Below are 109,180 nucleotides of genomic sequence, written 5' to 3'. Positions count from 1 at the left end.
CTTTTATGATCTGGTAGTTGGACCTTCTGGTTCGGTGCTACCATGTAGTCTCTTCAGATTTGGAAGCCATTGATGTTGTCTCATATGAAGATTTGGAAGCCATTAATGTTACGATGATGAACATACATGATTGTGTCTTTATTCATGTGTTATTCATGATCTAAATTCTAAGTTAGGTTGTTTGATTTAAAGTCGAGTTCAAAGGGTCATGCATAGTAATGTTATGACCCCGAGATTTGTGGACGTAGTTTTTAAAAGGCTTAGTTTTGCTATCCAAAAAGGGGTAGCGGCGCAGCTTGTTGCCCGTTTCCAACTATCTCGATGTAAATTCATAACACGACTCTAACTATAATTCATCCAAAAAAAATATCATATGTTAAGCAAAAAAAAATGATTTTGTCTATGAATATGTAAATAACCACGCGCTTTATGTAAATTTTGTGTTTGAAATGGGTATGGGTGTAAAAAAAAATAGGGGGGGGGGGATCTTGCATCAATGATGATTCTCAGATACTTACAGGTTTTCTCTGTAGGGTGCTCTATCATTCATACCCTCTACATCAAATATGGGATAGCGAAATCTCTCTGCTCATCGATTTTTTTGACTAATGCTCTAAAATTCGACAATCATCGTCGTCGTTTTGCTTAATTTGTTTTTGTTACAGAGTGCTTCGCCGATTAATGTATAGGTGCTGAAAGGGAGCTAAGAGGGGTTTAGATATTGTGTTCTTCATGAGGTTGCGATGGTGTTCGAATCGTGGTTGGCCGAAGAGAGGGTGGTAGCAATGGTGTTGAAATCGTGGTGATGGTGGTGGTGGTTTTGGTTGATAATGTGAGAGAGAGAATATTATTTTTTTATATAGTGTGTAATATATATTGTTAAGTAGGTAAAAAGAGGAAAACTAATGTTAGAAAATGGGTGGACTTAACAAGTCAGATGAAATGGCAAGATTTTAAACCTTTGGACGACAACCGTAAAAGTAACCAAACCTCAGGGACGAAAATGACATTTTACTATTTAAAAAAAATCATAAATTATAATGATTATAACTTGTGGAGTGCAATAACTATGAACGCAAAGTAAATTCAATAACTGATTTAGCATATTCTTGGCAATTTTAAGCTAATGATCTATAATAACGGTTTTAATCATCTTTGATTGATGAGAATGAATTAAAAATAGGTTGGGTAGCTTGATGATGATACACAAAGATGACGGATTAGGGCACACAGAGTGGTCTCATGGAAGAGATTCGGGGTCGCACGAGAACGCTACCCTCTTCCATTCGGGGCCGACGAAATCCTCCAAAATCGGGAAGCACTCTAAAATTTAGCGAGGCTTGTGGCTGCAACAAAAAGAAAAACGGAAAGGATTGGGGCTGAAGCAAAGAAGAAAAAGGGAAAGGGTCGAGGCCAAATGCTTAAGGGCTAAAAAGAGCCTAAGGGTGCACGGGGCGCCGCGTTATAAAAATCCCATCACTCGTGATTGCCCGTTATACACCGCCGCCGCTCCATGTTTTCACGCGTGGACTTTATAACGCGTTGCCATGATCACGCGTTGGAAGTTCACAAATCTCAGACACAACCATCTTCTTCGCTGGTATCTTTGGAGTGATGGAACGAGTGATGGACACCCCTAGTAAAATCCATCACTAGTGATGGAATCAAGCTCAGTGACGTGGCGGACAATGATTGAGTGTTGTGAGTGATGGAAAATCATCACTAGTGGAGCGCCCCTACCCCTAATGGATGATAAATGCGATAAAGTTCTATTGAACCACATGGTTAATTACTAAAAATACAATGTTATTGAAAGAATAACAAAAAAAACCTTTGAATTATGGTGCAAATAAAAGGAAAAATGGAATTATCTATATATTAAAATTAGAAGCCAATAAATAGTAATTTTAATATTATATTTATTACTTTTATATATAAACCTACAAAATGGTAGAATGTATTTTAAACCCATTATTAGTATAAGCTCAAATTAGAAACAAAGCATAACAGCATTCACATCCAAGGAAATGAAGGAATCTAAATATGTGTGTGTTGTTTTTAAAATATAAAGGAGTAAATTACAAGTTTTGTCCTTTATATTTCTACCAAATTGCAGGCGGTGTCCTTTACCTTTAAATTTGACGAGTTTTGTCCTTAATGTTTCAAAATCCTGCATGTTATGTCCTTTAACCCTAACTCAGTCAGATTTTTTGGTTAAATATGGTCATGTGACTTGCACATGAGGGCATTTTTGTCATTTTTATCTTTCAATGACTATTTTGCAATGAATTATTATTTAGGGACTATTTATAAAAACTGAAAAATAAAAGAAAAATATAAAACTCTCACTCATTTCTCTCTCTCTCTCTCTCTCTCTCTCCTCTCTCTCTCATCACTCCATCTCACAAATCCACTCCCAATCCTGTCCACCTTCTTTCATCACTCCTCTCATAGCTGTCACAAGATTCCAATTACAATCATACATAACCTTCGATTTCAATCTCACACATCTTCTTCATTCTCTACTTCTAGATCTGAACTTTAATTCTGTACAAACAGACCAAATTGACGTTATGGACTCTCAAAAGGTGGAATAACCGTTACGAGGCCAAATCAGGCCTTCAATTTGGATACGGATGTCTTCGTTTCATCTCCGGTCACTCGACAGAAAGCTTCCGCTGCTAAGCAGTTGATTGAGAATCATTACAGGAATTATCTTCAAGGATTGCATGATCGGAAAGAGAGGTAGTTTAATTTCAAGTTTTGTATTGTTTAGTGTTGGTTATGAACTTATGATCATAAATTATGGTGTTGAATTGTGAGTACAGGAGACGAACGTTACAGGGGAGGGCGGCGACAGTGATGAGAGAGAGAGAGGGATAAGGGGGAGTTTTATATTTCTTTTTTTTTTCAGTGTTTTACAAATAGCCCCTGAATAATAATTCATTGCAAAATAGCCCCTGAAAGATAAAATGACAAATATGCCCTCATGTGCAAGTCACATGACCATATTTAACAAAAAAATCTGACTGAGTTAGGGCTAAAGGACATAACGTGTATGATTTTGAAACGTTAAGGACAAAACTCGTCAAATTTAAAGGTAAAGGACACCGCCTGCAATTTGGTACAAACATAAAGGACAAAACTTGTAATTTACTCAATATAAAGAGTATAAAAAGTGGTTGTGAGTGAAGGAGAGAGAAAATGTTACTGTTCATCTGTATATTTGGGGGCCACTGTTCACCCCCTATAATTTTTTAATATATTTTGAAAGTGATTGTGAGTGGAGGAGAGAGAAAAGGTAATGATAAAGGTATAAAAAAATATTATTTAATTGAAAATGAGAGATAAAATGTAGTGTTTTTTTAGTGTAATTTAGGGTGAAAATATGATGTGGGTTGGATGTGAATGCTCTAGGGGATGGTTCAAATGAAAACCACTTTTATTGTGAAAACTCGAAAACTAACTAAAAAAAGCCTAAAAAACACACAAAATTTTTTTTTTCAATTTTTTTTATAAAAATCGCTAGTTTTTATATATAAAAAAAACTTTTTTTCAAAAAAAAAAAATAAATTTTGTGTAGTGCACATATGTAATAATACACATGTGTAGTACACATACATATGTGCAGTATTACACATGTGCACTACACAATTTTTTTTTTTGAATTTTTTTTTATATTAAAAAACCTGCGAAATTTGGATTGCAAAAAAAAAAAAAAAATTAAATTTTTTTTTTTGTATGTTTTTTTGGCTTTTTTTAATTAGTTTTCGAGTTTTCACAATAACTAGTGTTTTCATTTGAACTTCCCCGAATGCTCTAAGGGGATGTATCTCAGATGGTAGAGCGCTCTGCACAGGTACGGGGATCGATTACTCGTATCTCCATCTTTTTCAGTGTATATTTCTTTTTGATATTTTTTAAAACTACTTTTTTTGAAATAAATAATCTAACCGAGGCCCATTTTAATGCAACCGGCCCAGCCCATTTAATTGGGAACGGTGAAACAACAGAGAAAACACACGCGATTAGGGATTTCTAGGGTTTTAGAGGGTTAACGTTTCACAAAGCTTTCTCCGATACCTATCGATTACCTGTGTTACCGGTGAATGATCGGAGATCTACTGCCGGAAAATGTCAGGAGCAGCTCAGGCGTTCAGCGGCAATCTTAAGGTATATTTTCATCTCGATTTTAAACCCTAAAATTGGTAGAATATTGTACTACGACTTGACTGTTGTAGCAGAGGAATGTGAATATTAGATCACTGTTTTATTATCTTAAATATACACATTTTGGACCCAATGGTTGTTGATGAGTCCACATTTAAGTGTGCTCGAGTGGGCATTTCTACTCGGGTAACCAAAAATAAATTTGTTAGCTCCTATCGGGTAAAGCGGACAATATTGATTGATATAAGAGATAAGATATTACATATTATATATGCTTATTGGGAGCAAAACGCCCGCTATCGATTTGCAAGAAAGTAATTATGTGTAATAATAGAACAGGTTGTTTGATCACGAATGGAATAGAACAAGTTGTCTAATCACGAATGGAGTATTTGGGTAAAACGAACAATAACATTATATTTGTGTAGTTTTTTTTTGAACGGCAAGGAACGACGTGTTAACCACTGTGACACCGGGCACTGTAGCCAAGGTCGACTACTCGACCGCCGCCTGCACCTTCGCTCTCCTAGATGCGCGGAAACCCGACCTCCACCCGCCCGAAGGCACGACAGTGAAATAATCGGTAAAACCCCGCCTCCCATCCAAGATGAACCGGCGCCACCCGTATCCGCCCCTCACCTGGATGCCGCAGAAAATAATGGGGAGAGTGAGAGTCAAATCTGAGTCACAAGAAACACCAAGTCTTTCCTTAACCACTCCACCACTACCTCATTGGGATTAAGGTGGAGGGAGTGGTCACCCAAGGGGGAGTGTCTAAACAATTTTCTAGCCAATAATATAATGTCATGTCAAGTCCCCACTTCACTCTTCATTTTGCACTCAATCACTGGCAATGATCAAACACATGGAGAGTGGTAAACAATTTAAAAAAAAACGAAGCTAAATTTGTGATTGGTTGGAAGGAGTTGGGACCCACCATTAATTCCCTCACCCTCCCACCTCTCCCCTCTTCAAACACTCGGTGAATACTCACCGATCAAGTCCCTCACCATTCACCGAAGAGATGTCACCGAAGGGGTGGCAATGGTTCCCTATGCGGCAACCCAAGTCCCCGCATCCACTCCCCGATATGACTCCGTCCCCCCTTATATCTGTGTAGTTGATAAAGGTTATGCTCTAGAACATTAATGTTTATTGTGTCAATATTAGTACATGAGTAAAGGAGTTCTTACTCTTAATGTCCATAGTCGATGAATGTTTTTAATATAAGACTATTATAAATTAGTTAGATGGATTTTCATGTGATGAAAATAGATAGAGTTGTGGTCGAGATTCATAGATGTTTGTTTATACACTTAGACTCACCCGCTTCAAAACTACTTCATGGATAGATAGTATCTTCTGATATGAGATATAAATCAATTTATTGCGAAAACCTTATTCTATGTAGATAATATTAATATTAGTTTCTTAGCTATAATCCAAAAGACACGGTGGATCAGTTTAGGTCATAAAATTAGAAGCGCAATGTCCAACTCCAACTCCACTCAAACTTTAAACTCAATTTTGTGTATATGCTATCAATTTCCATATATTATCGGTTTTGTGTATTTGTTGTCGAATTGTGTCATTTCAATATTATGTTAGCAGAAAAAGAGTCGAATGACAGTGAATTTCAGTATCCTAGGATTATTCGTGCCATAAAGAAGCGAAGAAATAAAATAAAGAAAATAATTAGAAATAAATAAAAAAAGTTATATATATATAAACTCGAGATGGAATTGATTACGGATGAGAAATTCCCGATCAAATACCGGTACCATAACTGAACATATAGGGTACGGTACCGATTCGGGACTTCTAATGGTACCACCCCACACCTTTATCAACCGAACATATACTATATGGTATTTTGATTTATTTTTGGTAAATTTTGATTGGTGGAGGGGTAAGAAAAGTCATTGTACGTGTTTTCTTCTACCCTACGGTACCGTGAAAACGACCATACATGCAAGGATCCCCGATCTTCCGCTGATACCATACGCCACCGTTCTCGCTTCATCACCATATAATCCGGCCTTTGATTCCTTTTCTTTCCCCATCTCACACTCTCTCTCTTAGTTCCCCAACTTATTTCTCTTGCCCCATCTCACTCTCTTAGTTCCCCAACTTATTTGATTTGATGGAAAGCTTCCCCAATTCGCGAATTCAACGGCATTTGTTCATATTTTGGTAAGTGTTTCTGGTACAAACCCTAATACTTCTTCTTCTGTTACATTCAACCTAACGCCATTTCTATTTGTTCACATTTTGGTAAGTTTATCTGTTATAAACCCTTATACTTCTTCTGCTACATTCAGTTTGGATTTGAATATAATGATGTTGTCAAAAGCACACGAAACATAGGGAATGTGCCTTAATTCCGTCTAAACCTGTTTGAACAAGTGTAGTATCACCCTAAACATGCCTAAAACAGTAAAACCCTTAAAATGGTATTTTCATACTATGCGCCTCGCTTTTTTTGCGCCTTGCGACTAGGCTCCGGGCGAGGCCTTTGCGCATTTGACAACATAAGAATGTAGCTGAATGACGGTGGGGGTAAGTTTATGCTGATCAGGAAACTTGAAAGGTCAAAAGATCTAAAAAGTACAAGATGATGTAGCTGTTTATGAAAATAGTTTGTTTAGGTTGCTATGTTAGTTGATGGAATATCTTTGAACTTGCTTTGAGCTGTTCACAATGTTGATACAAAGTGTTATATATTGCTGCCAAATTAAGTATTTAAGTTTTTAGGGGTCTTTTTACATGACATTTTTTAAATAGGCCTGTGTTGCTTTATAGCACTAAGAAGATGACGAATCTCAAAACAGGAAACTTTGGTAAAGTTCCGCTAGCAGATGATAAGACTTTAGACATCACTGGTATAGGGGACATCGATTTGAAGACATCTTCGGGAATCACATGGACATTGTATAATGTTAGGGTAATTCCTCAAAAAATGGAGTAGCCGAGCGGATGAACAAGATGATAAATGAAAGAGCGAGAAGCATGTAGCTTAATGTTGGGCTCCCTAACACATTTTGCCCGTCGCTTTTGTGCGCCTCTCGCTTTTTTAAACCAAGTGGGTTATAGACTTTGGGACGCACATGCCAAGAAAGTGTACAGGTCTCGTGACCCGGTCTTTAATGAAGCGAAATTTTATAAAGACAGAAATTCAACCAAATAAGAAACTCAAAAGGAGGAGGTAGAAATTGAATATAAAAGCCAGAAGACAGTGACATAAATTCCATTGTTTAGATTATCGTATCCCTATTCGGTTCGGAGACGGGTCAGCCACGCAAAAGTAACGACCTAACGTATGAGACAAATGGCAGTTTGTACATCACCAAAAGCAACATCAGGGCAGCAGCAACACTATAGCTTTGTGTTCAACTCAAAAGTAAACTTAACAATGAAAAATAAGAAGCAATTAGCACAGTAAATAAGAAGTATCTCACCTTGACTGATAGTGAGCTTAAGTGGCTTTCCCGTCTTACGACTAGACCAAACTGGAGTTCCATCAAGCTTAAATCCAGTATAATGAACTGCCAATAACTCAAATCAAAATCATATGATCTAAGCTGACCCTAAAACAATACAAAATACAAATTGAAAGCTAACTATTTTACCGTCCACCAAATCTCCGCATTGAGGATTCTCCAAACCATTACCTTTCTCAATAATCTTCTTCAAACCTAAATTACAAATTTCCTCCTCCTCTCCGACTCTTTGTGTCACGAGGGTTTTAATATCATTGTCTGCCATCACTTCTTCAAATATCTATAAAAAAGCAGCCTCAAAATTATTTCTTTTCCTTTGAGCAGGTCAAGACCAAAATACATATGTAAAAGGATTCGCTACAAAGTCATAGACAAATTCTATTCATATGTTCACACAAGTCAAACTTAATTGTATATCATTTCGGAAGCTTCAAACGTGACTGTAATTTTCACATATTTATTTTGGTCGATTAGGCATTCCAGTATTCAGTTTCACATATTTACATCAATTTGGATTTAAAACTGTAAGTTGAAACCAACGAACTCAAACAAATCTGATATTAACCATTACTTACCATTATTGTTTTGCAAACAAAGTGTTTATTAGTTAGCAGTTTTATAGATCCTTGGTGCGTTTAGGAAGTTTTATAGATCCATGACTTGTTAAGTTGAGTCTGATTGTTGCCAAACATTTATACATATGCTATGCTTGTGAAAGTCAAGGGAAAACGACCTTGCTGGGTTTTCATAGGGTAGCACTCGTTAAGTTGAAATAACATGTTATGCTGCTAACTTGTCATCATAATAAAGAAAATATGGAATTGGACTCACGTCCGATGGACTAGAACAAAAGAAAAAACTAATGGGCTGCTATTTGGGCTTTAGGCCTGCCAGAAAACAAAAAGAAATTCGGCATTTCGGTATATGGAATTTTTGGGGTATAAAAATTCGAAGGAGGAGAGCAAGAAAACAGTTAGGTAGCATTTGGTATGCAGTAATGAGAGGTGGAATGAAATGGACCATTGAGAAGGAATGGAGAAAAGAGTGTTTGGTTGGTCGATGGAATGGAATCGTCCATTCCAAAATGCATTCCATTCCCTCAAAATCATTCCATCCCTCCCCCCTGTTTTTTTTTCCATTTCATTCCCTCTTCACCCTTCATTAACAACACCACAACCCACTACCGTTGCCACCACCGACCACCATTGTCATCCGCTGCCGTCACCCACATTCGCGCCACCCGCCACCGTTGTTGTCGCCACCCACCTCCATCACCGCCACCGCCGTCGCCGCCATCCACCATCGTCGTTGCCACCTCCGATCACCGCCACCACCCACCTTCGATCATCGCCGCCACCCACCTCCGCCATCGCTATCAACCACCACCACCCACCGCCACCACCACTACCACCACCGTTGCCACCGCTACCACCTCTGACCACCGCCGTCACCCACCACCACCACCGCTATCAACACCCGTTGCCGTCTCCACTCGCCGCCGTCTCCACCCACCACCATCGCCGTCGCTACAACTGCCACCTGTCACCACCCACCATCGTCGCCCATCATTGAGCACCGCCATCCGATTTTATTCCTTCGTTTTTTCTCACATACCAAACAACAAAAGGTAATGGTTCATTCCATTCTCACATGGTAACCAAACAACACATGGAATGGTAATGATCAATTCCATTATCTCATCTATTCCATTACCTCATCCATTCCATTCCCCTGTCAATTCCATTACCCCATGCCAAACAGACCCTTAGATAATTTTTAACGATTAATTCTTTGGTTTTGTTCGTAAGTTTTTAGTATTTTTGTTTTCTTTGGTAATTGATTTAGCTATCATGTCTAACTAGATAAATATAATTACAATACTATGGTTTATATGCCTGCCTTGATTCAAATATTTATGTGAAACAATTATGGTATCCGATTATTGAATGATTTGTTTGTGTTTATATTAGTTTGTCACTGAAATTGGTAACTTAATCTATCTACTATAATAAAAGAAACCAAGTTTTGGACACGTGTCATTCATAGAATATATCCTCAAATCTATATTTATCTTATATTAACTAAATAAATAAATAATAAACTAATATTAAATCTTAACATACTTTAATTAAATATTATCCTCAAATCTAAATTGTTAATTTAATATTTTTAAAACAAATACCTCTCTTTCCTACTTATCTTATATTAAATATATAAATAACAAATTAATATTATATGTTATCCTAATTTATTAAAAATATAACTTTTTTATTAATTGGAATACAAAATTATATTTATTCAACTCGTGTAAAACGCGGGATTTTTAAAAATATAACTTTTTATTATTTACTATACAAAGTTACATTTATATAACACGTGTAATATACGAAGTTTTTAAAGATATAACTTTTTATCATTTGCTATGTAAAATTAGATTTATTCAACACGTGTAATACACGGGGTTTTTAAGCAGACAATTTTTTTTGGTAGATTTTTCAACCCGACTATACATGGGTTTTTTAAAGATACGACGTTTTTAGTATTTAATATACAAAAATACATTTATTTAATATGTGTAATACGCATGGTTTTTAAAAATATAACTCTTTTTTAGATCTATTCAACAAGTGTAACATGCGGGGTTTTTAAGGATGTAATATTTTTATTATTTGGTAGATTTATTCAACCTGATTATACACGAGTTTTTTAAAGATACGAAGTTTTTAGTATTTAGTATACAAAATTACATTTATTTAATTTGTGTAATACACATGGTTTTTAAAGATATAACTATTTTTTATTATTTGATATATAAAATTACATTTATTTAACCCGTACAATATACGAGGCTCATAAAGATATAATTTTTATTATTTAATATATAAAATTACATTTATTCAACCCGTGGTTTTCAAATGTTAAAATCCAAATTAGTTTTAATTTTTGATAAAAATGAACAAATAATGGTTTGAGTTTGTCCACAAATTTAAATTCACTATAGAATCCAAATCAGAGTCTGCAGCATGGGGCCATACCAACTAGGCACGCCCCCGTACCCACATGTCTAATGTTAAAAAAATTTCTGCAGAGAAGGTGGCACTGGCCGTGCCCACCCAGCTGTCACACCCCGATTTCCATGTGTATCACCGGTGGGCCCGGTGGGGGATTACCGTGACGTAGTTGGCAACAATATAGTCAAACCACAATATATAAATGTACAGCGGAAGCATAAAGATAAATATTATCCAACCATTTATTGCAATATCGAGTGTATCACATATAGTTGAATAGTATCCACAGGAGGGATCAAAAATAAATAGAAAGGTTGTTCAACAGATAAGACATCAAGCTTGCGAGACTTCTTAAGATGCTAAGGAGCTATTGCCAGCCGATTTCGTGTAGTACCTGCACTTAATCTTTTTGGGGAAAATACGTCAGTTTACACTGGTAAATACATTCAACCGACTCTTTTGAAATTGATTTGAATGCACGAGGCACAAATTCTTTTATAACTTGGGAGAATTATTTAAAATTATAATCTTGTGAACGAATTACATGTTCCTTCTATGCGTTCAGTAGCCCGGATCCTGTCCGGGTTAAAGATCAATAGACACACCACATTTGCGTAAAACCGAGGCGGGTAAACCATCTGCTACGTCTTTTAATAGTATAGACATCATACCGGGTGTACGCCTACACCCGACTGTCAAGGTCGTGGCCATTTCTTCGATTGATGCCAAGGATATCCGGGACATGGTCATTAACCCCCCCAAAGGCTTTTAAGTAACAAGACTGTTTAAATGAGCCGATCAAATTATTCAATTAACCACCTAAGCGATGGAAGATTTGATGCTCAATCAAGCGGTATATTATATACCGTAACCCAAGCCCGTATAAGGGAAAATAAGTTAAAAGTATTTACCTTTGCAAGTATTGTCCTTAATCAGTTAAATCACAGATATCTTTTACTGGGGCTCCTTATTCTGGAACGAAGGTTTTAAAATAACCTATTAGAATCCTAACGGGTCTTTATATTAGCCGTAGCCTAGACCGGTTAGTTTCGAGGGATAGATACGGTTTAATCGCGTGAAAGGCGAAAACCGAGAATGGAATGTGATTCTGACCCAACAAGTTCGGAGACTTGTTTTATACGGGTTTAATATTCACACTCTGAATCTTGGGGTCAAAATGATATGGTTTGACCCGTATCGGCTAATTTATGTAAACTAGTTACATAAGCCGAACCGTGCGCGCAATAGGCGCAACGGGTAACCGTAGGAGTCCTACACTGTTTTCCTAAGTCAATATACTTTAAAGAGGTTGTGGTATCAGTAGGATACCTTCCATAATGCCCGTAACGAGTTTTAGTTCATTATACGCCCCGTAGGGGTTTTCCGGTCATTTTAAAGACTTTTAAAGGGATTTCTGAGTTCTACAGGAAACCTGAGTTTCCCGATCAGTTTAATAAGTTGAAAATATCTTATTTATTATTTAAAATCAGTAGCAACTGGAATCGGGTCAAAAGACCTTGTAGAACTCAAGTTTTGGCCGAAAAGGGCATATTCGGTATTTACCGAACCGTAGCCATAACCGCAGGTTATGAGCAGGTTAAAATTAATTAAAAATCTTTAAAAATCCCAAAATATTATTTTACTACAGTGGGTAAAAGTTTTGGTGACGAAATCTTGGTTTAGGTAGGCGTTATGCTAGTTGCGCCGTTTATTACAAAAGTTTCTTATAATTGCGCTATTTAGCATAACTCCCATTCTAGACCTCGGATTGACGTGAAACCTTAGGGACATGCTTAGAATTTAGTAAGCAAGGTTATGGTCCCTTCACGTGTCCGAAATACTCGTTTTATTTTAAAAAGGGCGTTAAAGTCAACTTTTAAGTAATTAACGGAAATGCATAAAAGACTCGGACAAACAACGAACCGGTCACAGAGGGTGATACCATCACGTGACCTGGTACTAAGAGAGTCCTATGGCATATCTACATTGCACTAAAACGGGTCAGAACTGAAGTCAAAGCAAAAGTCAAACTTTTGCGACATTCGGCTCCGAACCGGGTTAATATATCAAATGGCCGAATCAAACGAGTTTAGACAAGTTTATATACTTAATATCATGTTTTATGAGTGTTTAAACAGGTTTCATATCATCTATATTACAGATTATGCAAGAATCGCAAAACTGACTTTCTGTTGACTTTTTAAGCATACGTTTGACTCGACATTTGAACTAGTTAGAGTGGCGATCAGGGGGAACCCTTTTAGAGGTTTATTACCCACATAAATACCAACACATAACTACTTTTGATTCGAGATATGACTGAGCCATTGTAGACTAATCTCGAAGTCAAACCGTGGTTACGACGGTTTGATTTTTAGCTATTTTACTAAGCAAAACTAAACCATAAATGTTCTAAACAACTTACAGAAGCTTGAGCACGATTTGGAATGCTAGAAGAAGACTTGGGAGCTTCAGAAATGATCAAGAGAATGTGTTTTGAAGTGTGATGAACTTATGCATACAATGGGTCTATTTATAGTACACAACTTGCCTCTAGATCATTACAACACATACCACAAATGAGTATGGATGAATGGCAGGTGTCCTAAGGTGCTATGGGTCGAGTAGGGGACGCCCATACCTCTGGGAAACCCATTCTTAATTGTTTTACCGCTTTAAACAGCCAACAGCCAACTTTCTGTCGCTGGGCATCGCTTACGGACTGTATGGCTTGGGCCTTGCGGTCCGTAAGCCTGTGGCGGAGACAAACTTAATCATTCACCCCTTTACGGTCCGTAAGGCACGACCCTTGCGGTCCGTAAAGGTTGTGTTTAAATCTTTTTCAATCTTTTTGTAATGATTATCAAAATCTTGTAATTGGTAACGAAATCTTTGGTAATTAATAACCTGACCTTTCGGGTTTGAAGGGGTAACTTTGCGATTTGGCCCTTGATTATTTACAACTAAGGGCCTCGTGTTATTTACCCGTACTGTTAAGTCCCCGGTTATCTTTATTAATTATTCGAAAAACCTTAACTTTCATTGTTGACGCTTTTGACCCTTCTCGTACGAATTTGATCATAACTTTCTCGTTTCAAAAACATAACTTTCTAGTGAGCGTATTTTACTGTTACAAAGTCTCGGGTACGTCAAAGGGTCACTCAGAGGTATAATTAAACATGTTGACACAGTTAACCCCCGCAACTTGTAATCTCTCACTTTCTTCCGCGTTTCGCTTCCGTACGATCCATGGTTTATTCGTTTGAAGGTACGAGCATCGTTTAGGGTTACTGTACAGTATACTTACCCTTGTTTGACATTTATAACCCTCGAATTTACACACTTTCAAGGTTTGTCAACATTAGTCCTTTATTAAATATTAAATGCCACGTGTAAACTCAAGACACGTGTCAATACATTATTGGACACAAAATTTCGAGGTGTTACATCCTCACCCCCTTAAAATAAATCTCGACCCGAGATTTACTCAAACAAATAGGGATATTTCTCTTTCATTGTGGATTCAACTTCCCACGTGGATATTTCTCTTTATGCTGGTATGGTAGCTATTGTTGTAGGAGAATTCGATTAGGGGTAGGTTCTTATCCCAACTACCACCTAAATCGATAGCACATGCTCGCAGCATGTCTTCTAACGTTTGAATAGTACGTTCACTCTGTCCGTCTGTCTGAGGATGGTAAGCTGTACTAAAGTTCAAACGTGTGCCCAAAGATTGTTGGAAACTCTTCCAGAAATGAGATAATAGACACAGGTATGCCATGTAAAGCGACAATCTTATCAACGTATAACTGGGCCAATGTATCGGAGCTATTGGTCTCTTTGATGGGTAAGAAATGAGCTGACTTAGTCAGTCGATCGACTATAACCCATATTGTGTCGTTTCCTTTGCTCGTTTTTGGTAACTTGGTGATAAAATCCATAGTTACACACTCCCATTTCCATTCAGGAAGTTCAGGCTGTTGTAGCAAGCCAGATGGCTTTTGATGCTCAGCCTTGACTTGCGCACAAGTTAAGCATTTGGCTACATAGGCGGCTACAGACTTTTTCAAGCCTATCCACCAATAAATTGCCTTTAAATCCTGATACATCTTATCTGCTCCAGGATGGACAGAATATTTGGAACTATGGGCTTCCTGGAGGATAACATCTCGTAGTCCTCCATAAATAGTAACCCATATCCGCCCATTCAATCTCAAAAGCCCATCCTTGTGAAGAGTTAACTCCTCCTCAGTTACTCCTAACTTTTCCTTATGATAATTAGCTTCCAACACAGCCTCTCGCTGTGCAGCTAATATCCTTTCAATCAAGTTATTCTTTACTTCCATTCTCCTAGCATTGATTCGAATGGGTTTCATCCTTTCTTTCCGGCTCAGGGCATCGGCGACTACATTTGCCTTGCCGGGATGGTATCTAATCTCACAATCGTAATCATTTAAGGTCTCCATCCAACGACGTTGCCTCATGTTTAGCTCCTTCTGGTTGAATAGATGTTGAAGGCTTTTGTGATCTGAATAGATCACAAACTTGATTCCATATAGGTAATGCTTCCACAGTTTTAGTGCGAATACCACGGCACCCAGCTCCAAGTCATGGGTGGTGTAATTCTTTTCATGCACCTTTAACTGCCTTGAAGCATATGCAATCACTTTGCCCTTCTGCATGAGCACACACCCCATGCCGGTGTGTGACGCGTCGCAGTAAACTACGAACTCTTCCGTACCTTCCGGTAGCGTCAACACAGGAGCGTTGCTCAGCCTTTGTTTCAAAATATCAAAGGATTCTTGCTGCTTAGGGCCCCAAATAAACCTTTCCTTCTTCTTGGTTAGAGAAGTTAAGGGCGCAGCAATCCTTGAGAAATTCTCGATGAATCTTCTGTAGTATCCTGCCAATCCCAGGAAACTACGGATCTCTGTGGGTGTCTTTGGCTCTTGCCAATTCATGACCGCCTCTACCTTAGCGGGATCCACCTGGATACCACGCTCGCTTACGACATGTCCAAGAAATTGGACTTCTCGTAGCCAGAATTCACATTTAGAGAATTTGGCATAGAGTTTCTCACAATGCAACAATTTGAGAATACATCGTAGGTGTTTCTCATTGTCGGCCTTATTCCTTGAATATATAAGAATGTCGTCGATGAACACGATGCCAAATTTGTCCAAGTACGGCTTGCAGACGCGATTCATGAGATCTATGAACGCAGCCGGTGCATTTGTGAGCCCAAAAGGCATCACTAGGAACTCGTAGTGACCGTAGCGAGTCCTAAATGCTGTTTTGTGTACGTCTTCATCTCTGACCTTCAACTGATGGTAGCCCGACCTCAAGTCGATCTTTGAGAAATAGCTCGCCCCTTATAATTGATCAAACAAATCGTCGATCCTTGGCAATGGATATCTATTCTTTATCGTGACTTTATTGAGTTCACGATAATCGATGCACAGACGCATCGATCCGTCCCTTTTCTTCACAAACAGGACAGGTGCTCCCCAGGGAGACGAACTAGGCTTGATGAAACCTTTTGCTAACAGTTCATCCAGCTGGGTCCTCAATTCCTTCATTTCAGTTGGTGCTAGCCTGTAGGGTGCTCTAGCAATGGGAGCTGCTCCAGGGATGATATCTATTCTGAATTCCACCTGCCTATCTGGTGGCAACCCAGGTAGATCTTCGGGGAAAACTTCTGGATACTCCGCAATGACAGGAATGTCTTCTATCCTTGATTTGGGCTCTTCAATAATCACTTGTGCCATGTAGATGACACAGCCTCTTTTTAAACACCTTGAAGCTTTGAGCATAGATACGTTCTCGGGCAATCCATACTGCGTATCCCCTCGAATGGTGAGCGATTCACCAGTCGAGGTCTTTAGCACAATTTGTTTTCTATTGCAGACGATCTGGGCCTGGTTATGTGATAACCAGTCCATGCCCAGAACGATGTCAAAACCAGCTAGATTAAAGGGAAGCAGAGATAGAGGAAAAGAATGGTTCTTAATGGATATCATACATCCCTCTAATATAGTGGAGACGGTTTCTACAGTGCCGTCTGCTAGCTCTACTTCGTATTTCACATTTAGGGTTTTGATAGGCATGTTCAGCAATTTGCAAAATTTTTGGTCTACAAAGGATTTATCAGCGCCTGAATCGAAAAGTACTCTTGCAAATATATTATTCACGAGGAAAGTACCTGTTATTACATTGTCGTCCTGAACGCTTCCTTCACATCCATTTTGATGACTCTAGCGTTATTCTTTTTGGTTTCCTCGGTCTTCTTGGCGAGCTTGGGGCAGTTGCTCCTGATATGCCCCTTCTCACTACAGTTGTAGCAGGTCGCGTCTTTAATCTTCTTACAGTCCACAGTCTTGTGGTCTTTGGACTTGCACAGTCCACAAGCATACGTCTTTGACTGGGACTGTGAGTTTGGCCCAAACCTGCATTTCCCAAAGTGGAATTTTTGGCAGTTTTTGCATTTGGGCTTCTCTCCGGTTTGTTGCCCATCTTTTCTCGCCTCTGTTCCTCTCTTGCCATCACCGTTCCCACGGCGCTTCTTTCCCGACCTCCGCGAGGTATCATCCTCACGCTTCCTCTTTTCGGCCTCTTTGTTCCTCTGCGATCTCAGTCGGACCGCGTCCATTGTGAGGGACAAAGAGAGGTCAGTCACAGACCTGAAGGTCGTTGGTCGAGAGGCCTTCACACTAGCCTTTATCGCGGGTTCTAACCCCCGATAAAACGAGCAATCCTCCTTGGTTCCGGGGTGACTAGATAAGGAACCAAGCGAGACATCGTATTGAAGCTCGTCAAGTAGGCCTGGCAGTCCAGATTTGTCATCACCAATGACACAAAATCGGACTCTATCTTCTCCACCTCATGCTGAGGGCAGTAATTTTCTTTGATGAGAGAAACGAATTCCTCCCACGTCATGCTGTAAAGCACAGCTTTTCCCGAGGCCTGAACCAGCGCCCTCCACCAAGCTAGGGCCTCGCCCTTAAACGACTGCGACACAAACTTCACTACATCCCTTTCCGCGCAGCCACTGATGTCCACCACTGTGTCCATCTCATCCAACCATGTCATACATTCGATGGCACCCTTCTCCCCCGTAAAGTCTCGGGGTTTACAAGATACAAAGTACTTGTATGTGCAGCCCCTGGCACGGGAAGCATCAGTATACTCACTTTCGCGACGAACACTATTTTCATTCGACGAGTGATTGTCGTCGTCCTTTTTGGGCTTGGACGAGTGGTTATCGTCGTCCTTCTTGGGTTTGGATAGTGGTTTGCTGTGGGTTTTTGAGTGTGTCTTTGGCTTTGATGGTGGTTTGGAAACTGTTCTGCTTCGAGATTCTGTATATTGTCGATCTAGAGCCGCTTGCACAGCGTTGTCGACAAGAGCCTTGAGTTGAGCGCCCGTTAGATTTATTTGGGCATTATCATAATCATCTTCATTGGTATGACTACTTCCTTCATTAGGATTCGCCATAGTAGCTTGTATCTACTGCAGAAGATAATGAAAATTCTATTTAGGAGTTTATCATTGAATTGTCTTTTATGGCAATTCATTAACCATGGTAACGAAGACCATATCCGGTTAATTTGTTACTCACTTTATATTTAGGATTTGAACATACTTATTCTAATCACAATTAATATTGCTAGCGACATAAAAGCCTAGTCTCGAGGACTTAATTATAATATTTAGCCGAGATTTTGGAGAATCTAGGTATGAAGGTTTGAACCGTAGTCCTTTTACTCCTTCTGACAGGGAGTCCTAAACCACCACTGTCCTTTGCCTCATTATGACAATATGTTTGACCCGTAGGCACTACATCGCTTATGGATGATTAACAAGAGATCATCTTCATTGATGATTTAACCCATGATTTATTATATCACTAATTTGGGTTTTGGAATCCTTTAAAGGATTCTTGTATAAGAATGACGTGTGTGACTTTAACGAATCACATCTGTCATGATTGTTAACATGCTTACAGAGGTTAACAGGGAATCAAAATCTTTTAATTAGGTCTTACCATCTTGGCCGGATCTTAAAAGACACCTGGCTAGGTTTCACTCTTAAGATTCTCTATTTAGGCAGATCAAATTAAAAGGAATGATTTTGATTTATTTCATATATAGTAATAACAAAATGAAATTCATAATATAACATTCCATAATTTTAATACGATTACACACCGCCCTAAACAGGACTTTTAAATAGTACATACCTACATAGAGGTTTAAAACAAGTGACAAGTCCACGCAGGGACTAATACAAGATAAGTGTCCACACAGGGACTAAAAGATAAGTCCACGTAGGGACTGAAATACGGTAAACGTCCACATAGGGACTTATTTAAAATAACCATTACATTAGAACATACATAAGGACTAATGGTCACGTTTCTTCTTCTTGCCCTTCAGTAGGTTTGCTAAGCCCTTGAGGAATCCTCGGTGGCTCTTACGTTCTTTCTCGAATTCTCTTTCCACACGGCTCAAACGGTGGAGTATTTCTTCTTGTTCGGGAGGGGAGAAACGTGGTTGTGGCGCCTGTTGCGGAACTGGAGGTCTGGGAGGTGCTGGGTACCCATGGGCTGAGTAGTCCGGTACTCCCATGTTTCCATGGGCTCCGTCGGGATAGCGAGCATTATACCTAGCCGCTACCACATATGGGTCGCGCTCATAGTTGTAGTTGTAATGTGCTTGTGATGACGGTTCGAACGGGTTGTAAGCCGTTGGACCCGTGTAAGCAGGTATTGGGTGGTCATACCCAAATGGTGGCGAAGTTGGTGCAGCTGGTGCGGAGTTCGCCTCCTGTACAGGACTTGAAGGTCCTTCTTCTTGTAGTGGCGGGTAGTGGCTACTACTAGAGTGTCGAGGGGCGCTGAAGTGGAAATCCCCTCCTCCTCGTGTGGACATACGGGCATTTGTCCTCCTACGCCTTGGCGGATCAGGCATTACTGGCTGTACCGGTGGCGGAGGTGGTGGCGTAACTGCCACGAAACGTGGATCCTCGGAGGGATCTCGCGGATGTTGCGACTGTTGTGATGTCTGTGACGTGTGGTACCACTCGTGTTGATTAAACATTGCCATGAAGCTATCTGGTCCCTGATAGGGTGTACCATGAAAGGATGACCCATCAGAGATTTCTATTGGATGCGTGGGCGTACCACGAGCAGGTTCTGTCGGATCAGTATCCTCGTCCATATGATCTTCGGAGAAGTGATCTTGTGGTCCTAACGGAACAAAGCCTGAAGGTTCCTGGATGTAGTCAGCTGGATTAAACTAACCTCTGAAGTATGGAGTAGGGTCGTCAAAATTTCGGTGTGATACTGAACGCTGTAGAGGTATGTAGGAGGGTTGCGGGTTGTTGGGGTCATTCTCGGAATTTGGCCCGAATGAGTGCCGGTATGATGGCGTTGAGCTATGCGAGGTGGAATGCCTCGCAGGTTCATAAAGGTCTCTTCGCCTTTGCGGTTCTTCACTCCTCGTGGTCGAAGGAGCTCGCGTATTTGAAGGTCCAGCTTCGTGATCGTGATGAGTAACGATCTCTCCTCTGCCTCTTCTTCCCCTTCCTCTTCCTCGGAAAATCACTGGCGGCATATTTCCTGCTTTCAAAACTTTAAATAACAATAATAAAAGAAAAAGACAAACTTGGAATAACAATTCGAATTTTATGTTCTTGTCTATACTCAAGTATGTGCAATTGTGTCACTGAGATTAAACACGTTAGGATAGTGTTTAATTCACTCAATGTTGGCTCTGATACCAACCTGTCACACCCCGATTTCCACGTGTATCACCGGTGGGCCCGGTGGGGGATTACCGTGACGTAGTTGGCAACAATATAGTCAAACCACAATATATAAATGCACAGCGGAAGCATAAAGATAAATATTATCCAACCATTTATTGCAATATCGAGTGTATCACATATAGTTGAATAGTATCCACAGAAGGGATCAAAAATAAATAGAAAGGTTGTTCAACAGATAAGACATCAAGCTTGCGAGACTTCTTAAGATGCTAAGGAGCTATTGCCAGCCGATTTCGTGTAGTACCTGCACTTAATCTTTTTGGGGAAAATACGTCAGTTTACACTGGTAAATACATTCAACCGACTCTTTTGAAATTGATTTGAATGCACGAGGCACAAATTCTTTTATAACTTGGGAGAATTATTTAAAATTATAATCTTGTGAACGAATTACATGTTCCTTCTATGCGTTCAGTAGCCCGGATCCTGCCCGGGTTAAAGATCAATAGACACACCACATTTGCGTAAAACGGAGGCGGGTAAACCATTGGCTACGTCTTTTAATAGTATAGACATCATACCGGGTGTACGCCTACACCCGACTGTCAAGGTCGTGGCCATTTCTTCGAATGATGCCAAGGATATCCGGGACATGGTCATTAACCCCCCAAAGGCTTTTAAGTAACAAGACTGTTTAAATGAGCCGATCAAATTATTCAATTAACCACCTAAGCGATGGAAGATTTGATGCTCAATCAAGCGGTATATTATATACCGTAACCCAAGCCCGTATAAGGGAAAATAAGTTAAAAGTATTTACCTTTGCAAGTATTGTCCTTAATCAGTTAAATCACAGATATCTTTTACTGGGGCTCCTTATTCTGGAACGAAGGTTTTAAAATAACCTATTAGAATCCTAACGGGTCTTTATATTAGCCGTAGCCTAGACCGGTTAGTTTCGAGGGATAGATACGGTTTAATCGCGTGAAAGGCGAAAACCGAGAATGGAATGTGATTCTGACCCAACAAGTTCGGAGACTTGTTTTATACGGGTTTAATATTCACACTCTGAATCTTGGGGTCAAAATGATATGGTTTGACCCGTATCGGCTAATTTATGTAAACTAGTTACATAAGCCGAACCGTGCGCGCAATAGGCGCAACGGGTAACCGTAGGAGTCCTACACTGTTTTCCTAAGTCAATATACTTTAAAGAGGTTGTGGTATCAGTAGGATACCTTCCATAATGCCCGTAACGAGTTTTAGTTCATTATACGCCCCGTAGGGGTTTTTCCGGTCATTTTAAAGACTTTTAAAGGGATTTCTGAGTTCTACAGGAAACCTGAGTTTCCCGATCAGTTTAATAAGTCGAAAATATCTTATTTATTATTTAAAATCAGTAGCAACTGGAATCGGGTCAAAAGACCTTGTAGAACTCAAGTTTTGGCCGAAAAGGGCATATTCGGTATTTACCGAACCGTAGCCATAACCGCAGGTTATGAGCAGGTTAAAATTAATTAAAAATCTTTAAAAATCCCAAAATATTATTTTACTACAGTGGGTAAAAGTTTTGGTGACAAAATCTTGGTTTAGGTAGGCGTTATGCTAATTGCGCCGTTTATTACAAAAGTTTCTTATAAATGCGCTATTTAGCATAACTCCCATTCTAGACCTCGGATTGGCGTGAAACCTTAGGGACATGCTTAGAATTTAGTAAGCAAGGTTATGGTCCCTTCACGTGTCCGAAATACTCGTTTTATTTTAAAAAAGGGCGTTACGGTCAACTTTTAAGTAATTAACAGAAATGCATAAAAGACTCGGACAAACAACGAACCGGTCACAGAGGGTGATACCATCACGTGACCTGGTCCTAAGAGAGTCCTATGGCATATCTACATTGCACTAAAACGGGTCAGAACTGAAGTCAAAGCAAAAGTCAAACTTTTGCGACATTCGGCTCCGAACCAGGTTAATATATCAAATGGCCGAATCAAACGAGTTTAGACAAGTTTATATACTTAATATCATGTTTTATGAGTGTTCAAACAGGTTTCATATCATCTATATTACAGATTATGCAAGAATCGCAAAACTAACTTTCTGTCGACTTTTTAAGCATACGTTTGGCTCGACATTTGAACTAGTTAGAGTGGCGATCAGGGGGAACCCTTTTAGAGGTTTATTACCCACATAAATACCAACACATAACTACTTTTGATTCGAGATATGACTGAGCCATTGTAGACTAATCTCGAAGTCAAACCGTGGTTACGACGGTTTGATTTTTAGCTATTTTACTAAGCAAAACTAAACCATAAATGTTCTAAACAACTTACAGAAGCTTGAGCACGATTTGGAATTCTAGAAGAAGACTTGGGAGCTTCAGAAATGATCAAGAGAATGTGTTTTGAAGTGTGATGAACTTATGCATACAATGGGTCTATTTATAGTACACAACTTGCCTCTAGATCATTACAACACATACCACAAATGAGTATGGATGAATGGCAGGTGTCCTAAGGTGCTATGGGTCGAGTAGGGGACGCCCATACCTCTGGGAAACCAATTCTTAATTGTTTTACCGCTTTAAACAGCCAACAACCAACTTTCTGTCGCTGGGCATCGCTTACGGACCGTATGGCTTGGGCCTTGCGGTCCGTAAGCCTGTGGCGGAGACAAACTTAATCATTCACCCCTTTACGGTCCGTAAGGCAGGACCCTTGCGGTCCGTAAAGGTTGTGTTTAAATCTTTTTCAATCTTTTTGTAATGATTATCAAAATCTTGTAATTGGTAACGAAATCTTTGGTAATTAATAACCTGACCTTTCGGGTTTGAAGGGGTAACTTTGCGATTTGGCCCTTGATTATTTACAACTAAGGGCCTCGTGTTATTTACCCGTACTGTTAAGTCCCCGGTTATCTTTATTAATTATTCGAAAAACCTTAACTTTCATTGTTGACGCTTTTGACCCTTCTCGTACGAATTTGATCATAACTTTCTCGTTTCAAAACGGAACTTCGCGGAATTTATACTGTATATTCTAGTGAGCGTATTTTACTGTTACAAAGTCTCGGGTACGTCAAAGGGTCACTCAGAGGTATAATTAAACATGTTGACACAGTTAACCCCCGCAACTTGTAATCTCTCACTTTCTTCCGCGTTTCACTTCCGTACGATCCATGGTTTATTCGTTTGAAGGTACGAGCATCGTTTAGGGTTACTATACAGTATACTTACCCTTGTTTGACATTTATAACCCTCGAATTTACACACTTTCAAGGTTTGTCAACATTAGTCCTTTATTAAATATTAAATGCCACGTGTAAACTCAAGACACGTGTCAATACATTATTGGACACAAAATTTCGAGGTGTTACATCCTCACCCCCTTAAAATAAATCTCGACCCGGGATTTACTCAAACAAATAGGGATATTTCTCTTTCATCGTGGATTCAACTTCCCACGTGGATATTTCTCTTTATGCTGGTATGGTAGCTATTGTTGTAGGAGAATTCGATTAGGGGTAGGTTCTTATCCCAACTACCACCTAAATCGATAGCACATGCTCGCAGCATGTCTTCTAACGTTTGAATAGTACGCTCACTCTGTCCGTCTGTCTGAGGATGGTAAGCTATACTAAAGTTCAAACGTGTGCCCAAAGATTGTTGGAAACTCTTCCAGAAATGAGACGTGTATCTAGTATCTCGATCAGAGATAATAGACACATGTATGCCATGTAAAGCGACAATCTTATCAACGTATAACTGGGCCAATGTATCGGAGCTATAGGTCTCTTTGATGGGTAAGAAATGAGCTGACTTAGTCAGTCGATCGACTATAACCCATATTGTGTCGTTTCCTTTGCTCGTTTTTGGTAACTTGGTGATAAAATCCATAGTTACACACTCCCATTTCCATTCAGGAAGTTCAGGCTGTTGTAGCAAGCCAGATGGCTTTTGATGCTCAGCCTTGACTTGCGCACAAGTTAAGCATTTGGCTACATAGGCGGCTACAGACTTTTTCAAGCCTATCCACCAATAAATTGCCTTTAAATCCTGATACATCTTATCTGCTCCAGGATGGACAGAATATTTGGAACTATGGGCTTCCTGGAGGATAACATCTCGTAGTCCTCCATAAATAGGAACCCATATCCGCCCATTCAATCTCAAAAGCCCATCCTTGTGAAGAGTTAACTGCTCCTCAGTTACTCCTAACTTTTCCTTATGATAATTAGCTTCCAACACAGCCTCTCGCTGTGCAGCTAATATCCTTTCAATCAAGTTATTCTTTACTTCCATTCTCCTAGCATTGATTCGGATGGGTTTCATCCTTTCTTTCCGGCTCAGGGCATCGGCGACTACATTTGCCTTGCCGGGATGGTATCTAATCTCACAATCGTAATCATTTAAGGTCTCCATCCAACGGCGTTGCCTCATGTTTAGCTCCTTCTGGTTGAATAGATGTTGAAGGCTTTTGTGATCTGAATAGATCACAAACTTGATTCCATATAGGTAATGCCTCCACAGTTTTAGTGCGAATACCACTGCACCCCGCTCCAAGTCATGGGTGGTGTAATTCTTTTCGTGCACCTTTAACTGCCTTGAAGCATAGGCAATCACTTTGCCCTTCTGCATGAGCACACACCCCATCCCGGTGTGTGACGCGTCGCAGTAAACTACGAACTCTTCCGTACCTTCCGGTAGCGTCAACACAGGAGCGTTGCTCAGCCTTTGTTTCAAAATATCAAAGGATTCTTGCTGCTTAGGGCCCCAAATAAACTTTTCCTTCTTCTTGGTTAGAGAAGTTAAGGGCGCATCAATCCTTGAGAAATTCTCGATGAATCTTCTGTAGTATCCTGCCAATCCCAGGAAACTACGGATCTCTGTGGGCGTCTTTGGCTCTTGCCAATTCATGACCGCCTCTACCTTAGCGGGATCCACCTGGATACCACGCTCGCTTACGACATGTCCAAGAAATTGGACTTCTCGTAGCCAGAATTCACATTTAGAGAATTTGGCATAGAGTTTCTCACGATGCAACAATTCGAGAATACATCGTAGGTGTTTCTCATGGTCGGCCTTATTCCTTGAATATATAAGAATGTCGTCGATGAACACGATGCCAAATTTGTCCAAGTACGGCTTGCAGACGCGATTCATGAGATCCATGAACGCAGCCGGTGCATTTGTGAGCCCAAAAGGCATCACTAGGAACTCGGAGTGACCGTAGCGAGTCCTAAATGCTGTTTTGTGTACGTCTTCATCTCTGACCTTCAACTGATGGTAGCCCGACCTCAAGTCGATCTTTGAGAAATAGCTAGCCCCTTGTAATTGATCAAACAAATCGTCGATCCTTGGCAATGGATATCTATTCTTTATCGTGACTTTATTGAGTTCACGATAATCGATGCACAGACGCATAGATCCGTCCCTTTTCTTCACAAACAGGACAGGTGCTCCCCAGGGAGACGAACTAGGCTTGATGAAACCTTTTGCTAACAGTTCATCCAGCTGGGTCCTCAATTCCTTCATTTCAGTTAGTGCTAGCCTGTAGGGTGCTCTAGCAATGGGAGCTGCTCCAGGGATGATATCTATTCTGAATTCCACCTGCCTATCTGGTGGCAACCCAGGTAGATCTTCGGGGAAAACTTCTGGATACTCCACAATGACAGGAATGTCTTCTATCCTTGATTTGGGCTCTTCAATAATCACTTGTGCCATGTAGATGACACAACCTCTTTTTAAACACCTTGAAGCTTTGAGCATAGATACGTTCTCGGGCAATCCATACTGCGTATCCCCTCGAATGGTGAGCGATTCACCAGTCGAGGTCTTTAGCACAATTTGTTTTCTATTGCAGACGATCTGGGCCTGGTTATGTGATAACCAGTCCATGCCCAGAACGATGTCAAAACCAGCTAGATTAAAGGGAAGCAGAGATAGAGGAAAATAATGGTTCTTAATGGATATCATACATCCCTCTAATATAGTGGAGACGGTTTCTACAGTGCCGTCTGCTAGCTCTACTTCGTATTTCACATTTAGGGTTTTGATAGGCATGTTCAGCAATTTGCAAAATTTTTGGTCTACAAAGGATTTATCAGCGCCTGAATCGAAAAGTACTCTTGCAAATATATTATTCACGAGGAAAGTACCTGTTATTACATTGTCGTCCTGCAACGCTTCCTTCACATCCATTTTGAAGACTCTAGCGTTATTCTTTTTGGTTTCCTCGGTCTTCTTGGCGAGCTTGGGGCAGTTGCTCCTGATGTGCCCCTTCTCACTACAGTTGTAGCAGGTCGCGTCTTTAATCTTCTTACAGTCCACAGTCTTGTGGTCTTTGGACTTGCACAGTCCACAAGCATGCGTCTTTGACTGGGACTGTGAGTTTGGCCCAAACATGCATTTCCCAAAGTGGAATTTTTGGCAGTTTTTGCATTCGAGCTTCTCTCCGGTTTGTTGCCCATCTTTTCTCGCCTCTGTTCCTCTCTTGCCATCACCGTTCCCACGGTGCTTCTTTCCCGACCTCCACGAGGTATCATCCTCACGCTTCCTCTTTTCGGCCTCTTTGTTCCTCTGCGATCTCAGTCGGACCGCGTCCATTGTGAGGGACAAAGAGAGGTCAGTCACAGACCTGAAGGTCGTTGGTCGAGAGGCCTTCACACTAGCCTATATCGCGGGTTCTAACCCCTGATAAAACGAGCAATCCTCCTTGGTTCCGGGGTGACTAGATAAGGAACCACGCGAGACATCGTATTGAAGCTCGTCAAGTAGGCCTGGCAGTCCAGATTTGTCATCACCAATGACACAAAATCGGACTCTATCTTCTCCACCTCATGCTGCGGGCAGTAATTTTCTTTGATGAGAGAAACGAATTCCTCCCACGTCATGCTGTAAAGCACAACTTTTCCCGAGGCCTGAACCAGCGCCCTCCACCAAGCTAGGGCCTCGCCTTTAAACGACTGTGACACAAACTTCACTACATCCCTTTCCGCGTAGCCACTGATGTCCACCACTGTGTCCATCTCATCCAACCATGTCATACATTCGACGGCACCCTTCTCCCCCGTAAAGTCTCGGGGTTTACAAGATACAAAGTACTTGTATGTGCAGCCCCTGGCACGGGAAGCATCAGTATAGTCCCTTTCGCGACGAACACTATTTTCATTCGACGAGTGATTGTCGTCGTCCTTTTTGGGCTTGGACGAGTGGTTATCGTCGTCCTTCTTGGGTTTGGATAGTGGTTTGCTGTGGGTTTTTGAGTGTGTCTTTGGCTTTGATGGTGGTGGAAACTGTTCTGCTTCGAGATTCTGTATATTGTCGATCTAGAGCCGCTTGCACAGCGTTGTCGACAAGAGCCTTGAGTTGAGCGCCCGTTAGATTTATTTGGGCATTATCATAATCATCTTCATTGGTATGACTACTTCCTTCATTAGGATTCGCCATAGTAGCTTGTATCTACTGCAGAAGATAATGAAAATTCTATTTAGGAGTTTATCATTGAATTGTCTTTTATGGCAATTCATTAACCATGGTAACGAAGACCATATCCGGTTAATTTGTTACTCACTTTATATTTAGGATTTGAACATACTTATTCTAATCACAATTAATATTGCTAGCGGCATAAAAGCCTAGTCTCGAGGACTTTATTATAATATTTAGCCGAGATTTCGGAGAATCAAGGTATGAAGGTTTGAACCGTAGTCCTTTTACTCCTTCTGACAGTGAGTCCTAAACCACCACTGTCCTTTGCCTCATTATGACAACATGTTTGACCCGTAGGCACTACATCGCTTATGGATGATTAACAAGAGATCATCTTCATTGATGATTTAACCCATGATTTATTATATCACTAATTTGGGTTTTGGAATCCTTTAAAGGATTCTTGTATAAGAATGACGTGTGTGACTTTAACGAATCACATCTGTCATGATTGTTAACATGCTTACAGAGGTTAACAGGGAATCAGAATCTTTTAATTAGGTCTTACCATCTTGGCCGGATCTTAAAAGACACCTGGCTAGGTTTCACTCTTAAGATTCTCTATTTAGGCAGATCAAATTAAAAGGAATGATTTTGATTTATTTCATATATAGTAATAACAAAATGAAATTCATAATATAACATTCCATAATTTTAATACGATTACACACCGCGCTAAACGGGACTTTTAAATAGTACATACCTACATAGAGGTTTAAAACAAGTGACAAGTCCACGTAGGGACTAATACAAGATAAGTGTCCACACAGGGACTAAAAGATAAGTCCACGTAGGGACTGAAATACGGTAAACGTCCACGTAGGGACTTATTTAAAATAACCATTATATTAGAACATACATGAGGACTAATGGTCACGTTTCTTCTTCTTGCCCTTCAGTAGGTTTGCTAAGCCCTTGAGGAATCCTCGGTGGCTCTTACGTTCTTCCTCGAATTCTCTTTCCACACGGCTCAAACGGTGGAGTATTTCTTCTTGTTCGGGAGGGGAGAAACGTGGTTGTGGCGCCTGTTGCGGAACTGGAGGTCTGGGAGGTGCTGGGTACCCATGGGCTGAGTAGTCCGGTACTCCCATGTTTCCATGGGCTCCGTCGGGATAGCGAGCATTATACCTAGCCGCTACCACATATGGGTCGCGCTCATAGTTGTAGTTGTAATGTGCTTGTGATGACGGTTCGAACGGGTTGTAAGCCGTTGGACCCGTGTAAGCAGGTATTGGGTGGTCATACCCAAATGGTGGCGAAGTTGGTGCAGCTGGTGCGGAGTTCGCCTCCTGTACAGGACTTGAAGGTCCTTCTTGTAGTGGCGGGTAGTGGCTACTACTAGAGTGTCGAGGGGTGCTGAAGTGGAAATCCCCTCCTCCTCGTGTGGACATACGGGCATTTGTCCTCCTACGCCTTGGCGGATCAGGCATTACTGGCTGTACCGGTGGCGGAGGTGGTGGCGTAACTGCCACGAAACGTGGATCCTCGGAGGGATCTCGCGGATGTTGCGGCTATTGTGATGTCTGTGGCGTGTGGTACCACTCGTGTTGATTAAACAATGCCATGAAGCTATCTGGTCCCTGATAGGGTGTACCATGAAAGGATGACCCATCAGAGATTTCTATTGGATGCGTGGGCGTACCACGAGCAGGTTCTGTCGGATCAGTATCCTCGTCCATATGATCTTCGGAGAAGTGATCTTGTGGTCCTAACGGAACAAAGCCTGAAGGTTCCTGGATGTAGTCAGCTGGATTAAACTGACCTCTGAAGTATGGAGTAGGGTCGTCAAAATTTCGGTGTGATACCGAACGCTGTAGAGGTATGTAGGAGGGTTGCGGGTTGTTGGGGTCATTCTCGGAATTTGGCCCGAATGAGTGCCGGTATGATGGCGTTGAGCTATGCGAGGTGGAATGCCTCGCAGGTTCATAAAGGTCTCTTCGCCTTTGCGGTTCTTCACTCCTCGTGGTCGAAGGAGCTCGCGTATTTGAAGGTCCAGCTTCGTGATCGTGATGAGTAACGATCTCTCCTCTGCCTCTTCTTCCCCTTCCTCTTCCTCGGAAAATCACTGGCGGCATATTTCCTGCTTTCAAAACTTTAAATAACAATAATAAAAGAAAAAGACAAACTTGGAATAACAATTCGAATTTGTCCTATGTTCTTGTCTATACTCAAGTATGTGCAATTGTGTCACTGAGATTAAACACGTTAGGATAGTGTTTAATTCACTCAATGTTGGCTCTGATACCAACCTGTCACACCCCGATTTCCACGTGTATCACCGGTGGGCCCGGTGGGGGATTACCGTGATGTAGTTGGCAACAATATAGTCAAACCACAATATATAAATGCACAGCGGAAGCATAAAGATAAATATTATCCAACCATTTATTGCAATATCGAGTGTATCACATATAGTTGAATAGTATCCACAGAAGGGATCAAAAATAAATAGAAAGGTTGTTCAACAGATAAGACATCAAGCTTGCGAGACTTCTTAAGATGCTAAGGAGCTATTGCCAGCCGATTTCGTGTAGTACCTGCACTTAATCTTTTTGGGGAAAATACGTCAGTTTACACTGGTAAATACATTCAACCGACTCTTTTGAAATTGATTTGAATGCACGAGGCACAAATTCTTTTATAACTTGGGAGAATTATTTAAAATTATAATCTTGTGAATGAATTACATGTTCCTTCTATGCGTTCAGTAGCCCGGATCCTGTCCGGGTTAAAGATCAATAGACACACCACATTTGCGTAAAACCGAGGCGGGTAAACCATTGGCTACGTCTTTTAATAGTATAGACATCATACCGGGTGTACGCCTACACCCGACTGTCAAGGTCGTGGCCATATCTTCGAATGATGCCAAGGATATCCGGGACATGGTCATTAACCCCCCAAAGGCTTTTAAGTAACAAGACTGTTTAAATGAGCCGATCAAATTATTCAATTAACCACCTAAGCGATGGAAGATTTGATGCTCAATCAAGCGGTATATTATATACCGTAACCCAAGCCCGTATAAGGGAAAATAAGTTAAAAGTATTTACCTTTGCAAGTATTGTCCTTAATCAGTTAAATCACAGAAGTCTTTTACTGGGGCTCCTTATTCTGGAACGAAGGTTTTAAAATAACCTATTAGAATCCTAACGGGTCTTTATATTAGCCGTAGCCTAGACCGGTTAGTTTCGAGGGATAGATACGGTTTAATCGCGTGAAAGGCGAAAACCGAGAATGGAATGTGATTCTGACCCAACAAGTTCGGAGACTTGTTTTATACGGGTTTAATATTCACACTCTGAATCTTGGGGTCAAAATGATATGGTTTGACCCGTATCGGCTAATTTATGTAAACTAGTTACATAAGCCGAACCGTGCGCGCAATAGGCGCAACGGGTAACCGTAGGAGTCCTACACTGTTTTCCTAAGTCAATATACTTTAAAGAGGTTGTGGTATCAGTAGGATACCTTCCATAATGCCCGTAACGAGTTTTAGTTCATTATACGCCCCGTAGGGGTTTTCCGGTCATTTTAAAGACTTTTAAAGGGATTTCTGAGTTCTACAGGAAACCTGAGTTTCCTGATCAGTTTAATAAGTCGAAAATATCTTATTTATTATTTAAAATCAGTAGCAACTGGAATCGGGTCAAAAGACCTTGTAGAACTCAAGTTTTGGCCGAAAAGGGCATATTCGGTATTTACCGAACCGTAGCCATAACCGCAGGTTATGAGCAGGTTAAAATTAATTAAAAATCTTTAAAAATCCCAAAATATTATTTTACTACAGTGGGTAAAAGTTTTGGTGACGAAATCTTGGTTTAGGTAGGCGTTATGCTAATTGCGCCGTTTATTACAAAAGTTTCTTATAAATGCGCTATTTAGCATAACTCCCATTCTAGACCTCGGATTGGCGTGAAACCTTAGGGACATGCTTAGAATTTAGTAAGCAAGGTTATGGTCCCTTCACGTGTCCGAAATACTCGTTTTATTTTAAAAAAGGGCGTTACGGTCAACTTTTAAGTAATTAACAGAAATGCATAAAAGACTCGGACAAACAACGAACCGGTCACAGAGGGTGATACCATCACGTGACCTGGTCCTAAGAGAGTCCTATGGCATATCTACATTGCACTAAAACGGGTCAGAACTGAAGTCAAAGCAAAAGTCAAACTTTTGCGACATTCGGCTCCGAACCAGGTTAATATATCAAATGGCCGAATCAAACGAGTTTAGACAAGTTTATATACTTAATATCATGTTTTATGAGTGTTTAAACAGGTTTCATATCATCTATATTACAGATTATGCAAGAATCGCAAAACTGACTTTCTGTTGACTTTTTAAGCATACGTTTGACTCGACATTTGAACTAGTTAGAGTGGCGATCAGGGGGAACCCTTTTAGAGGTTTATTACCCACATAAATACCAACACATAACTACTTTTGATTCGAGATATGACTGAGCCATTGTAGACTAATCTCGAAGTCAAACCGTGGTTACGACGGTTTGATTTTTAGCTATTTTACTAAGCAAAACTAAACCATAAATGTTCTAAACAACTTACAGAAGCTTGAGCACGATTTGGAATGCTAGAAGAAGACTTGGGAGCTTCAGAAATGATCAAGAGAATGTGTTTTGAAGTGTGATGAACTTATGCATACAATGGGTCTATTTATAGTACACAACTTGCCTCTAGATCATTACAACACATACCACAAATGAGTATGGATGAATGGCAGGTGTCCTAAGGTGCTATGGGTCGAGTAGGGGACGCCCATACCTCTGGGAAACCCATTCTTAATTGTTTTACCGCTTTAAACAGCCAACAGCCAACTTTCTGTCGCTGGGCATCGCTTACGGACCGTATGGCTTGGGCCTTGCGGTCCGTAAGCCTGTGGCGGAGACAAACTTAATCATTCACCCCTTTACGGTCCGTAAGGCAGGACCCTTGCGGTCCGTAAAGGTTGTGTTTAAATCTTTTTCAATCTTTTTGTAATGATTATCAAAATCTTGTAATTGGTAACGAAATCTTTGGTAATTAATAACCTGACCTTTCGGGTTTGAAGGGGTAACTTTGCGATTTGGCCCTTGATTATTTACAACTAAGGGCCTCGTGTTATTTACCCGTACTGTTAAGTCCCCGGTTATCTTTATTAATTATTCGAAAAACCTTAACTTTCATTGTTGACGCTTTTGACCCTTCTCGTACGAATTTGATCATAACTTTCTCGTTTCAAAACGGAACTTCGCGGAATTTATACTGTATATTCTAGTGAGCGTATTTTACTGTTACAAAGTCTCGGGTACGTCAAAGGGTCACTCAGAGGTATAATTAAACATGTTGACACAGTTAACCCCCGCAACTTGTAATCTCTCACTTTCTTCCGCGTTTCGCTTCCGTACGATCCATGGTTTATTCGTTTGAAGGTACGAGCATCGTTTAGGGTTACTATACAGTATACTTACCCTTGTTTGACATTTATAACCCTCGAATTTACACACTTTCAAGGTTTGTCAACATTAGTCCTTTATTAAATATTAAATGCCACGTGTAAACTCAAGACACGTGTCAATACATTATTGGACACAAAATTTCGAGGTGTTACATCCTCACCCCCTTAAAATAAATCTCGACCCGAGATTTACTCAAACAAATAGGGATATTTCTCTTTCATCGTGGATTCAACTTCCCACGTGGATATTTCTCTTTATGCTGGTATGGTAGCTATTGTTGTAGGAGAATTCGATTAGGGGTAGGTTCTTATCCCAACTACCACCTAAATCGATAGCACATGCTCGCAGCATGTCTTCTAACGTTTGAATAGTACGCTCACTCTGTCCGTCTGTCTGAGGATGGTAAGCTGTACTAAAGTTCAAACGTGTGCCCAAAGATTGTTGGAAACTCTTCCAGAAATGAGACGTGTATCTAGTATCTCGATCAGAGATAATAGACACAGGTATGCCATGTAAAGCGACAATCTTATCAACGTATAAATGTATCGGAGCTATAGGTCTCTTTGATGGGTAAGAAATGAGCTAACTTAGTCAGTCGATCGACTATAACCCATATTGTGTCGTTTCCTTTGCTCGTTTTTGGTAACTTGGTGATAAAATCCATAGTTACACACTCCCATTTCCATTCAGTAAGTTCAGGCTGTTGTAGCAAGCCAGATGGCTTTTGATGCTCAGCCTTGACTTGCGCACAAGTTAAGCATTTGGCTACATAGGCGGCTACAGACTTTTTCAAGCCTATCCACCAATAAATTGCCTTTAAATCCTGATACATCTTATCTGCTCCAGGATGGACAGAATATTTGGAACTATGGGCTTCCTGGAGGATAACATCTCGTAGTCCTCCATAAATAGGAACCCATATCCGCCCATTCAATCTCAAAAGCCCATCCTTGTGAAGAGTTAACTGCTCCTCAGTTACTCCTAACTTTTCCTTATGATAATTAGCTTCCAACACAGCCTCTCGCTGTGCAGCTAATATCCTTTCAATCAAGTTATTCTTTACTTCCATTCTCCTAGCATTGATTCGGATGGGTTTCATCCTTTCTTTCCGGCTCAGGGCATCGGCGACTACATTTGCCTTGCCGGGATGGTATCTAATCTCACAATCGTAATCATTTAAGGTCTCCATCCAACGGCGTTGCCTCATGTTTAGCTCCTTCTGGTTGAATAGATGTTGAAGGCTTTTGTGATCTAAATAGATCACAAACTTGATTCCATATAGGTAATGCCTCCACAATTTTAGTGCGAATACCACGGCACCCAGCTCCAAGTCATGGGTGATGTAATTCTTTTCGTGCACCTTTAACTGCCTTGAAGCATAGGTATTCACTTTGCCCTTCTGCATGAGCACACACCCCATGCCGGTGTGTGACGCGTCGCAGTAAACTACGAACTCTTCCGTACCTTCCGGTAGCGTCAACACAGGAGCGTTGCTCAGCCTTTGTTTCAAAATATCAAAGGATTCTTGCTGCTTAGGGCCCCAAATAAACTTTTCCTTCTTCTTGGTTAGAGAAGTTAAGGGCGCAGCAATCCTTGAGAAATTCTCGATGAATCTTCTGTAGTATCCTGCCAATCCCAGGAAACTACGGATCTCTGTGGGCGTCTTTGGCTCTTGCCAATTCATGACCGCCTCTACCTTAGCGGGATCCACCTGGATACCACGCTCGCTTACGACATGTCCAAGAAATTGGACTTCTCGTAGCCAGAATTCACATTTAGAGAATTTGGCATAGAGTTTCTCACGATGCAACAATTCGAGAATACATCGTAGGTGTTTCTCATGGTCGGCCTTATTCCTTGAATATATAAGAATGTCGTCGATGAACACGATGACAAATTTGTCCAAGTACGGCTTGCAGACGCGATTCATGAGATCCATGAATGCAGCCGGTGCATTTGTGAGCCCAAAAGGCATCACTAGGAACTCGGAGTGACCGTAGCGAGTCCTAAATGCTGTTTTGTGTACGTCTTCATCTCTGACCTTCAACTGATGGTAGCCCGACCTCAAGTCGATCTTTGAGAAATAGCTAGCCCCTTGTAATTGATCAAACAAATCGTCGATCCTTGGCAATGGATATCTATTCTTTATCGTGACTTTATTGAGTTCACGATAATCGATGCACAGACGCATCGATCCGTCCCTTTTCTTCACAAACAGGACAGGTGCTCCCCAGGGAGACGAACTAGGCTTGATGAAACCTTTTGCTAACAGTTCATCCAGCTGGGTCCTCAATTCCTTCATTTCAGTTGGTGCTAGCCTGTAGGGTGCTCTAGCAATGGGAGCTGCTCCAGGGATGATATCTATTCTGAATTCCACCTGCCTATCTGGTGGCAACCCAGGTAGATCTTCGGGGAAAACTTCTGGATACTCCACAATGACAGGAATGTCTTCTATCCTTGATTTGGGCTCTTCAATAATCACTTGTGCCATGTAGATGACACAGCCTCTTTTTAAACACCTTGAAGCTTTGAGCATAGATACGTTCTCGGGCAATCCATACTGCGTATCCCCTCGAATGGTGAGCGATTCACCAGTCGAGGTCTTTAGCACAATTTGTTTTCTATTGCAGACGATCTGGGCCTGGTTATGTGATAACCAGTCCATGCCCAGAACGATGTCAAAACCAGCTAGATTAAAGGGAAGCAGAGATAGAGGAAAAGAATGGTTCCTAATGGATATCATACATCCCTCTAATATAGTGGAGACGGTTTCTACAGTGCCGCCTGCTAGCTCTACTTCGTATTTCACATTTAGTGTTTTGATAGGCATGTTCAGCAATTTGCAAAATTTTTGGTCTACAAAGGATTTATCAGCGCTTGAATCGAAAAGTACTCTTGCAAATATATTATTCACGAGGAAAGTACCTGTTATTACATTGTCGTCCTGCAACGCTTCCTTCACATCCATTTTGAAGACTCTAGCGTTATTCTTTTTGGTTTCCTCGGTCTTCTTGGCGAGCTTGGGCAGTTGCTCCTGATGTGCCCCTTCTCACTACAGTTGTAGCAGGTCGCGTCTTTAATCTTCTTACAGTCCACAGTCTTGTGGTCTTTGGACTTGCACAGTCCACAAGCATGCGTCTTTGACTGGGACTGTGAGTTTGGCCCAAACCTGCATTTCCCAAAGTGGAATTTTTGGCAGTTTTTGCATTTGGGCTTCTCTCCGGTTTGTTGCCCATCTTTTCTCGCCTCTGTTCCTCTCTTGCCATCATCCTCACGCTTCCTCTTTTCGGCCTCTTTGTTCCTCTACGATCTCAGTCGGACCGCGTCCATTGTGAGGGACAAAGAGAGGTCAGTCACAGACCTGAAGGTCGTTGGTCGAGAGGCCTTCACACTAGCCTTTATCGCGGGTTCTAACCCCCGATAAAACGAGCAATCCTCCTTGGTTCCGGGGTGACTAGATAAGGAACCAAGCGAGACATCGTATTGAAGCTCGTCAAGTAGGCCTGGCAGTCCAGATTTGTCATCACCAATGACACAAAATCGGACTCTATCTTCTCCACCTCATGCTGAGGGCAGTAATTTTCTTTGATGAGAGAAACCAATTCCTCCCACGTCATGCTGTAAAGCACAGCTTTTCCCGAGGCCTGAACCAGCGCCCTCCACCAAGCTAGGGCCTCGCCCTTAAACGATTGCGACACAAACTTCACTACATCCCTTTCCGCGCAGCCACTGATGTCCACCACTGTGTCCATCTCATCCAACCATGTCATACATTCGACGGCACCCTTCTCCCCCGTAAAGTCTCGGGGTTTACAAGATACAAAGTACTTGTATGTGCAGCCCCTGGCACGGGAAGCATCAGTATACTCCCTTTCGCGACGAACACTATTTTCATTCGACGAGTGATTGTCGTCGTCCTTTTTGGGCTTGGACGAGTGGTTATCGTCGTCCTTCTTGGGTTTGGATAGTGGTTTGCTGTGGGTTTTTGAGTGTGTCTTTGGCTTTGATGGTGGTTTGGAAACTGTTCTGCTTCGAGATTCTGTATATTGTCGATCTAGAGCCGCTTGCACAGCGTTGTCGACAAGAGCCTTGAGTTGAGCGCCCGTTAGATTTATTTGGGCATTATCATAATCATCTTCATTGGTATGACTACTTCCTTCATTAGGATTCGCCATAGTAGCTTGTATCTACTGCAGAAGATAATGAAAATTCTATTTAGGAGTTTATCATTGAATTGTCTTTTATGGCAATTCATTAACCATGATAACGAAGACCATATCCGGTTAATTTGTTACTCACTTTATATTTAGGATTTGAACATACTTATTCTAATCACAATTAATATTTCTAGCGGCATAAAAGCCTAGTCTCGAGGACTTTATTATAATATTTAGCCGAGATTTCGGAGAATCAAGGTATGAAGGTTTGAACCGTAGTCCTTTTACTCCTTCTGACAGGGAGTCCTAAACCACCACTGTCCTTTGCCTCATTATGACAATATGTTTGACCCGTAGGCACTACATCGTTTATGGATGATTAACAAGAGATCATCTTCATTGATGATTTAACCCATGATTTATTATATCACTAATTTGGGTTTTGGAATCCTTTAAAGGATTCTTGTATAAGAATGACGTGTGTGACTTTAACGAATCACATCTGTCATGATTGTTAACATGCTTAAAGAGGTTAACAGGGAATCAGAATCTTTTAATTAGGTCTTACCATCTTGGCCGGATCTTAAAAGACACCTGGCTAGGTTTCACTCTTAAGATTCTCTATTTAGGCAGATCAAATTAAAAGGAATGATTTTGATTTATTTCATATATAGTAATAACAAAATGAAATTCATAATATAACATTCCATAATTTTAATACGGTTACACACCGCCCTAAACGGGACTTTTAAATAGTACATACCTACATAGAGGTTTAAAACAAGTGACAAGTCCACGCAGGGACTAATACAAGATAAGTGTCCACACAGGGACTAAAAGATAAGTCCACGTAGGGACTGAAATACGGTAAACGTCCACGTAGGGACTTATTTAAAATAACCGTTACATTAGAACATACATAAGGACTAATGGTCATGTTTCTTCTTCTTGCCCTTCAGTAGGTTTGCTAAGCCCTTGAGGAATCCTCGGTGGCTCTTACGTTCTTCCTCGAATTCTCTTTCCACACGGCTCAAACGGTGGAGTATTTCTTCTTGTTCGGGAGGGGAGAAACGTGGTTGTGGCGCCTGTTGCGGAACTGGAGGTCTGGGAGGTGCTGGGTACCCATGGGCTGAGTAGTCCGGTACTCCCATGTTTCCATGGGCTCCGTCGGGATAGCGAGCATTATACCTAGCCGCTACCACATATGGGTCGCGCTCATAGTTGTAGTTGTAATGTGCTTGTGATGACGGTTCGAACGGGTTGTAAGCCGTTGGACCCGTGTAAGCAGGTATTGGGTGGTCATACCCAAATGGTGGCGAAGTTGGTGCAGCTGGTGCGGAGTTCGCCTCCTGTACAGGACTTGAAGGTCCTTCTTCTTGTAGTGGCGGGTAGTGGCTACTACTAGAGTGTCGAGGGGTGCTGAAGTGGAAATCCCCTCCTCCTCGTGTGGATATACGGGCATTTGTCCTCCTACGCCTTGGCGGATCAGGCATTACTGGCTGTACCGGTGGCAGAGGTGGTGGCGTAACTTCCACGAAACGTGGATCCTCGGAGGGATCTCGCGGATGTTGCGGCTGTTGTGATGTCTGTGGCGTGTGGTACCACTCGTGTTGATTAAACATTGCCATGAAGCTATCTGGTCCCTGATAGGGTGTACCATGAAAGGATGACCCATCAGAGATTTCTATTGGATGCGTGGGCGTACCACGAGCAGGTTCTGTCGGATCAGTATCCTCGTCCATATGATCTTCGGAGAAGTGATCTTGTGGTCCTAACGGAACAAAGCCTGAAGGTTCCTGGATGTAGTCAGCTGGATTAAACTAACCTCTGAAGTATGGAGTAGGGTCGTCAAAATTTCGGTGTGATACCGAACGCTGTAGAGGTATGTAGGAGGGTTGCGGGTTGTTGGGGTCATTCTCGGAATTTGGCCCGAATGAGTGCCGGTATGATGGCGTTGAGCTATGCGAGGTGGAATGCCTCGCAGGTTCATAAAGGTCTCTTCGCCTTTGCGGTTCTTCACTCCTCGTGGTCGAAGGAGCTCGCGTATTTGAAGGTCCAGCTTCGTGATCGTGATGAGTAACGATCTCTCCTCTGCCTCTTCTTCCCCTTCCTCTTCCTCGGAAAATCACTGGCGGCATATTTCCTGCTTTCAAAACTTTAAATAACAATAATAAAAGAAAAAGACAAACTTGGAATAACAATTCGAATTTGTCCTATGTTCTTGTCTAGACTCAAGTATGTGCAATTGTGTCACTGAGATTAAACACGTTAGGATACTGTTTAATTCACTCAATGTTGGCTCTGATACCAACCTGTCACACCCCGATTTCCACGTATATCACCGGTGGGCCCGGTGGGGGATTACCGTGACGTAGTTGGCAACAATATAGTCAAACCACAATATATAAATGCACAGCGGAAGCATAAAGATAAATATTATCCAACCATTTATTGCAATATCGAGTGTATCACATATAGTTGAATAGTATCCACAGGAGGGATCAAAAATAAATAGAAAGGTTGTTCAACAGATAAGACATCAAGCTTGCGAGACTTCTTAAGATGCTAAGGAGCTATTGCCAGCCGATTTCGTGTAGTACCTGCACTTAATCTTTTTGGGGAAAATACGTCAGTTTACACTGGTAAATACATTCAACCGACTCTTTTGAAATTGATTTGAATGCACGAGGCACAAATTCTTTTATAACTTGGGAGAATTATTTAAAATTATAATCTTGTGAACGAATTACATGTTCCTTCTATGCGTTCAGTAGCCCGGATCCTGTCCGGGTTAAAGATCAATAGACACACCACATTTGCGTAAAACCGCGGCGGGTAAACCATCGGCTACGTCTTTTAATAGTATAGACATCATACCGGGTGTACGCCTACACACGACTGTCAAGGTCGTGGCCATTTCTTCGAATGATGCCAAGGATATCCGGGACATGGTCATTAACCCCCCAAAGGCTTTTAAGTAACAAGACTGTTTAAATGAGCCGGTCAAATTATTCAATTAACCACCTAAGCGATGGAAGATTTGATGCTCAATCAAGCGGTATATTATATACTGTAACCCAAGCCCGTATAAGGGAAAATAAGTTAAAAGTATTTACCTTTGCAAGTATTGTCCTTAATCAGTTAAATCACAGATATCTTTTACTGGGGCTCCTTATTCTGGAACGAAGGTTTTAAAATAACCTATTAGAATCCTAACGGGTCTTTATATTAGCCGTAGCCTAGACCGGTTAGTTTCGAGGGATAGATACGGTTTAATCGCGTGAAAGGCGAAAACCGAGAATGGAATGTGATTCTGACCCAACAAGTTCGGAGACTTGTTTTATACGGGTTTAATATTCACACTCTGAATCTTGGGGTCAAAATGATATGGTTTGACCCGTATCGGCTAATTTATGTAAACTAGTTACATAAGGCGAACCGTGCGCGCAATAGGCGCAACGGGTAACCGTAGGAGTCCTACACTGTTTTCCTAAGTCAATATACTTTAAATAGGTTGTGGTATCAGTAGGATACCTTCCATAATGCCCGTAACGAGTTTTAGTTCATTATACGCCCCGTAGGGGTTTTCCGGTCATTTTAAAGACTTTTAAAGGGATTTCTGAGTTCTACAGGAAACCTGAGTTTCCCGATCAGTTTAATAAGTCGAAAATATCTTATTTATTATTTAAAATCAGTAGCAACTGGAATCGGGTCAAAAGACCTTGTAGAACTCAAGTTTTGGCCGAAAAGGGCATATTCGGTATTTACCGAACCGTAGCCCTAACCACAGGTTATGAGCAGGTTAAAATTAATTAAAAATCTTTAAAAATCCCAAAATATTATTTTACTACAGTGGGTAAAAGTTTTGGTGGCGAAATCTTGGTTTAGGTAGGCGTTATGCTAGTTGCGCCGTTTATTACAAAAGTTTCTTATAAATGCGCTATTTAGCATAACTCCCATTCTAGACCTCGGATTGGCGTGAAACCTTAGGGACATGCTTAGAATTTAGTAAGCAAGGTTATGGTCCCTTCACGTGTCCGAAATACTCGTTTTATTTTAAAAAGGGCGTTACGGTCAACTTTTAAGTAATTAACAGAAATGCATAAAAGACTCGGACAAACAACGAACCGGTCACAGAGGGTGATACCATCACGTGACCTGGTCCTAAGAGAGTCCTATGGCATATCTACATTGCACTAAAACGGGTCAGAACTGAAGTCAAAGCAAAAGTCAAACTTTTGCGACATTCGGCTCCGAACCAGGTTAATATATCAAATGGCCGAATCAAACGAGTTTAGACAAGTTTATATACTTAATATCATGTTTTATGAGTGTTCAAACAGGTTTCATATCATCTATATTACAGATTATGCAAGAATCGCAAAACTGACTTTCTGTTGACTTTTTAAGCATACGTTTGGCTCGACATTTGAACTAGTTAGAGTGGCGATCAGGGGGAACCCTTTTAGAGGTTTATTACCCACATAAATACCAACACATAACTACTTTTGATTCGAGATATGACTGAGCCATTGTAGACTAATCTCGAAGTCAAACCGTGGTTACGACGGTTTGATTTTTAGCTATTTTACTAAGCAAAACTAAACCATAAATGTTCTAAACAACTTACAGAAGCTTGAGCACGATTTGGAATGCTAGAAGAAGACTTGGGAGCTTCAGAAATGATCAAGAGAATGTGTTTTGAAGTGTGATGAACTTATGCATACAATGGGTCTATTTATAGTACACAACTTGCCTCTAGATCATTACAACACATACCACAAATGAGTATGGATGAATGGCAGGTGTCCTAAGGTGCTATGGGTCGAGTAGGGGACGCCCATACCTCTGGGAAACCCATTCTTAATTGTTTTACCGCTTTAAACAGCCAACAGCCAACTTTCTGTCGCTGGGCATCGCTTACGGACCGTATGGCTTGGGCCTTGCGGTCCGTAAGCCTGTGGCGGAGACAAACTTAATCATTCACCCCTTTACGGTCCGTAAGGCAGGACCCTTGCGGTCCGTAAAGGTTGTGTTTAAATCTTTTTCAATCTTTTTGTAATGATTATCAAAATCTTGTAATTGGTAACGAAATCTTTGGTAATTAATAACCTGACCTTTCGGGTTTGAAGGGGTAACTTTGCGATTTGGCCCTTGATTATTTACAACTAAGGGCCTCGTGTTATTTACCCGTACTGTTAAGTCCCCGGTTATCTTTATTAATTATTCGAAAAACCTTAACTTTCATTGTTGACGCTTTTGACCCTTCTCGTACGAATTTGATCATAACTTTCTCGTTTCAAAACGGAACTTCGCGGAATTTATACTGTATATTCTAGTGAGCGTATTTTACTGTTACAAAGTCTCGGGTACGTCAAAGGGTCACTCAGAGGTATAATTAAACATGTTGACACAGTTAACCCCCGCAACTTGTAATCTCTCACTTTCTTCCGCGTTTCGCTTCCGTACGATCCATGGTTTATTCGTTTGAAGGTACGAGCATCGTTTAGGGTTACTATACAGTATACTTACCCTTGTTTGACATTTATAACCCTCGAATTTACACACTTTCAAGGTTTGTCAACATTAGTCCTTTATTAAATATTAAATGCCACGTGTAAACTCAAGACACGTGTCAATACATTATTGGACACAAAATTTCGAGGTGTTACATCCTCACCCCCTTAAAATAAATCTCGACCCGAGATTTACTCAAACAAATAGGGATATTTCTCTTTCATCGTGGATTCAACTTCCCACGTGGATATTTCTCTTTATGCTGGTATGGTAGCTATTGTTGTAGGAGAATTCGATTAGGGGTAGGTTCTTATCCCAACTACCACCTAAATCGATAGCACATGCTCGCAGCATGTCTTCTAACGTTTGAATAGTACGCTCACTCTGTCCGTCTGTCTGAGGATGGTAAGCTGTACTAAAGTTCAAACGTGTGCCCAAAGATTGTTGGAAACTCTTCCAGAAATGAGACGTGTATCTAGTATCTCGATCAGAGATAATAGACACAGGTATGCCATGTAAAGCGACAATCTTATCAACGTATAACTGGGCCAACGTATCGGAGCTATAGGTCTCTTTGATGGGTAAGAAATGAGCTGACTTAGTCAGTCGATCGACTATAACCCATATTGTGTCGTTTCCTTTGCTCGTTTTTGGTAACTTGGTGATAAAATCCATAGTTACACACTCCCATTTCCATTCAGGAAGTTCAGGCTGTTGTAGCAAGCCAGATGGCTTTTGATGCTCAGCCTTGACTTGCGCACAAGTTAAGCATTTGGCTACATAGGCGGCTACAGACTTTTTCAAGCCTATCCACCAATAAATTGCCTTTAAATCCTGATACATCTTATCTGCTCCAGGATGGACAGAATATTTGGAACTATGGGCTTCCTGGAGGATAACATCTCGTTGTCCTCCATAAATAGGAACCCATATTTGGAACTTTGTGTGTTCTATCACTTAGGTTGAGTGGTTTTTGGCTCCCCTTTTGTCTTTTAGGAGTAGATGCACAGGTAGTCATTAGTAATTTACAAAGTGTTAGCCTAATATCACCAATAACACACGTCAAACACTAAGAAATGTTCACCTGCGGGGTGACACAACACACAAAGTGTTAAGTTGGGAGTAGTGGGAGTCAAAGTGATAGTTGGGAGTGGCAACGACCAATACCCAATAGTTGAAAGTGATAAAATCCAATAACCCTAAATAAAACCTACCCTACCCGTAACCAACAACCGACCCTTTCAAAGTCCTCTTGATATTTACAAAGATTATGTTAAAAAGGAGGAGGTTTGATTATGTGTCAACCATATGGTAGGAGTAAGTTTCATATCGGTATCGAGCATTTCACCTATACATCTTCGGGCGAGTGTTGAGTGATTACTTGTGAGATGTGTGAATTTGTATATAGCTAAATAAAATTTTATAAAGGCATGTTATGTCCAAAAATAAAAAGGTTCAAAATAAGATCATGTCAAATAGGATTGTAAACAATATAAAAACAAGAATAATGAACTTGGATTCCCGACGCTTTACAAACAAGACCAGAAAACTTCTTCTCTACCAATTCCATTTGGGTGTGTAAGCAACATTAAAGAGTTTTGCTTGAGGACAGACAAGGATTCAAGTGTGGGGGTATTTGATATGCACAAAATATAACATATAAATCATATCAAATACGGTATAAAAACAACCCTTTTTAGTACTAATGTTGGAAAAAGTACGTTTCTTTGTTTACTTTTGATTTTCAGGATAAAATAAGCTCAAATAAACAAAAGAAACAAATTAACGATAAAAACCAACATAAAAGACGAAGAAAGGAAGTTGATACATTACACCGACCCTCTGAGCTTCACCCCAAGAATAAAAGCAACAAGTCAGAAGCGTAACACGGGGCCGTACCTGCAAGGCGTGGGTCGTGCCCTAGTGTAGATTCCTTAAAGAATAAAGACAAACAGAAAACGATAAGGGACACGGGGTCGTGTCATCTCAGCACGGGTCGTGGTCAACTCTCAGATTCGCAAATCTGGGTTTGTACAACAAGTATAGAAGACACGGAATCGTGCCGTTGACACACGCGGCCGTGTGTGTAAAAGAGCTGACAGAGCATTAAATGAAGACAGAGAAAATGAAGGACACGGGGTCGTGCCCACCAGGCACGGGGATAAATAGAGGTGCTTGGCTCACTTGCAAACCATCCCTTGGCAAACCACTTCTCTCACACTTGCCATCAGTCCACCACCACTACAACACCAACACCCACCACCATCATCCATCTTTCATCTTTTGGAGTGTGTAGTAGTCTCGGGATCCAAGATCGATCGTGAGAGTTCTTGTCAAACAATGGTCATGCTTGACTAAATCTCTTACATCACTTAGTGAAGACAAATCTTTTATGTATTACTTTTGATTTCCAATATTTGGCAACTTTTTATTTGGGTATGTATTAATGACTTTAATAACTAGTTTTTTTATATTGAAGGTGAACTTTACTTAATCATTTCTTCATGTTTTGTTGATTCACTCATTCGTGTCTTTACGGTCTATATAAAGCACGTTAACTGCCTGGAAGGGGGTTAGAAGGGTGGTTGGGCAAAGTTCTTACCTCGTTCAGTGTATAGATCCTACGATGACCTGATTCATGCTTATTAGGACTTCGCTTGAGGCAGATAGCATCAAATCGGTGGAAGTAAGAACGAATCGTAATCCCTTATTTATAAACTATTATTAAAACAATAACCCGACCTTGCGGGACTGTATCCCTGCTGACTCAGACCAATAGGTTGAGGGTAACGTCGCTTTCACAAGAAGGGCCTACCATTTTTCGCATTAATAACTTACTTAAGAGTAAATTGCCATTTTCGTCCTTGAGGTTTGGGCATGTTTGCCATTTTCGTCCAAAATGACACTTTGGTACCATTTTGCCCCCCATGTTTGTAACTTTTTGCCATTTTCGTCCAAATGCCTAACCTAGTCACTTTATAACGTCAAATTGGGGTACTTTTGAAATTTGTTAATGATAAGGGGGTAACTTGTAATGTTTACTCTTTAATTTATAATGTTTTTTTAATAATTTTTTTTTGATTTATAGAGTGAATCAGTATTTTTTAATTTATAGAGTTTCACCAGTCTACTCTCTCTCTCTCTATCATCTTTCTCTCTCTTCTCTCGTCCACCATCACCACCACCACCATTCCCTACCACCTCCGCCACCAATCCCCACCACCTCCACAACCACCTTCATATCTCTTATTCTCTCTTTACTCTCTCTCTCTCTCCAACCACCACCATAACCCCCAACCAGTGACTCAATCAAATCTAGCAAACATCATACAACAATCTCAACAAATTCTGCAACAAGTGCAAATCTGTATACACATAAGCATTTCAATAACGGTCATTTTGCAAAATACATCAAGAAAGTATAACTGATCGATTCATATATCTGACTTCATCGTACATTCAAACAACAAAAAAGTAACTTGAATACCAAATTTACCTTTTTAGCAAAATAAGAAGCAGTATCACCCCATTTCTTATTCCCCCACGAACCCAAAACAGATCCTTGAGCAGAAACTGACAGATTAACATCATCATCATCATCCACAGGAGGTCTATCATTCAACGAAAAGCTCGACCCTTGACCATACGACGAATCATCAACAACAACCCCATCCAATGTCATCTTGTTCAATTGAAAATCGAAACCCTAACCACCCGTCACCGTTAAATTCACCAAATCTCTGGTTAAAAAATGATCTAGCTCTCAATCACGTCATCTGTACCGCCGTTCGTCACTCAACAACCACCAACCAACTCCACCAGCAACCGCCATTAGCATCATCTTCATCAGATCTGAGCGAAACCCTAGATTAGAAACATCTGGCTGCCGTAGTGAGAGAGAAAAACGATGAGAAAGAGAGAGAGAGAGTGTGGTGGTGGGGGCCGGCGACTCCTCATCTGCCATCACCCTTCACGATCGCAGAAGAGAGAAAGAGAAGAGAGAGAGATGGGTCGGATTTGCGATGGTTGTGCCGGAGTTGCAGGTTGTGCCGGAGAAGGTGCCGGAGTTGCAGGTTGTTGATGGTCGTGGTGGTAGCGGTGTTTGTTGAGCGTGGGAGATGAGTGCAGTATGTGTGTATGTGTTGTATGTATGTATGTGTTGTGATATATCTATAACACATAAATTGCAAGTTACCCCCTTATATTTGAAAATTTTCAAAATTACCACATCAGACAAATATAAAGTAACTTGGTTAGGCATTTGGATGAAAATGGCAAAAAATCGTAAACGTGGGGGGCAAAATGGTACAAAAGTGTCATTTTGTACGAAAATGGCAAACGTGCCCAAACCTCAGGGACGAAAATGGCAATTTACTCCTTACTTAATTATCTTTCAATAATCGGACCTTGCGGGACTGTATCCTTGCTGACTCAGACCAATAGGTTGAGGGTAACATCGCCTTCACAAGAGGGGCTTACCACTATAACTAAGATAATCTCTTAAAAAGCACAAAGTGCGGAAATCATCAAAGGATACATAAAAGAGGAGTTGAAACCAAGTAATTCCTTCTTGTCTATTTGTTTTCCTTACATTTGTATTTTTTTACTGCCATTTTGGTCCCTGAGATTTGGTTACTTTTGCCACTTTAGTCCAAAACTCAAACCTTTTGCATCTGGGTCCATGTGGTTTCAGTTTTATTGTCATTTTGGTCCAAAAATGAAATCAGGTCATACTTGTCTTATAAAATCCTGCAATTTTGTCATTTTCCTCAGGGGCAAATCAGGTCATATTTGTCTTATAAAATATGCTATTTATTTATAAAAAAGAAATGTTCATTTTGCCCTTGTGGAAAATGACAAAATAACAGGATTTTATAAGATAAATATGATCTGATTTCATTTTTGGACCAAAATGGCAATAAAACTGAAACCACAGGGACCCAGATGTAAAAAGTTTGAGTTTTGGACTAAAGTGGCAAAATTGACCAAACCATAGGGACCAAAATGGCAGTTTACTCTTTTTTTATAGTTTATCTTTAAAAAGAGTAAATTGCCATTTTAGTCCCTGAGTTTTGTCCAAATTTGCCATTTTAGTCCAAATAGTTTTTTTTTTGCCTCTGGGTCCCTGATTTTTCCCTTTTGTTGCCATTTTGATCACATACACTAACTCCATCCAAAAACTCCATCTTTAACCAGGGGTATTTTGGAGATTTTCATTTTAAATGTTTTCAATTGCCATTTTGATCCAATTCCAAAAAATCAAAAAAATTCCAAAAAATCAAAAAAATAATAAAAAATAATAAAAATTCTAAAAAATCATAAAAATTCTAAAAAATTCTAAAAAATCCAAAAAATCCGTTTCGGCGCGAACCGTTTCGAACCCGAACCGTTTCGAGCTGAACCGTTTCGACGCGAACCGTTTCGACCCGTACCGTTTCGACCCGAACCGTTTCGAGCTGAACCGTTTCGACGCGAACCGTTTCGACCCGTACGGTTTCGACCCGAACCGTTTCGAGCTGAACCGTTTTGACGCGAACCGTTTCGACCCGTACCGTTTCGACCCGAACCGTTTCGAGCGTTTCGAGCTGAACCGTTTCGACGCGAACTGTTTCGAGCTGAACCGTTTCAAACCGAACCGTTTCGAACCGAACCGTTTCGACACGAACCGTTTCGAGCTGAATCGTTTCGACGCGAACCGTTTCGAACCGTACCGTTTCGATGCGAACCGTTTCGAATTGAACCCTTTCGAACCGAACCGTTTCGACTCGAACCGTCGAAACGGTTCAGCTCGAAACGGTTCGGTTCGATAAGGCACGGTTCGGTTCGAAACGGTACGGCTTCGAAACGGTACGGGTTGAAACGGTTCGGCTTGAAACGGTTCGGCTTCGAAACGGTACGGGTCGAAGCGGTTCGCGTCGAAACGGTTCAGCTCGAAACGGTACGGGTCGAAACGCTTCGCGTCGAAACGGTTCAGCTCGAAACGGTTCGCGCCGAAACGGATTTTTTGGATTTTTTAGAATTTTTTTGAATTTTTATGATTTTTTAGAATTTTTATTATTTTTTAGAATTTTTTGGAATTTTTTTGATTTTTTGGAATTGGATCAAAATGGCAATTGAAAACATTTAAAATGAAAATCCCCAAAATACCCCTGGTTAAAGATGGAGTTTTTGGATGAAGTTAGTGTATGTGATCAAAATGGCAACAGAAGGGAAAAGTCAGGGACCCAGAGGCAAAAAAAAAACTATTTGGACTAAATTGGCAAATTTGGACAAAACTCAGGGACTAAAATGACAATTTACTCTTTTAAAAACTTCTAAAACTTTTATCAAAATTTGGTTAGATTAGACGTTAACGATAAGCCGATACTAAAAGCTCATGTTTCCTTGGACGACCTCAGTATCTTACCATCACTATACTACGTCCACGATGGGTGCACTTGCCATAACATGTGTAGAGTGATAGTATCGTATTGTATCGTGTTTTATAAATTTAAAGCTTGATGCGCGAGTAAAAAATGCTTAAAATATATCTAAAATTTATACTCACACCCGCACACGTCAATCAAAGTTTGAAACTTTTGAACAATCCGACGTTTTAATCAAAACGCCCATAAAAAAACACCCTAAGGGACGGTGCGCCGGCGTGTTCGGGCGTGGATGGGACAAAAAAAAAAGGCTCAAATTGGCACCCACTACGGGTGGTGTTAAGATCACCGAATTTTCGGTCCTCTTGTGTCTCCTATTTGGATTGTATGAAGAAGCTCAAGAACATTTACCCCACTCTCTTTCTCTCTTTTTGGCCCATCAACTTTTACACTACATCCAATTTTTTTTTTCATTTTAGTCATCATTTAACTTTTATTTTACTTTAAAATTTACACAATAACACATCAAATATAATATATCAATTCACTTTGACATTTCACTACTTTACAGTAAAACAATTTAATTTAGATTTCGGCTACAACTTATTTCTTAGATGATACAATATTACAATCCAAAGGGTTCCTGCTTGCATAGATATGCAAAATTTAACCAATATTGTTTGCATGATTTTATGGCAAGGTTTTAGATTATGTTCCTCATCCTGCTAGTGATCGTCTGGCGGTAAAGAAATACAATCATGATTTGCCGACGGGTGTTAAAAGCATTTTTAATGTATATAATAATTATTATTAGAGTGAACTCACACATGGAAGATTTAATGGTCTCCTTTTAAGATCCAATGGTTTTATATAAAATTATACTAGGTTAGAACCCCGTGTAATACACGGGTTGAATAAATGTAATTTTATATATCAAATAATAATTAAAAAAATATTTTTTAAACCTCGTTTATTACACGGGTTGAATAAATGTAATTTTACATACCAAATAATCAGAGCCGTCCCCGAAAACTCTTGAAAAATTTAGGCCTCGGGCACAACGAAAAGATTTGGACGCAAAATTATGGTTAAGGGTAAATGAATTACAAAATAAAAACTTAGTGATGGAGCAAAGACTTGAACTTGAGAACTTTACAATATTTTGAGATGGTTTTTGCCGCTACACTGCATAATGAACGGATAAATATACTAAATATATAATTTAATAAATATATACAAGCTTATGAGTTGGGTGGTTGTGGTGGTAGTGAGGTAGTGGAGTGGTGGTGGTGAAGATGGTGAGTGTCTGTGTGTGTGTATATATAATTAAAAAATATATTTTTTCATATCAATATCCACATCTTCATCCACATAATGAACCAACTTATTTTTTACACATCAGCGTCCACATTATCAAAAAACTAACCCAGTTAGCAAAGGATCATTGAGGGCCAAAATCTTACAAGTTGGGATTGTTACATGGAATTTTTGAAGTTGGGATTATTATCGGCGAATTGGTGAAACTTTGGATTAGTAAAATCCAATAACCCTTATTTTAATATGTGATTATCAGTCATCCTTATCATCAAAATATAAAAACAATATTAAATAAAATCTTTATCTTTATAAATATTTAAAACGCTAATATATTTTTTTAAACTTTAATAATTAATATATGATTATAATAATTAATATATTATTATCAGTTATCTTTGTCTTTATCATTAAAATCTCTTCTATAAATTTTAAATTTAATATTATCAGTAATTGATTTTCTATAATAAATATTTAGAAAAAATAATTAAGACTGACTCATAGAACGCCATGTATCCCAAACATGGTTCTTTTATTATATAGTATAGATTTTAGGGATAGCGTGTGCAACATGTATATATATAATTTACTCTAATATTAATTTATAACTATCTTAAAAGGTAAAGTTACGGATTTTCCATCAGCTTTGCCTCACCTTAACTTTCATAAAGTTGCAATGTTAGCCCCTTACTTTTAATAACCGCAAAGTTTTTAAAAAAATAATAATTTTAGTCCCTAAACTACTATTCCATTTTACGAGTTTTGCAAATTAATGGTTTAAGTTTTTAATACTCCAACTTTACCCCTGTACCACAGATAACATACATTTTCAACCTATTATTTTCTTCAATAATTTCCGTTCACTAATTTCGTTTTAAAGAACTAATTTGTCACTAACATCCTTGAGTTTCTAAGTTTCGAGTTTACCCCTTATGTTCTTTTACTTTATAAAAATTAATATTTTTTATGTCGTGTCGGTATAAATTCGAGTTGTTTTACGTTATAGAGTAAACGTTTTTAGTTTCTAAGTTCCGAGCTTACCCCTTTTGTTCCTTTACTATAAAAAACAATTAATATTATTATGTACGTGTTGGTATAAATTCGAGTTGGTTTATGTTTTAAATTAAACGTTTTTTTTTTTTTTTTTGGAAACGAGTCAACTCAAATATAATACGTTTCCATGTTTATTTTATGTACGTTTACAATTGGTCTACATTTTGACGTAAATTTTGTTCTAACCCAACCTGGGTTAAATATAATACATTTTTATTCAACTGTATACTCAAGTAACTCGACGTTTCGACATCTCGCGACGCAATACAAGTAAAATGTATTATATATATATATATATATATATATATATATATATATATATAGGGAAGGTTCATCGGGGAACACTAAAAAAGTGGGGAACAGCGGGGAACCGACTCAAACGAACTCCGATTGGATTCACTCCAGCGGCGTTGGAACCGGCTCGTCAAACCCTAACTAGGATCTCTTAACGCTAAACCCTAAATCCTAACTCCTAAACCCTAAAGTTAAAAATAAGGCTAAAACCTAAGCTAAACCGTAAAATCTAAACTATAAACCCTAAAAGCTAAACCCTAAAGCTAAACCCTCAACCCTAAAGCTAAACCCTAAAGGCCAACCCTAATATATTTAGGGTTTAGGGGTTATGATTTAGGGTTTAGGGTTAAGAGATCCTAGTTAGGGTTCGACGAGCCGGTTCCAACGCCGCTGGAATGAATCCAATCGGAGTTCGTTTGAGTTGGTTCCCCACTTTTTTAGTGTTCCCCAATGAACCTCTCTCACACACACACACACACACACACACTCTCTCTCTCTATATATATATATACTAAAGACCAAAGTCGTTGACGTTTACACCTCCCAACTTTCGTCCGTTCACTTTACAAAACACTTATAGTTACCCTTAATGTAAATGTGTTTTGTATTTTCCTTTACGACATAAATTCGATTTACATTACGTTTTGATTCAACCGTAATACTTATAAAGGTTACACGGAGTTGAACCCAGTACGTTGAAACATATGTTTTCATATGGTTAACATATGACATACGCAAGAATAATCTATTTGATGTTTGCAACGGCCCGCGGTGCATCGCTCACGAGTCATATTACTAGTACAATCTTAAAGGAGAAAGTAGGTGGTTTTTACACCACCAACACTCCAACTTTCAAACAATGTTACAACTACCCCTTTTTACTTTGAATTTTTACAACAACATTCTCATTTTTCAAACTTTGACATAACCACCCCTCATATTTTAGACATTTCCGCCACCACATCTTTACTTTTACACTTTGCCTTTTTAACCTTCCCCCAATGCTTTCCCGCCACCACCCCTCAAGCTTTACACATTTCTGCCACCACCTCTCTACTTTTATACTTCCCATTTTTTACCCTACTACTCCTATTTTCCCTCAAGTTTTAAACTTTGCGTTTTTACCCCTTACACTATTACTTCATTTTTACACCTGCTCAACATTAAAAAATTGCAATTGTAACCCATAGATTACTTTCCTACTTTTGCAAATGCCAATATATTGTGTTTTACATTTTTTTTGTAATTGTCTTTTACGCATTGTGTTTTAAACTATTTTTGTAATTAGCTTTTACACATCGCGTTTTAAGAATCATTTGTTGTCTTACTACATGTTTCCACCCGCCGCCATAACGCGTAGCGGGAAAAATACTAGTTTATCTTTATATCTGTATATATAATAAACAAAATCATGACATCGACATTTAACTATGTGCACTGGAGGAGCCACTTTGTATGGGTCAGGTTCATGGAACCCATTGATTTTAAATCTTATAGCACCCACAACGGTCGTCAAAGTCCATCCAACAGACTGCCTAGTCAGCATGCTAAACCACTTACTTCTTCCTCCTATAATAACCACTCCAAACCTCCAAATCACACTCATTTTTTTACACTAAAAACAAAAAGAAAAAAGTTTGTGAGTGGGTGGTCCCCACCATTTCGGACCAACCTCGTCCGTTCAAGCAAACCGGACCACATCGGTCAAACTCCTCCAACAAGGGAAGTCCGGTTTGGGGTGGTCCGCTCTGCCATACTTGTGCGACTCTATGATAACTGTCAAAATTCCAGGTATCCGTACAATTATTAAACAATGATTAGTGCTTAATGACTGTGCTGATTTACAATTAATGACTTGATTGCTTTCTGGTTATTGTTATCATACATGCATGTGCATCATATATTACAAATGACATACCATTATTGCATGCAAACCTTGTTGATTCAAATGATGCACGAAACACAGTTAGCACAGTTATCAGATAAATCAGAAATATGCTAACGGAGTTCAGTACATAGACAGACATTGTACCGAGACACAGAATGAGCCAGAAACCAAGAGTTACACTAGTATAGTGTGTAGGGAAGTAAGGATCATAAAATTGCCTTCCTAGTGATAGTTTAAGTGCCGGAAAGTGCCTAAAACTCACATAAACTGCAGAATTCAGCAAAAATTAGCAATAATCAGCATTTAAATACTAGAATATCATGCAGAAATATGGTTAAATGGTCCAGAATGCTTTCCTAAGTGCCGGGAATCAAAACTGTCACAAAAGGTAACATAAAGCTCACTAAACTGCATAATTTAGCACCTTAACGAACCGGTAACCAACCGAACAAACGGACACTACCCGAAACACTAAATTTTCACTAGAAGCATTGTTTTAACATTACCGAGCTAGTTATGGTCCCCGAACATCATAACACACCATATATCATACAAACAACTAAATACCTAACTAATATACTTAGAATCTAACCATACAAACTAACTTACCATTAAAACACAACCAAGACCCCCCCCCCCCCCCCCCCCCGTGGACGGTTCATGTGGCCCCCACCCCATAGATTTTATTTGATTAAATTATTAGATGTTGTCTCCACTTTTTAAACATAAAAACCATTAGATTTTATGATGTTGGTGAATAATATAAGAAACCATAAGGTCCATAACATTCATTCTCATTCCACACTTCAAAAATTTCTTCTTCTTCCTCCTTCCCCTTGGTCTCGGCCGAACACCACACCCACACCATCATCATCATCTTTCAAGTTTCATACAATCTACACATATACAAGGGTGCTAGAAGCCATATAAGGAAGCTTGGAACTCTTGGAAGCTAAAGGACCTCTCACACAAGCTTTCAAGAATGAAGATACAAGTTGTTAATCAAGAAGACCACTAAGAATCTTGAACTTGAAACTTGAATATAAGACTAAATACATAAGAAATCATGATGTTTATGTGTTGTTATGCCTGTTGATTGCTCATGTTATTGATGTAGATCATCATGTGATCTTACTAAATGGTGATTAAAGACATAATCTAGCAAGATGAGAGGATGATTATGTTAAGATCAAAGTAATCATCCATATGTAAATCATGAACTTGAAAGTATGAATGGTTTTTCTTGTAAAGTGATGAACAAAGTAAGTATAAAGTCTTGTAAACCTATGATTTCAAGAATGATTTTTCAAGAAATCAAGTTAAAAATACAAAGTCTACTTAATCTTGGTTCTTAGAGAAATTAACCACATTTTTAGTGGTTAATCAAGTGTAGGATCATGTATTTAACAAGAAAAATCCAAGAAGAAATATTTTTAGAAAAATGATTTACAAGTTGTGAAGATCTAATTTCTTCAAAAATGAAGTTTTTAAACAAACAACCACACTTTAAAGGGTAACTAAGCTTACTAAACACACTAGTAAGTTACTACAAATTTTTTATAAATTTTCAAGTTCATGAAGTAGTAATTTATGCTTGATTTTGGCAAATTGGTAAGTGTTGATTGATTTATAGTTGATTGTGGTGATTACTAAAAGAAAATGATATGCTTTGAAAGCATGGAAACCTCCATTTTTAGGGGAAACTATGGCAATTTCTTTTTTTTTTAAATTAAACACTTAGAAAAATATTTTTAAACAAATATTTACAAGTATATTTTAAACCATGACTTTTCACATAAATAAAAGTGACTAAATATGTATTTAGAAAATATATATTTAGAAATCACCATGTGTGTGATTATTTGTATATTATGTGTATTAATTATATTATTTTAGGACTTGAAATAATATAACTCACCAAAATACCAAAAATTTCAATCCAAAATATTACCAAAATTCCAAGAGAATGAACATATAAATTACTAGGTTATCACCCGCGAACTTCGCGGGTAGAAAAATTTACTTTATATTAATCGAGTTATGTCATTAAATAAAATAAATATACATGTTTTCACACGTAATTTTTTTATAATTGTTTTGAATTGAAAGTTGTAGTCAATGGGTTGCGAGTAAGGTCAGAAACTTCAGGCAAGAACCGGAGGCAGAAACTTGCCTCTTTGAACGACCCATGAAACAAAAAAAAAACTTTTCTTTTTTATAATAAAATATACACATGAAGTTGTTCGAACCTGCAAAACAAACTCATTTAATTAAATTTAAAAGTTAATTAAAAGTTTAAATTAGAAAATATAAACAACAAAAACTTTATTCATTAAAATATACACATGAAGTTGTTAACCTGAGCTTCACCAACATCTCTGCATCATCGACATCGCAGAGTACATCCAAAATCATTTAACATCCTAAACCTGTAACAACCACCCAGATAAGAGACTTAATCTTCCAAGTACCTCGAATGGTTTGTCAGATCATTCAAAATCCAGTATGTTTAACGCAACTTCATAGCTCTATGAAACAATCGGCTCTGGATCTTTGGAGAATTCCTCAAATAGAGATATACATTAGTCATCTACAAAAATGGTTTATTAAGGTCAGAAACATCAAGTTTTTCATAAAAGTGTCCCGAGTCAACCCAACACAGCCGTTTTGACCCTAAAAACCATGTTTGACTACCTACCCAATATAGTCCATTTTCCACAAAATATTATTAAAAAGTATAGTAGATTTTAGAAGCATGGTTACCTTATATTTTTGGTTTTAAAAATGTGGCAACTCTCTCTCTATCCTCTTTTCTCTGTATTACATTATTTTTTTTCCTTTTCCTTTCAGTTTTTCGTTCAGATTATAACAACCTCTCATTTTTTATACTTAAATGTGAATCTAATTGTTCAAACTTATTTGTCTACAATCAACAAAATCTCATATAACCAGCAATTTCATGCGCAATCAAAGGTGTCACAATCAAACACAAACATAATTCAATCTACACATTTCTCAAAACACAATCTCTAACATCACTAACCTGTAGCAATTATTCAAAACCCTAACTAATGTGTTGTGCACTCACTAATATCTGCTACACATGTCTCACTTATTCATCTTCACAACTTCAAACACATCTTATCTAACACCTTATGCCAATCAACAAAATCTCATATATACATAAACCTTGAATATTACTCAAACACATCTTATTTAATGAATCAAAATAAAAACACATAAACCTTGAATATTACTCAATTTATGACTATTATCCCACAAAACAAAACTTTGTCAACAAATTATACTAACTTATGCAATGGTAAACCATAAAAATAACAAATTAATTTAGATGATTAGCATTGCAGAAAACCCAAATCGGGAAAGTTTACCAGAATCGTTAACGAAAAAAATCAGAATCAGATTGGGTTACTCAAGCGGATATTAATCACGAAAAAAATCAGACTCAGATTGCCATTACTTCAAAATTTAAATTTAAAATAATGATTGAATTCAAAATTTAAAATTTAAAATCTGAAAATCAAATCACTAATATCCAATCCCGTAAATCAAGCAAACTTATTAGAAAAGTCTAACCTTTCAAATTTAAATTCAATATACAGATTCGAAATTTAAAATCAAACACATTAATGGAAAACTTTCAAATCTAATAAGTTCTGTTCAAACTTATTTGTCTGCAATCAATAAAATCTCATATAACCAGCAATTTCATGCACAATCAAAGGTGTCACAATCAAACACAGACATAATTCAATCTACACATTTCTCATAACACAATCTCTAACATCACTAACCTGTAGCAATAATTCAAAACCCTAACTAATGTGTTGTGCACTCACTAATATCTGCTACGCATGTCTCACTTATTCATCTTCACAACTTCAAACACATCTTATCTAATACCTTATGCCAATCAACAAAATCTCATACATCAATCAGCAATACAATGCACATTCAAAGACCTCACAATCAATTTCAAACATCAATCAATATACAAAATTTCTCAAGGCACAAATTTTAATATCACTAACCTAACGCGCTACTACTCAATAATGTGTCGGTGCCATGAAAAAAACATCATAACCTTAACTAATGTGTTAACTTACCAAGGCTCAAGGCTCTATATTTTCCCAATGTTGTTTGTCCGACGCGTCGTCACAAATCTAACAACCGAGTCAATCAAATTATTAGTTAAAACCCAATAAACAAAGTATACTAATATCCCATCCCGTAAATCAAGCAAACTTATTAGGAAAGGCTAACTTTTCAAATGTAAATTCAATTTACAGATTCGAAATTTAAAATCAAACACATTAATGGCAAACTTTAAAATTTAAATTTAACATAATAATTGACTTCGAAATTGAAAATTTAAAATCAAACACAATAATGTTTTATTCCAAAATTTAAATTTAGAATAATGATTAACTTCAAAATATAAAATTTAAAATCTGAAAATCAAATCACTAATATCTAATCCCGTAAATCAAGCAAACTTATTAGGAAAGTCTAACCTTACCAAGCAAAACCAACCGACATGGTACCAATTTACAGCAATAGCAAGCATATCTCTGTCCAACATAGTTGCAGCCAAAAACTCCGGACCATCCAAAATAAACACCTAATGAATCAAAATAAAAGCACATCCCTAAAATTACAAATAATATAGTTAAATCATCTCATAAAAAAACATCAGGATTTCAAAGCATTCAAAATTTAAAATCAAACACAATAATGGTTTACTTTAAAATTTAAATTTAAAATAATGATTGACTTCAAAATTTAAAATTTAAAATCTGAAAATCAAATCACTAATATCCAATCCCGTAAATCAAGCAAACTTATTAGGAAAATCTAACCTTTCAAATTTAAATTCAATTTACAGATTCGATATTTAAAATCAAACACATTAATGGAAAACTTTTAAATTTAAATTTAAAATAATGATTGATTTCAAAATTTAAAATTTAAAAATCAAATCACTAAGGAAACATACCAAAAATATAGGATCATATTTCTCAATCAACTTTAACAACGAATGAGAGTTGTTTTTAGGATCCATAACTGCAAAGGAAGTAACCATTGTTTTTAAAAAATATATAATGGTAATATATTTATAGAAACAAAGTCTATTTACAGAAACCGAATCATAATTCCGAATACAAAAATAATCTTTAACAACAGTAATCTGTTTATAGAAACAAAAACAACTTTAAAATTGAAATCAATGGCATCTTTAAAGAATTAACAACTAACTAAATACAAAAATTATAACTCAATGACTCACGATAAATTATCATCACTAATTTTAAGACATTGACATATGGAAGTTGTTCTCCCCACAATAAGGTTGCAAAATCATATGATATTTCCTATCAATCGAAACAAAAAAAAAACATATAAGTTGCAATAACTTATTGTGTGCACAAAACTGAAAACTTACGAAACATACCAAAAATATAGGATCATAGTTCTCAATCAACTTTAACAACGAAGGAGTGTTGTTTTCATGATCCATAACTGCAATGGAAGTAGCCACTGTTTAAAAAAAAAATATAACGGTAATCTATTTATAGAAACAAAGTCTATTTACATAAACCGAATCATAATTTCGAATACAAAAATCATCTTTAACAACACTAATCTATTTATAGAAACAAAAACAACTTTAAAAAGAAATGAAAGACATCTTTAAAGAATTAACAATTAACTAAGTACAAAAATCATAACTAAATACAAAAAATTATAACTCACAAAACAAACCATAAGAACTTCAAAAGATAATCACATAAAATTTCAAATTAACACCTAAAGACAAAAATAAAAAAGAAAGACTATACATATCAAAAAACAAACAACACCAACAAAACTGAACTAACCTGTTTTTGGTCGACGAACAATTCGAAAAATATAGGATCATAGTCCTCAATCGACTTTAATAATGAAGGAGCATTGTTTTCATTATCCATAACTGCAAAGGAAGTAACCATTGTTTAAAAAAATATAACGGTAATCTATTTATAGAAACAAAGTCTATTTACAGAAACCGAATCATAATTCCGAATACAAAAATCATCTTTAACAACACTAATCTATTTATAGAAACAAAAACAGATTTAAAAATAAATTAAAGACATCTTCAAAGAATTAAAAATTAATTAAATACAAAAATTATAACTAAAATACAAAAAATTATAACTCACAAAACAGTGGAAGATATACCTTTTCTTCAACTTCTCATAGGAACCCATTCAATAGTTCCTTGTAGGGGAAGGAGTCTGAAAGAAGCTCTTCACCTAAAATTACAAAACACAAAAAGTTTGTGAGATATGCAACTCGAGTACAAAAACAATAGTCAAAGACTCGAAGCATCCCTAAAATTACAAATAATATAGTCAAAGCATCTCATAAAAAAACATCAAGATTTCAAAGCATACAAAATTTAAAATCAAACACAATAATGGTTTACTTCAAAATTTAAATTTAAAATAATGATTGACTTCAAAATTTAAAATTTAAAATCTGAAAATCAAATCACTAATATCCAATCCCGTAAATCAAGCAAACTTATTAGGAAAATCTAACCTTTCAAATTTAAATTCAATTTACAGATTCGAAATTTAAAATGAAACACACTAATGGAAAACTTTTAAATTTAAAATTTAAATAGAAACCTTAATTCCGGAAAAATTATCATACTAAAAATAAATCACTAAAATTTAAATTTGAGGTTTCAAAAAAAATCATTAACAAAATTTAAAATTGCTCAAAAATATAAATTTAAAATTTGAATTCCGGAAATAGAAACCCTAATTCCGGAAAATAATCATACTAAAAATAATTCACTAAAATTGATCAAAATTTTAAATTTAAAATTTAAATTCCGGAAATATAAATAGAAACCTTAAAATTTTAAATTTGAGGTTTCAAAAAACGTTACACCATTTATTTATAGAAACAGAAACCTTAATTCCGCAAAATTATCATACTAAAAATAAATCACTAACGAAGTTTAAAATTGCTCAAAATTTAAAATTTAAAATTTAAATTAGAAACCTCAAAATTTAAAATTTAAAATTTGAATTCTAAAAATTATATCACTAACATCCAATGCCATAAATTACTTAATTATCATACTAAATATAAATCACTATTTATTTGCTATAAGTTTAAAACAAAATAAAAAAAGATAAATATCAATTTACTTAAAATATGATTAGTAATTAGAATACACATAAACGTACCAAAAATATTGGGTCATCTTCATCAATAAGCTTTAAAAATGAAGGACTGTTGTGCAAGGGATGCATATCTGAAAAATATATATGAAGGTTTTTAAAAAAATAAAACGGTAAAGTATTTATAGAAAAACAATCAATATTCCTAAATCAACAATCAATAAGCTTTAAAAGATAATTTAATCAATTGAGAAACTTCCAAATTCAAAAATAAAAAGAAACGGTTTAAAAAAATAAAAAATATTTATTTTTTAGAACCAAAATCAATATTTCGAAGACAAAAACATTATACCGGATGAAAAAATATCAGACCACTGTAAATCTTTATCAACACAATCAAAAAACATCGGACACAATCAAAACATATCATCATCAACAACAAACTAAAAGACTGTAAATAAAAATATGAGTAACATGAGAACAAAATCAAAACATCAACAAAATATCATTTCATATGATTGGAATCGGATAATGCAAAATCATCATCAACAAAAAACAACGAAAAAAAAAAGAAATACCGAACAGAAAGGATGAAATCAAAACTACACAAACTTAAAAAAAAAGAAAACAGTTATAACATTTAACTAACCTCTGTTGTTTCACGAATGATCTGACTCCGATTTTATCCAAGATTTAGGGTTCCACATGAAAAACAAAATCAACAAAAATCAGTAACTTTGATATATGTAGATGATGATAATAAAACCTCTGATCTTGATTTTGTTTGCAAAAAAAAAAAAAAAAAAAAAAAAAACAGAAAGATAAATGTTCAATCGCTAGATTGAAGATAAACAATAGATAAACAACAAATTAAAACAACATACCTTCAATTTTTATGATCAGATCTACAAAGTTAAGGACAAAGAAGAAGTTAATAGCATTCGACACAATCTTTATAAAATCAAGTTTCTATAGAATTGAATAACATAAATAAAGTAGATTTAGGATCGATTGTGTAGATTACAATCGTAAAACAAATAAATCAAAAACAATAAAATCAAAAACATAGAAACATACCTTTGATTGGTTAATAGGATTGATTTGTGTGAAGAAGATGATGTTGCAGAGATTTGGCTATGGTTTAGAATTGAGGATCTTGGTGGTGGTGATAGGAGAGAGGATGCAACTTAGTTTTTTAGGGTTTGTAAAGTGTGTGCAAGAAGAATGAGAAAAAAAAAGGAAATATATACTATGACCCGAATTCGAAAAACCCGACCCAACTCAATTCGGATCCCACCTTTTTTCCTTGGAATCGTGATTGTACAAAGCAAATTGGGATTTCCCTCCTAAACCAAATTGCCACATCAGCCTAGATGGCCAAAGTCAAAGGACACATAGCCCAAATCCATCTCATTTATATATAAATATATAGATATAGATACCCACAATATTGGAAAAACCAAACAAGGAATATAACTTACACAATATTCCGGAAAATTAATTCACATGTATATTTTGGTAATTGGTATTTTGGACACCAAGAGAATGAAAAATGTGATTTTCATAATTACTACAAAAATATGTCATATTTTTGTCAAAAAGAAAATATATTATTTTTGGGTAAATAAAAATATATATTTTCTTGAAATTATTAGACGATATATTATTTTTGGGAGAAAATATATATTTTATTAAATAAACATGAAATACATTATTTTTTGGGTGAAAAATAAGTTTATATATATTTTCCAAGTTAAACTTGAATATATATTATTTTTGAAGTTTACGTAAAAATACAAATATTTTTGCCAAGGAAGAAATTATAAGTATTTTTTCTATGTAATATCTCTTAAATATATATTTTGAAAATATATATTGATGAATTTTTATTAGAAATATTATTTCGAAAAAGTTAATACAAAAAAATTAAGTATAAGAATACTTAATAATTACAAGAAAATACGTATTCTCGTACGTATAAACCTACACCGGAATACGCCATCGATACTTGGCAAAAATATACAAAGAATTAGAATACAAGCATAAATACACCCATCCTTGGGAAGGATATACATGTATAAATACATAAAAAGTAACAAGTTAAAAATATATATTATTTTAACTATTGTTCCAAAATTTAATAAATATAATTTAAGTTAAAATATTTATTATTTTAACAAATAATTATATAACTTGGAATAATATTAAAGACACAATAAAAGGTAACTCAAAGACGCTAATTAATACTAAATCAAGGCACGGCCCGCTAATCTAATAGACCTTAGTACGTTGTAGGTAGTCGTGCACGCGAGTTAGAAGCTTTGGGTTACGATCAGATACGAAGAATGCACGATTGTGAGTTCATGTCCCCCTTTTGGTTTAACTGTTTTCAGTTTTATAACTTCGGGGGTGAAGTACATGTTACAAACTGTTTACAAACGTTTATATGTGGTATGGTTAGCTAAGGAAAGGTACTGCTAGATCAAGTGAGTGGTGGTTACAACGCTTAAGACCATTAATCCTCGTTGTAGGACCGAGGGACATGAGTGATAGATCTATTTGGGTGTAGCGAGCCCACACCCATGTGGACCGGGGTTTGGCCCATGAGGTGACTATGTCTTACAGCCGGAGGCCCGGTGCAAAATCTGCTAGGTTTGAGCCTTCCTGCATCACGTCACACATGTTAATGGCCTTGCAAACCATTAATCGATCTGTTTTCCTTGTTTGCTTTCATATCGGGTTTACAAAACATACATACTTACAATGATTACAAAGGTTTATTCGTGCACACATACAAAACACATGAACTCGCTTAACTTTTGTTGATGTTTTCAAACTACATGTATTTCAGGGAATTAAATGTGGATCTGGCGGGCGTTTAGATGTTTCAAGTGATGTTGGGAATAAAAGATGTCATCCGAAGTCTAAGGGTTTGAATTGTGTGTTTTATCCTGGATAAGATACATGGTTCAAAGCCTGGTTTTTATTAGTGTCTTTTGTCGAGTCCTTTTGGAACTCTAAAACAATTTGCATGGTTTGTAATTTGGATTTGAAGTTTGTGTTTGGTTTTCAAGACAATGCTGTTTGTGATGTTTTTAACTTAATCAATGGATGAACATATTGGTTTTATTATATAGTTGTTTGTTATAGTTGAATGTAATGATATTAAGCAAGTCACACATAATCACGCTTTCACAAAAGTCAGGATGTGACAGACTCGTTGTTGTTGATGCTCTTAGCAGACCCATTTTTCCTTTTTACTAGTTTAGGATATGATCATGATACCTTCCGTACAAGTTTACATTCTTGAAAATTGACTATTTATGGGCTGTTTGTTTAACTCTTAACAGACTTTTAATGGTTCAGACCTCTTACTTGTTCAACACTTAATGGTTCAGATTGTTTTTTTCGTGAACATATGTCTGAAGGGTTCAGACATTTGCCTCTAAATGGTTCAGATATTTGCCTCTGAATGATAAAATATTATACTGGCTCTTTCAGAAAAATTACAAGTTTTGTCGTTTATCTTTATACCATTTTTCAGGCGATATCCTTTTTAACGAATGTTGACAGGCGGTGTCCTTTACTAGGTATTTTGTTGCAAGTTTAGTCCTTTACACCCAACCCAGTTAAAAAACCCTGTTAATTGTTGGGTGTAAAGGACTAAACTTGCAACAAAATACCTAGGTAAAGGACTAAACTTGCAACAAAATACCTAGTAAAGGACACCGCCTGTCAACAATTAACATGGTTTTTTAACTGGGTTGGGTGTAAAAGATTAAAATTGCAACAAAATACCTAGTAAAGGACACCGTCTGTCAACATTCGTTAAAAAGGACACCGCCTGAAAAGTGGTATAAAGATAAAGGACAAAACTTGTAATTTTTCCGGCTCTTAATGGTTCAAAACCTTATTGATTTAGTATTTACTCATTCAGAAGTTGTTAAACAGCCTTACTCTAATTTAGTGAAAATATTATTATATTTCTGTTTCTTTTGGTCCATACATTTTTTTTTCACCAATGAACGTAAAGTATTGCATTATTTTGCAAAAGAAAATAACTAAAGTACAAGTTTTTTCCATAAAGATTTTAATTGCTGAAAATGAAAAATATACAAAACAGTTGCTATATTCGATCGTATTCACTTTATGAAATTCAGAGCTTTTTGTCACAAAGTAAAAAATGTAGAGGGAGAATATTAAAGATAGAAAAAGTTAAGCTAATGGAGATTTTTTTTAAATGACTTCTAAAACCATATCAAAACAAATGAATTTGTGTTGTTTAGTTATTGACACGTCCATGATTAGTGTTGAACATGATACTAATACATATATAATACAAGAAGATTAAGCATGTATGTAGCATCATTGGCGAAGGATAAAAGGGGCGGGGAGGGGCGCCCGACCCCCCGAACTTTTCGCTTAGTAGTGTTATATATGTAGTTTTTGTATAGAAATTTTTTGGTGTATACGTTTTCGACCCCCCGGTTCTATAGAATTTTTTTGGTATATACGTTTTCGACCCCCCGGTCATTCGGATCAAGCTTCGCCACTGTGTAGCATTGTGTTTTTGAGGTAAAATGAATGAGATAAATAAAATATAGAAAAGAAAACTCACTTTACTATGACCCAAGCAAAATGTTTCAACGTTTTGATTTTAAGAAATTTGATCACTGTAAAACGGTGAATCCACTGAAAAAATATCAGGTCTAGGTTCGCTATTGACAATGTGTCCATTCTTATTGAGTATTTGGATTCAATTTTGAGTCGATTTAGATATAAGTATATAACAGAAAAAAAACCACCCAAATTTATATAGATGTGTCATTTTCTGTGTCGTCTATTCCTATGTTTTTATGTTTCATTGTAAATAAATAACAAAATAATCTTTAAAAAGTTGTATCAATGAAAAGACCTATTCAATAATTTCAAAATGAACCCAAGCTTGATTTTTTTATATGATATGCTTTTAATAACCAAATTTATTAATTGTAATCCATGTAAAACTATTTAGCAGTCTCGCTTTTTATATTACCCTCTTCACATCAATTACTAATTACAAAATAAGTATAAGTAATACACATTTTCAATTATGAGATAGTTAACTATTCTTTTAAATAATCAACATATAAATATTAGAATAACATATACAAAATTTATATATATGAATTAACTCTTATGTATTAAATTAATAATTTTATCATAATTATAAATATAACAATTCACAAAAACGACTTTTACTGTAGCCAACATTCCATCTTAGTCCACGTTGAAAAAATTAATTGGTAAATGTTTTTGTTTGTTTGTTTTCTTCACTAATAAAATCAAAATGTTAAAGTGACGTGGGTTGTCTACTTGTCTTTTTGCTTAATTTCATTTTTTAATCTCAAGTTTATACAGGCAATATATTTTAGTATATATAACTTTTTAGTGTGCGTCAGAAAATCTATTTTTCGTAGATAACTAAGAAAACAGAATGCAACTTGACATTTAGTGTGTATATATATTTAGTGTGCGAACCTAATCACTCCGAACGAACATCGTCGCCGGTAGACATGATAAAAATACTTTTGTATACGTAAATTTGGTATCCACTAAGCTCCGTCCCTGATAGAATATACATATGCAAATGCAAATTCAATTGATTAAATCTATATATACTTAACACCGAGGCAACAATTATTCCCTAATTGTTGACACATGACACATGAGGGCTGCAAACGAGCCGAGTCGAGTCGAGCTAGACCTAGCTCGAGCTCGGCTCGAACTTTATTTGAGCTGGTTCGGCTCGAGCTCGAATTTCAAATCGAGCTAAGACTTGAGGCTCGAGCCCGACTCGATTAGAATTCGAGCTAGCTCGGCTCGGCTCGAACTAACAAAGAACCACAAAATTTACTACTTAAAAAACCCTTAAGAATGAATTTTTCATAAACTAAAGGCCATAATTGCCATTTAATTTAACCATATTGCTAAATATGCAAGTATAAATAGTTAATCCCAATTGTATTGTCTTTACATTATTTTATAGGGGAGATACTCCCTTAGTTTTTTATTTTCTAAGCGATGTGGGACAAAAAAAATGAAGGATGTAAACCTTATCGAGCTAGCTCACGAGCTCACGAGCCGATCCAGGGCAAGCTCGAGCTCGGCTCGTTTACAAACCGAGCCGAGCTGAGCTGGCTCATTTATAACCGAGCCAATTTCGAGCCGAGCTTCCTTCGAGCTTTTTACGAGCGAGCTGCGAGCCACGAGTTTTTTGAACACCCCTAATGACATGATCAAACATACAAGCCCAAGTGTAAAGAAAGAAATGATCACAAACCCAAACAATATAAAACAACACTAGTTATCACAAAACAAAACCTTAAAAATTAAGAATTACATTAGCAAATCCAAATTCAAACATAAAAATCACAATCCATTCATCTAATACGTTTCATTTTCAGTTTTGAGTTCAATAACTTATAATGAGACTTCGATAATAAAATAGCACATGAAATAAACGAAAATTAAGAAAATAAGGTTCAATTCTGCGAGGCATCTGGATCTTTACTCGCATTTGAAGCCCGGTGGAATGGTGCTGCCACAAGCACTCACCAACAAGCTTAGTGAAATTGGAACATTGAGGTTAATTCCAAGGATATTAGCCTTGATGGCGGTGCAAAGGCAAGCCGCGACTTCCAAATCAACCAAACCTTGTAGCAATGCACAACATTTGCTAGATTCAGGGGTCCCAACCACTACATTGACCAAACCTAGTACGTCGGCACAGACTCCAAGCTTCAACGCGTCCCTAGGACAAGACGATGAGGCCGGGGGTGGTGTTACTTTTGGTGTGCATGAACCGCATGCATCGGTAACGGTGACATTAATGATGAGGAAGAAGATGAAGGTGCATGCAAGTGATTGAGCTGCTGCCATGGCTAGATAGTGAGAGCCAAATAATGTAGCTAGGGTTTTTTTCAAGAGTGTAAGGTGACCTATTGAAGGGAAGGTTGTGTCCTATTTAAAGAGAGAATGTGTGGTGGATGTTAGAATTGACTAAGAAAATATCTTTCTCGTAGTTCACTTGTTTTTGTCACAAATAATACAAAATAGTTTTATGAAAAAGAGAGATTTAATTCTATGTAAATTATAAAAAACGATATAAAAACAACCATCATATTTATACCTTAGATCAATGCAAGTATTTATTAAAGTTGCGTAACTAGCAATTAAAGTGACATAAGGATATATTCCTATTCCTGTATCTTACATTTTACAAGTACATAAACACTAGAATAATATTTTAATATTATTTTTTTACTTTTACTAATATTTTTTTTATTAGTTTAATTTTTTAACTATTAGTTTTTTCAATGATATTATTTAAAAAATAAACAATTACTATATCTTACATTTTTACGTAGGTTAATATTTTAATATTATTTCTTTAATTTTACTGATATTTTTAGTTTATTTTTTAACTATTAGTTTTTTAATTATATTATTTTAAAGAATTATTAAACTTAGTTTTATTTGTTATTTTATCTTTATAATACTTTTGAGTATATTTTGTTTTTCATTTATAACTTTATTCGAACGAGTCAAATATAGTCAAACTTTACCGTAAGAAATTTGACCGATATTGTTTGAACATCGGTATCACTACGAGTAACGTATTCATTTTTATGGCTTTCTCGATGCGACGGTATAAAGTTTGTTGAAGATGGAGTTGTATTTGCAATAGAGATTTTTTTGGTACCGTGAGCTATGACGAGTTTGGTATAGTAACTTTACCGTGATGAATCGAATCGGTACCAGCCGCACAATATCTATAGGTAACAATATTCATATTTTTTGGTTTTCAATGGATGTGTATATCCTCTTGTGCTTGTCTCTTACGATTGTTATTCTGGTACCATATTGAACCGACCAGATACCGACCGAAACTCGCTGCGAAGTTCTCGCTAGTTTTCTTACAATTTTCAAAAGAAAACAAAATAATCGACTTGTTTGCAATAATTGTTTTAATAATTCTACATATGATAGGTTTGTATAAATTTTTCTATTGGAGGAGAAGGGTTTGTATAAAGCTAGGTTGTTTGGCATATCTAATTAATGTATATTGTCATCTCCTTCCAATTATATATTCCAAGATTTATTATTTTTGCAAATTATATTTTGATTATAAGTAAAAAAAAAATAGAAAACTAAGAAATTCACGACTAGATAGCGACTTCCACGGACGATAGTAAAGTGTCGGTGAAGTCTTTTAAACTTTACCGACACACCTTACTTTCACCAACAGATCCTTAAGTTAATGAAAATCCTCTAATTTATAGTGGTCAGATGTAGACGCGTGATAACTAACAGACAAGAGAAGAAAATACCATAACGTCAAATTTTTTTTGGCTTACACGTATAAATGTTATTTTATATATATAAAAAAAAACTAAAACTATGTCTTAGTTATAAATACGACATGAAAAGTAGGAGCCAAATACAATTGTTGGAAACTAGTATTTGAACACTACGCTTTGCGGCGGGGTTGTAGAAGGATACATGCGAGGTTGTATTTGTGATTTGTTATATCAGTGGATTAATATTAGATCATTTAGGTTTTAATCTAAACGACAGTAAAAATTAGAAACAACACGTTTAAGAAAAGATGTATAGAGTTAAAAGTGAACTTTAACTATATAACAGGTTAAATAAAAAAGTAAATTTAAAATTGTTACATGGTTTATTGAAGAGTTAATATAGACCATGCAGACTTTAATTTAAACGACATTGCGGCAAGGACACGGTGAGAGTTCAATCGGTATCACACATTATGACAAAGGATAAAGGCAACAAAAAAAAGTCATAAGATTAAGGGGTTGTTTGGCAACATCTGAATGGTTAAGTGCTGAACCAGTAAGAGGTCTGAACCATTAAGTGTTGAACCAGTAAGATGTCTGAACCATTAAGAGCATGTATAATGCTTAACCGTTCAAAGGTAAATGTCTGACCAATTCAGATTAGAGGTCTTAACCATTCAGACTTTGTATAAATCTTAACCATTCAGAGGCAAATGTCTGAACCATTCAGACTTCTGGTCGTGAAACAAACAGTCTGAACCATTAAGAGTTGAACTAGTAAGAGGTCTGAACCATTAAGAGGCTCATTAAGAGGTAAAAAAACAGCCCCTAACCAAAATAATATCTACACGTGTTCGGTTCGTTGTGGTTGCGACTCGACTCTAAACATCGAAACGTAACGTAACAATACAAAAGTAAGTCGTAATTTAAACAAATCGTAATCGTATATCAGTATCAACCGCACAAAAAAAAAAAAAAAAAACAAATCAAAGTGTCAATAAAAATAAGTATGTTATTAAGGATAGGAATTGGCCAGAAAGTCCAAATTTCCTAAAAAGTGTAAAAAGTCATAAAACACCATAATGTCAACCATAAAACACACCAAAAACCCACAAATAATATGATGAAGATTACTAAAACATCATGTATATGGGTTTTGTGTTGTATTTTAGATGTTAAGGCTCTGATTGTGGAATGACAAATATTATTGTGTTTTATGTTATTTAGCATTGTGTGTTTTATATTCATAGTTCTACGATGGTGTGTTTGAAGTTTTTATGGACTATTAGAGTTTGAATATGGTGTTTTAGTAATATTCATTCTATTATTTGTGAGTTTTAGGTGTGTTTTATGCCTGAAATTATTGTGTTTTATGACTTTTTACACTTTTTAGGAAAAACACACTTTCTGTAGGATCCCCACTCTGTTATTAAATACGTGTTGCAATACACATTTTAATACCAAAAATAATGTATGTATACTAAACAATAACAAAATCTTAATAATATAAATAATATATGAGCACCAATCATAAATAAGAACTTTTAACAATTAGAAATGTTAGTATAGGAATATTAAATTGTGGTAACTATGTCATCTACCTATTTGTTTTTACTTTCTTGAATTTTGTTTTGAAAAATACACGGTTCATATATCATTTATATACTTTCACAAATATGCAGTAACTTAAAGAAAAATCAGAAACACATATTTTATTGAAAAAAATGTAGAATTTATGAGTGGGAAAATGAAAAGAAATTGAAATAGACAAAAAAGAAAATGTAGCGATGGGTGTAGTCTGATAGATGCATGTGATATTGCAATAAATGTAGGGCAAACATCCAAAGGCTCCACCAGCTTCAACACAAAAAACCAGTGGCACGAGGGTCCCTTTATGCATCCCGTGATCGTGTACGACTTCTATTCATAATTTTAGAAGGATCAAATAATATACGAGATGATACGATCATTATATATAATTGAATGAGAATTTTTTTTTTTTGAAATAATAATAATGGTTTATCGACTTTTATTGGCAAATACAAGAACTTTTTTGGTTAAGTCTCACAGATAACAAAATTAAAGAAATTTCGCCGTTCTAAAAAGAATTATATTTTGGTTTTTTATTGGATTGGATTTTAGCATCTTAAGGTTTTTGATTGTGTGTGTGAAGAAACACCAAGTTAATCCGTAAATTAGTCTGTGGTTAGTGTCTCGTCTAAATGGGATTAATCTTCTTCTGAACTCGATAACAGCTACGTCAATCCTGCAAAACAATCAACACACCGTGAAGCTCGTTACAAGGAGGAGAATATGGGGTGCTTCTTGTATCCACCTTCTGGCGTGAGAATAAGAACTTGCTTTGAGGATAAAAGTGTGTATTAAGTGAGAGAGAAAAGAGCCATGTTTAAACCTATAGGTGAAGTTCTCTATTTATACCCGAGGTGATTTGTGAAGGAGATGGGCTGATGGGCCTTGAGTCTGAGATTGACAACAAGGGATATCCATTTTGCCTCCTTTGCCACGACCGTTAGTGATCTCAGGCGAGAGGGTAGTTGGCGCATGTTGAATGGATCCACGTGTCCTAACGATTGTCCTTGTTGTCTGGTCTGACGTCAGCAGTTAAGTGGAGATCATGGAGCAGTGGTCGGCGCAAGCTGATTAGTGCTACGTATGTGTCCTTGTATACTTCTTGTCTCCTGCACGATTGTTCATCATACAACATGATCTGATACAACCTGTTGAGCGCCTATTGGCCCACTGCTCTGCCACTCGTACGTTCTGTACTTGTCCGATGTCACCTTGCGCTCCTTTTCCCCGCGCGACCTGGATGCATCTTGTGCAGTCGGCGGAAGGTCAGGGAAGCAGGGTTTTTTGTCAAAGGAACTAAGTGTCAGGATTGATTTTATCTTGGTCCCGACCTCGTGCGCGGCTTGGGACAGACCCTTGTAGCCAACGCAAGGTCGGGAAAGTCGTCTTTCTGGTTTACAGTGGGTACGGTCTCGCGCGCGACCTGAGAGTAACTCATGTGGTCGGCGCAGGATTTAAGATCATACCCCTTCAGTGTGTTTTTTATTTTTATTTATTTATTTTTTGTCTAAACTGATGCTTAATAATAAAAACAAATAAACAAATTTAATGACTTAAATTTAACAACTAAAATAAACAATATGGCATGAACTGATGATGTGTTTATACATGCGAAATTAAAAGATTACTTGTTACATGTGGAACCACAATGTAAAGATTAGTCGTTATCTTTTAAATATACCGTCTTTTAAATTTAATTACATGAAGATAAATTAAAAGTAAAACTTTAGATTGAACATACATAATAAACAAACTGAAACTAAGATGAGTTTGAGCCTGAAAAAGACCGAGTTCAAACTTTAGACATAGCGATCGAATTCTCTTAAGTCAAGTGAGTCAAGCTTTTTTATGTGGACTCAACTTGGTTTGTTTACACCCAACCTTAGAACATGACAAAGGAAGGAATTGGAATCTTAATTCCATTCTTAGTCGCATTCGGTTAGCAAAGGAATTGGAAATGAATTCCTTTAAATAGACGAATTCAAAATACTTCCATAATCAAGTAAAGTCATTGGAATCTTCGATCGGTCACTGATGTTGAAAACGTTTTGACCTGACTAGGCTAACCGCCGACCCATAACAATTCAATCTAATTAGCTCGCGCCAGCCCGAAATGTCTTGACCCAGTTCGACCTGTTAACAACCCGGCTTGACCCGTAATGTAACCGAAACATCTCAACCCGGACTGGACCACGCAGTTAACGACCCGAAATGTCTTGATTCAGCCAAACCCCCGTAACGGATCAAAACATCTTTACCCGACCTGTTTACGACCCGAACCGTCCCAACCCGAACAGACGCGTTAACAACTCAAAGTGTTTCGATTTGACTCGACCCAAAACATTTTAAACTCACCCGAACCGACCCGTTAGCAACTGAAATGTCTCGACCGAACCCGGCCCATTAAGATCGGAAATGTCTCGACCCAACCTGTTACCGACACGAAATGTCTCGACCCCACGCGACTTGAAACGATTGGCTGCTGACCCAATTGAACGGGCCAGGTCAAGTCAGGTCAAAACGTTTCCAATTCCAAATTAAGATTCAAATTCCAACAAATTTGCCAATCGAACACATTAAGAATGGAATTGAGATTCCAATTAATCAATTACAACAACTTCCAATTCCTTTTGGAATGTTTAAATTCCAAATCCAGTTCCTTTTAATTTCAATTCCTATGTAAATTCCAATTCCAATTCTAATTGCTATCCATGAAACAAACGCTACCTTAGAGTCGAAGAGATGTTTGTTGAGTGTAAATCCAAGTCCCACTTTGATATTTGTAAATTAGGTTTACAACAAATTTCGAGTTGTTTATGTCATTTCAACATGTTACTTGCTACTTTTATGAGTTTATAGTATTTTCAAAACAAGTTTCATAATTTTAGATAAAAATCAAAGGACATTGATGAAAAGCCACCAAACATAGCCTTGTCCTCATTTTTTTATTTAGTTTACAAAATCACCGGTGCTCAATATCGTTCTCGTCTATAATGATCCAATAAAAATAAGGCTATGACTAGCATTAGAGCTATGGTGTAGTTCAATATTCCTGTGTTCTTCTCAGTCATCGAGTCTGTTCATGGTTCGATAATTAAAATGGACTTAAGCCTTCACTCGTTGAGATAGTAAGAAGGGTAATCTTGTGAGATATTATTGGATGTGAGGTCTTATCAAACTCAGGTGCTGTTTGGCAACATCTGAATGGTTAAGTGCTGAACCAGTAAGAGGTCTGAACCATTAAGTGCTGAACCAATAAGAGGTCTGAACCATTAAGAGCCTGTATAATACTTAACCGTTCAGAGACAAATGTCTGACCAATTCAGATTAGAGGTCTTAATCATTCAGAGACTCAGTATAATGCTTAACCATTCAGAGGTAAGTGTCTGAACCATTCAGTCATCAGACATCTGCTCGTGAAACAAACAGTCTGAACCATTAAGTGTTGAACCAGTAAGAGGTCTGAATCATTAAGAGTCTCAATAAGAGTTGACAAACGTTGAAGGGCAGGTTTGTTGAGTGTAAATCCAAGTCCCACCTTGAGTTTGATAAGTCACTACTTGTAAACTAGGTTCAAAACAAATTTCGAGTTGTTTAAGTCATTTCAAAATGTTACTTGCTATTTTTATGAGTATATAGTATTTTCAAACCAAATTTAACAAATATTTTTAGATAAAAGTCAAAAGGACATTGATGAAAAGCCACCATCACTAGCGGTCAACACGGTTTTCGTTTATAATAAATCCAATTAAAAAGGCATTAGATATAATTACATGTGACGTCCCTACTCAAACAAAAAGATAAAACCCAAAATATTAAGTCATGATATGCCTAAAAAATATTGTCGCATGTTTTACATCGATCGAAAGCCATAAAAACGAATAACAAAACCGGTTATGATAATATCCATACATGTGTCGTTGTTGTCCGGTCTATATGAATTTGGTCTTGTTCGTTAATGGTACCATAAAGACATTAACACATGTTTTATATTTGATCGAAATTATAAATGTTGTTGGTCGGTATTGGTTCCAAACTTCCAGTTTTTTACTGTATCGGTACTCGATATAGTTTATAAAACAAAAAAAAAAAAACTTTATTTTAACACAACCAATTTCAATAAAAATTAAATTTGAATGTTGAGAAAGAAAAAATTAAACACAACTGCATATTTAGTTGTATTATTTTTTTTTATTAAATTCATGTTTAAGGAGATGACAAGTTTATAAATTAGTTAAAAGAATCATTTTGAATTAGTTAAGATAATTAATAAATAATAAAAAATAAGGAAATAAAGAAGTTTAAAAATAAGAGAAAGATAATGGTAACTTAGCGACTTGGTAATTACACTATTAGAATAACAAATTAAAGTTTAGCTATTTTAGAGAAATTAAAAAAAGTTTAAATAACTTAATTGAAACATTTGACAAATTTAATTATATTTTTGTAGCTTTTTCTCAAAATATATAGGTTAAAAGGCTGAAATTGAAACTTAAAAAAGTCACTAAAGTTATTGTTCATAACAATTTCATTTTGTTATTAACATAATTAGTAGAATTTCTCTGCGTTACGGTGGTATATTAACAACACAAAAAGGTACATACTTACGTGATGAGGTAGAAAATTTCCGGTCGTTATCAATTCAATTTGTTATGGTACCAACACTGGATATAGAAACCTAAAGAGAAAACCCAAAAAATAAAAGTCGTGATATGCCCAAAATGTTATTATATTTTACTTCCATTGAAAATCATAAAAATGAATATTGGCACTAGTTCTGATAATACTGAAATCGGTACCTATGTTGGTATTGGTATCAGTGTTATTGTTATTGGTATCATTATTTGTAGGATCGTGTGATGACCCGAACGAGTCGTTCAGAGGCTTTCTCCTTGGTTTCAGGTGCGGAATAACAAGAAACTAAGGTAGAAACAGCAGGCAACTCACTTTTAACTACTTGTTTATTGATTTCAAACGTTTACAGTTCAAATCTCGCACCGGCAGAACCTCGGTACGATTTTCACCAACCGTTTCAATTGAGATCGCTCATCGGACTATTTATAGACATCTGGAACCGCCAATTGGGCTTCTGGAACCGCTTATTGGACTGTTCAAATAAGCGGTCCAACATGATGACACAAAAGCGGTCCAACCATGTCATATCAGCGGCCCAGAAACTGCTTTGCCGTTCGAGCGGTCCAAACATGTCCACTCGAGCGGTCCAAACCCTAATGGGCCTAATGAGCGATCCATTAACCTAAAACCTATACATTTTGACTATTTCTCATATTTCAAGCCCAGATCTAACGTTCTAAGACATTGACTCGATACAAGACGTAATCAGCAGATGTAGTGCACCAACAGACTCCCCCTCAGATGTTGATGGAGTCGACTATCGAGTCACAACAATGCTGTCTTCAATTCTTCAGTCTTGATCAGTCTTCGGGCTTCTCTCTCTCTATCATTCTATCAATCTTCAGGAACTCTGCCTGGAAAAATATCTTCTTCAGGAATTTCCTCCTGGAATCATATGCCTGGATCATTCTCTGGCTCTAACTTTCGTCAGACTCCCCCTATCATCATGCTGGGATCTCTGTCTGGAAATCGTTATCACCATTGAAATCAACTCCTGGCTTTCTCTGTTTAAGCTCTCCTCTGGTTCTGATGTATCTCCTGGCTATTCGTAGCAACAGGATCAGAAACCTGCAATACTCAAATACACTATCACAAAACAACACAATTTGTAATTCAACTTAATGAATTAACTAATCGTATAAAAAACTATGAAGATCAAATTGTAGGTTACCATTCAACTTAGTCATCAAGTTAATGAACCAATTTTGCATTTCAAATCTTCACAATTTAACACTCTCTCTCAAACCACAAGTTCAACATGTTTAGCACTTGAAATGTCAAATATCAGTTCTTCACACTCTGTTGTCGAAAATCTTTTTGTAGTTTTCAAATATCAAACAAAAATACAATATTTTTGGATTTTTGAATTTTGAACAATACAGAAATGAACACTATTTTTGAGAGATTGTGCAAGAGGATCATATCGGTTTTTGAGACATATCACCAACACCGTTGATCTTGATTAATCAGCAAATGTTAAAAACAAATTTACTTCTGATTGTCAGTATTGTTGTCCACTTAAACCTCTACACAAATTTTCAATTGATTCAAGATACGTATTTAATGTTTTAGAACTTAGACTTATTTGAGTGTCCCACCTCTTGAATATACTCCCGTATCCAGATCCCAATATTCTGATCTACAGGTAAGTATAACTACAAATGATATCTGTATATAAATTAGGGGAAAAATGCGAGAACTGAGGGATCTCAGGTCAGAACTTCCGTTCAGCAGAGAGATATCAGCTTCGACTTAGCAGTGGGTCCCCTTTAGAGGATCTTTTTAGCTACAACAACTGATCATCAATTTTATTGTCTAATCAGCTGAGGGCTTTATGCTATGTTTCAAGCATATGAAGAAAGTATTAGCCAGGGACTAGGTCAGAACTACCGTTCAGCAGAAGTCCCGGAATAATACCCCAGACATCATTTGAGTACAAGAACCTAGTATTCCAGAATAAGAAACCTTTCAAACGAGATTTCAGGGGTTACCTATATATCCAAGTAGTGTTCCCCACAAAATAAGTAAGTTTTGATTTTATGTTTATATCTCGAATACAATTTACTAACTGTGTGAAGCCTACTGACACATCATTAGTAAGACTTGTTTAACAACATTTTTGTCTTTACAAATCTCTAGCATGCTGTGATAGTCCACCGATGTACTATCATCTCCTCTTTTTGCAGCAAAACTCATTTTCATTTTTCAAATTTTTTCTAAATTTTTCAAAATTTTCTTACTCCCCCTAAAATCAAAATATGTTTCAATTTTGATTTTCTGAGGAAAAATTGAAAACAAACTATACAAGAAATATGACAACATTATGTGAATTACCTCAATTCACCATTCTCGTGCAAAAACAATCAGAACTCCCCCTCACAACAAACTATTTTCCCATAATGATTTCAAAACACTTAAGTTTGTTTCAATCAAAATGGTTTTTCCGGAAAAAATTAGTTTGTGTTCAAACCATTTGTAGATTTGGGGTTATCTCATCATCTTGTTTTCTTCAAACGTTTTAAAGATTTATCATTTCCAGTTTGATCATAAACCATCAGTAGAAAATCAAGTACAACTTAATGTCCTTGATTTACCACATTTGAGACGAAAAATCACCAAAGTGAAATTTCTCAAGAAATGTGCCGATTCATGATCCACGATACCATCTTGGGATCTCCGGCAAGTCAGGTTTTTCTATTTAAACAATTTCACCCAAGCCTGACTGACCTTGGGTGATTTTGAATTCTTGCTCAACAATGGTGGAAAATTTGCATCATCCATTGCTAAACTAGAATTCTCAACTTTTACCTCAACCAATGGCTCCTCTGGTTTTACCATACCAGAATCATTGCCTGAAGGTGGCTTGTCCGACTTTGATCTGTCAGATTCATCGCCGACCTTTTTCTTCTTCTTCCCTCTCTGTTCTGTCCTCAGATTTGTATCTGATGAATTCGTCTTGCTTGTTTTTGCAACTGAAGGAGTCGATTCATCAGAACTATTAATCTGTTTGTCCCGTGAACCCGAGGACAAAATCTTCTCGAGATATTCTCTCGCTTTCTTTCTCTTCTTCCTCAGTCGGTCTTTCTGCCCCTGAGAAAGTTTAACTTTCGTCTCTAGAACTTTCGGTTGTTGAACTTTTGGTTCTCGAACTTTTAGTTCTTCGGGCTTGACCTTGACTGGAATCTTTGCCATTTTCTGAGAATTAACCCTCAATCTTTCATTCGATTTCCTCGGGCAATCTCTGGCAATGTGACCTTTGATGTTACAGTTAAAGCACCTCCTGGTCTCATAACTCCAATACCGGCAGTTAACAGCAATGTGTCCATGATATCCACAACTATAACACATTCTGTTATCGTACCTATCACCATTTTTAGTCCAAATGCTCAGATCAAAGCATTGTTTGGCTTGGTGATATTCCTTCCTCACCTTTGCTGAATTTGACTTTGAAGCACTATGATCTGCCCTGCACCCAGCAATTTTTGAATTTTTAATTTTTAAATCTTTTGATTTTTGATTGTGATTGGATGATTGAACTGATGAGATTTTTTCTCCATTTTTAATCTTTTGTTTCTGTTTTACAATCTTCTTCACAGGTTTCTGCTTAGAGCATTCTCCCTTTTCAGTCGAGTGTAAAACAGTTTTCTGAAATTTTTCTTTTAACTTCAAAAATTTCTCCTTTTTCTTAATTTCAGCATCAGATTTTGTCTCAGATTCATCTGCTGAATAAAATTCCTCATTTTCATCATCAGTTTTCTCATCACAATCTTCAATCTTTTCACTTATCGGCATAGAATTGAGTGGTTTTGGACAGGGAAAACTCAAACTGTCAGATTTAGTCACAAAACCTTTCAATTTCTTCTCAAGTTCATCAATTTTGTTCCTCGAATTCTCAGCTTCACTTTCAAGCTGAGATATTCTCCCAAAATGAGACTTGATAGTTTTCTCATTCTCAATCTTCAAATTTTCAAGAACAGATTTTTCATTCATCAAAACTTTTATCTGTTCCTGAAATTTTGATTCATTCGCTTTTAGGTTTTTGTTTTCCAATTTTATCCAGAAATCTTCATTTTCAGATGATTTCTGTTTGTTTTCAAAAACCTTTTCATTTTCTTTTAAACCTTTGTTCTCTAATGTCAAACTGTTCACACTATCCAACAGTTTAACATTTTCGGCTTTCAGCTTCTCACAAATACTCTGAACTATAAGAATCTGTTTTTCAGCAGTATGCTTCTCGTGTTTCAACTTTTTGACTTCAGATGTCAAACTTTCTGCATCCTTCACAAGTTTGTCATTGACTGTCTTGAAGTTATGACACTTTGAACATACTGAAGCAGACCTTGACGATTCATTCTTCCCAGATTCTTTGACTTTTACAATCTTTTCTTTCTTTTTCTTATCGTTGATCTCCATCTGTTCTTCAATTCTTTTAATGAGTGGAGTAATTGTCAGTTGAGAAAATTCTCTAGAACTTTTCAAGTTCAGGACATAATCTTCCCATTCTTCTTTCGGTAACGCACTGATAAATTTTTCAACCCACTCCTTTGGTTCTTTTGTAAGATTCAAATCAGACATTGAACGAACAAGATGTTTGAATCTCTCAATGACACTTCTTGTACTCTCTCCTGGAAAACCTGAAAATGAATCAAAATCATTCTTTAATATTATTATTCTATCAAGTGTTTCTTGAGTCCTGTTAACGAGATTGAAATCCATGATTCAATAACACGTTTTTCAAACACTGTGACGAATAAGCGAACCAAGTTTGTCCAGATGAGCGATCCAAAAAAGCGATCCACCAAATGTCCGAATAAGCGATTCAGTATCGGTCCAGATAAGCGGTTCGAGAAGTTGTCCGGATAAGCGGGCCTGATCCAGTCGGATAAGCGGTTCAGACGTCCGAATAAGCGAGCCTGAACCGGTCGAATGAGCGGTTCAACCGTCCGGATGAGCGATCCAAATACGTACGAATAAGCGGTCCGACCAGAAGAGCGATCCTTGATTTGGTCCGGATAAGCGATTTCAGAGTAGTCCGATCGAGCGGTCCATAATCAAATCCACATTTCACCCAGTTAAACTTTAAATTTTAATCCGAAACTTTCCAGGATTTGTCACGGTACTATTTTGCACAATCCCTGAGATTTTGAACGAATTCCGACCGTGAAATCTTCCCGAATTAGAAAAAAAAAGATGTAGAAGTAAGAAAAAGTGACAAAAACCGGCTGATTTCTGTAGAGAACCTCCTCCTGAGCTCTGATACCAATTGTAGGATCGTGTGATGACCCGAACGAGTCGTTCAGAGGCTTTCTCCTTGGTTTCAGGTGCGGAATAACAAGAAACTAAGGTAGAAACAGCAGGCAACTCACTTTTAACTACTTGTTTATTGATTTCAAACGTTTACAGTTCAAATCTCGCACCGGCAGAACCTCGGTACGATTTTCACCAACCGTTTCAATTGAGATCGCTCATCGGACTATTTATAGACATCTGGAACCGCCAATTGGGCTTCTGGAACCGCTTATTGGACTGTTCAAATAAGCGGTCCAACATGATGACACAAAAGCGGTCCAACCATGTCATATCAGCGGCCCAGAAACTGCTTTGCCGTTCGAGCGGTCCAAACATGTCCACTCGAGCGGTCCAAACCCTAATGGGCCTAATGAGCGATCCATTAACCTAAAACCTATACATTTTGACTATTTCTCATATTTCAAGCCCAGATCTAACGTTCTAAGACATTGACTCGATACAAGACGTAATCAGCAGATGTAGTGCACCAACATTATTGATATTCGTTTTAAGGCTTTTGATCAATGTAAAGTGCATTCCAATGAATGTACATATATTATTACTTTTGAGCTTGTCGAGTGTCGGTACTGTACTATTACCATAATGAATGTACATATAATATTACTTTTATAACAATATCGATTTTCTTTTGAGCTTATCGAGTGCCAGCATTGTACTCTTACCGTAATGAATGTATGTATATTATTACTTTTATAACAATATCTATTACAATGTCAATATGTTTGATTACTATTTCACACACTCCCGCATGAATCACCATATCCAGATGGAAAAACAAGGAGTAGATTAAAAACAATAAAACATCCGTAAAGAAATTCGAACGATTAGGTTAAATGGATGTTACAACGTCAAGAAGGCCAATTTTTACACATGCTAGTGTGATGATGATGAGCTAGATTATTCTACTGAAGTTTCGATCATTTGTATAATCTTAAATATGTGACACAACACCTTGTAGGTGTTTAATTTTAATTAATGCTATTTTTTTAACGGCAAATTCGGATCACTGACACAGACCACTAGAGTATCATCGTGCGGAATTACTCAATCATATCCATCTCCACTAGGCATAATGCCTATACACACTAATTCAGAAGGAAACCTAATAAATATGGAAAAACCCCCTTATAAAAATCGATATACTGTATTTCATGACTTCGTATACAACTACTTATCTCAATACGCATTTAAAAAAAGTATTACATATCCGGTCTTTTGAGAAAGTCATATATCATATCAACTAGAATAGTACAATGAACAGTTTCAAACTTGTGCTTGTTATAACTAAATATATTTTGTTAACTTTTAAAGTACAATGTTTTACAAATTTTAAAGTATGAGGTAGAGGCATACTTATTTTTATCTACGTCTCAATATATATTTTACTCAAAACGAGTTGTGAATAGTATTATACAAGTGATCAGATACATACCATCAAAGCTACCCTGTGGATTAATTTTTTGTTATATAAAGTGATGTCGTTTACCCCTTTTCGTTATTTTAAAAATATAATCGATATTTTATAGAAATTCGAATATATCATTGTGGCGTGCTTATTTTTATCTACGTCTCGATAGAGATTTTATTAAAAAATGAACAGGTCAAATATAATTTTTTTTTGTTCTTTAACGTGATAACCTGAACCGATACCATCTAAACGCCATCGGTATCAATATTCTTTTTTATGGTTTTCTTGATGTTCCTATTGGTGCCGTGACGAACTGAACCGATTACGACCAAATAACACCAGTACCAGTATCATCCGAACCCGTACTAGTATTTATTTTTATGGTTTTCAATTTACGTAAAACACGCGACGCTGTCATTTTAAGCATATCTCTTTCGATTGCTATACCAATTAACGGTATCATACCGTTACCGTAATGTAAGGTCTCCTACCCAAGGATCTCACTCAGACAACAATCACCAGGTGTGCGGAATCCACCTAGCAATCACTACTGTAGAGTATTGGATCAAGAAAGTGTAGAATAAGAATGATGAAAATGATGAATGACGTCACACACAGTGCCGTCAATTTACACACAGTGACAATGATTAGGGTTTCTTAAAGAACAAACTTTCCACAAAAGAAATCGCCACAGTATAACATTTCACTAAAGAGTTTATATACAATAGGAAGTCCTGAATAATAAAGTCAGGACATAGAAAAGCCCAAAGCCCAAGACACTACAAACCTTGACTAAACCAACTTCTAAAATCGGACTAGAAACAAACCCTAAGTCCTGACCAAAACATAAGCATAAATTCGGACCTAACATAATAGTTTTAACAATTTACATAAAACACCCTTGAAGATTTGAGAGCCTGCACTTATCACCCAAAGTGCACTTACAGACTCCCCCTTGATCAGTGCGGGATCTTCAATGTAAAACTTGAAATCTTCTCTTCGTCAACACTTGAGTACTTGCTGCCTATTTTTTCACACAGAACTGCACGACCTTGAACTATTGATCAGCTAACAGTTGATCTTCTTCAAAGGAATGCAACGACAGATGTCTTAGCTTCTTCAAATCTTCCATCTTGAGATGAACGATCCAGGCCCACACAACTTCTTCAAATCTTCCATCTTGAGATGAACCATCCAGACCTGAAACACTTAACACCGGATTAAGAATCTTAACCCCGGAGACACTCGGTCCAACCCAGGATCATAAAAAATAAAGTCCAATACCCTGGAATAAAAAATTGAAATATTAAACAACCAACATTTAATAATTTGTATTGCAAATCCCGAACAATCAGAACAAGTTACTTCAAAACTTATACTTTTGGAAAAATATCGCAACTTGGAACGAGATGTCACACCCTGACTTTTGCGGAAGCGTGATTATTGGTGTGACTTCTTAATACAATTGCATATGATCATAACAACACTATATGATAAAACCAGTAGATGTACATCCATTAATTTAAGTTTAAAAGTAGTACAACATAATTGTCTGAAATGACGAGACCAAATTCAAGTTACCAACCATAACATGTTTTAAGGAGTTCAAAAAGACTCAACAAAAGATTTTAAAATAACACCGAGTTTAGGACCACGTATCTCGTCCAGGATTAAGATACGCCTCCTAAGCCCTAATGACTTGGATGGCATCTTTATTCACAACGCAGCTTAAAAACTCCAACGCCCGCCAGATCCATTTACTAATTCCCTGAAATACATGTAGTTTGAAAAATCAACAAAAGTTGAGCGAGTTCATGTGTAATTGAGTATGTATAAACCTTTGTAATGTGCCTGTATGTATGAAAATCCCTGGTATGTAGCAATAAGGAAAAAGAGACCACCATTGGGTTGCAAAGCCAATGATAAGTGTGAAGTGATGCAGGAAGACTCAAACCTAGCGGATTTGTGCGTCGGGCACTTAGTCATCTCATGGTCCACTCAGCGGACTCAGGAGTGGGGCTCGCTACACCCAAATAGATCTATCACTAATGTCCCTCGGTCCTACAACGAGGATTAATGGCCTTAAGTGTCATGCCCACCACTCACATGTTCGCGTATTAAAAACCCTCCTTAAGCTAACCATACCATGTAAATAAATGTCTGTAAATGTCTGTGACATGTATTTCACCCCCGAGGTGTAAAACTGAAAATAGTTAAGAGAAAAAGGGGGACATGAACTCACTGTATTGCGTCTTCGGTACTTGTAACCCAAATCTCCTCAGCAAACACGACTACCTACAATGGTCTAACGTCTATTAGACGAACGGGTCGTGCCTTGTCTCAGTATTTATGTTTTTGAGTTACGTTTCTTATATTATTTCGAGTGATAATTATTTGTCAAAATAATTAATATTTCAACTTAATCATATGTCGTGTTGGAATATTTGCTCATTCCATATTCTAGTATCAATACTTCTAAAGTATCTTATATACGCGTTTCCTTCCCAAGGATGGGATGTCGGAAATATATTTTTAAGTCCCTTTTAGAGATTATATATATTTAACCATGTTCGTGTATGAAACCAACCTCCGATACTTCGTATTTTGTGATAAATATTATGACGAGTTTTATCTTTGAAAAACTTAGTCGAAAATATACTAGTAACTCTTGTCTAGAAAATATTTACTAAGTGTTAGGATTTTCGGAAAAATTCGCCATAGTCTCCTTTGTAAATAGAGGTGTCCATGCTAAATAGCATATCATTTTATTTTACGTATATCCCGTAGATCATTTTCCAACAATTATTCCGACCTTTAGACACACCCAGCACTACTTACGTTATTCCAGCTTCATTACCCAAAACTGGACTGTTTTCAAGGATTTTTATAAAATAGTTATCATTTTCCAAAAATTCTCAAATTTTTACAGAATGTCACATATGTCCCAAAATTTATTATGTAAAAATATCGGGGTCCAGTTCGTTACTAGTGTTTTATAGAAAATCATTTACCCGACTGCAATCAGATTTGATACTTTCTGATTGCAGTTTACGGAATAATTCACTAAAAATTAACCGTAAGTCCGATTGACGAAATTCCAGTTGGAGGATCATCGAGACAACAGTGACCAACTACTGTAAAAATTCCATGAGTCGATTCTACTCAGGTTTCAAGTTATGACTCCGAATACAACACACTTTTTCTGCAGTAAAAACACAGCTTAAGCTGCTGTCCGAAAACAGTCTTTTAAAAATAGTAAACGACCTCGAAAAATTACGATTCCAGTGCCATTTGTTCGGTTATTCCTAAATACATATTTTAGGCTTCAGAAAATCAGTTTTTCGATTTAAAATGGTCCAGTTACAGCCTGTTGAAGTTGGCTGGAAATACCAATCAGCTTGCTGTTTACAATGTAAAAGTTACTAAAAACGCGTCAACAATTGTTCTAACAACGGGTTTATCGAGAAATCAATGATCAAACAACATGCATACTTATACCAACATAATACAACCAGATTTTATCATTACATAAGTTTGTGTTTAGGTTCCTTGTTCACTTTCTCTTTGTGTTCTTATTTTAAGCTTCAAACAACAATGTTTCGAACAATCAACGTAGAAATGATTCATGAGCTAGATCGAAGACTTACTACTAGCACAAGGGCTAGGGATGAACTTGTGAAGAAAGATGATGAAGATGACGTGAGGAAGTAGTGTGTGACGTTTCTTCAAGACCTCCAAGCTCCAAGCTTCACAAGGTTCCTTCTATCACTTGATTTGGACTTGAAAATGAATCAAGGGAGTGAATATTGAAATGATGGTGGTGGTGGCGGATATAATCAGCCAAGAGGGAGAGAGAGTGAAGGAAAATGGTGGAGTGACTTGTTGGTGAAGATGGAATGATGAGGTAAATCACTAGCCCAACCTATATGCCATTATGATGATTTCTTGGCAAGATCACCTCCCAATCAAAATTAAGGGGAATATTTAGTAGAGGATTTGAAATGATTGAGGGTGGGTCCCCCCATGTGAGCCGAGAATTAGTGAGGGGGGGGGGTTAATTGTAAATTTTCATAGTTAGTGGGTAAATAATTAGGAGGTTACGGGTATTTTCTAGAATAGTGGGTGTATGTCATGTTTCTATAGGGTGTGGGGATTTTTATGACCATAATTATATAAGAATAATAAAATAATGTTTCTGACAAAATTTTGGTGTCCCGGGTAATGTCCGGTTGTTCGGTTACGTACTGTTCCGTTAAAGCGTTTAATTGTACCGCATAGTGTCTTTTACGCATCTTTTGTAACGAATTTTAATTCCAACACTTAGGGAAAGTGTTCAGGACCATTTAGTCAATACTCTGTATAATACGAGTGTGTTAAAAGCTGAATTGTTACTGAAAATGCAGAATTTTGTACTTAAAATGAGTTTTAGGCACTTTCCGGCACTCAAACTATCACCTAGTGACACAGTCTTATGGTCCTCATTTCCCTACACTCCATACTGGTGTAGTGCTTTGTCTCTGGCCCATACTGGCCTAAAAATAGTGTCTGTCTATGTGCTGGCATTGTCAGCATGTGTCTGAGTTATTCGCTCACTGTGCTAACTGTGCTTTGCGCATCAGGTTTGTCACTAAGAGTCTGTACGAAATAAATGGAGTGACTGTATGTAAAAGATACACATGTATGTATGTAACATGAATCAGTAAGCAGTTTAGAGTGTCAGATGTAATCAAGCACAGTCGTTAAGCACACAATTAGGGTTAATTAATTTGTATAGTACCTGTAATTATGCGAGTTGTCACACGAGAATTCACCAAACACCCTTAAAAATGACGAAATTACCCACGCACGCTTAGACGTATCTTGCACGACCGATTTTTATGGAAAAGGCTTATTTTAAAGTTACCAGAATTGATGTTTAACACCTTATTAAAGAATGTTCACAACCGTTAGAGTATTTTCAGAGTGATAACTCGCACATAGAAACAAGAAAGCAAAATCTTTTTGTTGTTTTTCAATTTAGACTAAATTAAAGAAATTAAACCTAAGAACGTATTTACACTAATTATCTTTTTGTGAAATCGGAGCAAAGGGATCATATTGGTTTTTCTGTCAATATCCAATCACAAGAAACATAGTTTTTCAGTTTAAGCTTTTAGAATGATATTAACAGTTCAAGACGTTCAACGGTATTGTGGTCCACTTAAGCTTTAGCACGCTTTCGAACACTGTTTTCGAGATATGTGATTAAGTGTATTAATAACTGACTGTAACTATGTTTACCCACCTCAGAATATACTCTCGTATCAAGACTACCAAACATTACATGTTACATGTGAGTATATCTGAAAAATCTCTGTATCCGGCTAAAATGCGATGCCTTGAGAGCTCAGGTTAGTGCCACCGCACAGACAGAGAGATGAAGGCTCGACTTAAAGGTGGTGTACCATCATTTGGTATCTTTTTCTGCATAATTTTGCAGTTTTTGCTGTGTGCCTGGTGGTAACATAGAATTGTAATTTGTATATCCGGTGATGACAATTTTGAACAGATCATCCGGTGATGATTGTTGTGACAGAAAAGAAATCCACCAAGGGGGTTTGCGCACAAACGGAGCGCTTAGCAAAGCATTATACGAGGTCTAGGCCTTCAACTATTTGTTTGTTGACACTTTCAACCTGCCCATTTGCCTGTGGGTGTGCCACAGAGGCAAAGTTGTGTTCGATCTTCATTTCCTTGAACCACTTCTGAAGATCTTCTGAGGCGAAGTTGGTGCCGTTGTCGAAAATGATGCGCAATGGTAATCCGAATATGCAAATAATATGTTCCCATATAAATTTGCGGATCACCATTGCTGTGGTTGAAGTTAACGCCTTGGCCTCAACCCATTTTGTGAAATAGTCTACTGCCACGATAATGAACTTCACCGCGCCAGGTGCATCAGGGAATGGACCAACAAGATCGATGCCCCATTGCTGGAAGGGCCAGGCGGATGTGACCGGTACGAGTGGATTCTTCGGACGAAGGGTTTTTGGCGCGTGGCGCTGACAAGCTACGCATTTTCGTAATAATTCCACCGCGTCCACATGCATCACCGGCCAATAGTAGTCTGCGCTCATGATTTTTGCTACTACCATGCGCGGTCCGACGTGTATCCCACACAAGCCTTCATGGATTTCCCTGACTAAGTACTGCGCATCTATTTTGTCAACATAGCGTAGGAGTGGTCCAATAAATGACTTTCGGTACAGAATTCCGTCTGCAATTTCGTAATTTATTGCTTTATTCTGGATCTTCCTAGCTTCCGCTTTTCCTTCTGGAAGTTTTCCATGCTGCAGGTACATGATGATCGGGGACATTCAGGATGGGTTGCCGATCTCAACGATGTTTACTTGCCTAATAGGAACAGAAGGATTGGATAATACCTCAATGCGCACCTCCTTTGCTAGATGTCTGAAACTGGTGGCGGCCAATTTGCTCAGTGCATCTGCATGCTTATTCTCACTTCTGTTTATGTGATTTATTTTGAACGTTTGGAATTGGCTGATAAGAATTCGTGCTTGTTCTAGGTATAACGCCATGGCTTCGCCCTTTGCGCCATGGCTTCGCCCTTTGCATCATAGTGCCCATTAACTTGCTCGGCCACTAACTTTGAATCGACGTGAGCTTAGTGATTTTTTGCTCCCATTTTAAGCGCCAAACGTAGGCCTGCTAGAAACACTTCATATTCTGCCTCATTGTTTGTGCTCCGGAAATCCAAGCGTATCGCATATGTAAGCTCGTGATCGTCTGGGCTAACCAATCGGAGACCCGCGCCTGCTCCATCGTCATTGGAAGCCCCGTCTATGTGCAGCGTCCAGACCCTATCGTCGAAAATGGGAACAGGGTTTTGGATTGCTTCACATTCCTGCACTTTGTCTATGGGAACTTCTGTGGAGAAGTCTTCTAAAACTTGCCCTTTGATTGCTGGTCGCGGTCTATATAGGATATTGTATCCTCCCAGCTCGATGGCCCACTTAGATAATCTCCCCGCGACATCGGGTTTGGATAGAATCTGCCCTAAGTGGTAATTGGTGAGAACTGTAATAACATGACCAGAAAAATACCGGCGTAGGCGTCGTGATGCATGTACTAGCGCGAGGACCGTTTTTGTATCATTGAGTAGCGCGTCTATGGGCCAGTTAGCATCTTGCTGATATAATATATTGGGGTCTGAATGTTCTCCCGTTCCACCATTAACACTTCGCCAACCGCTACTTCTGCAGCGGATAAATACAAGATCAGCGGTTCTTTTTCTCGCGGTGCTGTCAGTGTTGGCAACTGAATTAGACATTCCTTCATTTGCTTGAAGGCTATTTCCGCTTCTGGTGTCCACTGGAAGTGGCTTTTCTTGGCACAATTGTGCAGTGTGCTAATGAACGGATAAGACTTTGCAGCGTGATTTGCCAAGAATCTGTTCAAGGCTGCTAATCGTCCTGCGAGCCTTTGCATTTCTTTTATTGTTGCAGGTGATGACATCAGCTGGATGGCTTGCACTTTCTCCGGGTTTACTTTAAAACCGTCTCTTGTTACTATAAAACCCAAAAAATTTCCTTCTTCCATTCCGAATGAACACTTTGTTGGGTTAAGCTTCAAGTTAACGCTGCGCAAAGAATCGAACGTGCGCTGAATGTTTACGAGCATGGTTTCTTCTTCGTGGCTCATGATGACGAGGTCATCCATATATACTTCGACTGTTTTACCAATGTCTTCCCCGAAGACTGTATCCATTAAACGCTGGTAAGTAGCTCCTGCGTTACGGAGACCGAAGGGCATTTTTGTATAGTAGAAGATGCCTTTGTCTGTGCGGAAGGCTGTCTTGTCTTCATCCTCCTCTTTCATTTGGACCCGATGATAGCCCTTATAACAGTCAAGAAAACACTTCCAGCGGAAAGATGCTTGAGAGTCGACCCAGGTCTGGTATTTCACTTCGCGCAGGATCCTGGCGTTGAGTAACTCTGTTACTTGCTCGTTCATTGCTTCCGCTTTTTCAGTGCTGAGACTGCGTCTTCCCTGCGCGACGGGCTCCGCTAAGGGGCGGACATTTAGACAGTGCTGCACTATTTCTCGAGGTACCCCAGTCATGTCTGCTGGGCACCAGGCGAAGATGTCTTTATTGTTTGATAGTAATTCCTTCAGCTGTATCCGTATTATTAGTGAAATAGCGTGCCCCAGTGAGATGGTCTGCTCTGGATACTCTTCGTTGAGAACCCATTTTTCTGGTTCATTTGGTGCTGAAGGTTTGGCAACCTTTGCTGGTGGTTCATCATCCACGTAAATGACTTCCTTGCTTGAATATAGAATTGCTACTCCGGTTTCCGTTGGAAAGCCGCAAGCAGCGTGTGGAATGGAAGTAATCATGCTGAATTCCCTTTGCGATCTTCTTCCCAGCAATACATCATGGCGCGATGTTGCTGGCATGACCATGAAATTTACTGTGACTGTGCGAGAATGCTCGCCATGTGAGAGAGTCACAGGAAATGCAATTTTTCCCAATGGGAACACAGCTTCGTTGCAGAAACCAGTGAGAGGGAAATCAATTGGCTCTAATCGTGTTTTATCTTCTGGATCGAGCTGTTTGAAACATTGTTCATAGATTATATCCATCGAGCTTCCCGGATCTATGAACATGTAGTCGGTTCTGTAATGGCCGAAGATACCGGTGATAATCACTGGTCGTTCTTCTTGAGGTCCTCCAGAAATAACAGGAAATACCACTTGTTATTCTCTCCAATGTCGATTATGGCTTCGTTTGTTTGGCCTTCGTGAGGGGCCTCCTTGCACCATGTTTATCTGCTTGGATCCAGCTGCTTTGGTATCTTCTGGTTTTCTAATCGTCTCGGCATGACTACTAGATTGGATGTACCACTGACTAGGTGTCTATGGGTCCAATACTGCAGTGTCAACTTTACTTTTGCTTTTTTCCAAAGTACCAGATCTGATATTGGGCAATTCAGATCTGTTTTGTGTGAGAATTTGGTTCATAGCGCTTTGGAATTTGTTAAACCAGTATTATGGAGTTCTTTCTAGGAGTGGATCTGAACGGTTATGAACTCCTGTTTGTATTGTGGAGTTATTTCCTTCCGAATGACTGTTGTTGCTTTCTCTATTTCCCATGATTCCGTCGATCTGGGCATCCTGGGTTGCAAAACCCTTGAATTCAGATCGAGGACTTGATGGGTGAAATGATGAATTCTCTGCCATATGAAACAGAGAATGAAGAAAAATTGAATCAAACGAGAAAAAACAGATGAAACAGAGAAATCGGTGGGCGCCAATGAAGAAACACTGGATAAATGACCGGAATCAAATTATCCAGGGGGTTAGGTTCTGCATAAAAAGGGTTGGTTCTCTCTCGTTCGGTTCAAAGGGATGAATCTCCTCTTCTTCTCGATAGCTGCAAAACAAAACACCGTCAGCCTCGTCCCGGGGAGAATGGAGGTTCTCTCCGTGACCACCCTCCGACGTGAGAATAAGTATCGGTATATGAAGAAGAAAAGTATAAGTGGATTGAATGTGACTTGAAGTTTGTACCTGAATTACACTTCTATTTATAGCCGGGAGTTTGGGTGGGAAAACCTGTTATTGAAATGTTGACGGAAGATGCTTAACTCCGTAAGCGGTTATTTCCTCCTCCGTTAATCTTCTTAATCTGATGTGAGAGCACACAGGTCGCTTATTTAGATCAATGGATGGGGTATTGCCACGTGGAAAGTGGGCAAGTGGAGGTTTCTCTCTAATTCCATGCCATCATCGTGACTTCAAGGGAGCCTGGGATGATGACACGTGGCCCAGATGGTTATAACCGTCTGGTGGTGCACGATTGAGTCTTCTAGAAGATTATTGCCATAATCCAGTGTGACTCCTTATCGTGTGGTATCATTTAAATAATATCCAATTTTGGGTATTATTTAAGCGGAAGTGTTTAACAGGATTTTATCCTTCTGTTATGCGCAAGGATTCATTAGTTTCCTTTTGGCGCGCAGGTGTTATCTGCTGTCTTTCTTCTAAGCTTTCTTTGTAGGACCAGTGCACAGCCGCGCAAGGTCTAAAGAGGGTTAAAAGATGAGGTTGTGGTATGGTCCCAAGTATTCGAGGTGGGGTTTTTGGGAGCTTACCCCTTCAGCCATTGCTCACACAATATCAGAAGACCAGGTATAATACTTCAGAGATTTAACAAACATAAAGACCTAGTATCTCAGAAGTTTGGTAACCTATCAAACGAAATTACGGTACCAAGACCATATATCCGAGAGATGTACCACACAAGTTACGCAGTTCATTATGTTTATATACCAAAAACAGGTTCTTATTTACACGTAAAACCTATCGAAGCAATGCATAATGAAGTTGTTACAGTTAATGGTTAATTTTATATATTACTATAATCCCGCATCAAATATGACTAATCGATGTACTATCATTTCCCTTATATCTCAACATCACTTCATTTTATATTTTTCAAATGTTTTTGTATTTTTCTTAAAATTTATCCTACAACTAAGTAAAATATTTTTGGAGTTTTTCAATTTCTTTTTATTTTTTTATTTTTTTTTGAAAAGCAGTAAGAACTATACATTAAACATAAAATAAAGTTCTATGCGAGTTTTGAAAAGCATTTTTACTCGGGGTTGATCATGCCGATCATTCGGACCAGATTTTCAAATCTAGCCTGTTCGAATGTCTTTGTAAACAGGTCGACAAGATTATCTAGGGTGTCTCCCCTAACCAATTCTATTAAACCTTCTCAGCACAGTCGTGAATGAAATGATGCCTAACATCTATTTGCTTAGTACATGAGTGATTTACTGGATTGTTAGTTATGGAAATGGCAGAGTTATTATCGAAAGAATAGGTGTTCGAGTAAAATTCAAATCGTAGTCCCTCATTTGCTCTGAATCCACAAAACCTGAGCACAACAGCTCGATGCAGCAATGTACTCGGCCTCGCACGTGGATAAAGATACGACAACTTACTTTTTGCATTGCCAAGAGACGAGACGGTTCCCAAGTAGTTGTGCGCCGCCAGAGGTTGACTTTCTGTTCACCGGGCACCCTCCGAAGTCTGCGTCAGCATACCCCAGCAAATCCAGACCACCTTCAGCTGGATACCACAAACCCAGCTTAGGCGTCCCTTTCATATATCTGAAGATATGCTTGACTGCTTTCACGTGAGACTCTTTCGGAGTTGATTGATACCTAGCACACAAACAAACGGAAAACATAATATCTGGTCGTGAAGAAGTATGATACATTAGCGAACCTATCATTGCTCGATATAGAGTCGGATCCACTTCAGGATCTTTCTCATTATCGGTTGTAAGCTTGTGATTTGTCGGCAGAGTTGTGTCATAAGGTAAGCTATCTTCCAATCCAAATATTTTGAGAATCTCGTGGACATACTTCATCTGATGCACGTACGTCCCAACTTTTTCTTGACTCACTTGAAGACCTAGAAAGAACGACAACTCGGCCATTGCACTTATTTTAAATTTTGACTTCATCACCGACTCAAACTCACGACAAAATTCTTCATTTGAAGAACCAAAAATTATGTCATCAACGTAAATTTGCACGATCAGAAAATCTTCCCCTTTCTTCAATATGAACAGTGTAGAGTCGATCGCGCCACACGAGAACCCGTGCTCCAATAGATTTCTTGATAAAGTCTCGTATCACAGCCGAGGAGCCTGATGGAGACTGTAGAGAGCTTTGTCCAACAGATAGACTTTGTTCTCAGACCCTGGAGCTTCGAAACCCGGTGGTTGGGATACATACACAGTTTCATGCAATTTCCCGTAAAGGAACGCGCTTTTCACATCCAACTGATAGAGTTTGAAACGCATATGTGCAACAAAGGCTAGAAACAAACGAATGGCTTCTAGTCTTGCCACTGGTACATAATGTGACAACTCGAGTTTCCGACTTTCACTTTCGCATTGAATACACGTTGACCTTGACTGTTTAGTAGTTGACTTGTTTGATTTGTAACCATACGTGTTATGTTTTAATGAAACGTGTTATGATTGTGCATGTATGTGATTTATTGTTGTTGTAAAATATATCATGGGTTATTACAAAACACTTAGACTGATTCACCATCAAACAACTCGACGAAACAGAGTTGTGATTCGCCATGAACATGCTCGACGAAACAAAGCCTGTTTCGCCAACCCGATCTCGACGAAATAGACTGTTCCGCCGACCCGTCAGATTCGTCAAGCCCATTAAGGGCCCAGAACGCTTAAAGGCGTATAAGTCATACGTAACCACTCCATTTGTCACACTTTAGCAAAACAGAAAACCCTAGAACTCCTGTGTGTGTGTGACGGAAACTCTGTGTTCTTCCAAAGCCTCTAGCTATCAAACTAACACCCCGGATATCTCGGTCAGTTCGTGTTCGTTTAATCGGTTTCATTGATACTTTGATTATTGTTATATGTTGTGTGTATGCGTGATTTCTGGATCAAATATGAATATATGTTTATGATGATTCTGGATTAGTAATGTATGATTAATCGGTTACAACTTCTTTATATTGTTGATGATGAACTAGATGGTATGATGCTCGGGAACAGTCATGTTAGAATGTTATTCGTGTTATCCGGATGTATGATAGTATGTTAATAGGGTTAAATCATATGCTAGAATGATCTAAAGTTAATCCATGATTTTAATTATGATTAATAATCAATGAATGTCATGATTCCTGAATGATTTCGGTATGAATTATGTGTTTATGATTCCCGTATGATTGCTTCTGGACGATGACGGCAATTAGGGTTTCTGTGATATTGTGTAACTGATGTAATTGATCGACGTAACTGATGCCTTCACGAATCTGAACTTGACGAAATAGAACTCTTGACGAAACAAGAGTGTGTTTCGTCAAAGGGGACCTTGACGAAACAGAAAGTGTTTCGCCAAAGATATGAACGACAAATCAAGATAGTGTTTCGCCAAAAAGAAGTTGACGAAACAGAATATGTTTCGCCAACCTGTGTTTCGCCAACTTGGGTAATTCGCACAGTAACCTGATTTAACTCTATTAAATGTTAACTGGATTGATGAACTGTTGTTAAGTGATGTGCTTGACTTGTATGATATTGAATACATGTTTAGTACTTCTGTGATTATACTTATACGTGAACAACTTCGTGAATATGAACTGATTATACCTATGTGCGCACTTTAGGACGTGATTGATAAACTGTGAGCACATACTTAGCATACCGAGCAAACCAAGGTGAGTTCACACAGCCAAGGCATGGGGTTCCCAGGGTGGGAATGGGATTGGATGATTTATTTACGCATACTCAGATGATAGATGTCTATGGTCCTCAGGGTGAGGATGGTAAATGATAAGATACGGCTAGACTAGTATACCAATTTAACTGATCTTCGCACACACGCCGGGGTTGGCCGCGATATTATGACTATCATTCGCACACATGCCTTGGAAAGGCCGCGAACTATATACTAAAACTTCGCACACATGCCAGGGTGGCCGCGATACAAATATACATAGTCTAGAATACTTGAGAACTTTCCCTAATCTTCGCACATATGCCTAGAGGGCTGCGATACGAACTAATACGATACATGACTTAATGAACGAACGCAATGCTTACTATACCATTACTATTACTGAACTATTAACTGTGAACTCGCTCAACTAGTTGTTGACTCTCTGTTGCATGCCTTGCAGGACCTTAGGTACATATGGAGCTTGCACAAGGAGGAGCAGGTCGTTGTGAGCTTGGATCGTGATTGTTGTTAAACACTTTATGACATTACTTATTTATGTTGGGTTTTATTTATACGCTTCCGCTAAACAGTGTTAACATACTTATGTTTTGGAACACCTTTCGTATTGGTGATTGAATGGCATTTACTTTTACTTATTAATTACATGTTCAATATGATTGGTGGCTTGATCTTGGCATGTCACGCTCCCAAGCGGTGATACTCCGCATGTGGACTTTGGGGGTCTGACAGATTGGTATCAGAGCCATTGGTTATAGAGAACTTGGTTTTAATATGGGAAAAACGTTTTTATTAAAACCAGACTATAACCAGAACAATGCTCTCAACGATCCACAACGACGCTTCGCTCCACGTGCAAGACTCAACATCCTAGGTAATAAGGTTTATGTTTATTACCTGCTTGCTAGAACTATATAGAACTTTGCTCGTAGTATGCTTAGATTACATTGCCTACTATACGTCACTACATGAGAATACCTATGTGCTTACACTCTTCTGTCATCGCACTACTCGCGAACCTTTCTCACTTACTCTACTTTTACTATGAAGATCATGTCTGGACGTGTGAACATGACTCAAGCCCAGTTGACGGCACTTATCAATGAACGAGTAGCTGCGGCACTTGCAGCTGCACCAGCAGGTAGTATACCCTGCGGATGAGATACACACTAGGATCTTTGAATCCTACATTCCTAAATCAACTTTTGTATTTAATATTGTCCTATTCTATGCACAATAGGTCAAAACGCTCCACAACCTGTCTGCACATTCAAGAACTTCATGGACTGTCGTCCAAGCACATTCAGTGGCACGGAAGGAGCAGTGGGACTACTCCATTGGTTTGAGAAGCTCGAGTCGGTATTCGAGATGTGTGAATGCCCTGAGGCTCGCAGGGTCAAGTACGCCACTGGTACTTTGGAAGGAATTGCGCTAACTTGGTGGAACGTGCAAGTTCAGATCCTAGGGTTGGCAGCTGCTAACGCCACCCCTTGGAATGATTTCAAGGAGCTGATTAAACGTGAATACTGCACACGGGAAGACATCCACAAGTTGGAAGACGAGTTTTACCATTTGAGAATGACTGGGTCAGAAATTGAAGCTTATACCAAGAGGTCAAACGAGCTGGCTGTGCTGTGTCCAACGATGGTGGACCCTCCAATCAAGCGCATTGAGTTGTATCTCAAGGGGTTAGCGCCAGAAATCCAGAGCCATGTGACATCGGCTAATCTTGACAACATCCAGGCTATTCAGCGCCTTGCTCATCGTATTACGGATCAGGCAGTAGAGCAGAACAAGCTGCCTAAACGCATCAGTGCTACCACTACTGCTGTTACTACTTCTGCTACTCCCAGTGACAACAAAAGAAAATGGGATGGGGATTCCAGCAAGGGATCAGCTTCAGTTCAGTCACAGGTTCAGCAGCGAAAGACTGACAGTTATCAGAGTCCCAGTCAGCACTCTTCAGGCAATCAGGGGCAGGGTGGATATCGGGGAATTCACCCACTATGTAACAAGTGTAACAGACACCACAGTGGACGGTGTCGCAAGGAACGTTGTCAGAGATGCCTCAAGTTAGGGCATGAAGCTAAAGACTGCAGGAGTGCGCGACCTGCGAATCAGAACCAGCAACTACAACTACCAGCTCCACAGAACCAACAGCAGCAGCCACAGCATGGAAACCGGGGGTGTTTCCAGTGTGGGGCAGAAGGTCATTTCAAACGTGATTGCCCTCAATTGAACCAGAACCAAAATCGCAACAACAACAACCAGGGCAACGGGAACAACAACAACGGGGGAAACAACAACAACAATGGCAACGAAGCTCGGGGTCGTGCTTTCGTGCTGGGTCGGGGCGACGCAATGAATGATCCCAATGTGGTTATGGGTAAGTTCCTTCTCGACGATATTTACGTTACTGTCTTATTTGATTCAGGTGCGGATACAAGTTATATATCGTTAAAAGTGAGTAAAATGTTAAAACGTACACCAACACCCCTAAACACCAAACATGTCGTAGAGTTAGCAAATGGTAAAGTGTAGAAGTCGCACATGTAGTCAAGGGTTGTAGCATCGTTTTAGCTGGTCAGACCTTCTTGATTGATCTTATACCCATAGTTTTGGGTAGTTTCGACATCGTCATCGGTATGGATTGGTTATCCCAACATCACGTAGAGATTTTTTGCAAGGAAAAGATAGTTCGCATTCCTCGTCCTGGCAAGGAACCTCTCGAAGTTCAAGGCGACAAGAGTGGTGCTGTGGTTAGCATCATCTCTTTCTTGAAGGCTCAGAAATGTTTACGAAAGGGGCACACTGCCATTTTGGCACTTGTTACTGATACATCAGCGGAAGAAAAGAAGTTGGAGGATATTCCAGTGGTACGCGACTTTCCTCAGGTGTTTCCTGAAGATTTACCTGGGCTACCGCCTCATCGCCAGGTCGAATTCCAGATTGAGTTAGCTCCTGGAGCAGCACCAATAGCCCGCGCACCGTATCGTTTGGCTCCAACTGAACTGGAAGAACTGTCAAAGCAACTACAAGAGCTCTTGGAAAAGGGCTTTATTCGTCCAAGCTCTTCGCCATGGGGAGCTCCAGTATTATTTGTGAAGAAGAAAGACGGTACGTTCAGAATGTGCATCGACTATTGAACTCAACAAGGTGACGGTAAAGAACCGTTATCCTCTTCCACGTATAGACGATTTGTTCGACCAGTTGCAAGGGTCGGGTTACTACTCCAAGATAGACTTGAGGTCAGGGTATCATCAGTTGAGAGTCCGGGATGAGGACGTCTCCAAAACCGCATTCAGAACTCGCTACGGTCACTACGAGTTTCTGGTCATGCCATTTGGGTTAACGAACGCGCCTGCCGTATTTATGGATCTGATGAACAGGGTGTGCAAGCCGTACTTAGACAAGTTTGTGATTGTCTTCATCGACGACATTCTGATTTACTCCAAGAGTCAGGAGGAGCACGAGCAGCACTTACGATTGATCTTGGAACTTCTTAGAAAGGAACAACTGTACGCCAAGTTTTCAAAATGCGACTTCTGGCTTCGTGAAGTCCACTTTCTAGGCCACGTGGTGAACAAGGATGGGATTCATGTTGATCCATCCAAGGTAGATTCGATCAGGAACTGGCCTGCACCGCGTACACCAACGGAAATACGCCAATTCTTGGGTTTGGCGGGTTATTACAGACGATTCATCAAAGACTTCTCGAAGATCGCACAGCCGCTTACACTACTGACACAGAAGGGTGTCACCTACCGTTGTGGAGATTCCCAGGAAACCGCTTTCCAGTACTTAAAGGATAGGCTTTGCAACGCACCTATTCTCTCATTGCCAGAGGGCACGGATGATTTTGTGGTTTATTGTGACGCGTCAATACAAGGTCTTGGGTGTGTATTGATGCAACGGGATAAAGTTATTGCCTACGCTTCTCGTCAACTCAAGATTCACGAACGAAATTACACGACGCACGATCTAGAGCTGGGAGCTGTTGTTTTCGCGCTTAAGATATGGCGACACTACCTGTACGGTACCAAGTGCACAATTTACACCGATCACAGGAGTCTCGAGCATATCTTCAAGCAGAAGGAATTGAACATGCGTCTACGAAGATGGGTCGAACTTCTGAACGATTATGAATGCGCCATCAGGTACCATCCAGGCAAAGCCAATGTTGTGGCTGACGCTCTCAGTAGAAAAGACGCTCTACCTAGGCGTGTACGAGCTTTGCAGCTCACCATTCAGTCTCATCTTCCTGCACAAATACGAGATGCTCAGATAGAAGCATTGAAACCCGAAAACGTCAAGGCTGAAGCCTTACGTGGCTCAAGGCAACGAATGGAACAAAAGGAAGACGGCGCCTACTATGTAACAGGGCGTATTTGGGTTCCACTATATGGCGGATTACGGGAACTTGTGATGGATGAAGCACACAAGTCTCGCTACTCGGTACATCCAGGGTCGGATAAAATGTACCACGATCTCAAAACAACATACTGGTGGCCTAGCATGAAAGCCCACATCGCTACTTACGTCGGCAAGTGTTTGACATGTGCAAAGGTCAAGGTGGAGTATCAGAAACCAGCGGGCCTACTTCAGCAACCCAAGATACCGCAATGGAAATGGGAAGAAATTTCCATGGATTTTGTTACAGGCTTACCTAGATCCCAGCGTGGGAATGACACTATATGGGTGATCGTGGATCGACTCACCAAGTCTGCACACTTCCTGGCTATTAAGGAAACGGATAAGTTCTCCACTCTCGCAGACGTTTATCTTAAAGAAGTTGTTTCGAGGCACGGGGTGCCCACCTCTATCATTTCAGATCGGGATGCACGATTCCCGTCAGAACTATGGCAAGCGATGCACAAATCTTTTGGCTCACGATTAGACATGAGCACAGCATATCATCCTCAGACGGATGGGCAGTCTGAGCACACGATCCAGACTCTCGAAGACATGCTTCGGGCATGCGTTATCGACTTCGGCAACAGCTGGGAAAAGCATCTTCCTTTGGTGGAGTTCTCATACAATAACAGTTATCACACCAGCATACAAGCCGCTCCATTCGAGGCATTGTACGGGCGTAAATGCCGGTCACCTCTCTGTTGGGCAGAGGTGGGGGATAGTCAGATCACGGGTCCAGAGATTGTAGTGGACGCCACGGAAAAGATTGCGCAGATACGGCAACGTATGGCGGCAGCTCGCGACCGTCAGAAAAGCTATGCGGATAAGCGTAGGAAACCGTTGGAATTTCAGGTCGGGGACCGGGTTTTACTTAAAGTTTCACCCTGGAAGGGTGTGGGTCGCTTTGGCAAGCGAGGCAAACTAAATCCGCGGTACGTCGGACCGTTCGAGATCATTGAGAAGATTGGCAAAGTGGCATACAAGCTAAACTTACCAGCTGAACTCGGTGCGGTTCACAATGTCTTTCACGTGTCGAATCTGAAGAAGTGCCTGTCAGATGAGACCCTCATAGTTCCCTTGAAGGAGCTTACTATCGACGAGCGGTTGCAGTTCGTCGAGGAACCTGTTGAAATCACGGACCAGGATGTTAAGGTCCTCAAGAACACGAGAATCCCTCTTGTTCGCGTTCGTTGGAACTCCCGTCGCGGCCCAGAGTTCACCTGGGAGCGTGAAGATCAAATGAAACTCAAGTATCCCCAGTTATTCGGAACCAATGCAACCACTATTGAGGCTGAAGCTACTACCACAGAATTTCGGGACGAAATTCCAAATCAACGGGGGGATGATGTGACACCCCAGGAAAACCAGTGAATGACACAACTTACCTAGCTTCCTCAGTAACCGCATGCTAAATTTCGGGACGAAATTTCTTTCAAGTTGGGGATAATGTGACAACTCGAGTTTCCGACTTTCACTTTTGCATTGAATACACGTTGACCTTGACTGTTTAGTAGTTGACTTGTTTGATTTGTAACCATACGTGTTATGTTTTAATGAAACGTGTTATGATTGTGCATGTATGTGATTTATTGTTGTTGTAAAATATATCATGGGTTATTACAAAACACTTAGACTGATTCACCATCAAACAACTCGACGAAACAGAGTTGTGATTCGCCATGAACATGCTCGACGAAACAAAGCCTGTTTCGCCAACCCGATCTCGACGAGATAGACTGTTCCGCCGGCCCGTCAGATTCGTCAAGCCCATTAAGGGCCCAGAACGCTTAAACGCGTATAAGTCATACGTAACCACTCCATTTGTCATACTTTAGCAAAACAGAAAACCCTAGAACTCCTGTGTGTGTGTGACGGCAACTCTGTGTTCTTCCAAACCCTCTAGCTATCAAACTAACATCCCGGATATCTCGGTTAGTTCGTGTTCGTTTAATCGGTTTCATTGATACTTTGATTATTGTTATATGTTGTGTGTATGCGTGATTTCTGGATCAAATATGAATATATGTTTATGATGATTCTTGATTAGTAATGTATGATTAATCGGTTACAACTTCTTTATATTGTTGATGATGAACTAGATGGTATGATGCTCGGGAACAGTCATGTTAGAATGTTATTCGTGTTATCCGGATGTATGATAGTATGTTAATAGGGTTAAATCATATGCTAGAATGATCTAAAGTTAATCCATGATTTTAATTATGATTAATAATCAATGAATGTCATGATTCCTGAATGATTTCGGTATGAATTCTGTATTTATGATTCCCGTATGATTGCTTCTGGACGATGACGGCAATTAGGGTTTCTATGATATTGTGTAACTGATGTAATTGATCGACGTAACTGATGCCTTCACGAATCTGAACTTGACGAAATAGAACTCTTGACGAAACAAGAGTGTGTTTCGTCAAATGGAACCTTGACGAAACAGAAAGTGTTTCGCCAAAGATATGAACGACGAATCAAGATAGTGTTTCGCCAAAAAGAAGTTGACGAAACAGAATATGTTTCGCCAACCTGTGTTTCACCAACTTGGGTAATTCGCACAGTAACCTGATTTAACTCTGTTAAATGTTAACTGGATTGATGAACTGTTGTTAAGTGATGTGCTTGACTTGTATGATATTGAATACATGTTTAGTACTTCTGTGATTATACTTATACGTGAACAACTTCGTGAATATGAACTGATTATACCTACGTGCGCACTTTAGGACGTGATTGATAAACTGTGAGCACATACTTAGCATACCGAGCAAACCAAGGTGATTTCAGACAGCCAAGGCATGGGGTTCCCAGGGTGGGAATGGGATTGGATGATTTATTTACGCATACTCAGATGATAGATGTCTATGGTCCTCAGGGTGAGGATGGTAAATGATAAGATACGGCTAGACTAGTATACCAATTTAACTGATCTTCGCACACATGCCGGGGTTGGCCGCGATATTATGACTATCATTCGCACACATGCCTTGGAAAGGCCGCGAACTATATACTAAAACTTCGCACACATGCCAGGGTGACCGCGATACAAATATACATAGTCTAGAATACTTGAGAACTTTCCCTAATCTTCGCACACATGCCTAGAGGGCTGCGATACGAACTAATACGATACATGACTTAATGAACGAACGCAATGCTTACTATACCATTACTATTACTGAACTATTAACTGTGAACTCGCTCAACTAGTTGTTGACTCTCTGCTGCATGCCTTGCAGGACCTTAGGTACATATGGAGCTTGCACAAGGAGGAGTAGGTCGTTGTGAGCTTGGATCGTGATTGTTGTTAAACACTTTATGACATTACTTATTTATGTTGGGTTTTATTTATACGCTTCCGCTAAACAGTGTTAACATACTTATGTTTTGGAACACCTTTCGTATTGGTGATTGAATGGCATTTACATTTACTTATTAATTACATGTTCAATATGATTGGTGGCTTGATCTTGGTCATGTCACGCTCCCAAGCGGTGATACTCCGCATGTGGACTTTGGGGGTGTGACACATAAACTTCTGTATAATCAATCCCTTCCTCTTGATTGAAGCCTTGTATAACCAACCGTGCTTTGTTTCTGATGGCAACACCCTTATCGTCCTTCTTGCACTTGAAAACCCACTTCGTGTTGATTGCATGTTGGCCCTATGGAAGATCGACCAAATTCCACACCTTTAACTTGTCGAACTGAGCTAACTCTTCTTGCATCGCCTCACCCCAAGAATTATCCTTCAGAGCCATGTGATAGTTCTTCGGCTCTATCTCAGAGATAAAACATTCATGTAGGCTAAGATTATAGATTTCTTCATTCTTGATAGTAGAGAAGAGACACTGCATCTCTGAAATACTTCTTCGCGTTTGCACTCCCGCATTTGGATTCCCAATAATTGTCACACCCCAACCGATGACGGAAACATCAAGGCATGGCACTGAGCGAAACAGATTGTCCAGGAGAATCCATAACAACTATTAGTTATAATATATTAAAGGTTCATGTCCCATACCACAAATATATATAATAAAAACAGTTATTACAGACATTGTTCTCAAAGACAATTATCCATTCCGACAACTCAGATTTCAAATAAAATAAATTGTTTTTGGTTCGTTTCTAGACTCTATCCTAGCTTGATTCCAGCAAATAACAAGCAACATCCTAGCATTCAAACACCTGCCACATACGTTAAAATAGAGGTCAATACACATAGTGTAAAGGTGAGCATACAAGTTTGATAATAGCATAATAGAGTTCGAAATAGTTTACGCATAACCAACATGTAACATGTATAAAGTGAAGGCAAGTAGGTTATCGACAGAGAAATATGCACAGGCGTGACTGCGAGTTGTAGAATGCGCAACATACCCCCACTGCCACATACGTTAAAATAGAGGTCAATACACATAGTGTAAAGGTGAGCATACAAGTTTGATAATAGCATAATAGAGTTCGAAATAGTTTACGCATAACCAGCATGTAACATGTATAAAGTGAAGGCAAGTAGGTTATCGACAGAGAAATATGAACAGGCGTGACTGCGTGTTGTAGAATGCGCAACATACCCCTACTGGGACATGTGAAGTAAAGCCCTTAACAACCCCTGTCCACGACAGGTGCTGAGTCCAAACTATAGTACTATCATTGCTAAGGTGTTAGGCACCAATCACTGTGTTAACATAACATACAAGCATTCATCGAATAACACGTAGCATGCAATAATGGTTAGCCTATAAATAGTGTTTGCGTTGTGTGATTGATGTGAGTTGAATATAGATAACGTATGTAACACCCAAAAGTGCGTAAAGCGAAAAGGGATCGAGTATACTCACAGATTGTTTTTAACAAGTAAACACTCTCTTGGATTGAAGGGAGCGCTGAGAGAGATTAGCTTGAACAGTTAACGATAGCATAAACGACAAGCGGCACGTAAAACGGTGTAAAGGTGGTAAGTGTCGGATGGTAATCCGATCAGATGGCAATCCGATCGGATGGCCATTCGATTGGATTGACATCTTGTTTGGTAAGGATGTGTTTGTGTACGATGGCTTTGAAGTTTTCGTTGTAGCATTTTGAAGACAGAGAAGTATCTCTACCCTTCAGGTCGGTCGATCGAACTGCGGTTCGATCGGGTGGCGATCCGATTGGTAGGACACTTAGTGAGAACAAGTTCACAGCAGGATTGTCACTCGATCGGATAGAAATCCGATCGGGTGGCAATCCGTTGGTTACTGACTATGCATTGAACATGTTGAAAATTGTTTAAGTGTTGACGTCCCAAATGTCACATGGTCGGATGGTCGTTCGATTGGATGGCAATCCGGTCGGACGGCAATCCGTTCGACGTTCAGATCTTTGAAAAGTTGGAACATAAGTTTAAGTGTGGAACCAAGTGTAAGCCAATCGGATGGTTGTTCGATTGGATGACAATCCGATCGGATGGCAATCCGATCGGACGACAATCCGTCCCAACGACCTAATCATCTTCGACACTTGATTTGTTTTGAAAGTTTTGCAGTTTTGATCGAGACGATGTGATAACGTGCTAAATAACAGAAACCTCGTCAAGACTCAAGTGACCCGATCGGACAGGAACCACCCAACTCCGATCAGTTCAACTGTTCAATACGGTCGTTCATGTTTAACCCGAAATCAGTAGTCTCTTTGATAGAAACCAGATCTCGAACCAACACATCACTAAGAAAGAGTAGAAGATCAGAACGAGCCCGATTCTATCGGTGTTGAGTGCATTGAGTGTAAAAGAGTTGAAAGAAAGTTAGAATACCATCTTTCAATCCTTTTAATCATGAATATGTATAGATCTATGCGAAAACATTGTTTAATCTTGTAGAAATCCCTGAGATCTGAGTTGTTCTTGGTGGAATGAGGCCAAAACTTGAAGTTCATGAGAACTCCATGATGACATCACCCTAGAACACCTCGAATCCGTTGATTTCACGGTTAAAAGTTGAGATTCAAAAGGGAAAATGATGAAGAAGTGCGTGTCGATCATAGAAGTACAAGATTTAGGTTGAAAACTTACAAGAAACGCGAGAAATTGAGAGAAAGGAGGCTGGAGTGCGGCTGGGTCGAGTGGAGGAGTTGTCACATCACAAATGTGATGTGGAGGGTATTTATAGGGTTTCCAAAAGCGGAAAGTGCATAGGGTCGGATTGGCCACCGATCAGATGGTGACTCGATCGGTTGGCAATCCGATCGGATGGCCACTCAATCGGTCGGCCACTCGATCCTGGTGTCCGGCGTGTTGAGTTTCGTCGTTTCAATTCGCATGTTGAGCGTTGTGATGCGTTCCGAGCGAGTGATGCGATAGATTAATAATAAACACAAAATTACTATATCTAACATACAATCATCATAATTACCTGGCGTTTAGCGTTTGCGATTTGATTGCGATAGAGTTGCGATTGCGTTTCGATTAAACACCACAACATAAACATAAATAAACATGCACAAGTAACACATAAATAGCACACACACGTAAAACAATATCCAGAACGCATAATTCGGGTTGCGAATGCGATTGCGATGCGATAAGCGATAAAACATGCGATAAACGTCGATTAAACCTCGATTATTAACAAGTACTCCACATAATTCAACTAAAGCGAATAAAATAAGGAATTCGATTACAAGTCAAAGAAGTCAAAACAGTAGTTGAGCAAGGAGTGACAGATCGCAATTAGCAATCTTTTCTTCCTTTGACTTCAATCTTGCCTTTGACTTTGACTTTCGAAACATGGGGTGTTACAACAACATTATCAACAAGATGATAAATATTTACTGGGATTGCCGGAGCTTGAAGATTGTTTCCCAAATTCGGTTGAATCTCCCCCTCAGCATTTGCATTACTACTAGAAGTTTGAACATTTCCAGAAGACGTATTAACATTTGGATATGTTGAAAAATCAACATAAAGATCACCATTTGTAGTTTGAGCAGCTTCATTGGGGGTCTGCTCAGCAACAACTTCGTTTACGATCGAAGAATCAGCGACTGGAACATTCGGAGACATGTTAGTAGGAATACTTGCTCTCCAGCTAGCATCCACTTCATTTTTGTTCACTAGATGTGTGTAGACAACCTCCGAATCTTCTTCTGAAACCTTAGGAAGATCAAATGAATCAAATAATTTATCATAATCATATCTGCTTTTAGGACCAAATTCGGACGGTGGAGGATCGTAACTCAAAGGAGTTGTATCAAACACGATCTCCACTGTACGCTTCTTAATGTTATAAACGCATTTGTTTGGAGTTCTAAAGAAACACTAGATAAATGACCGGGATCAAATTATCTAGGGGGTTTGGATCTGCATAAAAAGGTGGGTTCTCTCTCGTCTGATTCGTTTGGACAGACCTTCTTCTCCGATAAACTCTGCAAAACAGAACACCGTTAGCCTCGTCAAGGGGGGAAGGGGGGTTCTCTCCTTGACCCGACTCCGGCGTGAGAATAAGTATGTGTTTTATGAAGAAGAAGAAGAAGTATTGACAAAGTGTGTGTAACTTTTATTTCATACCTGAATTACTCACATATTTATAGCCAGGAGTTTGGGCGGGAAAACTTGTTGATGAAATATTAACGGAAGGTGCTAACCCTGTAAGCGGTTACTTTTCTTCCGTTAACTCTTTTGATCGGATTGTGGGAGCATACGGATCGCGATCTTCATCAAAGGCTGGGGAATTGCCATGTGGAAAGTGGGAAAGTGGAGGTTCTTCTCCAATTCTATGCCATCATCGTGATTCCAGGATGGCCTGGGGTGATGACACGTGTCTAGACGGTTATAACCGTCTGGTGGTGCACGATTGAGTCTTCTAGAAGATTATTGCCATAATCCAGTGTGACTCTTTACTGTGTGGTATCGGCTTAGTAAATAATATCCAAGTCTGGGTATTATTTCGGCGGAAGTATTTTCTAGGATTTTTATCCTTTTGCTGTAGAGACATGGCACAAGGACTTGCTTACTTCCTTTGGCGCGCAAGTGTTGTCTGATATCTTTCTTCTAAGCTCTTTCTGTAGGACCAGTTGCGCGGCCGTGCAAGGTCAGAAAAGGTATGGTCCCAAATATTTGATATGAGGTTTTTGGGACCTTACCCCTTCAAGTCCCCCAGTCTAGTGTTGCTCTTATGCAAATAAGTGGAGCACTGACTATATGAGAGAGATGCTTTTTGGCGTTAAAGTAAGGAATCTTTTATGAGAAGATTTACTTTGCTTATTATGGTGATTTTTTTTAAAAAATCTTTGACTTTTGGTGAGAAAGGTACGGTAAGGACTGTGTGACAGGCTGTCACTGTCAGGTGCACATTACTGACCGTGCTTTACACGCGCGCGTGAGCTCGCGTTTGTGTTATTTTCCACTCGCCCCTGTCGCTTGGATAACTGTGCTATCCCGAAAAAGGTGTTTGTGGAAGTTACCAAAGCTATTTATGGCGGTGGGTATATAAGTTTTGTTTGAGTTGCCCATTTTTGTTCATCATTACTTTGTTGAAACCTTTTCTCCTTCGTGTCTTCTTCATCCGTTAAGAAAGAATTTGTCATTCCTTCCTCTTATGTGTCACACCCCCAAAATCCACCTGCGGAGTATCACCGCTTGGGAGCGTGACTGACCAGGATCAAGCCACCAATCATATTGAACATGTAATTAATATATAAAGTAAATGCCATTCAACCACCAATATGAAAGGTGTTCAAAACATAAGTATGTTATTAATGTTTAGCGGAAGCGTATAAATAAAACCCAACATAGATAAGTATGTAATGTCATAAAGTGTTTAACAAACAATCACGATCCAAGCCCACAACGACCAGCTCCTCCCTGTGCAAGCTCCATATATCTAACGACCTGCAAGGCATGTAACAGTGGATCAACAACTAGTTGAGCGATTTCACAGAAAGTAGTTGCGTAATAGTAAGTTCGTTTGTAACATGTGGCTCTACTGGGCCGATAGTA

General features: G+C 38.5%; 1 protein-coding gene and 1 long non-coding RNA gene across 2 annotated transcripts; one reads left to right on the top strand and one right to left on the bottom strand.

Annotated features, from left to right (window-relative positions):
* Positions 1-3,968: 3,968 nt before the first annotated feature.
* On the top strand, positions 3,969-64,318 carry LOC118487522. The gene is made up of 2 exons (XR_004881865.1): positions 3,969-4,173; positions 64,038-64,318. It is a non-coding gene; the product is annotated as an uncharacterized LOC118487522 (long non-coding RNA).
* Positions 64,319-67,532: 3,214 nt separating this feature from the next.
* On the bottom strand, positions 67,533-68,177 carry LOC110923538 (14 kDa proline-rich protein DC2.15). The gene has a single exon (XM_022167616.2). It carries the CDS (start codon positions 68,105-68,107, stop codon positions 67,736-67,738), a length of 372 nt encoding a protein of 123 aa, XP_022023308.1. The 5' UTR covers positions 68,108-68,177; the 3' UTR covers positions 67,533-67,735.
* Positions 68,178-109,180: the final 41,003 nt, after the last annotated feature.

The sequence above is a fragment of the Helianthus annuus genome, chromosome 2 (genome assembly GCF_002127325.2).
Source record: "Helianthus annuus cultivar XRQ/B chromosome 2, HanXRQr2.0-SUNRISE, whole genome shotgun sequence".
NCBI classification, from domain to species: domain Eukaryota; kingdom Viridiplantae; phylum Streptophyta; class Magnoliopsida; order Asterales; family Asteraceae; genus Helianthus; species Helianthus annuus.
This window is presented reverse-complemented; position numbering and strand designations above follow the sequence as displayed.

Bases quoted from the DNA above. Each gene is read 5' to 3' on its own strand.
- LOC110923538 (XM_022167616.2), bottom strand. From the start codon at position 68,107: ATGGCAGCAGCTCAATCACTTGCATGCACCTTCATCTTCTTCCTCATC.